This window comes from Nasonia vitripennis, assembly GCF_009193385.2.
Source record: "Nasonia vitripennis strain AsymCx chromosome 2 unlocalized genomic scaffold, Nvit_psr_1.1 chr2_random0002, whole genome shotgun sequence".
Lineage (NCBI taxonomy): Eukaryota > Metazoa > Arthropoda > Insecta > Hymenoptera > Pteromalidae > Nasonia > Nasonia vitripennis.
Genome location: NW_022279608.1, coordinates 3,286,207 through 3,416,415, shown reverse-complemented (window position 1 = coordinate 3,416,415; position 130,209 = coordinate 3,286,207). Strand labels below are relative to the sequence as shown.

At 38.5% G+C, this 130,209-nt stretch overlaps 2 protein-coding genes across 8 annotated transcripts; both read left to right on the top strand.

Moving 5' to 3' along the window:
• The first annotated feature begins 14,591 nt into the window (after positions 1–14,591).
• Positions 14,592–129,250, top strand: LOC100116736 (histone-lysine N-methyltransferase SUV39H2). Of its 7 annotated transcripts, none has more exons than XM_031923924.1 (5): positions 14,592–14,749; positions 14,849–14,956; positions 55,440–55,500; positions 76,115–76,222; positions 127,312–129,250. In XM_031923924.1, exons 3-5 carry the CDS (start codon positions 55,458–55,460, stop codon positions 129,000–129,002), a joined length of 1,842 nt encoding a protein of 613 aa, XP_031779784.1. In that variant the 5' UTR covers positions 14,592–14,749; positions 14,849–14,956; positions 55,440–55,457; the 3' UTR covers positions 129,003–129,250. The 7 variants fall into 7 exon arrangements, with proteins under 7 accessions (XP_031779784.1, XP_031779783.1, XP_031779782.1 ...); XM_031923923.1 differs by having other exon boundaries at positions 14,849–15,077; positions 127,315–129,250; XM_031923922.1 differs by having other exon boundaries at positions 14,849–15,077.
• On the top strand, positions 113,719–114,827 carry LOC116416240. Its single transcript, XM_031923929.2, has 4 exons — positions 113,719–114,197; positions 114,292–114,423; positions 114,494–114,657; positions 114,726–114,827. The coding sequence occupies exons 1-3, from the start codon at positions 113,954–113,956 to the stop codon at positions 114,622–114,624; spliced, it is 507 nt and encodes a 168-aa protein (XP_031779789.1). The 5' UTR covers positions 113,719–113,953; the 3' UTR covers positions 114,625–114,657; positions 114,726–114,827.
• Positions 129,251–130,209: the final 959 nt, after the last annotated feature.

The window sequence follows — 130,209 nt, the reverse complement described above, 5'->3', positions numbered from 1 at the left end:
AGCCTCGAAATTACAATGCTGCTATAAATTTAAAGATCATAAATTTTACAAGAGAAAAAATCTGCCATATCTTTATTTCTATGGATGGTGTACTGAGTGCGGTACTTGTGAAAAGAAACCTACAAAGCACGATTTATTGATAAAGTTTCATATCAAAACTTTTGAAACGTATCATATAAAACATAAAAATAAACGACATTTGGCGAGGGAATGTCGTGAAATTGCTAAACACTCTTTAAGGCACATGAAGCCTAAACGTTTTAAGGTAGAAGAAGCAAAAAATTGATGGGTAACTCAGATATAATTCCTTCTCTACTAAGTAATTCAGTTGTTTATAAAACAGCAAGACAAGAAATTCGAGATCAAGATTTAAAATTGGAAAATTATCCAGGAAATCCTATCGAGTCACTGCATGAGATGATGGATGATATTTCTGCTGTGAAAATGATTTCTACCTATCCACTCATTGTTATGTATTGGACAGAAGTACAAATAAAACTATGGAATGAAGCAAATGAATTAGATGAAGTGGACATTTCAATAGATGCTTCTGGGAGCTTCATAAAACGAGTCAAGATTGTACAACACTATTATTCTTCTGATCTCTTTTTATATGTTATTGTTGTTAGATTTGGCGGAAAAATATTTCCAGTTGCCCAGATGATATCTGAGTCCCATAATACCAATACTATTACGCTTTTTATGATGACAACAAAGGTGTATGGTGCGCCTAGCCCTAAACCCCGATAACATCGCGTGCCGGGCATTTTGGGGTCACGCATGCTGGCCGCTCGTGCCGTCATTGTGACGTCCCCAAGACATCTTTCGTTGGAATTTTCAACAATTTTTTTTTCCTGCCATTCGGGAAGTCATAATGTTGACATTTTGGCGGCACAGCGTGCCAGCACGCGTGCTCACATTGCGACGGCACGAAACTTTGTCAGAATGACAGCCATGAGTGCCCGGCTGTATGACACCGGCACGAACGAAGGCAAAATGTCGTCAGTTTGCGATCACGCCGTGTTGGCACTCATGGCAGCATTATGACGACATTTTGAGGAGCTACCTGACGGCATTGTGCCGTCGACCCGTGTTCAAAATTTATTAATATTTGGCGCTGTCAGAGTGCTAGCAGAATGCTTGCTGGGAGTGCTGCTCGCCATGACAGCATTCTGTCGGAACGAAATTCCCGCAGAATGCTGGCTTTGTTGGCTGCGAAACTTAGAAAATTTTCAGCCGCACAATTCACAAAATAAGGCTTTTCAATGTATTATATTTTAAGGCTGTTGATTTTGTTAATTTGGGCTATTATTTATCCACCGGACTTTGTTCGTTGTCAATTTTTACTAATCATATTATTATGACTACTCTTTTATAACTACCGAATTTATAGCAGCCTGCCGGTTTCACGCCTATACACGAAATAAGCGGCGAATATCGATGTTGTTATCGCGTTGATAATAATTCTGGTTATTGTTTATTACAATAACTTGCAACTTTATTAACATCAACAGCTGCTCGCAGTATATAAGGACACAATTAGCTATGACTTGTAACAAGTGTTCGTGGTCGAGTGGTAAAGTGCCAGCCTGCTAACTAAAAGGTTCAGGGTTCGATCCCCGTTAGGGTTTTAATTTTTTTGTTTTTTCGTTAATTTAAGTGCCGGCACGATGCTTGCACCGCGTGCCGTCATTGTGCTCAGCACAATGCCGTCATTTCCGTGTTCCGGAGCAGGGGTACCTGGACGTCACGCGTGGCCCATTCCGAGCAGTCTCGGTGCCGTCATTCCGCCGACATCATGTTATCGGGGAAAGTTATAATAGCTGATTGTTCTTTAGCACTATTAAATAAGATATGTTTAGCTTATAATTCTTGTTCTTACAATGAGTATCTTTCAAATTGTTTTAAAACTTTAAATGGAGAAGAATCTGTCCTACCGGCGTGTTTAGTCAAACGTGACCGAAATCATCTCATGACGAATGTCACTCATTGGAAATGTTTTAACGGAAAGGATTGGCGAGTAAAAGATTTTTATTCAAGATGCATCGCTTATGCTTTACAAGTAACGAATTTAGAATTACTAGAGTATGTTTTAAGTAGTATACTTATAGTTGCCCAGAGCGAGGCAATTGATGTAAGTAGCGAATGTTACAATAGATACCAGTGGTTAGTTCAGAAAATTGAAACTTTCAATTATGATATTCTGTATGAAGAAGAGACTTTCAGGGTTAATCAGTATCATAAAATTCAATTATTAGAGATTGAAGACTACAAGCAAGTGCCAGATAATATTTTAAAGTATATATATATCCGTGGTTACAAAAAAACTTTACATTATCAAACGAAAATTCTGGAAAACTTCGATTTCATGAATGTCTATGAATTCACTAACTTATTATTGTCTTTATTTTTACAAGAAAAATACAAATGCAGGAAATGTTTTAAGGCAGATGCTAGTCTAAACTACAAATTAGGCGCGTACATTGCTTTGGATGTTGAAAAAGTATTTGAAGATGCTTACGATAATAGAGATACTGTTTCAATAGATAATATTATCCAATCTTCCCGATATTTGCCAGCACAAGTAAACATTCAGGGCAAATCTTATGATTTAATAGGTCTTGTAGGTTTTACTCCTGTAATCCAAAAAACAGGCATCCACTCCCGGCTGAAAATAAGCATATGAGAGCTCATATGAGCCATCATATAAGCGATCATATGAGCCATCATATGAGCATTCATATGAGCGATCATATGAGATTTTTGACCGGATTCTCATATGAGCTCTCATATGAGCTCTCATATGATATATCGCGATTTTTCATAAACATAAATAACCACATTACTTACTTTATCGCGCATTCTGATTTTTATTAGATTCTTTTTTATTACCACAGCTTTGTAAGATACTTCTAGAATTTAATTTTAAATAAATATTATATTGAAAAAAACTTAGACTCCAGGAGAGTTGAACCCGGAACCTTAAGATTACGAAGCAAGCATCCTAACCGCTCAGCCATCATCATCTTTGATATCTTTAGATTCTAATCGTCATTATAATTTACATATCCTTGCGTGTTTTATTTATTATTACTCGAATAAAATTTTGTTTATTTCATTATAAAATAAACTAATTGTAATTATAATAGAGTATAATAATAAGAAAAACATACAAGGACGTCTAAATCATAATGATGATTAGAATCTAAAGATATCAAAGATGATGATGGCTGAGCGGTTATATATTATATATATTTATTTATATATTGTAAATGTTGTTAACATTGAATTTTACGTTAATAGAAACTTTAAAAGAAGTCTTACTATATCAGGCTGAAAAAAAACTATTGCTTCTTAATTATGCGCTTTGCATGCCAACATTAAGAAATAATTTACAACTTGATGGTATAAAAAGCCGCTTTCCAATCGGTTCATATAAAGATTTCTCCAAATTTAACGACCAATTCGTAACGCTGAAAACGCCAATAAGGTGGTAAGGAAACAAAAATTAAGTTGTTCATTCATTTTGCTACTTGCATTTTTAAAAATGTATTTTATGACATTGTACAGCGGACATTCCTAACATTGATCGGAGGTAGCACGGGACACCATAAAACAAGAAGCATCTTGGGCAACATTATGCGGCTAATAAACTATCTATAAAATATAATTTTTGCGGCACAAAAGGAAAACATGCTTTCAAAAATTTGCGCATTTGGGATATAATTTCAAGTATATAATAACTTTCATGGATACGTACAAAGCTTTATTTTGTAATTAAAGTGAAATTCATTTTTAGATGTAGTGGTTTCTGTCCACTACTCAATGGCGGATGCCGATGACACTTGCAAGGCTTGATTAAAGGAGTCAAAAAAAAAGACAACAACGAACTAAAGAGAAAACAACGACAACAAGATCATGCTACCGTTTAAAGAGTGGACGCTATTTCAGATTCGTTCTTTGATGTATTTGGCACTTTATGCTTAGCATAGTGCGCTTTCCGTAACCAAAGACAAAGCTCTGCTGCGCAGAGTATTGAATCACTATTAAAAATATATTATTAGATCATTAAAAAAATAAGACTGCTTACAGTTGTAAAAACAGTATAAAAATAATCAAAAGTATACATATATATATATATATATATATATATATACTTTTGATTATTTTTGAATATATATATATAGTACTGAAGATTGTAAAGTTAGTAAATCCTTCAATTACTAAAGAATAGCTCGTAAGTCTAAAAATTATTCTGTAACATTAAAAAATGTTGTTTTTTGTAATGTGCTTCCTATAAAAAATAAAGATCTAATTCAATAAATTATCACTTTTTTATCCCTTGGTTATAAACAGTATTATATCTCATTTTTTATTACGTCTTTTAAATCACGCTAAAAACGATTTAGAAACGTTTCAACAACGAACTAACATTTTTCAAGTATACGTTGCAGAAATGTTTCTTGCACGTCTTTAATTCGTAAACAAAACTTTTTTAGAAACGTTGTTGCAACGAAACGGCAACGATTCATTTCAACGCAAAAATAAAATTTTTATTTCTCATGTTCGTTGCAGAAACGTTTCCAACACGTCGTTCCGAAACGTTCTTTCGTTTCCAGAGCAACGTTCCTGAAATGTTCCTACAACGTTTTCTGCTATGTGGGACTGGACTACGGTCACTTCATATATTATCCTACGCAAAAAAAGTTGATAGAATGAATTGAGAAAATACAGTATTTAGCCATTAGAATTGAACTGGGGTATGGAAACAGAACACCAAAGAATATCCCGCTAGGGGAATCAAAACTGACATCAATCGAAGAATGATTAAAATAGTTAAGCTCATGCTACATAAATAAAATCATGTCTAACAATGAATTGCCTGTTCACAAAAATATAAACAAATATTTAAACAAAATCTCACGTAAAAATAAAAAGCCGAAAATAAAAAATAGACTCTTGGGTCAGTGCCTGGAATCTAGAGGTCATTCAAATCAAAATTTAGCAAAAAGTCACTATAACATGTACGTATATGAATATGATGTCCTTATGCATACAATTAATATAAACACAACATTCGGAACTTCATTACAAATCAACAATCTTCCAAACTCCGAAATGCAAAAATTGATTATTGAAGAACAACTCTTTCCAATCTATACAGATGGAAGCAAAACCGATGATGGGATTGATGTCGGTACTGCATGCGTTTACAATGACAATGAACTGATCATAACAGAAAGCCTAGATAGCAAAGCTTCTATATCTACTGCGGAACGCATAGCACTATTAGATGCTACTAAAATCGCGCTAAAAAATACACACAAAAACGTCGCTATTTTCACTGATTCGTTGAGAAACTCTAACTGTACAGTGAAAACCAATCCATACATATTTGATCTTAAAAGAAACGTTTATAAATTCTCGAATATCTTCAAATGTGACATAAAATTTTACTAGATACCAGCACATAAGGACATCATAGAAAATGATAAAGCGGATCATTACGCCAGGAAAGCTACCAATGAGACCCCATCAAATGACCTCCAAGTTCCATACGCTGACTTAAAAACAGTCTTCAAAACCAAAGCCTATAAAAACACCGAAGAAACCATCAAAGAAATAGGCAAAATAAAAGGCGTAAACTACTTTGATGTCTTCTACAAAACGGGCGCACAACCATGGTTCTATCTAAAACCTCTGCCAAGAGATACCATAACGATTATAAACCGTATTCGTTCAGGTCATTACAATCTTGGGAAATCTCTAGCGCAAATCAATGTAATCGACAATCCCAAATGTCAATGCAATGTCAGTGCAATGTAAATCTCGTGAGGTATTTTTTGCTAGATTAGATTCAAATTTTCTCCATTTGGTTTTTTTTTTAATATAAATCTATAATCTAGACTGAAATTAATGAGTGTTATAGTTAATAGATTTAACAAATTAAATTAGTATTCTTTTATTTTATACTCTATTTTAATGAATTGCTGTAAAGGGTTAGCATACCCTACGTTCGCTCTAATTGTTCTGATCTATCTATCTATCTCGTTGTCCGGCGTAGATGGTTGTCGGCTGATAAGCATTCCCTGTTTTCCCTCATGTTCGGATCTAAAAAAAGATCCCATGCTATAAGTTTCTGCCCATGATGCGGTACAGTCCTGGCAGAGGGCAACTTGAGAGAGAGAGAAAGAAATTAGCACTTCGACAGCCACCCCATCGTTTTATATAAAGAATTTTAGAGTCTTGTTAGTTTCATATAGTAGTGTATTCAAGGATAGAATTATTTTTCAAAGAGGGGGAGTAAGTTATATTGAATGGAATGGAACTTTTGATCAGAATAACGGAGCCACCTCCTTCTGAATTTGCTGATCTGTCAGTGCGTATGATATCATATTAGGAAAATTTAGTTTTATGTCTAATATCGAGCTTGGTTTCGTTTATTAGTACAATATCGAAATTAAGTTCGTTGAAGTTAAAGAAAACAAAACGCTTAATCAATGAGACCATTGAATTCACATTAATGGCACTAATTTTTAATGAGGAAATTGTTAATTTATCATTATCTTGGTTAATGGCAGTATTTTCAGTTGTATTAATCATAATTAAAATCAATCATATCGTTAAGCCCTACTGAAAAAAATTATATGACAATCAACTGATAATCAGCTGATAATCAGCTGATAATCATGCCAAAACGTCAGCTGATTAGCAGGTGATTTCAGCTCAGTGGTGTTATTATCCTTATGGTACTTCCATTTATGGCCACATCAAATACTTATATTTATATTAATATATTTTAAATAGTCATTCCCAAATCAGTACATATTTTTAATACGTATTACCAAGCAAATTACATGTTTTTAGTACGTACTAAAGATATACAAAAAATATGTATTTATTTTTAACAGGGATGTGACGCACTTCCGTACTGTTGTGACTCGAGGTAAGTGCGTCGTCTGCTACGTGCAAGTCATGCGATCTCCTTCGGGAAACCGTGCCTGTGCAGGCCCCGACGAACATACGCACTCAGTCGCAAATTGTCAACCCAAAAGCTCGTTGTGCTCCTCGAGACCCTCGGAGAATCTTTTAAATGTCAAAAATCACTCGGAACATCTTTCGATCGTCGAGAAATACTCGCGAGTATTTTTTGATCGTCGAAAAACCCTCCGAGAATCTTTCGATGGTCGAAAAACCCTTGGAGTGGAGAATCTTTCGATGGTCGAAAAGCACTCGGAGCATCTTTCGATCGTCGAGAAATACTCGCGAGTATTTTTTGATCGTCGAAAAACCCTCCGAGAATCTTTCGATGGTCGAAAAACCCTTGGAGTGGAGAATCTTTCGATGGTCGAAAAGCACTCGGAGCATCTTTCGATCGTCGAGAAATACTCGCGAGTATTTTTTGATCGTCGAAAAACCCTCCGAGAATCTTTCGATGGTCGAAAAACCCTTGGAGTGGAGAATCTTTCGATGGTCGAAAAGCACTCGGAGCATCTTTCGATCGTCGAGAAATACTCGCGAGTATTTTTTGATCGTCGAAAAACCCTCCGAGAATCTTTCGATGGTCGAAAAACCCTTGGAGTGGAGAATCTTTCGATGGTCGAAAAGCACTCGGTGCATCTTTCGATCGTCGAGAAATAATCGCGAGTACTTTTTGATTGTCGAAAATCACTCGGAGCAATTTTTAATGGTCGAGAAACACTCGTGAATACTTTTCCCCGGCTGAAAATAATCATATGAGAGCTCATATGAGCCATCATATAAGCGATTTTTCATAAACATAAATAACCACATTACTTAATTTACCGCGCATTCTGACTTTTATTAGATTCTTTTTTATTACCACAGCTTTGTAAGATACTTCTAGAATTTAATTTTAAATAAATATTATATTGAAAAAAACTTAGACTCGAGGAGAGTTGAACCCGGAACCTTAAGATTACGAAGCAAGCATCCTAACCGCTCAGCCATCATCATCTTTGATATCTTTAGATTCTAATCATCATTATGATTTACACGTCCTTGTATGTTTTTCTTATTATTATACTCTATTATAATTACAATTAGTTTATTTTATAATGAAATAAACAAAATTTTATTCGAGTAATAATAAATAATGAGAGCTCATATGAGAATCCGGTCGAAAATCTCATATGATCGCTCATATGATTGCTCATATGATGGCTCATATGATCGCTCATATGAGCTCTCATATGATTATTTTCAGCCGGGTCAATCGACAACGCGGTTTCCCGAAGGAGATCGAATAACTTGCACGTAGCAGACGATGCACTAACCTCGAGTCACAACAGTACGGAAGTGCGTCGCATGCCGCCATCTTCGGTTGTCCGGCGAACTATTCCCTCTTCAGAAATCAATTTTCAAAATTAATTTAAAATTGAATAAACACAAGGGTAATCGTATAATCGCGGTTTTAAGCATTATTTGCCACGTCCGATCGAATGAAAGGGCTTAGAGCACCTTACCTAACTTTTCTTTATGCATCATTTTATTAAACCTAGGTACGTAAAAAAACCTTACGACTCGGGGAAAAAAGGGTACGGTTACTTTGTAGAGCGTGATTTGACCTTTAATTACCCCTCCCAGTTTTATTTTTTCCAACGCCAGTTTTCGCAAAATCGCCAAAAAAGAAATGTGTCCGCTTTATCTGCGACATATACTGTATATCTATATATTTAAGGAACAGCGAGCTGTTCCTTGTATCTGTGAGAAACACTGCGTTGTTCTTTGTATATGTTTCTGTTCCTCGTATATATACTATATATATATATATATATATATATATATATATATATATATATATTATATATATATATATATATATATATATATATATATATATATATATATATATATATAATATATATATATATATATATTATATATATATATATATATATATATATATATATATATATATATAATATATATATATATATATATATATATATATATATATATATATATATATATATATATATATATATATATATATATATATATATATATTATATATATATATATATATATATATATATATATATATATATATATATATATATATATATATATAATATATATATATATATATATATATATATATATATATATATACTAACCAATGTTATTTTGTATTTGTATCTGTTCCTATTCTTTTTAGTGTGTGATAGACCTTAGACACATTTACGCATTCGCAAGTATGACGTTATATTGGGTTAGGGTAAAAGTAATTTTATTTTTTTTTTTTTCAAGTTACATTTTTTCATATAAATTTTGAACACTAATTAATGATATATGCACACTCTAAACCCAAAGTTGAAAATCTGAAAGTAGAAAGTTTAAAATCTACATTTTAAACTTTGCAAAAGAGTAAAGCAAGAGATTAATTTATAATGCATTTTAATCATTGTAAAAAGATTAAAATTAGGCAATTAAATCATACAAAGTTAAAAATCTATAAATTAATCTCTTAATAGTTAAAGTTTAAAATTTGGCTTTTAATTTTCTATAAAGTTTAAAATATAGGTTTCAAACTTTCTACTTCCAGATTTTCAACTTTGGGTTTAGAGTGTGTTCTGATCGATGACCTTTTGCCACTTTTTTGGCAAAACCATAATTCCGTCACTGTAGAACTTCTGAGGTTTCTGGGCGAAAAACTTAACCAATTGATTTTCACAAGCTTCTTTTGAGTCCAACTTTACACAATTAAGAGAGTTTTTTAGAGATCGGAACAAATGATAGTCCAACGGGGCAAGGTCCGGGCTATACGGTGGATGCATCAAAACTTCCCAGCCAAACTCTCTCAATTTTTGACGAGTCATTAAAGATATGTGCGGTCCAGCGTTGTTGTGATGGAAGACAACGCCTTTCCTATTGATTAATTATGGCGGTTTTTTTTTAATCGCTTGCTGCAATCGCATTAGTTGTTGGCAGTAGACATCAGTTCGATTAATAGTTTGTCCAGGTTTGTGCAGTTTATGATGAATAATACCCACCAAACACTCGGCAACACCTTCCTTCACAATAACACGGGCTCCGCAACTGTTTGTGAAGCTTCTCCGGGCTTCAACTACGATCTCTTTCACACATTATTGTCGTACGTAATCCATTTTTTGTAACACATGCACGATTTTCGCGTTTTTTGACCTGAAACTAGGGACTAAAGTAGTCGTTTTCCGACCGGCGGGTGAAAAAATGCAGTAGTGTGAAATAGTATATTACGTGCCTAGGGAGGAAAAAACTTGGACAGTCCATATTCCGTGTAAATTGTCACCAGAGCCGAAGGCGAGGGTGGCAAACACGAGATATGGGCTATTCAATTTTCCTTCTGTGGTGCGTATAATATTTTTCTTCACACCAGCACCGAAAATGCACATTCCTCTCCAGGCGCCTGGGGAGCGAATGTGGTACTTTCGGTGCAGGTGTGGAGAAAAGTACTTTTGTGCCCCCTACTCAATTCATTGGCAAATCTTCTAAAATCGCGAAAATCAGCACATGCGTTGTAACGGGGTGTGAATTCGATCAACAAATAATTCCTAGAACGACTGGATCGCGTTCCCTCGATGCGGCGGAGGATTCCTCTCAGCCCGCGAAACACCTCCGTTGCATGCAGCTGTTTCAGCTGCTTCTGTTTGCTGGGTCTACGCGCCGCCCGGCGCGTGCTCGGCTGCTCAACTGCGTTAAATAAGTGCTATTAAATAACGCCCGCGGAGGCGGCAGTATTCGCAGGAAGGAACAGGGATCGGAAATAAGCGAACGAGGTTTAGAAATGACGACAACTCACGTTAAATAAAAAGACTAAGGTTATATTTGTCAGTTGCGAAATAAACGTGAAGTTACAACAATAAATGATAATACGCGAGTTGCCAACAACTTTGCGACTCGCCGCGACGCCAGAATAATCACGCTCGCACGAGTGTATCGACGTAAAGGTCACGCGCGCCGGATCACCCTCGCATGGATGATATACACTAACACAGGCACTCTCTCGCATGCACTGCGCGCCACACAAACCTTCTCTCTGTCGTCGAAGACGCTCGTAGTCCTGGACAGGCCGCAAGACTTCGTAACCACCCTGGACTGCTATGCTAAGGCTGGGGTCACCTGGCTCCGCGTCACACTCACACACACAAAATGCGTCTTGAATCGCTGGACATAGCACAGCACAAACGATACCGCGAGACCTTTGAAATTCTAGCGAAGTCGCGTGTATACCTAGCGAAGGCCGAGAGCTATCTGAGCGCGCTCCTGAAGGATTAGTCCGCGCGCTCGCTCTTTCTATCTCTCTTGCGCCTATTGCCGAATTCGCACGTGTTTATTATCGCGCGCGCGACTCTACGCTGTTGCGGCGCGGCGCAGCGGTACTCATACCGACACGAGTTGGCTGTGGTGCTCAACTCGTTACAGCGTTACAAAAAATATGGTGTGCACCAAGGGCTAAGCGGGCTTTTTGGCTCGTGTGGTTTCAGTACTCGTCTGCGGCTCGTAAACGCGCCTTGACTCGTGCTGCAAACTTCACACTCAGCCTAGAAAAGCTCACTTTACGCCCTTGGTACACAATATACTATTTCATCTCTCGTAATTATTTGTTTTAAAAATGGCTCCATTTCATTTCGTTTCAGCAGGGTATCACAAATGGAAATTCGGTCTATTTAATTTTTTGACGTTAATTCGTGTGGAACCCAAAGATGGTTTAAAACTGTTTTATGATCGATGTTTAGTTCCATAGCGATGTCGCGAGATGTAATATGTTAGTCTATATCGATTTTTTCAAGAATTTCATCGACTTTTTTAACGGTTGGCCGACCAGGGCGAGGTTCATCTTTAAGATCGAAGTTTCCGTAACGAAATCAAGCAAACCAATCCTGACACTGGCGTTCACTTAAGCACTTATCACCATAAACACTGCACAATTTTCGATGAGCCTGCGCTGCAGTTTCCTTTTTTCGGAAGTAGAAAAGCAAAATGTGACGAAAGTGGCCTACTTCTGGAATCTCCATTGTCAAAGCGCAATCATTTTTAAATCAGTAAACGAATGACGCTACTTTGTAGTCTAGAATATTCTATAGATTTTAAACTTCTAAACATGCTATAGTCTGGCTTCATTGAATAATCATTACGAGTGATCGGTGTTTGGCCATCTTGGAATGAGAAAGCGGTTAAGCGAGCAAAAGAGAAAGTTGCCTCCTGCGCGCGGCAGTTGAACACGAGCATCCAAGCTGTACACCCTACTTAAAAAAATTGCGCGATTACGTGATTAAACCTATAGTGGCCACCCCGCTAACTAATTTTGCATTTTAAACAACTTTATTCTATTTGAAAATTTGTTTTAGACGAATCGCGCGGTTCGTCCTGCGGTTAATCGTGCGACTAATCGCGTCGTAAAAAGTTCGATAAATTAACGCGATTAATCGCGCGATTATTCCCGCGATTAATCACGCGAATAACCCTATCATAAATTTTACTCAAGGTCTTATATAAGAACTTACGTAAGATCTTATATCATTCTTATGTAAGTTCTTATATAAGACTTTATGTCACACTTATGGGGAGGTGGGAGCTATAGCTTCGCAAATCCGCCACGGAGTATTTAGTATTTCAAATGCAAAAAAAAAAACTAAAAGCCGTATTGACATTTTCTTTCGGTAGAATGATTCACTTATCTCAAACCTATGGCGCTCGAATGCTCATTATATTGATGAAATTTCAAATTAAAAGTTAATAAATAAAATTGGTGTTTGAGGTTGGCGCTGTAATCGCATAAACACGTGTAAACACCCACTCGTATTTCACAACTTATACAAAAACCAAAAGTCCAATTGGTATTTTTTATCGGTAGACTCCCTACTGAAAAAAATCAGATGACAATCAACTGATAATCAGCTGATTATCAGTTGAGTGTCATCTGATTTTTTTCAGTATCGATTTGATTATCAGTCGATTGTCATCTGATTTTTTTCAGTATCGATTTGATTATCAGTCGATTGTCATCTGATTTTTTTCAGTATGGATTGATTCACTAAACTCAACACTATAGCGCTCTGGTCTTGGTTTTTCATTGCAAGCTTCCCTGCTGGAAAAAGTGAATAGAAATCGATTAAAGTCGATTAGAATTCACCATTTAAGTCGATAAGATTTTAATTAACTTAAATAGTGAATCTTAATTTCACTGTTTGCATTAGAACTTGATAAAACGTGATAAAATACGATAAAAAACGATAGAAGTCGATAAAACTCAATACGAAAAATTACAATTGAAATCGTAGACCATGATCTTCTTGAAATTCTATTAAGTTTTATCGACTTATATCGATTTTTATCGTATTTTATCACGTTTTATCAAGTTCTAATGCAAAAAGTGGAATTAAGATTCACTATTTAAGTCGATAAGTGATCTAATCGACCTTTTCCGGCAGGGTTTATTCAAAAAGTTATATGAAACAGAAAAACAGTGTTTTCAGCTCCCACACCCCCTTAAAGAGATATCTTTTTATTCATCATTTACTCAAGATCGTATGCAAGATCTTGTATAAGATCCTATATATGTAGTAAAACAGTATCTCTTTAAGTGTTATATCAGATATTAGATAAGAACTTACATAAGATCTTGAATTAGGATTGTTAACATGGAAGCTTGGCCCAGAGGACGTTTTGGTTCCCAGCCCCAAACCCGTGGTAAATGTATATCTATATATATGCTCACGGACACGCTCTTGCATGTGTGAGTTAGGTCACGTGATACGCACACACAAGAGCGTGTCAGCCCGCGTGAAAATATTATATGAGATCTTATATGAGATCTCATGTATATCTCAGTACGAATTTCAGTCATATAAGATCTCATATATTTTTACGCGGGCGTGAGCATATATATAGATATACATTTAACACGGGTTTGGGGCTGGGTACCAAGACGCGCTCTGGGCTGAGCTTGCATGTTAACATTCCTAATTATCAATAAAAAGATTTCTTTTGATCATGGCGGTAAGATCTTATGCAAGAAATTTGGAAAAATATTACGTAATGTCTTATGCAAGATCTTGTATACTGTCTTGTGTAAAATCTTGAATGAATATTTGATGAAAATATTTTTTTGTCATGAACATAAAATCTTGTATAATATCTTACGGAGGATTTTATGTTAGTTCTTGGTTGAAAATCGCTGATAAGATCTTATGTACGATCTTACACAAGATCTTTGACAAGATCTGATATATAATTTTACGTAAGTTCTTACATACGATCTTGAGTAAAATTTTTAATAGGGAATCACGTGAGTAATCGCACGATTTTTTTCAGTAGGGCACGTCGCTCAATAAAGGCAAGTATCAATTCTACCGTGCGTTTTTCAGTCTTTTTTATGCATCCTCCTCGAGAGCTGTGGGACTCTCGTAGTCACCCTTGGACTACGCCATCCCCACAGATATACAACTTAAACGCCATCTATTAGGAAGAACTGAAATTATTTTTTCCCCAACCCAATAGAACTTACGGAACATAGCGCCGTCATGCGGCCAATAGCAATCCGTAAGTTTTCATGCTTTCATAACATAGCACTGAAACTCCTTAGTTACAGTCTTTCTGTTGAAATGCTTTGATTACGCGCGAAACAACAATAAGGATATCGCTTTCTTAATATATTCGTACATACGTTACATACAATTAAAAATCAAAATAATTAATTTAATAATTTGTAATAATAAAAATAATTAAACATCAGGAGAATTAGGTAGTAAATTTATATAATAAATTTTTAGAATATAATTGTATAGAAAATATAAATTTTGTACAATATAAATTAATTTTATTGATATTTTTTATTTTGCAGAATGATGAAAATAAAAGCACTTGTTTAACTCCAATTACTCATGTAGCTCCAATTATTTGATTTCAATATGGACAAATTACGACAGATTACTATTTTTAATCATCTGTTGTAAGTATAACAAGAGCCAAAATTTAAGTAGATAAATTTATTACACATAATGGGAGGTGAAGAAACTATTGATTTTACTGATAAGATGTCAAACTTGTTAAAACAGGATTTGTTGCAACTAGTAAGTAAATTTTTTTCATCATCTACTGATTCATAAGGATTATTTTTATAGATTCTAATTAGTAGTGGTGTAAATGATAAAAATTTCTAGTATTCTACATAGTTTTTTTTGCAAAAACTATTGAAAACATGTCCAATGGCTGTTTTACAGCAATTTAAACATGATTGTTTTTGTTTTAAAATGATTGTTTAAAATACACTATTTTTAGGTGGTAATTTAATAAGGTATTATTTACTTAAGGTTTGTTAAGTTTTATTTAAGGGGGGGGGTGTATCTAAATCACAGTATTTTGATTAGATATAGCTTTCTAAATAAACGATAAAAAATTAAAAGTTAAACGGTGTAGTTCTGAGTTTGATGAATTAGTCTATCAAAATTAGTGGTCCATTAAACTTTTAGCTTTCGTTTGGCATTGGAAATACACACAGGTATTTGACGACTACAGAAAACCTTACCTAACTTCAAAATATCTATTTTATCAAATAATATTTATTATAAATTTTAGTCAAGCAGCCAAACGGCACTGCCGAAACGTCTAAGTGGCTCTGCAGCCAGGTGGCAAAAACTCAATTTCAACAAATTGAACTGAGATTACTAAAGATTTACAAAATAATTCACATATGCACTTTGATTTGCACCTTCTATAATCTTATGATCTATGTATGCTTTACAGTATGTTTAGAACACGCAAATATCAAGCCAGAAAAAATATATTTTTTTTATATACTTATAATTAACACTTCTCTTGCGGCCTCATTAGTTCGACAGTTAATAAACATTTATGGATTTTAGGAGCTAACACTGGCTTGGTAAGCGGGTCAGCTACCATATCCTGAGTTGAAATATAGGTTATTTCGATCTGCCTGTTGTCGATACTATCCTTGATGAAATGGTGCTTTGCACGCACATGTTTTGTTGTTTGGGAGAACTTTGCATTTCGTCCTAAATCCACAGCTCTCTTATTGTTGTACATTAATACAATCGGGTCGGTGTTCTGTATTTTCAACTCCATTGCCAAGCCTCTAAGCCAGAATGCTTCCACAGCAGCAGAGGATAGGGCTTTTGATACTCTGCGACTGTGCTAGAGGTTGCATGGGTCATATATGCTTTGGCTCAGGCCCAGGGCCTTGAAAACTCCATCTAATTTTGTATTCCAGACTCTGCCACTTTGCTTGAATTCATAGATAGCCTTACGTAACTTGCAGACCTTGTTAGGATGGTAGGGGTCGACGTAACCTTCAGGCTGTTGTATATACACATCTTCTTCCAGGTCTCCTTGCAAGAAGGCGGTTTCGATGTCTAGGTGTCTTATCTCCAAGTTGTTTTTGGCTGCATGGGCAAATAATAGTCTGAGGGTTGTATACTTAATGATCGGTGAGTATGTCTCTTTGACATCTACTCCTTGATTCTGGCTATATCCTCTGGCCATGTATCTAGCTTTGCGTCAAATTTCTCTATCCTGCTCGATTTTGACTTTGTACACCCATCTGGTTGTGTTGGTACCTGGTGGGAGAGTGCATAATTCCCAAGTGCAGTTTTGGCCAATAGAGTCCATCTCGTTATCCATGGTTTGCTTCCACAAGTGTGAGTCTGGGCCATTTATGGCCTGGCTCGATGACTGGTTCTTGCGGTAGTTGGACTTTTTGCTTCTTATCAGGAATTTATCTGCCAGCATTGCCATGCGAGAAGTACGTTTTCTTGTTAAGTCATAATCTGAATATTTAATTGGTACCTTTTTGGCTCTGGTTGACCTTCGGATGTCTGGGTTGTGTTGTCCATTGCTCGGGTCTGTTTGAGGGGATGTCGACTCCGTTGCTTTTATATGGTCAGCTGTTGATGACGACGTTATGCCTCCTGCTCGATTTTCTGTTGGTTCGTGAGGGATAATGATTGTGTGATCAATATCCATATCCGAGTCAAAAGTGTTTGTGCTATTTCCGTCCTTGAGGCGAATTTCCACGCCCCCTTCTCCCTTCACGTGAACCTTGACTCTGTTCGCCACAGTGATGAAAGGCAATTTTGATTTGCGTATCGAGAGAAAAGCATTTCGGTAATTACACATATGGCGAGACGCTCCGGAGTCGATTATCCAATCGTCCAGACTCGCTCCGTTTCCAGAGTAGTGAGCCCGACAAAGGCAAAAGCCGCGATTTGGTCGCCTTCTTCGTGATTGCAATTATCATCATCATGGTTCACGTGATTTGCTTGGTGTCGGTGTTGGTGTGTATCCGGCACGGTATAATCCTTAGAAATATGCCCGCGTTTATTACACCGATAACAGCGTGTGTTGTTATTGTGCCTTAATATTTTGCGTTGTGATCCCGGACTCTGGCAAACTTTCGATCGTCATGCGCATAGGTTCGTACTCGGATGGAAGTCCACCGAGCATTATACATGCGGAGCGAAGTCGTCCCTTAGGTCCTTTTCGATATCCTTGAGCTTCTGATAAATGGTCGTTATTCGGTCGATATACTGATCCGTGGAACTGTAGTCTTCTAAACGGATTTTTGTGTACTCGATGATCAAGCTCGTTTTTTTGTACAAGCTTTTACTGGCGTAGGTCTTCTGGAGCGTTTCCCAAATCGCTTTCGGACAGTCCAGGTTCTCTATCTGACTGAGCACTACGCGGTCCACTGATAGGATAAGTTTAGTCTTGGCGAGACGCTTCTTCGAAGAATCGGAACTGAGCTGGCCCCCGGGGGAGCCACTATTGTATCGAAGAGATCTTCGTGCTCTAGGCAGGCCTACATCAACACTGCCCAGTCGTGATAGTTTTCGACTCCGGATAGCCGCTCAATAGTTTGGAGCATGGACAATTTTTTACCTCGATTTGTTGTCATCTTGCCGTCGCACCTGAGGCCCGCTTACTTGTCGTAGCGGTTCTACAACCAACGGTTTCACTCCCGATTTGTTCGTATATTGTTTATGAATTCGATGCGGTACACTTTTTTCTAAAACGTATGGGACCCTGGGCCCATAACCTGTAGATGGTTAGATGGCAGACTCAGAAAACATATAAGTGATATCAATTGAAAGAGACCTTGATATATTAATCATTAGCAAGAGTGAATTATTGAACATAATTATTGAAAAGTGGCAACCTATCTCTATATAACTATGTAAGCTATGGCTTACCTGTATCACGTCTCCGAGAGCCTTATCGTCATAAACGAGCAGACGGGCTGCCGAGTTCGGCGACGGACTCGGAGCAGCGTCTGCAGGCGCATTTGAATAAGGTGCGCACAGTCTTCTTCGTTCCCTTCAGGGAGAATATCTCACGCTTCAGTGCAACCGTCTACAAACTGTGTAAATGATATGTTCGATCCATTTAAACGAGGAATTAAATCAAGTGTTTCCTTCAAAGATATCCCTTTTATTTGTGGCGCCATTTTTTCCTTATTACTCTCGATTTCAATTTCACTATTTTTTTCTTTTATGATTTCGTCGAATTTTAGACGCGTCTTCGGTGCAATTATTTGTAAAGGGTTTATTATATTTCCAGTTGGCGTAGATAACTCTTCGTTATTCTCTGCGTGGTCGCGAGTGTCGTTAGGACTATTCTTAAATGCAGCGATTCCCCAAAAATTTGGGATCCGTCGGCGGACCTAGTCGTACATGTTAGAACGTTTTCTCCCTTTCTAAGTTTTTCGCTTAATTCGTCAACGTTCTCCGGACTTTGAAAATAGTCGTCTAAAACTTCCTTTTTCACGCTGGGACTCAATTGGATTTTCAAGTAATTCGCGAATTTTTTGTGTAATTCTCCTGCTTCTCGCGCGACTTCTTCTGCCGACTTTTCCAGGGACTGTTTCGATAGTAACTCTATTTGTTTATTTGCTTGTATTTCCTCAAATTTCGTTGAATTTTCGAGAATTACACAACTTTTTTTCTTTTCTTGCGATTGGGTATTAGCTTCTGTCGTATTGATAGCAGTCAAGTTTTCGATGGTTGAGTTTATCGAGGAACTGGATAAATTCTGCATATTTTCGTATATTTTCTAAATTAAGGGATTCAGATAAATTCGAGTTAGTCAACAAGTCGGTCGATAAACTTTTTTCTAATTTGGCTAATTCTAATTCATGAGCAGCATCGCTTGGCTTTGTAAGAGTAGGATCTCGCTGCCCGAGAGTGGTGTTTGAGAAAAGGGGCGTGGCTTCTAGAGATGCAATCTCTTGGGCCACTGCGGAAAATTTTCTTGATTTAAGCTACTCGGTTTTAATTGTGATTCTCTTAATCGGATCGGTTTTATAGATACTTGTTTAAGTGAAGCACTAGTGTTAACTTGTTTAATAACATCATCTTCTTCGTCGTCCGTAACTTTACTCTCTCTATAAGTGCCAAATAAGTTCTTGTCTAAACCCTGAACTCTATCATGAATTGATTATCTAGCTTTTGGTTTAGAAAAAGGGGCTCCTACTTGATACTTCGATAAACTCTTTTTTAATCTTTTATAACTTCGGCTTGCTTTTTTTTCTAACGTTGGATCTACGGGATCATTTCTCTTTTGCGAATCTGAATATTGATTTATTATTTGTAAATCAGGGTTTAAGGAACTTTCGTCTAAATCGAGTGTTCGGTTTCCATGAGTTTTCGTTATATTCGCTTCCCGATTTATTATGGTTCTTTCGGTCTCGTTACTACTAGACATAATTAGTTTTTTGTATAATTTTTATTTTTCAAATTTTATATTTTCAATTTGTTTAATTTCATTTCTTCTTCAGCGAATGCAAATAGTGTTATTCTTTTGTTTTACTTCCCCCGTCGTCGCAATGGCAGAAATGTCAACTTTTCACCTCTTCTGTTTTTTCGCGAGGCCTCAACTGATTTATTTGCAGTCTTCATTTAATTTAATTTTGCGTATAGTTAAAAAAAGGTGTTTTGTTGAGTAGTACGGATTGCACAATGAGTCGAGAGGAGGATTATTTATATAAAAAAAAAAAAACATCGCACAATGAGGCGATTCTCTGTTTTTGGAAAGGAATATTTGTAAAACAGGTCGCACAGTGAGGCGATTCTCTATTTTTTGGAAAGGAATATTTGTAAAAACAGGTCGCACAATGAGGCGATTCTCTGTTTTTCGAAAGGAATGGAAGAAGGATTACGCAAAATAAAATATCTTGTTAAACGATCACGTTTTTTAGTTTCTTAATTTCAAAAGGGGTTTCTTGTAGCTATTCCTGTTTCGACGCGATTTTAAGTTTCAATTTCACAAGTTTTTGCCAAATAATTATCCAAAAATGTCTGAATTTTTCGCGTTTCCAAATAATTCCCGGCTGCGATGCACCAAAAGAGTATAAGTAATTAACCTGCTATGTCCTAAACTTATAAAAGTGTCACAGGAGAGTAACTCTACGGGTTGATTTGCTTTATAAGCACAGATAACGACAAAGCTTTAGAACGCGAAGTCTTAGCGCCATCGATGTCTGACTACCTTTGCGATCTAAGAAAGAACAGCCTTCAGTAGCCGCCGGAAAGTCTTTTGAATCCGCCATTGATCTTTATGTATAATTAGTCTAAATCCAAAACTGAGATTTATAATGCAAATTAATCTTCCCTTAGTAGTCAGTTAAGTAGGACATCACTCCTATCGTTACGATTGTATCACGGACTAATATTATGTTAGGCTTTTGGAAGACGCGATCGACTTTTCGTGCAACGAATTGTGATAAAGAGAAAGAGTGAAAGAGAATATTTAGTGAAGCGCAGGGCCTATGTGTGTGTATTTCACTTATCTTGTGTTTTTTTTGCTTCTGACCTGCTCTGCTACCAGCACATCCTCTCAGTTGGGCGTCGGCTCAGCTTCCAAAGCGAATATATTTCAAGTAGGAATGGGCGCATCAGGAATTAGGAGTTTAAGGATTTAAATGTGCATTCGCGGTTTAATTCTCAATGAAGTTTATTCAAAGCAATAAGATTTTGTTTAACGCTCTCTCGTGACTAACGCATGTCTCATAAAACAATTATAACTTTCCTCAGGAACGACAAACGACAACGTCAGTATTCCAAGTCCGATAAGATCGAAAATATTCTAAATCTTTGCACAATCAAAAATATTCTAAGGTTTTGAACGACCGAAAATATTCTAAGTCCTTGAAGTTACACGTAAAAGTTAAAGTCCGACGCGACGTACCGGTCCGGATTTGGGCAGAGCTTCCGCGTTGCTCTAATTTTTAAGAAATACTGTTCTCTCGGGCCTAGTGCTCTGGGCCTTTTATACCCAAAATCCTCCTTGCCACCCCCTTTGCATTCCTGTGTCTAGTGTGTGTGAGAGAGGAGAGACGGCCAATCAGAAGCCTCGAAAGCTGCATATTTCCTTATATGGAGGTTGCTTATCTCTTTCTTCTTGTTCTTCTAGCCTCCTCGCGGTTCCACTTTGGCATAGAGGAGTAACTATGAAAGGACCATTCGACTAATGAGGGGGCTTGCACGTCGCATATCTCCTTATTTGGCGTGCTTCCCTATAATATGCAGAGCATCTTCTTTTTTCTATGCTGCCAATGTCTTTTAGATATCTCGTAGTCAAGTGCGGCACACCTTGACCTTCCTTTGTCTGCAGCTCTTTGTTGTGTGCGTGACGGAGGTCTGTATACAGTGGCTTACGCGTGCACTTTTCTACCTGCGCTCTCTTCTTCCGTTGATAGTCGCTTTCTTCTTCTTGTAGCGGCTCGATTTTCCATGCACGGGGCAAGTGCGAGTGCCTCCCCTCCTGTCTCTGCATGCACTCTCTTCTTCTGCTGATAGTCGCCTTCTCCTTCTCGTAGCGGCTCGATTTTTATACATGGCCCGAGTGCGAGTGCTCCCCTTCCTGTCTTTGCATGTACTCTCCTCCTTCGCTGACTGTCACCTTCCTTCGATTCTGTATGTGTGTGTGATAGCGTCCGGATTTGATTTTTCTCTGATTTAACTTAAGTTTCCCTTCATCGCGTTTTATAATCATTAATGATTTTATTTATTTCTATTCGGATTTTGTCACGTTTTTGTTTGTATTTTTGATAATGTTCTCGTTTCTCGTTTCTGTCTCATTCAATTAATTATTAAATATGCTCGGATATTCCTCGTATTTTTAACAATATCGTATTTTTAACTCTAGTTTCTTTATCAACTTTTTATTTGAAGTTTATTTATCTTATCTTTTGCTGCATTCCATTGGGAAGGGTGTTGGTTGACCAATTTTATTATGATTGATCTTCTTAATTTTTTTTATTGTAAAATATTAAAATGCAAAAGAAGTGAGCGTATACTTAGTTTTGTGGCGGTTGCTCCACCCGGACAGCTGGCGCCATCTCGCGTTCGTTGGAAGCAACACCTGCAGCCTCGAGCAATCTTCTAGAGGGCGCTGCCCTCCCCCCGAGCGCTTCTGCCAGATACGAGCACGCGGCTCGTCATCTAGCTGCCGACCACGGTTCAAGACGCAACTAGGCCAACTTGGCCAGCACGCGCTAGTCTACCCGCCACGCGATCTCTAACTACTTGTATTACTTGACTGAATAAATAAGTGAACTGGAAACGAATGGTGAGGAAGTGTCCTATTATTCTACACGCACACACCTACACCCACGTTCCTCGCCAAAGTTTATTTAAAACTTTACAATTTAATTCCATCCAATCATAGAATGTTATAAATTTGTATCTAATTGTTACATTCTTCTATTTTACAAAAAATCCTCAAAATGCTTCACTTCTCTAAGTGTAAAATTATATACTCCAAAGGGAAAAGTTGGGGGGAAGTGGAGGGGAAATCGAGGGAAGTGAAGGGAAGTGAAGGAAAGTGAAAGGAAGTGTAGGGGTTAGTGAAGGGGCGATACAGGGAGGTGAAGAGGTAGTAGAGGGAGGTGGAGGGGGAAAGTTTAATCAAAACAACATTATTTTCTAAACAATTTAACGTTATTAAGTGTAGGGGAAGTGGAGGAGTTGGTGGAGGGGTAAGTGGAGGGAAGTGTAGGGAGGGTGGAGGGAAGTAGAGAAGGGTGAAGGGGATTTTGAGTCTTAAAATAACGTAAATTTTTGAAACAATTTTACGTTGTTTAGTGGAGGGGGTGGATTATATATATATATATATATATATATATATATATATATATATATATATAGAATTTTTCATCTTCGATTTGACAGAGAACCCATATATATATATATATATATATATATATATATATATATATATATAATTTTTTTCTTCTTTAACCCATAGTAAATATGTTCCAGAAACAGTTTCCAATGCACCTGAATTTTTTCAGATTGTTAAATTACTTTTTACCAAAATGGTAGGGAGCCAAAGATTTTCGCAATTTTTAGAGTTTTCAGCACAAATTAATTAATTTATAGCTGCAGGGAAGCATTTTTCACTATAGACATGAATATACTTTTTTTTTGTAAAATTTTCTCACCTTTTTAATAAAAATACCCTTAAAGTCATATATTTATGTTATACCTATCTTATAAGCCATTTAACTAGCAAAAAACGCTCGCTTCGCTTGCGATTTACAAATTAATTGTGATGATATTTAAGGGGCTGTCGTCCCAAAAAATACTGTTTTTCTATTACATAAAACTTTTTGAATAAAGTTTGCTAATGAAAAACCGAGTCTGTAGAGCCGTAGCGTTAAGTTTAATGAATCGTTCTACCGAAAGAAAATTACGATCGGACTTTCTGTTCTTCTAAAAGTTTGAAAATACAAAATACTCCGTGGTGGATTTGCGAAGCTTCTGTGCCGACATCTACTTAATTATTTGACGTGTCATTATTAAATATACTGTTAAATATTAGATGCACACTCGATGGTAGTTAATTCTTGTGGAACGTTTTTGAAATGATCCGATATGATTGCCAGAACGATTCAAAAGAATTAATTACCGTCGCGTATAAATGAATATATTTAATACAGCTAACATTCTATAAAAGTAGTTATAGTTACTAGTACACAGGACCGGCTTAAAAATTATAAAATGAAATAGAAATACATTTTGAATATTAAAAAATGTTTTTAAACTCTTTGTAATTATTTTATGACAGTATTAATTATATTAACAAAATCTAACAAAAAAAAAAAAAAATAATAATATTAATGAAACATTTTTTTATTTACATTCATAAAATAATGTAAATTGTGAGATTTATAACGGTGTACTGGATGCATTTGCTCAGTTTCCAGCTCCGCTATAATCAAGGTCCGTAGACCTCGTTACTCTCGAGAAAGAGAGTCGTCGGGATAGCACCTAGTGCTGAATAGGTTCCGGCCAGGCCAGTTATGCTGCGATCTCGTACATATGCGAGACGCAAGCCCGCGGAGGCGGCTGGGTCGGTGATGGAGCGAGGTACAAGTATACGCGTAGGAACATGCAAAATAACGACTGTCGAGATTGTTGAGGAACTGTCACAGCGTTTATTGACAAACTATATACAGGGCTTACATGCGAGCAAGCGAGGTCGCAGGTACGAGGGAGGATTAGGAGAGCCCTGGCGAGTGTAGCGTGAGAGAGAGAGAGAGAGAGAGAGAGAGAGAGAGAGAGAGAGAGAGAGAGAGAGAGAGAGAGAGAGAGAGAGAGAGAGAGAGAGAGAGAGAGAGAGAGAGCTGGCACTTACAATTAGCCGGTATCGCCCTGATGGTCGCTGTCAGCAGTCGGAACCCCATCGGTGCAGTTCCGGATGCGGTAGCGAGACGCAATGTCGTATACACACGCACACTCACACACTTCAACTTTTACTCTCCTAACAGCTATCTCCCGAAAGTACTGAGCGTCTCGCGAGGAGTCAGTTCAAAGGTCGGATCGTATCTGGCGGCACGCGTCTCAGTCGCGTGTCGCCGAATTTTCTCTCTCTCTCCCTCTCTCTCCGCCTCTCTCGCGTCGTCCAGCGGCTCTCCCCGCCTTGCCAGCGCTGGTACCTGTAACAGTGTGAATTTAGTACAAGTCTTTCTTCTCGCGGCATGCTGAGCTTATGACGTGCTAATATCGCCCGTCATACACCCCCCCTCCAGACGCTGGGTAACCGCCAGGTGTACCAGCTCTCACTCTATAAAACTCGCCAGCATGCAATAAAAAGGTTAGTAAGGAAGGGTAAATAAATCAACATTGAGAGACGGAAAAAATTTTGAAGAGGCTTATTTATTGAAGGAAACTATTTAGAGAGAATGAGAAAAAAAAATAAATAAGGGAGTAGGAGAAAAAAATAGAAGAAAAGAGAGAAAAAAAATTTTGAAGAGCCTTAGGCCCTTATTCTATGGTGTTTCTTCCCGCCGCTTGACGAGCGAGGCGCAGCAAATTCCCATGGTTCCGGGCGTTCGGGCATTCTCTGCCCCTCTCCACACCTAGCATGCCGCAGATGTAGCACTGCGGTGCTTTCTCTCCCTTCAACAGCGCTAGGTTGAGCCTAGCGAGTCGCAGTTCTTGCAGGAGCTTGGGGGGAGGGTTACCGAGATGTCGCCGGTCCTCGTAGGCTTGGTTGAGCTCCTCAACCAAGCGGGTCCCCTCCTCGATGCGCTGCTGAAGCGCTTCCTTGGCCTCCTCGGCTGCGCGGCGCTTTTTCCTCCCCTCGACGTATTCTTGGCGGCGGCGTCTGACGTCGCGCTCGTCCGCCACTAGCTTCGGGTAGTTACCCGCGAGCGCACGGCCGTCCTCCCCGAACTTCTCCAGGAAGTCGTCGAGGGCCAAGAAGGCTTCCTCCTCGGCTTTGAGGGCTTCCCTCTTCAGCGCCCTGGCTTGCTCCAGCTGGTTCTTGGTGGCCTCCCAGGCCTCCTCGGGTGTTCTCGTTGGCGCTGGTGCGTTGGAGCCGTGGTCTGTCGAGGGGGTCTTTGCCGTAGTGGAGGGCGTAGCGCCCGCCGACGTGGTGCTGTCAGGAGTCGGTGGTAGAGGCAGATCCTCTATCTGAACCCAGCGGGTTCGGCCCCCCTCCACGACTCTGATCCAGCTGGGGTCTGACGCCATCATCTGCAAGGTCAATAAGAGGGAGTTCTAGAAAGTTTATGTGGGTCTTTTGGACCGAGTACGACGGGGGGACAGGACAGGAGGAGTCTCTCGCTTGTTCACGGAACCTTTTGGGCGACCTCGCTTTTTCAGGGGTACTACTAACGGGGTTACCTCCTCATTCTCGATACTAGGAGGTGGTTCGCTAGTTTTCTTTCCGCGCGTGACTAGTTATCGCACGGTTAACAACGATGCGCGTCTTCCGCGGTCTACCTCGCTTACGTGGCGCTTCCACGTTTACAGACGTATTAGTCGAAGCCGGGGCAGCATCTTGTGGATTCGCAGTCGTCGTTGCGGTGTCTGTTGGTTCTTCGTCGCTCGATGGGTCTTCGTCGTCCTCATATTTCTTCAAATCGACTACATGTATCTTTTCGAACTTGTCACCTTTGTCGTTCTCGAGGGTGTACACATCTTGTCCAATTTTGGCCGTAATTCTGAATGGGCCAGCAAACTTCGGCGCGAGCTTCGCATTTATGCCTAATAGAGCGGACGAAAGAATGCGATTACGCTTCCAGACTAGGTCACCGACCTGATACTCGGATTGTCTGCGTCTCGCGTTATAGTAAGTTGCTTGTTTTTCAGAAGTTCTCTGTGCGTGTCTCGCTGTACGGACTTGCAGATCCAACAAACGTTGCATTCTATCTTCCCAGTCCTTGATGGCTTGTTCTTCTGCCTCTTCTTTCTTGAGAATCTCTTCTGCTCGGCGGCTGTTGTGGGGTGGCTCTAAGTGCCGTCCAAAATTTAGAAATGCCGGACTAACACCTGTGGTCTCTTGGATAGCCGTGTTGTATGCAAACATTAGTTGGGGAATGTGTTTATCCCAGGACCTGTGTTCACCTTCGATAAACGTCGTAATCATTGTCTTGAAAGTGCGATCGACACGTTCTACCGGGTTGGCTTGAGCGTGATACGGTGGGATAGTTCGATGTTGTATCCTCAGTTCTTTAAGAAATTGGGCTAGCACCTTGTTTCAAAATTCCGTCCCGTTGTCAGATAAAAATGCCTCGGGCACTCCGAAACGTAGAATAACACGTTCATTTAGGTTTTTCCGGATCGTTTTTCCATCCGCCTTGCGAATTGGGATGACTTCGATCCACTTCGTGAAAACATCTAAGAAGATGAGGATGTATTGGTAACCTTGAGTCGACCGGGGGAACGGACCCATAATGTCAGCGGCGACAATTTCCCAGGGTCCAGGGACTCTTCTCTGACCCATTAACCCAGCGGGTAACGCTTGTTCTACCTTGCACTGCTGGCAGACCGTGCAAGTACGAACAAAGTTACTTACATCTCTATACATTCCCTTCCAGTAGAAGTATCGTGCGATTCGCTTGTAAGTCTTGCGGCGGCCCAAGTGACCAGCTGTGGGCTCGCAGTGCGATTTCCGCATCGCTTCTACGGTCTTCTCTGGTGGCAAAACCATTTTCCATTCGTCCTGTTCGTCTGGGATATCGTCTAAGAGAGGATCAGGACGTAGATGATGACAGTCTGCCCTCCGAAATCTTCCAGTTTGGATGATCGGTTGGGTTTTCCCTTACCTTGGCACACATGTCAGTATACCATGGGTCGTCTGTAAATTTTCCTCCTATACCGAGTGTGGCTAAGGGCGTATTCTCGTCTTCATCCTCGTACATTCGGGATAAGGCGTCTGGTACGCAATGTAATGAGCCCTTTCGATGGATAATCTCGAAATCATAGGCTTGCAATTCGAGAGCCCACCTAGCTAAGCGACCGTTGGGGTTACGCATATTACGCAGCCACTTCAGACTACTGTGGTCGGTAATAACTTGGAAGTGATAACCCTCAACATAGGCTCTAAATTTGCGTATCGCCCACAATACAGCCAAACATTCGCGTTCAGTGACAGAGTAATTTCTCTCGGCTTTTGACAGGATGCGGCTCGCAAAGCTTAACACGCGTTCTTCGCTATCGTGGACTTGAGTCAACACTGCACCCAGGCCGGTGTCACTAGCATCCGTCTGAATCGTGAAAGTTTCGTCGAATGTTGGACTATGTAGGATTGGAGCCGAAGCTATCAGCGTTTTAATTTGTAGGAACGCTTCTTGCTGCGATTCGCCCCAGTTATATCTCACGTCTTTCCTGGTTAACTGAGTGAGAGGATCGGCGAGTGTCGCAAAATTGTCCAGGAATTTCCTATACCAAGAGACCATCCCTAGGAACCTGCGGAGTTGTTTTAGATTCTTGGGGGCCGGGTAGTCTAAAATTGGAGCAACCTTATCCGGATCGGGACGGAAGCCATCTCGATTTACCATCACCCCAAGGTACTTAACCTCGCTGCAACAGAATTTGCTTTTCTCCCAATTAATCGTGAGTCCAGCATCGCTGATCCGCTTGAGTACGACTTCTAACCAATGTAAATGGTCTTCGAACGTGTCGGTAGTGATAATAATATCTTCCAGGTACGAAAAAGCATGAGCTTCCAACTCAGGCCCGATAATCTTATCGCTAAGCTGTTGGAACGTCGCAGGGCCACCAACCACGCCATAAGGAAGCCGGGTGAACTCAAAAAGTCCGAGTCCGGGCACCGTGAATGCCGTGAGGTGCATGTCTTCCTCCCTCATGGGGATCTGGTGGTAGGCACTACTCAAGTCGATCGTCGAGATGTAACGAGCATTCTGCAATTTGCTAAGGATGGAGTCCATGAATGGAAGCGGATACGCACTGGCCTTGGAAACGGCGTTGAGTTTACGGTAGTCTATGCAAAACCGGTAGGATCCATTGGCTTTTCGCACCATGACTACGGGGCTCGACCATTCACTGTTCGACCGTCGAATTATTCCTGCTTCTAGCATTTCCAACACTTGCTTATGCATCCCCTCCTCAATCTTCTTCGACACGGGGTAGTACCTCTGCTTGATAGGTCGAGCGGAACCCACATCAATGGCGTGCATGATCAATGAAGTGCAGCCAAGTGGTTGTTCGTTCTCTGGTAGCCACCTATCCAGCAGTTCGTTTAAATGGTTACGCTGCCGCGGCGTAACATCAACTAGGCCAATGGCCGCCAGGGCATTACTCTCGCCGTCAGTGAGACTAGATAGCTCCAGAGGGATAGTCTCCGACGTGCCCTCAATCTCTAGGACATTCTGACGAGGTCTAAGCGTGGCGCCAAATGCACGGATGAAATCCGTCCCTAAAATGCAGGAGGAATCAAGTTCGCTCATGATCATGACTTTCAGTACTTTTCGACGACCCTGTACGTCAAAGGGTAGGTCGACGTGACCATAAATCGGCACTAACTGGCCGTTAGCGAGCTTCGCTCCTGGTCCTTTATAGGGCGTAATAGTTTGTCCACAGGCCGAGGCAATCTGAATGCCGACCGGGCCAATGGCGGTGCGTGCAGCTCCAGAGTCGAACAAAGAGCGGACTCTGAACCCTGCAATTCCAACCTGCACCCACCAGCGACGGTGATCCTCCGGACTTGGATCTTCGGCCTTCAACGGCATGAGTGCGTCCTCGCTCTTTAAATCGAGCGATTCGCTAGAGGCCGTTGCTGCCTCGGGAGAAGTGCTGGCCTGACTCACTTCTTCCCTTGGTCTTTTCCCGACTTCTGGGAGCATTCTGGGCACGAACTTTTTACGTGTTGTGGCCAACTGCAACCATAGCATTTAACGTGGGGCTTATATGGCCCACGAGCCTTCTGGTCTTTATTGTGGTCACTATCCGGTTTGCGTACCGTTCGTTTCGTTTTCTCCTCTACTACCTCTTCAATTGTCACGGTAGAGACACTTTTCGGCTTCGACTTCTTGCCGTTCTTCGGGTTATTTCCACCCGCTGTGATGGCTTTCGGCTGTAGTTGCGATGGTTGCTGCTGAAAGGCAGCAATGCCCGCAAGGTCTAATTGGGCTAGGGCCTCCTTTACTGCCGTCGCGACTAGCGTGCTCTGGAGCGGGCTCGCTGGTTCGACGGGTTCTGTTACAGCGTTCACGCTAGGAGTTTTCGCAGTGGTGGCTGTTGGTGTAGCCGGCTTTTCCTTATAGGCGACATGCGGTAGCAGGCTACGTTCCGGTGGAGGTGGCGGCTTGTAGTTGTCTCGATCGTGAACCAACTTCTCGGCGTCCCTCGCTAACGTAACTAGGGCGTCTAAGTCTGTGACGTCTTTACGTGGTACAATCATCTTGATTTCTGGCAACATATTGTCATAAATCATCTTCAATTGTACGTCTACCGGTGGAGGTTCATCTAACCTGCTGAGGATCGTCAGTACTGCGAAGATGTGTTCCCTCACTGACACCTTTTTCCCTTGGGTACGCGCTCGGGCTTCGGCTAACAGCTGCATTTGGATGTCCTGATCGACTCCGTAACTTCGCCTTGCAGCTTTGCAGAAATCTGTCCATGTACACCAAGTGTGTCGCAGTTGTCTACACCAGATTAGTGCTGGCCCCGTTAATACGTGCAACATAGGATTCAGCGAATCGGTGTCGTCTAGATGAGATGACATTATGCATTCGTTGACTCTCTGTAGGAACTCTTCGATGCAAGTGTCTTGGCTGCCATCAAACTTTATTTTCCATTCTCGGGCGATTTTTCCGATGTCTTTACGTGATTGTGATGTCCACGTAGGAGTGGGTGTGCAGTTGAACGGATTCGTTTGCGTGGCGTCAAATGGCCAAAAAGGATTCGTGCTATTAGCGTATGGTGTTTCCCCAGGCTTGAGGAATGAATTGTTATTACCAATCGGTGATCCGCCCCTCCCCTTAGACTCTTGATAGTCTGGAGTGTTACTCTGCCTTCTGAATGGATTTTGCCTAGTCTGATAGTTCTGTGTACCGTCTAAATTAATTATCCACGGGTTTTCGCTTGCGTATCGCGTACTATGCGCGTCAGGTTCAGGGTGTCGAATATCCAGCGTCTCTTGAAATCGAACTTTCCTACTATCAGCTGACGTCGTCGGGGTGTACGAATTACTGGATTCAGCCATGTCTAAAATAACTTGTTCCAACTGTTCTAGTTGTTGTCGTAAAGCTTCCTTCTCTTTGACGTCTGCGATGCGCATTCTAATCAGTTGTTCGTTTTGTTGCCTGAGGTACTCTTCGTTTCTCTGAGCATTGTTTGAGTACGTTACTTGTGTATTCGCTTGCCTTGTTCCTTGTGCTTGCGTTGTTATTGTGCTGGTACTTGTCGTTGCCGCTGTGCTGTTGCTAGTCGGCAACACACTTGTACCCGTTCGCGTTATGCTTGACAGTTGTGGATTATTAATCAGAGGTTCGAACTCATCTATGAATGTCGAATTTGTGTCGAACACGTTTACTCTGCTTCCTCTGCGCCGTGCTATTATGCTATTCTTCAGCGACGTAGGTAACGTTTTATCTGTCTGTATTAATCTGTGGAGATCTGTGTCTCTTCTTGAACTAACTATAAATATTGGATCACTTGATTCTTGAAAATCTTCTGCAGTGTAGTCTCCGCGAAGTCGTCTAGCTAACCTACTTACATTTTCTAGCCTTGAATTACTCCGAATAAGATCTAATTCGATTAGTCTATTTTGTAATTCCAATGGCGGCAGGGAAAGCGCCCAATTTTCTATTTGTAAATCTAGTTCTTCTTGAAAAAGCGCCATCCTCTGAAAAATTCTTTTTGGTTTGCTATAACGAAAGGGTAAAGAGAGAAGAAAAAAAAAAAATCAAGTCGAATTTATTTCCGCGTGTCGTTCTTAAACAATACCTCTGCCTCCAATATTTAATTAGTATTGTGAGGGTCCGATTAATAAAGAAAAGTTTGATTTCACCAGGAGGTAACAAATTGACAATAAGGGGAAAAGTAATTCAAACAGATGTAATCACTGAGTAAATAAATAAAATAATGTTTGAATTACTCGCGTTAGCTACGAGCAGCTGTATTTTTAAGAGTGTACTTTAAGCTTCGGAGACTATTGACAGTCTTACTCACTGTGCGTTATATAACGGTGCGCTAGAATTTAAATTCTGCAAGCAGGTAATATGTTTATATCTAGGGCCGTATACGTGTGGGACACTTAGGAATACTCAGTGAGTATGTACCTCTATAGCGTGAGCGCGTGCCGTATAAAACCACCTATGTTACTGTAAGCGTTGTACTGTACGTCTGTATGCCTATATGTATCGTACGCAGCTATCCTATAGATCAGACTGTATGTACGCAACTATATACCTATGTGCATGTACAGTGCGCTGCTATACTATACTGACTACACTGCGCGCGGTAAATATTCGCTTCTACTTATGTGTCGTACTTATAGTAGTAACTGTATGGGACAAAAAAAAAATAGAAGGAGAAGAACAAAAATAATTGTTTGTGAATTCGTATTTTCGGTTACTAACTACGACTAAACAAATTTTCTACGATACATTTGAAGTCGTATCAAAAAAAAATTTAGATAACACGAAAGGGGGAAAAAAAAATTTTGAGGGTGACAAAAAAAACTCAATACGAATTCACGTACACAGAGATACGAACCGCCCACAACAACTGTTAAAGCGAATCGCAAAAACTCTTTCCGAAACTTATACGCTAAATGTAATAAGTCGTAATATAATATTTCGGCCGCGTCGACTTCATCGAACGTCTACAACGCCGGAGACCGGTGTTGTTTATCTCGTGCGGCGAGCTCGCTCGACCGCGATGTCAACAAAGTCGCGCGTCGCTATGCTTAGCGTGTAACTTGCGTTCTCGCTCTAATATAAGCTTTTGTTCGCTGTATAGATTTTATTTCGGTGCGACTATTATTTTTCTTGCGATGCCGAAATTTGAAATCTTCTAAACAAATATTGTTTAATCCCAGACGTTGGGCGCCAATATAACGGTGTACTGGATGCAGTTGCTCAGTTTCCAGCTCCGCTATAATCAAGGTCCGTAGACCTCGTTACTCTCGAGAAAGAGAGTCGTCGGGATAGCACCTAGTGCTGAATAGGTTCCGGCCAGGCCAGTTATGCTGCGATCTCGTACATATGCGAGACGCAAGCCCGCGGAGTCGGCTGGGTCGGTGATGGAGCGAGGTACAAGTATACGCGTAGGAACATGCAAAATAACGACTGTCGAGATTGTTGAGGAACTGTCACAGCGTTTATTGACAAACTATATACAGGGCTTGCATGCGAGCAAGCGAGGTCGCAGGTACGAGGGAGGATTAGGAGAGCCCTGGCGAGTGTAGCGTGAGAGAGAGAGAGAGAGAGAGAGAGAGAGAGCTGGCACTTACAATTAGCCGGTATCGCCCTGATGTTCGCTGTCAGCAGTCGGAACCCCATCGGTGCAGTTCCGGATGCGGTAGCGAGACGCAATGTCGTATACGCACGCACACTCACACACTTCAACTTTTACTCTCCTAACAGCTATCTCCCGAAAGTACTGAGCGTCTCGCGAGGAGTCAGTTCAAAGGTCGGATCGTATCTGGCGGCACGCGTCTCAGTCGCGTGTCGCCGAATTTTCTCTCTCTCTCCCTCTCTCTCCGCCTCTCTCGCGTCGTCCAGCGGCTCTCCCCGCCTTGCCAGCGCTGGTACCTGTAACAGTGTGAATTTAATACAAGTCTTTCTTCTCGCGGCATGCTGAGCTTATGACGCGCTAATATCGCCCGTCATAGATTATAAAAATCATAACTTTTATATTCTGTACTAAAATGTATTACATAATACGATATTTACTTTTATATTAAATGATAACGATATCTTCCATCCCTAACGAAAAAGAAAAATGAAAACAATTGAAAAAAACGGTATAAACTGCAGATGATAGCAGAAAAATGTCGGAATTGAGACAGATAACAGCAATCTTTTGTTGTCTTTAGTTTTATTTAGTTTGCTAGATACTTCAGTTGGATTTATTGTTTTTAGGTGTAAAATTTTACAATTTACAAAATAAATAAAAAAATGAATACAACAGACAATAAGTATTAATAAGTGAAGACAACAGTTTTTTTTATAGTTCAAAGCAGTTTTCTTCGTTTTATAATTGCTGTCTTCTACGTTCACTAGTTTGTTCCCAAACAAAACAGCTATCTTCAGATTTCTACACATTTTTCTTAACTTTTTTAAAAACACGCCTTTAATAACATAACAAAGAAAATTAACTTTAAAAAAAGTAAAAGGTTAGGCGAGTTTAATATAATCCGCAACGAAATAACAGATAAAAAAGCGCCAAGATGTCGAAGAGAGGACGTGGTGGATCGGCGGGAGCCAAGTTCCGCATATCGCTGTGTTCGCCGGTTGGAGCCGTCATCAACTGTGCCGATAACACCAGTGCTAAGAACCTGAATCATCGCCGTACAGGGAATCATAATAAGGCCGGACCTATGTACAGGTAACGTAGATTACCTCTTTAGGATGTAGGTTTTATCGATTATATATTATGTATAATTTTATGTAAACATACATGTCGTATACTCCGGTAAATCAATAAATAAAAAGAACTGAGATCAATCAACCAAAGTCAAGTTTATTATATTTAATCATAATGAAGCAACAACATTTTTTTTGGTCAATAAAGGGCTTACTTGACTTAAAGTTAATTTATATACTGATCAATTAGGAAGAACTCTCAAGATACTTACTACGTAACTTGTTATGACCGTTTCATTGTAATTATGGTGTTTTTATGACGTTATAATACGTAAAGAGAAAATTTTAGTTGTTCACCTGAAAATGAAACGGTCATGGCAAGTTACGTAGTAAGTATCTTGAGAGTTTTGAAGTGAAAACTTCTATAGGCTTGCCGGGTACACATTTTACTGAGGAGTGAATCGGCGAGCGGCGACCGTCACGGCGGCGCGTCAGACCGTTCGACACGAAAGCAGCGGCAGCTCTTTCCCCCCACCACGCAGTCTCTGCCGCACATGTTAGCATGCTCGCATAGCTCAGCTCATCCCTTACATATCAGCCGCACTTATTTACACACGCTGCAAGCGGCTATCGAATTTTCTCGGATTTTGGACGCGCTAATATAGCGGTACCTTTTCATGGTACTTCAATTTTTAAGAATAACATAAAAATGAACGATTTTTACGATATTTTGTGGAAGGGCCAAGTGGGGGGTGTGAGAGAGCCAAAATAACTATACAATATAGGAAGATATATGGGTTGTTCTCTGTGAAATCGAAGATGAAAATTTTAATTTTTGCCCAAACTGTATATGTGTGTACTATATGATGTACCAGACTTCCAAAAAAAATTTCAGTGCAATTCCTTCACTTGGCTTTAATTTCTAGCTGGTCAAAGTTAAGGTTTCAAGCAATTTTTGCTTTTTTTGCCTATTTTCAATGATTTGTAGCTCATAGGGGATGCATTTTTAACTTAATCTACCAAGATATTTTCTTTTGTAAAATTTTCTGAATTTTTTAGCAACAATACTTTTAAATCCCTATATATATATATATATATATGTGTGTGTGTGTGTATGTTAAGGCTACCTTATTTGAATTTTAAACCTTTTTTTTGTTTTTTAAGTGGCATATGGAACTCGAAAGTTCATCGCCTCATCTACGCAAGCCTTCCACGCTGCCCTGTCTAGTACCAAGATGCACCTCCGATCGACACCCACCCGTCCTATTTCTACTAAATCCGCTTTTACGTTGTCCTCCCATCAGCGTCTAGGTCTACCTAGAGGTCGCGTTACCATCGGCCTGCCCTTCATGACACGCGCTGCCATACGATCGTCTCCCATTCTCGCTACGTGTCCTGCCCATCCCAATCTGCGTGATTTTATTATTCTGTTAATATTTGGTGACGAGTACAGATTGTGTAACTCATCATTGTGTAGTCTCCTCCATTCCCCAGTTTCTTCATCTTCTTCGGCCCGTATACTTTTCGCAAGACTTTATTTTCAAATACCCTAAAACGGTTGTCCGCCTGCTTAGTGAGAGCCCACGTTGCGCATCCGTACATAACCACCGGCAGTATTATTGTCCTGCATATTCTTATTTTAACATTTTTAGACAACAACCTCGACTTAAGTAAATTACTCATGGCGTAGAAGCAAGCATTACCCGAATGGAGTCTCTTGTTTATGTCGACATTAATCTCGTTTCTATCATTTATGGTTGTACCCAGATACCTGAATTTGCTAACCTTTTCAAAAGTAAAATTCCTAACTCTGAGATCTCCCTCCCCTCTGCAGATGCCTAGTTTATCCACAATCATGTACTTTGTTTTAGATTCACTTACTTCTAACCCTGTATACTCTACCGCTTTTATGAGGATTTCCGCGTTTCTTGCTACCGTTTTCCTACAATCCCCCAGTATATCCAAATCATCTGCGTAGCCTAGTATCTGCGTTGTTCCATTAAGCGTTGCGCCCAGCTGGCTAACCTGCTTTTTTCTAACGACATTTGGGAATTGAGGTTATTCTTCTTTGTAATTTCGCGCTACCGCTGATGGACGGGACACAGGACAAGGCGACGCGAATGAATTACTCTGTTTATTGCAACTAACACTCTGAAGACTTTATTCTTAATGCTACTATCACAGAAATGAGAGCGTGTGCTCTACTCAGCGGCCGAACCCAGAATGGCGACCGGTGGCGCCACAGCGTGGCGTCGGCCGGATGGCGTTATGGCGTCGACTTCGGCAGTAACCTCGCTAGTCGAAGTCGGGTCTTGGCCGCAGCGTCTGCTTACGCTGGCGGCGCTGCTGCCCAGCGCGTGTAGCCATAGCTACTCCCCCGCCAGTGCCGGACGTATCCTGCGTCCGGAACAATACCGTCTTCCTGGGCCTGTTGAGGGGTGAACTGGCGGGGAAGGGCGGCGGCGGTGATGTTGGAGGCGTCGGGGCAGGTAGCGACGCAGCTGGTTGCGGCTGGGCGGATGGCGTAGGCGCTGGGTGCGCCTGCGTGGATGGCCCTGCTTCGGAAGCTGCTGGAAAACCCTGTGTGGGTAGCCCTGCCTCGGGCGTGGCTGTTGGGCGAGCCTGCGCCGATGGCGCGGCTGATGGGGTAGCCTGCGCCTATGGCGCGGCTGGTGGAGTTGCCTGCGCCGATGGCGCGGCAGGTGGAGGAGCCGATGATGGTGGAGCCCGCGCAGGGAGCGGGGCGTTGCTGGGCTGCTACCTCTAGGTATGCCGGCTTGAGGGAGCTGGTCGACAGGGTTTTGGCCTCGTCATTGACCTCGACCACGTACCGCCGATCGTCGATGCGTCGGAGCACCCTGTGCGGCCCCGTATAGGGCGGCTGCAGCGTTGAGCGGACTGTGTCGACCCTCCTGAAGACGTGCGTGCAGGTACGCAAGTTGCCGTGGAAGAAGGGCGTGCGAGGCGGCAGGTGTCAGGACCCTGGGGCTGCCCGCAGCCTGCTGAATACGGTGCGCAACTCGGCGGCGAAGGCCGGTGCGTTGACGTCTGGGTGGCTAGCTGAAACAAACATATCTCCTGGAACTCGAAGTTTGGTGCCGAAGAGCATGTCGGCCGGAGATGCCTGCAGGTCTTCCTTGTAGGTTGTTCTGAAGCCCAGCAGGACGGCTGGGAGGGCCTGCAGCCAAGGTGTTGGTGCGCAGCAGATGAAGGCGGCCTTGAGAGTGCGATGCATCCTTTCCACCAGCCCATTGGCCTGCGGGTGGTAGGGTGTTGTGTGCACCCGGTCGGCGCCGATGATCTTGACAAGGGTAACGAAAAGGCGCGCCTCGAACTGCGGGCCCTGGTCCGTTGTGATGGTGCGGCGTCCCGAACGAGCTTATCCAGTGCTCGAAGAAGGCTCGCGCGACCATGTCTGCCTGTTGGTCTGGAAGAGGGACGACGTGCGGCCACCTGGAGAACCTGTCGACAATGGTGAGTCAGTACTGTAGACCCGAGCATGATGGTAGCTTGATAAAGTCCAGGTGCAGGTGGTCGAAACGCTCATCCGGGGCCGTGAAGTCTCCGAGAGCTGCTCGGTTGTGCCGGTGGACCTTGGCGTGCAGGCATGGCTCGCAAGCGCGCGCCCAGCGCGCGATCTCCTTCCGCATGCATGGCCAGAAGTATTTCTGGGTAATTGTTCTGTAATAATAAGTTGTGTGTAATAATAAAAATGCATTTTAAAATAATTGGGAATTTTTGAGACAATCGTATACTTTTTTTTAAATTAATGAATGACTTTTTTTACCTACATAACCTAAAAATTCACCTATTTCGACCTATTGTACTAAGAAACGTGAATCCGGGACTTAAAATTATCATAAATCACGGACCTCTAATTTGAATAGCTTCGAATATTATATTCTAATAATACGGCACTATATAAACAAGAAAATATGTTATTTTAAAGTATTCTAACCTACAGGAATTTTAAATCTGAAAAGTTTCATTCTGTAGCATGTAAGATTTCAAAGTTAACACACATAAAATTGTTGATAAAATAAAATATTATTATTCTCACCACATATAACGTACATAAATTGTTATACATACATATATATACATATATATATATATATATATATATATATATATATATATATATATATATAACAATTTATGTACTATAAATACTATAGCGTTCACATGTAATGTAATAGTCTAGGTTACATAATTATATATATATATATATATATATATATATATGTGTGTGTGTGTGTATATATACATATATATTATTTATTTATTATTTATTATTACCAGAAGAAATTTACAAGGTATGTATTTCATACCTGGAAACCTGCAGAGGTAAATAAAATTACCTATTCGCAGTCTGGTTACAAAGGAAAAAGAAAAATATAAACAAAACTTAAAATTAAAACTTAAAACTAAGATATATACATTTGGCATTAGCTTCTAATAACAAATTTGTGTATTGCATACAGAAACAATTTTTTTCTTTTATTATTTTTCTAACAGTTGTTCGTATCCAGTCTTTTATGATTTTCTTTTGAGGGTATTTATTTATATTTAATACTTTTAGTCGATTAGGAAGCTCATTATATATATTAATTGCTTTCATATAGCTGTTCTTATTGCTGATTCTCTTATTTGTTTTTGGTATAATAATACTTCTATTCCTAGTAACACTATCTGATGCTAAGAATTTTTCTTTGAGATCATAGTAGTGTAGTTTAAGAGCTTCGAAAGCAAACAGTTGTCCTATATTTAATGGATTGTCTTGTGACAAAAAGTTATTTTTATTGATGATTTTTAAAATTTTGTTTTGTAATTTTTGAACTTGGTCTCGGCTATACCTATATGCACCGCCCCAAGCAATGATGCCATAAGTTATAATACTATGAAAAAAGCGTAGTAAATCATTCTGAGAGTCTATGGGCATTGATTTAGAGATTTTATAAAAAATATAGACTAGGTATTTAGTTTTTCCAACTATATATTGCATGTGGTTGTCCCACTTTAGATTACTATCAAAGACAACTCCTAAATATTTAAACTTCTCCACCTTAGTTATACTTTTATCAAGAATTTTAACATTTATCTGAGCTGGTACGCTTCCAATATTACTTCCAAAAGTCATGCACACTGTTTTTCCTACATTTAAGGACAACTTGTTTACTGCCAGCCACTCGGCAATTACACTTAAGAAATTGTTCATGTTTACTTGAGCTTCTATCCAGTCTTTACCTGTAGCTATAATAGCAGTATCATCTGCATAAGAAATTATGGACTCGGGGGGAATCTCCTTTAATATACAGGATAAATAGTAGCGGTCCTAATATCGTTCCTTGCGGGACTCCTGTGTTAACTAAAGTTCTATCACTTTCATTACCGTCTATTTTGACTACTTGATATCTGTCATTTAGATAGCTGGAAAGGAGATCCAACGCTTGACCCCTGATTCCAATACGATATAATTTGGCCAGTAGTATACTGTGGTCAACAGTATCAAAAGCCTTCGCCAGTTCAAGAAAGGTTATTATTGTAGGCTTACTCTTATCGATATTATTATATAATACATTGGTTAGGTAGTTCAGAGCATCCTTCGTACCAATTCCTCTCATAAAACAAAATTGTTGCTTAGAAATTATATTACTCTTTTCTACAAAATCATTTATTCTATTATACATAATTCGCTCAAGAATTTTTGCAACATTAGATATAAGAGAGATAGGTCGATAATTCGTGATCTTATGTTTTTCGCCTGATTTATAAATCGGCACTACTTCAGCACTCTTTAGAGCATCAGGCCATACTGCTTTTTCAATACACTTATTGAAAATATGGGTCAGAGGACCTGCTATATAATTACATAGCAATTTTAAAGTCTTGGCATTTATCTTATCAAATCCCCCATTTTTCAGTTTTAGCGTATTGATTATACTTATTATTTCAGCCATACTGGTTGGCTTTAAGAAAATCGACATAGGATTCATGTCAGGTAGCCTAAGTTCTGCGTTGACAGGTTTCACGATATTTGCACTTAATTTTCTCCCAATTTCGCAGAAGAAAGTATTCATGTTTTGAGCTATTTCGACTTTGTCTGTAATTTTCCTATCATTAACCTTTATATAATTTATGGCATCATTAGATTTTTTAACTTTACCGATTTTTGTATTTATTATTTCCCATAGTTTTTTTCGGTTATTGTAATTATTCTGCACTAGATTCAATTCATATTTCATTTTGGCATCGGTAATTATTCAAGATTTTAGAATAGGTTTTATACTGTATTTTAAGCTGTTTATTCTGCACATCTAGTTGCCACAAATTATACAAAAATTCTTTGGTTTCACATGATCTTATTATTGCGTCGGTAATCCAGTTTTTTCTACCATTTTGTCTATTAGCCTTTTTTGTTGTTTTTGACAATTCTACGCATTGCTTGATTTCATTTAACAATTTTTCTACAGCCAAGTTTGGATCAGGTATCGAACTAATTTCATCCCAGTTTCTTGAATTAGCGTTATTTATTATTTTTTTGTAGTTTAAGAAAACATACGGTTCTTTAGTTACTGTCTTTAGCTTATTTACAGCTATGATAATCGGGTAATGATCCGTTAGATCATGCTTAAGCTTGTATGTGGCTGTGTTAATGTTGTGAGATTTAATGAAAATGTTGTCGATACATGATCCTTTAGCTCTACCGATAGCTGGCTTTGTAATACCAACAAAACAGTCTAGCAGGCCAATATTAAAATCACCTATGACTAAGTGATTCTTTACATTTTTTTTATAAATTAAGTATTTATTAAGATCTAGTATAAATTCTGTTTTTGATATCCCATGTGACCTATACATGGCTGATATTTCAAGACCGCTTTTATCATTTAAGGTTATTCTAGTATTTATTATTTTAATTCTCCCTGCTTCAATGACTTTGGTATTTTGGACTAGATTGCTATTGACAAAAACAAAGACTCCATCATTCCTGTTTATCCTACTTTCGTTATAATAAGTTTTATATTCATAATCTGAACCATTCAGTTGATAGAAATTATAAATAACTTGCTCAAAAGCTTCTGAACATATCACAATCGCTGGTTTGATAGCTAAACTTTCTATTAAAATTTTCAGCTTATCAAAATTTGCATTCATACTACAAATGTTTACATGCATGATAAATTCCTTCTTATTGTTTATAGCTTTGTTAAAATTTTCAATATTACCGCATGTCCGTTCTTTTTGCATCGATTCATTTTGAAACCTATCCAAATAATCATAAATATCCATTTTTACCTATTTCTTGATTTTGTTTTTATCACTCTTGTTGGCTGGTGACAATGCAGAGGATTGCGGTTTTAGATGGTTCAGTGGAATTTGTGGATCACGTCTTGTGATTGGTCTTCTGTTGTGTTTAGTTTCTGGCTTTGTTTTGTTGCGTGGAGTGTCATTTTCCTGTTGTTCACTATCTACGACATTATTAGCCTCTGTGGATACTTTACGCCTGTTTGCCAATTCTATGCTGTGATAGATCGATTCAGTTTCAGGTAGAGTAGGTTTTATCGGGTAATCAATAGAGTCAATATATCTGTCAATTTTCTTTTTCAAGATGCTGCACAAGTTAGAGTCATAAGTATGATGTTTCGTGTCTTACCATAATCTTTATCACAATTACACGTATTATGCTTCCCGGAACATTTCAAACACAGAAACTCATTTTGGCATTTCCTGGCACTGTGTCCAAATCTACCGCACTTGAAACATGGGCAAACGTTAACCAAATCATAGGCTTTGCATTGCTGATATCCAATAAAAACTTTGTTATTATTTTCTCTTATATGCTTGTAGATGTCAGCTGGGACTTCCATTATGACCGTACTCAAGCTATTATAATTATTCTTATACATGTGTAGGACTTGTCCTCCCTTTTCAAAATAACTGAAGTTCCTTTCGTTTATGTCCTTTTCAATATCCTTGATGTCCATATTTGCGTGATTATCTATACCTACTATCTTAATTTTCGGGTTGTTGAGTTCATTTTTCATGACATCACATTGGTTCTCTAGTTTTTCCTTTAGTACTGTCTCTGTCAATACCGCACTATTCTCATTAAGACAGCTTATAATGACTTCTTCATTTTTATTTACGTAGATGTTCTTTGTTTGGATGTTTTTTTCAGCTGTTAGACATTCAATAACTGACTTCATAACATCTATATTACTGTTGTTGTTTTTTCTTACGGATATTTTAGGAATTTTTTTATGGATTGGTCTAGAGTACTTCATGGTATCTGAATATGTAAGGACATTGTTGTCAGTTTTACTTCTGGTGTTTTGTAATTTTTCTTTTAGGAGGTCATTTTTCTCAGTTAATTCACTAACTAATCTCCTTAATGTTTTCCGTTTTCAGCAGTTCAAGATCACTTTCATCTATGGAATCAGTTTCTTGCAAGTCTTGAGTCTTGTTACTAGTTTCTGCCAGAAGGTCATTCCTCACATCTTCTGATTTTTTTAGTTTAATCTGTGCAATTAAAAGTGATGCTGACTCACTCAGGACATCCTCATCAATTTTTGAGGTTATGTTCCGATCACTGTGTTCAGAGCATACTATAAGGTTATTACCAATGAATTTAAAGTTTTCATTCTTGTTCTTAAGGCAGCTAAGGTGATATGCCTCATCACAGATCACGCACACTGCTGTTGTTGCAGGTTTTTGCTTGCAACATGCAAAATCACTGCGACACTTGTCAGGAGGCTTGTTTCGGCCCGGCGCCGTTTTGGCATGTGAGGACGTATGTGTTTTTTCAGCTTGTAATGCTTATCAAAATTTTCGAGAGAAAAGAAAGAAACCTTCCTTCCTTTTTCAATTTTCAAAACTCCCGCTCTAGCAGATTCTTGAGACACGCGCCAAAATTACCATGGCCGATCAGTCATAGGTGCCAACGTTTTTCCAGAGTCGATGGTGTCGCACTCTGGTGGCGAAAATTGGTACTAGACGCGCAGCGACGGTGACAACTGATCTCGCGCTCTTTAGAGAGAGATAGAGCTATATGTTTCTAACCTCAAAACATTTCTGAAGAAGACCTCGGTTCGGTGGAATTTGGAGCTGATGATCACAGAAACGTGATTTTCCTTTTTTTCCTTTTTAGCGATGTTGAACACTGATGTTATGTCCTCCTGATGGAACAGCCATGAGTATCTTCGCCGTCAGCAGTCGTTCAGTGGTTGAGATGAGGTTATGTTATCACCAGCTTGCGAAAAAAAATCCTCCAGGCTCGTAAAACACACGAATAGCCGTGGGTTTTTTTAGCGCTAGCGTGCGAGCCGGTTAGAGGATCCTTCTCGCTGCGAAAAATCACTCAATCGAGTGAGAAAACACATTAAAAAGATGTTAAACAGGCAGAGCGACTTGTTGATAATGTTTGACTTACCATAGACTACCTAATATATATATATATATATATATATATATATATATATATATATATATATATATATATATATATATATATATATATATATATATATATATATATATATATAATTATGTAACCTAGACTATTATATTACATGTTAACGCTATAGTATTTACACGTTATATAGTAACAATTAGCAACGAAATAATAACTCTGTAATATAAGTATTCCATTTTCAATTAATATGATAACCTTCTATTATTTCATAATAATTACATTATAGATTCTTCATCAGAATTATCATAAGTCATATTACTTTCATCATCACTTGTGTTCTGGTTTTCTTCTTCCCACTCTTCTTCGTTCATAATATGCCTATAAAATAGATTGAGGATGAAATCATAATTCTGAGCTCATGACAAAATTAAATTCGTAAATAAACTTACGTTTCATTTATATAGTTCAATGCCTGTGCATTTTGAAAGAATATGTGCTTCTTAGCTAATTTTATTCGATTGCCTATGAACATCAAAGATAGTTTTGGGTCACTCATATGCACTGCTCTGTTAAATACATCCTTAATTCGTGTTAATCTACTTGTCTTTCTGGAGTGTTCTGTTATATTTCTGCGATAAAACTTACGCCAAGACTCATTAGCATCTTCGGCATAGTATGCTAAAGGCATAGGAAATTGCCTGGCAATTTGACACCCATGCATTAAAGTTTTATGAAACGTTGGATTCATTCGACACCATGGATACGTATTGTAGTACAGTTGATATGTATTTATACAAAACCTTTCTAACTCGTCTAATTTAAGCTCCTTTTTGCATTTAAATAAAGTTAATATAGTTACAATATTTTGAACCAAATCTTCATTAATTTCTAATGACCTTGCAAATTTTTTCGGATCTTCAAAACATCTACGAGCTATATTTCCAGTATTTGTTGTTCCATGGCCTTGTAATACTTGGTCCACTCTAACTCCGAAATCAATGAAAACTTTTTTCTGCACATCTCTTTTTCGAATTTAATGTCGCTCTGAAAATCGTAGAATGTATAAATTAATAAAAAACATTAATAGCATTTATTGATTAATGTGGTAGTTGCTTAAGGCTCTAAATAAAATACCATGCAAATAATTATAATAGACGCACCTTTTAGCGGTTCTCGAATATCCCACGTTTTGAATGGCATTCTATAAGAAATGTTTAAGAGATGCTCAAATGTATTAATTTCCGCGTGCAATAATCCCAAACCATACTTCATTGATTCAGCAACAGGAGTGAAATTATTGCCAAATTCTCCAAACTGATGAGACGTTATCTTACAAATTGGACATCTACTGGTTGCTCTATTTCTCTCTATTACATTTAAACATTTGCCATCAAAAAGAATTTGTGTAACTTCATAAGAAACGCAAATGTTTTTTTCCATTGGACAGACTAAATTTATAAGAACTGAGATTCTTTATTTCATTTTCTAATCGATTGTATTCACGTATGGTCGAATCATCTGTTTCTTTATCGAATGCAATCCTTAATGGTCGACAAAGCGTAACACTTTGAGGAATTGGATTGATCCATGATTTTCCATCAGACTTATTAGAGCTTATTTTAATGATAATGAAGCTTGTAACGAAGAGGGACTGCTCGTAAGGATGCTGTAAATGGAAGCTTCGTTTTCATTTACAGCATCCTTACATTTTTGATGTATATTTTTATGGCCTGAAGAACTATCGAACCCTACAGTTACAGAAAGCGTTAATTCAATCAAGTCGTTGACACTCCAATCCAAAGCAACTGTATTGCAAAGTCGCTCACTAGTTTTATTTAACATCTACTGCATGGATACCACAATCTGTACCTCGGAAATATCGTAACCATTTGCTAGACATTCGGGCAAAGCTTTGGAAATTCCTGAACAGCAGGGATAAATGGGAGCATTTCTCATTTTACAATCTTTAGATAAACTTATGTAAGAATTTTTATTCAAGTTTTGCTCTAAATAAAATGCTGCAGCTGAATATGCTGTATGTTTCAATATATATGACTCACACTGTTGATTATTCTCATTTTGCGTTCCATTGGATAAATGTATCATCTGCGGTGAATTTCTTTGCAAGACTTAACGCTATTTCTAAAATTTCAACATCATTTTGGGCGAAGCCACATACCTATCTTGCTCGTCTATATTTAGTAGATATAGAGTAATCTGATATTATGGTATATCTTCCACCATTGGAACCTCTTCTGACTTTTCTTGGTCGTCCTCTATTATGCTTATTTTTTCTTTTTCGTCCGCCCATCTTATGAATTATAATGATATATGATTTTGTGAATAGCGTGTATGATCTTCAATAAATTTAACATATACAGGGGGTATGCCGAAAAAATTGATTCTAGCCTTCTGCAAGGAAAAATTTTTAAGATGAATTTTTAAATTTGTGTATCTTTTTTAAAATAGAAATTTCGGCATTTCTTTGTTTTTGTCTTTTTTTTGTGTAAAAGTACTTATATGATATCACTCACGATTTATTCTCATAATTTTTGCACCTAATTTTAATGATAAAAAAAAAACAACATAATATATTTTTGGAAAGATGTGCATTAATTTGTCGGAATTTATGCTGTAATGAAACTGTGATCTTATTTTATTTAATTATTTTAAGTAAGTATTTATCGTATGCCACAGAAATTTATCGAAAAAATGCCACAATAATGAGTTTTATCAAAAACTTAGCCTAATTCTGTGGATTTACGGCAAAACGACTAATCAATTTTTTGTAGTTTTTAGATATTAGCAAATTTAATTTTTTTTTTTTGTAATATGTACTCAAGTCATTTTGGTTTTGAGCCACAGAATCATTTTCTTTTATTATCTTTGGCGACAGATTCTAATTTTTCAATATTTAAAAACTTACCGTTTGAACAATTTCGTAACTGAAATAACACTTGCTTTTTAAAAATAACACTTTATAAATTACACTTTGTAAACAATAATACTTTGTAAAAAACAACACCTTGTGAAAATTAACATTTGCTTGCTTTTCAAAACTAGGATTTGCATAAATATATATTCTTTAATTAGTTATGGGAAACAACGTCTTCTGTTAAAGTAGTGCATAGAGTATATAGATTTTATGCGCAATTTTTTAAAATGATTTTTCTTTTTGTAATATTTAAATAATGTCAATTTTTGATAAATATGAAATTATTATGAATGCATATAAAAATAATATAAATATTATATAATATATTTTTATGTACATTCATAATATTGAAATGATCAAAACATGACAATATTAAATATTACAAAGAGAAAAATCATTTTAGAAAATTTAGCATGAACTCCATATACTCTGTACACTACGATAACATTTGAAAAAATAATGACAAATAATTAAAAATAATAACAAATAAGATCACTTATCACTATATCCATTTCCAAATAAAAATTAAATATAAATTAATAATAATCAATAATAATTAAGAAATGAAACAAAAACAAAATTCTTTTAGAAAATATAAAAAAAAAACATATAACCGCAAATAATGACAAAAAAATTTATATAATATAATTTTGACTATTAGTATTTTTGTTATATCCTAATATTTCCTATTATCTGATATTATCTATATAAAGTAATGGTAAGTACTTATATCACATAGTTATTATTTGGTTGCTAATTGTTACTATATAACGTGTAAATACTACTATATAGCGTTAACATGTAATGTCATAGCCTAGGTTACATAATTATATATTGTGACGGCCGAGTGCACGTCAAATGTCTAACGGCTAATCATGTACTAATTGTAATAAGATTATTGTTTCAGCAAGCTGCCAACGAGCGCCGAAACGAGCAAGAACGAGAGACGAGGCAAGATAGAGACAGAGAGAGTGAGAGCATAGGTAGCGCGGTTGCCGCCTTGCCGCACAGCGTTGGCGAGATATGACAACGATGTGCCGACGGCCGGGAGAGCCGCGACTAGAGTTAGTCTCGCTGCGCTATCCACACGAGTAGCTCGCGCTACTATTATACGCGGGTTTGTTGTGAGTCCTGCGAGTATCCCGAGAGCGAACGATATTCGTCCGTGCGTTACCGACGAGTCGCTGCGACGCCCGTCCGAACTGTTGCATCTCCACGTCCGAGACTGGACTGCGTCCGTTGCGTCAAGTACTACTGCCACTACTGAGTTGTAAGTACCAGCACTCTCACTCTCTCACGTCGACGGGGTAATATCTCTCGTCTCTCTTTATCGTTCGTCGAAGTGTGCGGCGTTTGCACCTCCGTGTATAGTTACAATTGAATATACATCACCTTATCTAAACTTCTCGTGTGTTATTTCCTACGATCCGATCTACGCCGCCTCCGCGGGCTCGTGTAAAAACACGTGCATGATCTGAGTCGGCCGAGCCGTGCCTACTGCACGCCCGACGTTAATTTACAATAAACAGGGCTCTTCTGGCCCTGGTTATAACACGGCAGAAAAGTATTAACTGAGTGTTATAATATATATATATATATATATATATATATATACAGGTTGTCCCATTTTAATTTACCACCACCTAAAACAGGTTAATAATTTGCTCTGAGAAAAAAATGTTTCAAATAAAATTTGTTGGGTTCGAAGGGGGGCATCTTTTGGCTATTTTAGCTGCGACCTTGAACATGACCTTCAAGGTCATTTGAAAGTCAAGACCAAATTTTCATATGAAATGTGCATATTTTTATGGCGGATTCGGATTCTACTAAAAAAGAGAAACACTTTTTGTCTGAATCATTTTTTTAAAAATCCCCAAATTTTTGTTGTAAATGGCTTTAAAAAAGTTGAAAAAATCACTAATATCTCTTATTGCCCACCCTTTAAAAGAAGTTAAAAATTTGCTCTGAGAAAAAAATGTTTCAAATAAAATTTGTTGGGTTAGAAGGGGGGCATCTTTTGGCTATTCCAGCTGTGACCTTGAACATGACCTTCAAGGTCATTTGAATAAGATTTATCACAGATTCGGGTTCTACCAAAAAAGTAACACTTTTTGTCTTAACCATTTTTTGATCATCAATAGGTAGCTCTCCCTTTAACTGAAAAGAGAATTTGTCCTAGAAATAAGCTGTTTTAGATGAATGTTATTAGCTTCAAACAAAGACAGAGGTATCCTTTTGATCACTTAAGGCAAGACCTTCACGTCCAGCCACTTAAGGCAAGACCCCGTCCAACCACTTAAGGCAAGACCCTATCCAGCCACTTAAGGCAAGACCTTCACGTCCAACCACTTAAGGCAAGACCTTCACGTCCAGCCACTTGAGGCAAGACCCCTTCGTTCAGCTAGTCACGGAAATTTCAACGCCTCAAGTGCTCTATCAATTGCCCATTTTGTTGAATGCACATTTGTATTCTCTGCCGAAAACTTCTTTGGACATCTATTAATGTTTGTGGGGTGAACGCCTGGAATGCTGCAACAATTCTCTCCATCATATTTTGTGCCGTCGTCGGGGCTTCCGCGTAAACTCTCTGCTTCACGGCCCCCCACAGAAAGAAGTCCAATGGGGTCAAATCTGGCGATCGCGCAGGGAATTCACAGATTGGACTACCAATTCCAATCCAACTATTTGGGTATGTCGCGTTCAGAAATCTCCTGACAAGTAGTCTACGATGAGCGGGAGCACCATCTTGCTGGAACCACATGTCTCGCCTTATTTCTAGCGGAATGTTTTCTAGAAGAGGTGGAATTTGGTTCTCGAGAATATCTAAATAAAGCTCGCCGTTTAAATTACGGTCATAAAAAATTGGACCCACAACGTATTCCCCAAATATGCCCGCCCAAACATTAATTGACCACCGTCTTTGTGTACGGTGATCTCGCTGCCAATGTTGATTTTCTTCTGCATAATAATGCGCGTTATGAAGATTAACTCCTCCCATATTGTCGAACTTTGCCTCGTCTGTAAAGAGAGTCCGATCAAAGAAAAATGGATCTATGCGCATTCGTGTTTCCGCCCATTGACAGAATCTAAGTCGCCTGGCAGGATCACCAGGCTCAATGGCATGTGTAAGGTGCAAGTGATATGGATGAAATCTAAAATGACGCAATAAACGGGAAACTGTTGATCTGGGTACTCCATGCATTCGCTGAATTTGTCGCGTCGAAATATGAGGATCCTCGGCAATTACAGCACGAACCCCAAGTGCAATATGCTCTCTTGGGCCCGTCCGTCGCCTCTTCCTTCTTAAGTTACCTCCTTGAGCTCTTATCGTTAGAAGTTTAATATTCCTCCTAGTAGGATGACGAGCGTCCGGATACCTTTCAGCGTACAGCCTCGCTGCAGCCTTGTAATTGTCGTGACATTCTCCCAGAATCTTGATCATGTTGACTATCTCTACTGGCGTGTAGTCAGCCATTATCTGTTGTAGGTAGATTTTTTAGGGAATATTTAATCTTACTAGAAATAATTTATTATAAGTATTTTTCTGCTCTGAAATTCAGAAAGTCAATGAAAACCTAATGATGAGAAGCTTTGAGGAGCTGTAAGAATTTACAAGCTTTACCAATAGAACGATAACGAAGCAAAAAAATGTCTTTTAGCGAGAAATAAAGCATTTACGAGAAAAATATTTCTTAAAAAGATGCGTACTTTATCAGAGAATCTGAATATGATTTAAAATATGTACAATTTTCATTAAAAAAACTAAGCTTGATTTTGATTCTCAGTTGAAAACATGCCCCTTACTGCTCAAACTTGCCCCAGATGATGTCAAACTTGTCCCAGTTGTGACCGTAAACTTGCCCCAGATGATGTCAAATTTTCCGCAGATGACGTAAAACTTGCCCCAGAGAATGTCAAACATACCCCGAAGATTGCAAACTTGCCCCAGAGAATGTCAAACACACCCCGAAGATTGCAAACTTCCCCCATGTGATAAAAAATGAATCAGATTAGCGTTCTAATGAACTTTGGTTCTGTTAATAAATTTTTTGGTAATTTCATTTCTTTGAAAAAGAGAGTATTTTCCATTAAAGTGATGGTTCTTTCTTAAAATGAATTTAAGGTTCGAGGTCAAGGTCATAGCCAAGCTTCAATTGCCGGAATAAAAATCGAGGATTACCGTTAAATAAATTGACTGACCTTCGAATGACCTTGTTGGTTAAGGACAAGTTCATGGCTAAGGTCATACTTGGACTTAAATTTGTAAAATTGTGTACGTTTCTAATTCCTCGGATAAAATGTAAAATTTTTAACTTCTTTTAAAGGGTGGGGCAATAAGAGATATCTAGTGATTTTTTCAACTTTTTTAAAGCCGTTTACAACAAAAATTTGGGATTTTTTCAAAAAATGATTCGGACAAAAAGTGTTTCTCTTTTTTAGTAGAATCCGAATCCGCAATAAAAATATCCACATTTCATATGAAAATTTGGTCTTGACTTTCAAATGACCTTGAAGGTCATGTTCAAGGTCACAGCTAAAATAGCCAAAAGATGTCCCCCTTCGAACCCAACAAATTTTATTTGAAACATTTTTTTCTCAGAGCAAATTATTAACCAGTTCTAGGGGGTGGTAAATTAAAATGGGACACCCTGTATAACAATTTATGTACGTTATATGTGGTGAGAATAATAATATTTTATTTTATCAACAATTTTATGTGTGTTAACTTTGAAATCTTACATGCTACAGAATGAAACTTTTCAGATTTAAAATTCCTGTAGGTTAGAATACTTTAAAATAACATATTTTCTTGTTTATATAGTGCCGTATTATTAGAATATAATATTCGAAGCTACTAATTAGAGGTCCGTGATTTATGATAATTTTAAGTGCCGGATTCACGTTTCTTAGTACAATACAACATTTCTGTCGCTGTGGAAAAACTATTTCGATAAATTATTAAACGTGCACGAAAATAGCAAAGAATTAGGGGACGAAATTTACACTGCTGAACTCCACGTGGAGGAACCGAGCTACCAAGAAGTAGAGGCCACGATTAAAAAACTAAAAAACAACAAAGCAGCAGGAAATGACTCTATACCAGCTGAGTTACTCACTATAGAGGTATTTCACTTATAGCAACGTGCTACAAAGTTCTGTCAAACGTAATACAAGCTAGACTCACTCCATTCGCGAAAGATATAGTAGAAGATTATCAGTGCGGATTTCGGCGCAACAGATCGACGAGCGATCAAATGTTTACCATAAGACAGATTCTATTAAGCGAAGCATAATGTATCAAATTCTAGTACTTCTCGGTGTACCAAAAAAACTCGCGAGATTGATTCAAATATGTCTGAACGGAAGCACGGGAAAGGTCCGAGTAGGCGGTAATGTATCAGAATCCTTCACTATACGCGATGGCTTAAAACAAAGGGATGGGCTCTCTACAGTGCTGTTCAACTTAACGTTAGAGTATGTCTGTGGCTACACGCGCTAGGCAGCAGCGCCGCAAGCGTAAGCAGACGCTGCGGCCAAGACCCGACTTCGACTAGCGAGGTTACTGCCGAAGTCGACGCCATAACGCCATCCGGCCGACGCCACGCTGTGGCGCCACCGGTCGCCATTCTGGGTTCGGCCGCCGAGTAGAGCACACGCTCTCATTTCTGTGATAGTAGCATTAAGAATAAAGTCTTCAGAGTGTTAGTTGCAATAAACAGAGTAATTCATTCGCGTCGCCTTGTCCTGTGTCCCATCCATCAGCGGTAACGCGAAATTACAAAGAAGAATAACCTCAATTCCCAAAGTGGTGACCCCGTACAGAAAACGCCTCGGAGTCGGGTACAGTGCCATCAACTGACGCTACTCTCGTAACGCTCTACCTCTCTCACTCTCGGCGGCCCTCCCTCCTTTCTCTCGGCGTACCGCGCGGAGCCGGGAAAGAAAGTTTTTACCGTATCAACTCACGGCCCGTCGCAGCCCATCTACAGCGATAATCCCTCTGTACATTTCGCGGGGGTTATTTTCCTTACTGTTTGTTTCTATTTTCCTAATAAGATTCTTTTGATACTCCCGCTTCTTATTTCTGTAGATCGCGCTCGTCTGTTTCCTTACGTTAGAATGCTCTTCTACGGTCCTATCGCTTCTATTTTGTAAGCTATCTAATTTAGCATTTTTGCGCCTTTCAAACCAGAGTTCGCACTCTTCGTCAAACCATGGTTTGCTCTTTGGCTTTTTCTTTTTACCTAGTACTTTGTTCGCGGCCTCTTTTACCGTTTTTTTGATGTCCCCCCATAAGCTATTCGGTTCGTCATTCCCCTCCGGCGATGTGTTTGCTTCTTCAAGTGCCTCAGACCTGTTATTAATTTCTATCTGGTACCTAATTCGCTCTGTTCTATCTCGTAGCTTCTCAATATCGAAGCTTTCTACCTTGTTTGCTCGCGTACTATTTTGATTCACTACTAGTCTAGCTCTTAATTTGGCTACTACTAGAAAGTGGTCCGAGTCGCTATCTACCCCTCTGTAAGCCCTTACGTCGAGAACGTTAGTTTGACGTCTTTTTTCAATGAGAAAATGATCAATTTGGTTCTGTGTGGCCCCGTCCGGCGATGTCCACGTTGCCTTGTGTATGTCCTTGTGCTTAAAACACGTAGTTTTGATTATAAGATCTTTTGCCGCCGCGAAATTTATGACCCTAATACCGTTATCATTGCTGGCTTCATGCAGGCTTTCCTTCCCTATAGTAGGCCTAAACATTTCCTCCCTACCTATTTTAGCATTGAAATCGCTTAATACTATTCTTGTGTCGTAAGACGCGAACTGGTCGATTACCTGTTTTAAGGTTTCGTAATAGAGATCCTTAGCTTCTTCTTCTTTGTCCTCCGTAGGACAGTGTACATTAATAAATACATATCTATACCATTCACCTTCGATGATGATGTACGAGAGCCTATCATTGACGGATTTGAAACTTTTAACCGAATATATGATGCTTTTGCTTACGAGAAATCCGGTGCCTAGGGATACCCCGCTCCCGGCCCCATACAGGTACGTGAAGTTACCCGATGCCAGTACTCCGCCGTCTAGCCACCGCGATTCCTGTATTGCTACCAAATCTAGATTATACCTATCAGCTTCCTTTATGAGTTCTTTAAACGCGCCTGCTCTGTATAGACTGCGAACATTCCAGGTTCCGACCTTTAAGTCCCTTTTGGTTTGGTTTTGATTGTTTTGAGCCATTATAGTATGTTAATCCCGCGCGCTTTGGATCCTGTTCCCATCGCAGGTGAGTCCACCGTTCTAGAGGTGATAACAGTGTCAACTCGTCGTCAGACACACTACGGTTTTATTCTCGCATCCGAACGCCCCCTGCAAGGCAGCGTGCCTTCGAAGGCATCGTTACCTCGTAAGACCAGGTGACGAATCATTCTACACATGCCCTTTCGGGGCAGTTGTCATCGCTCCCGCATCCTTCTCGGCAGCAGGATTTTTGTCCATTTTTGTAAGGTGTGATGAAAGAGATAGATTAAGAGATTAAAGATCATTCGAAGTGTTTTTTGTTGTGGTGCTTGCGTAGTGTTTCTAGATGAATGCGTTCGATAGTGTGGGTTCATCACACCCACGCCTGTTCCTATCGGTTTCAATAGGCTTTCAATTTATTTGCAGCTAACCTCCTTTTCAGGGGCTGTGATAGGCACCCACCCGTCCGATCTGGACGACAACGCCCAAGACCCGGTTAGGGTAGCGGCATTGTAACAGGCATTTCAAACCTTAAAATATGAAAATCTGAATGTTCGATCCGGACTCCGACAACCTCAATACAGTAAAAAGATACCTTTTTATAGTAAAAAAGTAGCTGTAAATTTTCAAAATGGGCCTTATCTTCTACTAGAAGTTATGTAGAAAACAAACATGATATAATGGCTAATAAGTGGTTTTACATGCGAATTTGACACTTATAACCTAGTACATTTCATGTGTACTAATACGTATCGTGTATATTATTCAGAGCGACTTATAGCGGATCGGCGCTGTAGCTGCGCTCGGGAGATAGTGTATTCCGTCGCGTCTACCAAGGCTCTAGCAACATTGGATTCTCGGTAGACTGTCTTTTTTGCCCTTTTATAAACCTAACTATTTGAGAAAAAAATTTCAGCCTTTTAGAAATAAGTCCAAAAAGTTAATTTTGGAGGCGGTAGACTATCATTATCCTGTATATTTAGGTATTCTTGATCACTGTAAGAAGTTACAGTCTTGTAGGTATAATACATTTACGTATTATTTATTTACAGGTTTCAAAAATTGTTATTAATGTTTGTAACACTCAAAACTTAATAGACTTTCACTTTCATTATTTAGATGGTATAAACATTGCTTGACTGAAAAATTAGCTTTGTAGGAATGGGTGCAAAATTTCGGTCGCTGCCTCCCGGACTACACGGTGAGTCTACATCATTGAAAATAACAGTAAACGTTTTCGCGAGTGTGTTAAAAGACAGTGCAATCGCCGTTTTTTCCATTGCACGCGAGATGGCGCGCGTCAATACTTGTTATTTCAGTGCGCGATCACTGAAAATTTGGGTGATCGCTCCGTCTTTTTTCGTGCGCGCACACTGTTTTACGGTGACTGTTCATTAAAATAAACACTGCGCAGGTTCCATCGTGTTTTTCAACGAACAGGTTTCTCAGTGTATTAGACTTTTTTGTAGTAAAAAATGACTAAATAAATTTATGGTTTGGATGAACAGTATTAGACATATCATAAAAAAACGTTTACTTTTTTGCAGGATTCCGACAGCAGAAATATGCCATCCGAGAAAGTTTCTACACATCGAAGTAGCATTGAAGGTATGTTTTATTTCTTTTATAATTCTTATAGTTGAATTGTAAAATATCTTATCTTGCATTATATTAAAGTGAAACAAATTTTCGCCGGTTCTTCGGTTCTCCAGGCCACCAGTCCTACGTCACACTTTTTTAAATATTACTTTTTCTTTTTACAAAAAAAGGGATGGAGCATAAAAAGTTTGGGCCTTAAATATTATAGGCATTCAAAATTTTGGGTTTAAAAAATTTTTAGTCTTACAAATTTTTGGTCTTACAAATTTTTGATCTTGCAAATTTTGGGTCTTAAAATTTGGGTCTTAAAATTTGGGCCTTAAAATTTGTATTTTCACAAATTTTTAACCTTCAAACACTTGGGCCTTAAAAATGTTGAACCATCAGAAAATATCTAGGCAGGGGCGTGCTGGTAAATTTAGGTTGATTCTAACAAACTAATTTCAGGCATTACAAAATGTGGTCCTTACAAACTAATTTTAAAATCTAATGAACAAACGTTTACTTGATTGTTGTCCAGCTTAATATATCGTACATTGTGTCGCTGTAGTGTATCACTTAAAAGTAAGTAAGGTAAACATGTAAGGATCCTTCCAGCGTTATCGCGCATTATGTGCTGCCCGACTGTCACGACGGGGACGTGATAGTAAGGCTAATTTTAGGAGAGTCATAATCTGTTGCTGCATTAGTTTAATGCTAAAGTCGATTTTCATATTTCCAGCGCTGTATTTGAAAATGCTATAGATGATTTTCACATTTACAGCGCTGAATTTAATAAATGCTGTAGCTGATTTTTTTTATAGCGCAGAATTTAAAAAATGATGCAGCTAATTTTTTTTTTATAGCGCAGAATTTACAAAATGCTGCAGCCGATTTTCATATTTCCACCGGTGCATTTAGAAAATAGTGCAGCTGTTATAATATTGTACTGTTTATAATATTTCCTTGTATGCAATATTCTTAGTGCAAATTTTGGTATTTTTAATATTCGATTGTTTTACTTTGGCATTATTCATTAATAGCAACTTTAAATGTGATCTATCTTCAACTCTAGATAGAACTACATATAAGTTACCATGACTAAAAACTGGCGATGGCAGATAGACGCTCAGTTTAGCATATGACAGACTTTGTGATTTATTTATTGTCAATGCAAAACCTAATATAATAGGAAATTGTTTTTGACACATATTAAATGGTAGTTCTTCTCTAGATTGAGACGGCAGGCCTTACCTGGGAGATAAAAGAGCAGCAATAGATAACTTGCCGGCGAAGGTAAGTTACCGACTGAGTGGCGCCAGTAGCCATAATGTAAATAGACTACCTAAGCTTTGATAGATAACGTGCGTGCATATTGCATAGGAGAGAGGAAACGACACGGGTATATAAAGAGCCCCGGAGCAGCAGCAAGCATTAATGATCTGGCTCTCAAACTGAGTAAGTGGCGAAGGGTAGCTCTCGCTTCTTGCTCTGGTCTTTTCCGTACCCTGTAGTTTATGAGTCCCAGGCTGTCAAAAAGTATGCGTACAGTCCATTCCTCCTTCTATAGCTTCAGAAATACAGCATCGTATGTTAATTAAATTGAAAGAATAAATGATTATAATTCATGGATATAATAATGACTATAGCTCAACCCATTTATTGAATATTATCATCCACTCCTTTCCCCCCATCAAGTGTTGCATGGGATCAGGAAGGTAGTTCCCTGCTCCCTGTAGCTATCTGATTCCAGGCTCATAGTGAGATAGTACTAACTCACATATCAGTCTGAAGCTGCGTGGTTTGCCTGAGTGTGTGAAAGAACATACGAGCAGCTCTCCTCTAGTGGCTCTTCCACTTTAGAGGATACGGAAGGCTTATGCTCACTAAACTGACAGATGCTAAGTGGATCAAAGTCAATCATCATTCTTCGAGTGTGTTTATCTTCTCATTAGTAACCTCAGGTCACGAATCTTAGGCGGTCGCGTACTAACCCTTCGCGGACCGTTAAAAGGTGGTGATATAGTACCTACTGAAAAAAATCGCGCGATTATTTGCGTAATTAATTAAACAATCGCGCGATGAATCGCGTTGATATATCGAACTGTTTTCGACGCGATTAGTCACACGTTTAATTGCATGACTGATCTCGTGATTAAGGGGACACAACACCTTTAAACTTCGAAAAAAAAATTGATTTTTTTATTGCTTATTTTGACAGGAAATGTTCGGTAGAACACGTTCCTGAAACCCGTTTATCAAAAAAAAAATTTCCCGCAAAGTTACAAGCAAAATACTAAAACAAAATTTTGATCGGTTTTTCGTAAAATTGCGTATTTTTCATTTTTTGTCTCATACGACTAATAATTTTAATTTTAAGTTTTATCAATCTGAATAAAATTTGTATTGTAAATGTTGAGAATACTATTTTTTTACCATGGTATATACGTATATTATGCTCCGCATACATATTTTAGTAAATAAATTAGTGCGTATTGATAAGATTTTTTTGCGTTATTTTCGAGATAAATTTCTAGTTTCGCTTCTTATATAAGGCTCCGATGGATACGTAGGGACATTTATTTGAATTCAAATATCGCGCGCCTGTGCGCCACCTGTGGGCAGCTTAGAATAAATGTGTCTGAGAAGGGCAGAGCGACCGTTCTGGTGTTCTGCTAGCAGACAGCAAATATTTCAAAACACAGCTGATATAGTCCTGGGATGTGTTTTACACTGAGTAAACACAGCTGATATTTCTTAAAAGTGTTTTTAAATTAATCTAACAATAAGTAGTGTTCTTGGGGTTATAGCTTAAAGCTTATCACCCTAAAAAGAATAAAAGTGAAGTGTTAGTGTAAAAGCAGAGCAGTGAAGTTATTTAAAAAATGTGAAGTGTAGTGATTTTAAAAATATGTGTGATAATCGAGATACCAAGGGAAGGTTTGCGAGTACCCATCCTGACAAGAAGTACTCTCGAGGAAGAGGCAAGAAGAGGCCAAGAAGATTCCTAGGAGCAACATGCGAGGATGAACCTGCTAACAGGACAAGACCTTCAAGTTCAGCAAGAAAGATACAAACTCCAGCAGCTGTAGGAACCTCTGTGGTCAGGAATAGATTGATTGATATCAACATTCTATTTCCTGCTTTCGAGGAACTTTTGATTTGGAAACAATGACATGGTCAAGTTAAACTTGGCGAATTTGAAGCTCAAGGATTAGGATTCAAGATTGAAGTAGTGTGCATTGAGTGTGATCAGCTGGCAGCTATCAAGTCATGCAGAAAAGTTGGCGTCTAGAGCCATGCTTGGGAGAACAACAGAAGAGCAGTGGTTACTTTTCGTGCTCTTGGACTTGGATACGCTGGTCTATCAACATTTTGTGGGTTGATGGACTGCTTGAAACCCATGGCTCAGTCTGCATATGATATAATCAACGAATAATTTAGTAAAGTACGAGAGAAAGTTGCCAAGGACTCTATGAAGACTGCAGTGATAGAAGAAAAAGCCGCTACTGAGACTGGAGCACCCGGATCAAACATTTGGAGGTTAGACTGGTAATTTTCTGCAGTTTTAACTTGAAGATTCTACACAATGACTAAAAGAAAAGATAAGTATAAAGTGTTATTATTATCAAGGATAAAATAACCTTTTTATCGCATTTTTATAAAAATTCATAAAATGCTTTTTTTGGGTTGCTGGTAAGAAAAGCCGTACAGAACCTAGAGGTATAAGTGAATATACCTCATAATTGCTGAGTCCAGGTCTATGTCAAGGATTTGGTAATAATTAATTCAAGTTACACTTTCAATAATTTTCATAAACTTTAAAGTAGATTTTCTCTAAATGTTGTTTTTACTGATTTCAGCTCACTGTCCGTAGGATTCCAAGTGAACGCATGGTTCTTTTGGGCTCAAACTCAAGGAGCATACTTTGTGCACCTGTAGTTCTGGTATGAATGCAGGGATTTTGATTTAAATGTTTTCTCTCTTATGTGCTGCGCCTTTAGTAGCTGTAACAAAGAAAGTATTATACAGCATGTTGATTCTGTCCCAGAGAGACGTCGTAACGTGCTTAACATGCATTAATTGCACTGGCAACCGTTACAATTTTTCCTCGAAGAATGTTATAACATAAAATTTACAATATTTTAAAAATGTCAACCTTTATATAATTGAAAATTCAAATCATAAAAAATTTATTTCAAAGTACTTATTTACAATGTACATGTTGAACTGAGTCTTCATCGAAATGCAACCGAACTAGCGAAGTGACAATTGCTAGTTAATCAATCACAAATCAACATTAAATTTTATTTTCAAAAGTTTGTCAAAAATGTACAACTAAACAAAAAATATGTAAAAATCTTTTTTTAACGAAATAAATAGATAATAATAAAAACGTGTGGAATGAATTACGAAGTCTTGGCTTCGTTTGAAAGGCTAAAGAAGATTTATATAGTTTTATTACGTGTGACGCGAATATCGCGCCACATAATCTGGTATACCACAAGGTCCCGGCGCGACTCGCTGACACCGAGGTTGGGACCACGATATAATTTTCGTTGGATTAACGAGGGACTTATCTTTTTGATATGGATTTCAATTAATTATTTAATTCAAATATTTGCGCTATTATGTTACATCAACTAGAGTGGTTGTTCTAGTCATACTAGACTGTAGGTTATAAATTGCTGGAGAGAGTATTGCGCGATTCATAACGTTCTCCGCCTTGCTCCGAAACAGTTTTCTACGTTAAACTACTCGCCCTCTTGGGCTAAATGTAAAGGGAATAATAAAAGAAAAGTTTGTATAAACTCTTGATCTAGTTTATTGTGACTTCGCCTTCATCTAATCCATCAGGTTATGGGCCCAGATATCCATTACAACGGACAACTGAAAAGTTATCGTTGCCGAAACATGAGCGGGCTAAAGACGCCGTGACAAGCAGTTTTGGAGCACTGACATCTTGAGTGAGAGCAGTACAAAGTTATGGCGAGTCGAATGAGCGGTAGAATATTTCTGGCTATTGACAAATTAAGCGGTCGACAGATTTACAGAACCTGGGCAGTAGCCATGCAAGCTTACTTGGAAGTCGAAGAACTCTGGGATACGATCAAAGTCCCAGCCTGATGCCAGTTATCTACGGACGTCAAGAAAATTCAGAAAGCGCGTGACAGAATCATCCTGGCTGTCGAACCCGACCTTTACGTCCACTTAGAAGACGCAGTATTGGCGAAGGATGCCTGGGAAGCACTCGCCAAAACCTTTGACGATCATGGCGCTAGTCATAAGGTTAATTTGCTGATAGAGATTTCTACAACCAGGTATGATAATTGTAAGTCCATGAAGGACTATGTAGCGCAAACTATTGGAGCATCGCAAAAGCTCAATGCAATCAGCACGCAAATTCCGACCGATTTTATCGGTGCATTGATGCTAGCAGGCTTGCCGCCGTCATTCAAGTCTATGGTTATAGCTTTTACCAATTCCGGTCAGAGTGTGACCGCCGATTTTGTTAAAAGTAAGCTTTTTGAAGAAGCTAGAAATTTTAGTAACGGTCAGTCGTTTGAAAATCAAGATCCCGGATTCCACGCGCAAGCGCAATACCAGTCTCACGAAAACAATAACAGAGAGCGACACGCTACGTACAAACGCAATAGATCGCGTGCGGATTCCAACATACGCTGCTACAACTGTAATCGATTTGGCCATATATCGAAGAAATATCCGAAACGCAACAACCCAAGTTCATGCACAGCCGTAGCTGACGACGAGAGCTCAGATGAAGACGTCGTTTATGCGCTCTTAGCCTCTTCAAACGATACTCACTCGGTGACCGTTGACGTAGTTCTCATTGATTCAGTGAGTGAACCATTGGCGTGCAACGTGCTCCTTATCGTGAATAATTAGAGTCACTTGGCACTCAAGGGCGAATGGATCCTGGATTCCAGAGCTTCACAACACATGTGCTCTAGCCGTCAACATATGACCAGTTTTAGAGAAACTCCTGGAAAGACTATTACTACTTAGTGAAAGTACCAGTTCAAGGTGAAGGAACAATTAAGCTACAGTATTCTGGACCTAACGTAAACCGTTTAGTATTATTGCAGAAAGTGCTTCATGTGCCAAATTTTACTTGTAACCTGTTGTCTGTCCGTGCCGTCACCAGAAATGGTGGACGTGTAAAGTTCCTGGGAATGAGATGCTAGATATTCGACAAAAATAACCTCTTAGTTTTTGAAGTCCATCTGTCATCAAATAATATTTACAAAGTTAAGTTAGTCCACATTTAAATGCAAATTATTTAAATCAGTTAAGAAAGGTAGCTACAGGTATTGATTTCAACCGAGAACAGCTGTTTAAATATGAGACGTGCGTGGCTGGAAAACTGGCGCAACAATATTTTAAATTAAATAACAAGCGTGCTACTGTTTTGCTTGAGCTTGTACATAGTGATGTGTGCCAGGTGGAGGAGTTATCCATTGGTAAATCCAAGTACTTATAACCTTTCTAGATGATTATAGCAGAAAAATATTTGTATACTTTTTTCAGGCGAAAGGACGAAGTTCCAAGTATTGTAGAGAAATTTATCAAGCTAGCTGAAGAGCAGTGTGGCAAAATATCAAGAGTCTCAGGACTGACAATAGGCATGAATACGTAAACGACAAATTGATATTTATATTGGCTGACCTTGAAGTCAAACACGAGACATCAATTGCCTACTAGCCCCAGCAGAACGGCAGAGCAGAAAGAGTGAATCGTGTCTTGCTTGAAAAAGGTAGATGCATACTCCAGGATATAGGATTACCCTACAAATTCTGGGGTGAAGCTGTAGCCACTGCATGCTATCTAACTGCAGTCCCAAAAGATGCCTTGGAAAAGACACACCTGTGGAACTCTGGACTGAAGCTAAGTCAAACCTGTCGCATCTGAGAGTCTTTGGAAGTCAAGCAAGAACCTACGTCCCTGGTCACCTGCTAAGGAAGTTCGAACCCATGTCCAGACCAGCTCTATTTGAAATCTTACTTTCAAACCCAAATGCCGGATGTCAATCTCAAGGATAATTCAAGAACGAAAAGAGTTAATGAAAACTCATGTAGTGGAAAGTTTTGTATAGTATTCCATGACATCCGTGCAAAATTTCAGTGCCCTTGCTCAACAAATTTGCAAATGACAATAACTTGTTTATAAATCAGATGTGAAAACCGTGAGACTTTCTTTTTCTTTCAATTCCATAGTTTTTGAGCAAGAGTTCTGAAATTTTGCATGAGTGCTTTAGAATGCCTTTTTTTTCTCATCAGTTTTTGTTAACTCTTCTTCATTTACATTATCCCTTAAGATATGCATCCGGCATTTGGGTTCACGGGTGAGATTTCTTTAGTTGTTATTTAGGGGAGTCTATTAGTCACAGTTACTTGAGCAACTGCATTCTAATACTTTATTAAGAGTACAAATGCTTATTTAGTATTTCATTATAAAAACGCGCATGCTGTACAAAAATCTCGGGTCCCTAGATTTCTCCCGCGCATCATGTAAAGCACGTGTGGTCGCTACAGTCCGAGCATTCCCCCTGCTAACCAGTGATGAACACGTACGGTCCGCTGTTGCCCTAGCGTTCCCCTCGGATACTCGAGCGACACGAGGGCCCTCGGTCTAGTGCTCGGTCTAGTCCTCGGGCTAAAGGCCCATCCGCCAGAGTTGCGTTAGCCCCTGCGGCCGCCATGACACACGAGATATCGCTCGATCTGTCTATGCCGCAGATGCGTGCGATTTACTGGCCCCTCTACCTATTAAGTACGCGTGTGAAAGTAAAATACTCACATCCATGAATTTCCGTCCACGGGTATTCAGTTCAGATTGCAGTCATCTGAATTCCGTGAATCGGTCTGCGCTACGGGAGTACGTGCAGTCCAGAAGTTTTGTTCATTCATTAGTACTAGTGTCGATGAGTCTGTATACGCACTAGTGCGCACACCGATGGTCCCTGAACACGCGATAAAGTTTTTCCAAATATACATCTGTAACAGCGTGGGGTTGATCTCCACATTACATCGCGATATTCGAGGACCCAGGGTGCATGCGAGCATTACTCTCGGAGTCCCGTTACTGTGAATACACCCTTTGTTGTTTATAGTGAAGACCAGTGCGGATACAGACTGTAGAGTACAGAAGACAAGAAAGTGTTTGTGGCTATTAATGTACTATTTTTTGAAACTGATCAAAAGGTAAAGCCCACTCCAGTCTATTTTTCTTCTGAACATTTGGAACTGATGGGCACCCTATTAATAGATTATTAAATGAAGTACCTTAAAAAGAGAATATTGATGAGAACTTACCAGAACGACTCACTGCTCCTGTAAATTTAGAAGATAGAGTGACTGCCAGGCTTGTAAATTTAGATGAACCAATTAATACTGTAAATAAAGAGAAAAATTTTACTAATGTATCTAAAGAGAAAATTAAGACTAGTAATGTAACTGAAAAATTAGATGTGGAATCAGCTGTAATCCCTAGTGGCCAATCCAAAGTTTGAAAAAGGAAGGCTCAGTCGACTGGAAACGAAGTCAAGATGAAATCAGCTAGGCTGGATGACATAACTCTTGATCCACAGCTGACATAAAGTCATTCACCAAAATCAGCATCCAGACGTGCTCAGTCAGATTATCAGATGGATTTAGAGGAGGAGTTATCAGATGTTGTTCCCAGAAGGTCTCAACGGAGAAGACTGAAGTCCAAAAATCTTAATCAAGACCCACTAGATAATCACAATAAAAACAATGATCAGAATAATAACCATCATAACAATAATAGCACAGATACCATACACATTAGCGATAAATGGCTCATCAATTTAACAGACAGTAATATTCCACAATATGTTAAAGACACACAATGTTTAGGAGAAAAATTCAACTTTTCAATACAATTAAAACATAAGCACGCTTTCGAGTTCTTCAATCATTTAGAAACTTACTTATATTCTACAAAAAACACTAATAAGCATGTCAGTTATATAGACAAGAAGATAAACTATAATATCGAGCCTAAAAAATAGAATCGAACTCAAAAACAATCTTAATAATACTGTGATTACTTTGGAATACGCATTGGCCTCATTTGATGTTGTATCCCTATTTAGTAACATTCCTAATGGAAAACTGAATTCTTGCAGGGAATTGATGTTCTGTTAGATTCTACCTACTTACAATTTAACGGTCAATTTTCTAAACAAATCCTAGGTGCTCCAATGGGGTTCTGTACTAGCCGTTGGTTTGCTGACTTGGTTTTGGAGAAATTGAAGAGCAGCGATTCCTAATCCTACTTTTGTAAAAGACTGCACTACGATCTCATTGATCACAAAAGAAGTTGTTCTTATTAGGATCTGTACGTGAGTTTGAAAATATATCCACACATACTTTACCACAAACTTTGCAAATAAACAATAAATTCACAGCAAAACCATTTCGTTGTCCTAATTCAAAATTCACTGAATTTGTTTTACAAAATTCACATGTCATCTTGTCAGCTATAACTTTAAAAACATTTATGACAATAAAAATGTTTTCTTCCTCATCAACAACATCACTTGAACTTTTTAACATATCAGTAAATGCCAATTTTCTTGTTGTTGCTGACTCTTGCAGTTTAGCTTGCATAGCATTTACTGTATTGTTAGAAACACTTCTAATACAAGGTTTTTCACTGAGAGAATTACGATTTGGAACACTAGTTTTTGTTGCATTTTTATTTTGATCAGTCTTGTTTACATTTGCTCGAGCTTTTATTAGGTTAGCTGCACTCGTAGCACTTTTACGATTTTTTTTTTGCTTCGGTTTACGCCACTTTGAATGTATAGCATCCATTGTTGTAATTTATAAATTAATAAATTATAAATTATGCAACTACAACTTTAGCATATACATATATTTTGTTACATGTATGGTATATAAGTATGTAACAAACATAGACTCGCACAGCAGAAAAATTTGTACCGTATAAACGTTTGTGCCGCCATCTATCGCAGGGTTCACAGACTGGGCCGATTGGATAAAATGATACTTACGTTTTCGTTTTGCATTCAAACTACTTATTCATACCTATTCACCCATAAAAGAAACTTGATACTAGATTCTACGCATTCTTTAGAACACTTTAAAGAAATAAATTTTTTTTCGATTTTGTGGTCGAAAAACACCAGAATTCCACCTTAAATGTAAAAGTTAGAAAAATTTTTAAAATACATCTTCTTACCGTGCCAAACATTTTTTTTTTAAGTTCAAGATCTCCGGCTCAGCTGTCCATTAATGCCAGAAAAAATAATTTTTGCTTAATCAGGTAATAAATTACTCGGGGTGCAATAAAGGCTATTTTTTGGTAATTAGTAATTGGCCCGAAAATTTTTGTTGGCATAATTTGGAGGTGATACCCATGTTTAAACATATTGTATGTCCATACGCACGTACAAATCTTAGTCAGCTAAAGTCAGGGACTTCAACTAATTTAATCTTCTCTATATTGAGTCTTAATGTCACTTAGAATACGTGTTAACAACAGCCTCGAATTACCAAATCGCATCTCCTACGCTTACACAACTTACTGAGAATTATAACTTAGCGTAAACAATGTTAAACTACTTAAAAAGCAACACCTGCTTTGGACAATGTAGGCACGATCTCCAGCCTGAAGGGTTACTTACGCCTAGCTCCTGGTGTGCACCTTGCATTCTCCTGATCTCGTCTTCTTCTGCTGCAACTCACTGGCCTAGCCTCTGTTCTTCTCCTCGCGTTCTTGCTATCTGACTCAATGCACCTGCGATTTCTTCCTTGGGATCTAGTGCTCGACAGTCACTCTCACCGCACAAGCTCCGCATACACACACTCTCTTCTTCGAATCTACTGTGCTAGGAATGCGCGCGCAATCCTCTCGATTCATGTGATCGTTGCACTTAAGCACAATGTTCAATTATTGTTTAATTTCTTCATTCAGAACTTTAAAGATACACACCAGAAGGTTCTACTTTACTTCGCACAAATTATCCTTAATGACCATTCATCCTAAGCGGAAATTCCAATGTTAATTTTGCTGCTGACTGAGCACAAAATTTAGTATCATTTCTCGAGTTTAAATTACAATTTAAGATAAATAATAATTCAGACATCGCTACTACGAGTAATGGTACTATTCTTGATGCAGTATTAGCAATATATTGCGATAATATTGAGTGTGTCAAATTGTTCTTCTTAATTAAGCAAGCTTTGTAATAGTAATTTTTGAAAAGAAGTGTGATTTGATGCACTTTTAGTCAAAAAATAGTGTTTTTGGAAAATGTCCGTACAGATGTATGTGTGTGTGTGTTCGTTCATATACATCTGTATGTTCGTTCTACTTAGTAGATTTTAACCTACCAAGTTTGGTTTTCTTTGTTTTTACTAGTACATAGTGGAAAAATAGTCCGTTTTTACATTTTGTGGACGCGTTTTTTTTTATATTGATTTTTAAGTTTTGAGATTTCAGTTTCTTGTACTGTATAATTGAAACTGTATAACTGTATAATTGAAAACTGCATCGCTTGGATCTCAATTTAACGATTATATTTATGCGAGAAAAAGAGAGAGGTAGAGAATTATAATTGATTATGTATATGTAATTTATTAGAAATAATTTCATCTATCAAACAAAAAAGAACAAAAACATCATAAATTTATGTATAAAGAAGAATAATTTTAATATTAAGTCAATACATGATGTTAAAGGAAGCTACGTGTCAAAGAATTGGCAGCCGTTATTTTTGTAGGCTTAGATAATGAGAATGTAAGTATAGCCGACTCAACTTTATCTAGTTAGAAATGTTAATTGTTATACATAACATATATTTTATATTTTATTTATAAATAAGCTATTAACTTTCTTCAAAAATTTTGAATTAGTTACTATTTTAACAACAATTTTATATTCAATTATTATCTTAAAACAAATTATTACTTAATACTGATAATAATAAATTAACTTATTACGTAAAACATTTTAATATACATTCAGTAATTATGAATAAATATATACATTTATTTATAATTACTGCTAATAACTCATATCGATTTTATAAATTAATTAAATTCAATACAGCTCTACTCTAATACTACCCTACTCTATATAATTTCTAAAATAATTATATGGATACGTGTACACTATGCTTTATTTCACCTAAATAAATTGTTATCAAATTTCATTTTGTTAAGACATGCTATCTGATTAGACAAAGTAATAGATATTGTTTATTTTAGCATGACAATAAAGCTTAATCTTATAAAACTGACCTCAAAATATACTTATTGGGACGTTCATTGTAGATTACCGGGTACAGTCCTCTCTTAAAAAAGAGATAAATGACGCAAAAATTAAAAATGTTTTATTATTTAAATTTAATATATTGATTTGAATGTATTATTCAGTTGATTAATTGTATGACTATAATTAATAATATGATTGTTTAGTTCATATAAATTATTCTAGCTTATTTTGTACTAAATTAATAATGTCTAACCTACAGTAGAATGTTTCGTAATCTGCTTTGTTTTAAAATATACTGCTTATTTTTTTTGAGAAAGCACATGAATCAAATATATATGTATACTTTATTATGAAGTTTTTGTATGAGTTTTGAATACTTTTTAAATATTATTATAACGAGACTGCGTGCAGTAAAAATAAGCGCGCGATTTTGCTAGTGAAGGAAAATTTTTACATTTTCTTGACATCGGTGTTAAGGGCCATAAAAAAGTTATGCTTAGTGCATAAGTTTTTACTAACATGGCATCTGATTACACTGGCTAAGAGTAACCTTCGTTTCTGCATTGGCCCTCCTATATTTAAAATAATCCTTGATAGAGCAGCACTAATTCTTCCTGCCTTATCTCCCACTATAGCAAGATCCTCTTTGGATGTCAATTTTGCACCTATAGTAATGCCCAGGTATTTAATAGTTGGCCGAGAAACAATCTCAAGTCCATTTACCATCAACGAACTTCTCCGTTTTAAGCTAGCTTCCGCTAAATTGGGGATGGTGTGACTTCATTATTTAATTTTTTAAAAACGTGTTCGACGAGTGCTGCGGCGAGAGCAGTCGAGCGCATGCGCGCGCCGCGTAGGGCCTTTCCTGTTTTGCGTGGGCTCTAGCGCGCAAGCACGTGCTGTTCAGTTTTGACAGTTCTTATGAAGGAACCGGCCATTTCAGCTTATCAGCGTCCATTTTGCGATTTCTTGATTTTGTACATTGAGCGTATCAGGTCTTCTCGAACGTTCTTTTCAGGACAGTTGACCTCTTTTTTGTAGCGTGCGTCGCGTTGTGTGTGATAATCGTGCGAGCGGCGCGCAGAGTGTGTGGTTCTTCGTGTGTTGGGACGTCGGCCACGTGCAAGCTTTCTTGACGTGCTGACCTCCACCGTCCTGACGTCACCGTACGCGGCAGGGCTGAAAAGGTCTGCCCGTGGTCCAGGATAGGCTTTCTCGAGACGTCGAGGTGTCCTGCGACCAAGGAAAGTGCATTCCATCCACGTGCGGCCGAGGCTTCTCGTCGTGCCGTCCACGTTTGTTGCGGTCAAGCTAGGAGAACTCTCTAGCGTGCGCAGGTACCTCGCGGCGATAGCGTTAATTTAAGTGCGTTTTTCTCTCTGTCTATCTTCCCTGGTAGAAAGTGAACGAGTCAAAACCGCTAAGATCTTAAGACTTAGTTAACTCATTTAGCTAAAATTTAACTAAAAATTAAAATAAAACTTTGCTATGAAATCGCTTCCCCGATAACATCGCGTGCCGGGCATTTTGGGGTCACGCGTGCTGTCCGCTCGTGCCGTCATTGTGACGTCCCCAAGACATCTTTCGTTGGAATTTTCAAAATTTTTTTTTCTCGCCATTCGGGAAGTCATAATGTTGACATTTTGGCGGCACAGCGTGCCAGCACGCGTGCTGACATTGCGACGGCACGAAACTTTGTCAGAATGACAGCCATGTGTGCTGGCTGTATGGCACTGGCAGGAACGAAGGCAGAATGTCGGTATTTTGCGGTCACGCCGTGTTGGCACTCATGTCAGCATTATGAAGACATTTTGAGGAGCTACCTGACGGCATTGTGCCGTCGACCCGTGTTCAAAATTTATTAACATTTGGCGCTCTCAGAGTGCTAGCAGAATGCCTGCTGGGAGTGCTTCTTGCCATGACAGCATTCTGTCGGAACGAAATTCCCGCAGAATGCTGCCTTTGTTGGCTGCGAAACTTAGAAATTTTTCAGCCGCACAATTCACGAAATAAGGCTTTTCAATGTATGATATTTTAAGGCTGTTGATTTTTTTAATTTGGGCTATTATTTATCCACCGGACTTTGTTCCTTGCCAATTTTTATTAATTATATTATTATGACTACTCTTTCATGACTACCGAATTTATAGCAGCCTGCCAGTTTCGCGACTTACACGAAATAAGCGGCGAATATCAATGTTGTTAAACGCGTTAATAATAATTTTGGTGATTGTTTATTACAATAACTTGCAACTTTATTATCAACAGCTGCTCGCAATACATAAGGACACAATTAGCTATGACTTGTAACAAGTGTTCGTGGTCGAGTGGTAAAGTGCCTGCCTGCTAACTGAAAGGTTCAGGGTTCGATCCTCGTTAGGGTTTTAATTTTTTTGTTTTTTTCGCTTAATTTAAGTGCCGGCACGATGCTTGCACCGCGTGCCGTCATTGTGCTCAGCACAATGCCGTCATTTCCGTGTCCCGGAGCAGGGGTACCTGGACGTCACGCGTGGCCCATTCCGTGCCGTCTCAGTGCCGTCATTCGGCCGACATCATGTTATCGGGGTTAGTAGTCAAAATGTTGTAATCAGAAATATTACAAAAAATATAGGGCTCAAATTAATAAATGGGTTACGGGTATAACTACGCATAATTTTATTAAGTTATATTGCAATTTTTTCCCTTTAAATAAAATTGTAACAAATATAATAAAGCCACAATTCCAAAGAGTTATCAGAAAATAGCCTTAATTGCGCCCCGGGTAATTTTTTACCTGGCCGAGTGAACATCATGTTTCCGGCATTACTGAACAGCTTAGCCCGAGATTTTAAATTAAAAAAAAAATTGTCAAAAATGACCGTCCCTATAAAAAATGCGAGCTATTTGAAATAGGGTGAAATTGTTCAAAAATGCGTTCAAAACGAGACTTAAATTACCCGTAGTCGTCGTACCCTATTTTGAATCATCTAAATTGAGAAAATCCGACGAAAAATCGGAAAGTTTCGTTTCGAACGCATTTTTGAACAATTTCACCCTATTTCAAATAGCTCGCATTTTTGATAGGGACAGTCATTTTTAACAATTTTTTTTTAATTTGAAGATCTCGGGCTAAGCTGCCCGGTAATGCCGGAAAAAATAATGTTTGCTTGGCCAGGTAATAAATTACCCGGGGCGCAATAAAGGCTATTTCTGGAATTATGGCTTATTGTATTTGTTATAATTTTATTGAAAACATTATTTAAATATTTAAAATTTAAGATTCATAGTTTAATTCTGCACTATTGACCAGTGATTATATACAATTAATTATTTTTAAAGTTGTGAAAAATATTCAACTATTTTTAACTGAAAATTAACTAATTTTAACTAAGCTGACATCTGCAATAGCATGACACGTAAACGATTTTTATCGTAAGCGATAATTTAGGTTATTGGCTTAACGGGGCACACCACCTTTGAAATTAAAATCAAAATTTTTCATTAAAAATGTATAAATATTTATATAAATAAACCAAATTTTTATTACTATTCTTAAATTACCTTTATTTTGATGGGTTTAGACCTTCTATATACCTCTATAATACCTACATATAGTAGGGAGTCTATAATTCACTTACCGTAAGATTCCAAAGGAACGAATGGCCCAAATGAGCTCAAACTCTAGGATATTGTTTAAAAGTACATTAGTTATGGTATGAATGAGGGGATTTGGTTTAAATTTCATAGAAAAAAAGTTACATGATAGTTATGTTAAAATTAATCAAAAATTGATAAAAAAAATCAGTAATATGCTTATAAACCTTTTTCTATGAAATTTAAACCAAATCCCCTCATTCATACCATAACTAATGTACTTTTAAACAATATCCTAGAGTTTGAGCTCATTTGGGCCATTCGTTCCTTTGGAATCTCGATTAAATAGCAATTACAGTATTTCTTAACATTTTACCTTGAACTGACCTTGTGAAGGTCATGAAAAAAATTTTGAAATACCGTTTCGGACGTAAAATTTCCTGTTATTTCTGAATCTGCTATCAAAAATTGGGGTTCCTATTTAAAAAAAAATTTGACCTTCAAATGAACTTGAAATTTGGGTTCAAGGTAAAAACTAATTGCACAAAAAGATGTCCCCCTTGATCCTGGACAACTTTCATCTGAACAATTGTTCTGTTCATGGCTTAATTTAGGAGTTATTAGACTGGTTTGATTAAAATGGCCCACCCTGTATAGAAGGTCTAAAACCATGAAAATAAAGGTAATTATGTCTAAGAATAGTAATAAAAATTTGGTTCATTTATATAAGTATTTATAAATTTTTTATGAAAAATTTTGATTTTAATTTCAAAGGTGGTGTGCCCCCTTAAATAAGCGAAATTTTAGCTAAATAACCGTTTACATTTCTACTGTAGGTTAAAATCAAGCAAAGTCCAATCAACCCTCCAGAGAACTGCATAAGTTCCCTGAAAATATCTGTAAAATAAGCGGCAGTGTTTAAACCCTACTCAATATTACCAACCCTTATTATTTTATAGAGTGTATATGGAAGAAATACTTCAACTTCAAAACTTCTTCTGGTAAAAAATCTTTCATTTTCCAGCAAACTTAGAAACTTTTAAAACTGCCACAATCATTTAGGTTTGGTCTACAAAACAAAACTTAAAATTTACTAGGGAGCAATCACCTTGGTTGATCTTCTTGATCAGACTGCTTTTTATTCGGACGCTTTTTTAGCGCTTCGCCCCCGTGTCGTATCTTTTCCTATAGACCTATAGCCTCGCTCTATATCGCTTTTACTTCCGTCTCTTCCAGCTTTCGCTATCACCCCTCTACGTTTACTCTTCCACCTACTTTTTCGCTCGCACTACGTCCTTAGCCTTACCGATATTCAAGAGATGGCTCTCCCTGTATGATTTTCAAGATCTAAAACTTTCTAGTTTAATATTTTTTATTAAACGAACTAATTATTTATAAATCTTAATTGACATTCTTCCATAATAATTTCATTATAATTACTTTGCCTTTTTTGGTATAATTGTATTTATAATTTTTAAACTTTTTTTTCAACTATTAATTTTTAACCATTTTTGCGTATAATTCTAACATAATCTTAATTTAAAGTTATTATTCTACTTAACTACTATTTATATTTAACTATTTTAAGCGTTAAACCTGTGCGAGCACATATAAATTTCTATGCGTCACAACTACGATTCTTTCATCATTAGTTTATAAAATGTGCACAGTATTATAATGCCTATTAACGGGCCATATTTCATTTGAATCTAAATTGTTGTTCACTGATACAAATATTTCTCTGCTTAAAATTTCATTTTTCCTAGCATTCGTTTAGCTTTGTATTTGCGACGCAGTTTTCGAATATTCGAGACGCCAGATTATCGTTCAGCTGTTAAGTTTTCTGACAAAAATCATAATAAACGCTTCGATTCCCCGGGAAATTTGTTTCGGTTTTTCCCCGGCTGCGCATAAATTTTACAATAGGCCTGCTGTCCGCCATATAATGATCCTGATCGCTATACCTGCGCACGCTCTTAATTGCTATTTGTTCAGAATGTCTAATTTCACAGTTCAGACGTTCGTTTCTCTCAATATTTTAAATGTTACGGATTATTAATTTTTGTTTCGCATCTGCATTTTCATATTTTTCTAGCTACGACGTAATACCAGTCCCGTATGTTGCGGATCGTTATTTCACTTGCAAAGGTTACATCCGGTATAGATTTTCCGTAGCCTGGTCTGCGGTAGGTAGTGGTATTACCATTATTTGCCACCACCAAATGCAGCCTATCTTGCTGCAGCTTCTATCTTGAAAATGACCCTGCCTCGTGGGTTCATCGTAGTCATGCCCCATTCCGTGGCCTTTGCGTGAAAGTCGCCCTCTATCACGCTTTTTTTAGGAGTCTCTCTAACAGCGTCCTCCAAGACCTTTAGTTTCCTTTTGAATTTGGTTGCAATTAGGTTCGGTGAATGATATACGCTTAAGTATATTATACAACCCATCCTTCTCCGCGCATAATCTTTTCCTGTACCCGTATTTGTCATACTCCGCCCAGGCACCTAAATAGCGGCAGTTATTTCTTTGACACCCGACTGGGTGGGTCTAGGTTCTTGTATTGTTCGCTGATCAATAAGATATCCACTTTCTGCTCCGTTGCATATTGGATCAGCAGATCATGTACAAGCCTACTTCTGTGCAGGTTCCTTTGCAATATCCTCGCCATTATCTTAAGATCTTACTTTAAAGCCGTTCGAAAGACTATGCATGCTCCGGTACCTAGAGAGTGCATTGTCCTGTTCTCAGGCGTCTTTGCATAGATAAAATCTTCTCTGTTGGTCCAGCACATTTCAAGCCGCCGCTCGGTGTCCATTTGTGCCACACTTTCAGCAGCTTTTGCTTCCTTTGCATTTCGCTATCACGCGTTCGTATCCAAGGCAGCGGTAGCATCGCGGATACTTGTTTGTATCCGCACTTGGCAGTTTATCCACCTGATACAATTTTTTTCTTTTTTGAGCAGAGCGGCTGCCTTTGTCTGATCCATTTCGACCACAGCCACCCTCTACTCTCTCTTGATTGGCTCAAACAGATGTACTTTTGCCGCAACTTGTCTCGGTTCCGATGCCGTTTGTAACTTTTTCCTTTGTCGTGATACTGTCGATATCTCTTATCTCTAATATTGTCTTCAAAATTTTACTCTTGACTGTGCCTGTTTGTCCGATGGCGTCTTGGATAGCTTTCTGGAGTGACTCCATTTTGTCGTCACGCTTTCCCACACCCACCAAAACGTCATTGTCTCTTGTTTTGCAGAGAAACAACCACATTTAGTTCTTCTGGCTTACCTCAATTCAGCTACCCACCCCAAATTGATCTCCGACGATACTATTGTTCAGGCTGGTGTTCTGCCCAACATCCAAGCTGTTTTTCTTCCCAAGAATGCATCCATCCTCTGACGCGGAGCTTTATCTTCTTTTATTTTTGGTTGAGTCTTTTTAGCCTTTCTAATAGCAGTTACTTCTCATTGTGGCTGTTCATGAACAGACTGTGCATCCCGCTCGCTGTTCCTACTTGTCGATGAAGCGCCTTTTGAATCTGTTTTTCCTTTTTTTTTGGCAGGAGTGCTATCTTCTCCGTCAGATGATGTTCGTTTCCTCTTATTTTACTTTGATTTCTTGTCATTCTTTGAATAGTCCTTTCTGAGTTATTGGTGGGACAGATTTTTTACACGATTTATTCGTTTTTGTGATGTCGGTTTATTCAATAACGTGAACATTTTCTTGGTCGTAATAGTGCTCTATAAAGCCCGAAATCAGGCCCTACGGTTCCCACGGGAGGCCTTGCTAAAGCTACCCTGACTGGTGAGAGATATCTCACGACGGGCGGCGAGGCATGGGACAATATGGGTGACCAAGGAGCGGTGTAAGTACTAAGACGTCGTACATGTGTAGAAAAGTCGAAAAATAGAAACAAAAATGGAAGGAAAGTAAAGGAAGATTTTTTTACAAAAGTGATTACCAAATGTTTTAGTTGAAGAATTAAGCAGGCGTTGAATTTAGCTAGTGCATTAAAAGCGCCAAAACTGTTGACATAGGGAATCCAAACCCCAAACCCAATTGAGCTAGGTGATAAATTCAACGTTTTGAAGGGTATAGTCACCGAGGAAATTAAGTAAGCTGAGGGCAGAACCAACGTGCACCGTCTGATAAAGAGAGAAAAAAAACATATGTAGGAAAAAAAAAAGAAAAAAATCATATCTAGGAGGAGAATTTCCGGGATGAAGAATAATTAGTATGAATAATTTAGCAAGTGTTATCGAGACCAAGATCGGGGACAGTCGCCTTATCCAACCAAAAAATCGCAGAATATAGATGTCATATGAAAAAGCCGTAAAAGCCTGCAAGAAACAAAATAAACGCATAATAAAGGTAGGGAAGAAAGTAATTGAGCTTATCGCGGACTGCCTAACTGCACTAAGAGGCGTAGGATGTACTTGTAGAAACAAATCCGTCTGCCAAGAAAGAAAAGAATGGATGAATATTATAGTACGCAGGCTGGTTGCGGTGTAGATTCTTACGTGTCAGTTTAGAGTGAATCCCACAGCAATTTTAATCTGAGTACTAGGCCCGTATGTCCTCGAGGATAAAATTATAGATTAGTATACTTATAAAAAGTAATCTTTTTCCTCACTCTACAGAAGTTAGAATATTGTACCCAAAAATTTTTAATTGTTGTTTTGTAATAAGTATCTTAAAGTTATTAAAAGACTAGATTTTATTAAAGTAACATGTGATTAATAATATTTATAAATAATAAAATTTATGCATAATAATATTTATATATTTTTAGGAAAAGTTGGAGCTGATTCATACACTATAGAAACATTCAAAAATCTATCAGAAGTACGAACAGTAAGATTAAAAAACGAGAGTCAAAGAGATATTACAGTAAAATTAGGTAAATTAATTGCATTTAAAATATTTATATAAAGTATTTAAAATATAGCTTTTTTAAGTAGACCTTAATAGTTGCGTTTTATTTTTACTAAGACTAAAATCTTTTTACTTTAGAAATCAAAATACTAATATAAAGTTTAAAAAACACATTATAAAAAAATTATAAATCAAAATACAGAAAATATAACATTATTTTTCAAAATATGTAGAGCTGCTAATTTAGTGTTAGTTTATTAAAAAGCGATTGTTCGTAATATACTAGATAAATTCATCGCGCGCTTCGCTTTCTCGGTCCTGAGTGTATCTACATCTTCTACATAATATTAAAAGTCTTTATTTTAGAAAACGATGCCTTCTGTGAATATTCCTATATTTTGTAAAAATTAATTTTTGCTTCCTCTTAGAGGAAGCTTTGTAATAGTAAAAATTTGAGTTTCGTCAAAACTTTTAGAAAATACTTTTTGGTGTGTTAGGAGTTCAAATCAATTGTTTTTAAAAAATATCCGTATGGATGTGTGTGTGTGCCGTAATATTTCTGAAACGACTCCGTCAATATCAATACAATTTGACACGCATATCTATTTTTGGATTCCAAATTCGAAAAAACAATTATTTTTCATTTTCTCGACTATTTTTCTTTTTATGGCCATTTTTTGATTTTTGAAAAACACTATTTTGCGTTTTTTTTTTCAATAATCCCATTGTTACAAACAATTCAACTATAGTGCATTTGAATGAGAATAAAATTACTTACTTTTCCTCGTTTGGTCCTCGCGATCGACCGCTCTGTTGGGCAGATAAAATGAAAAAAGTGATTTTTTTAAAAATGAATATCTTTGTAACTAAACATCATAACCTCACGAAAAAAATCATATTAATGGATCTTGTGTCAAACTATATCCCATTAACATTTCAAGTGATTTGACCACTTATTTTTTCAGATATAAATCAAAAACAGAAAAAAATGAGTTTTTTTGTGCCTTGATTACAGGCGTAAAGAGGCCTTATTGCACTTGAGATTTCGGGATAAGGTAGATATTTTATGTGTTTTAGCTAAGTTTTAGCTAAGCGCAGCTTTCAAACCCCTATGTTTTTTAAGATATCAAAGCCCTCGTAGAAAATACGCCATAAGATATGGCCGGTGAATAACTACTGGCCATATTTTTCTTAGCATAATATGTCAACATGAGATGTCCACATTATGTTGAGTACTTGACTCAAGCAATGGCTTTATAACCTAAAATCCATAAACTTAATAATCAAATTTCTTTTAACGCAGTAAATTCTAAAATCATTTACGTTTCAAAAAAGGATTTTACAATAAATTTTGAAAATACAAGGCAAAGTGTTAAAAGCAGTAACCTAACCTTGAATATTCATACATACAAATTTACATATAATCACACTCAAAACTCACTAACATATATGTATACTATTCTGGCAAACATGTTTTTATGTAAGTGTGAATATTAGAAACAACATCATGTGAAATTTGTGTGTTCAAGATTATCAACAATGAAGTGTAAAAGTGATGATCTTGACAGATATGTGGGGGTCCCCTCTGAGCACCACCAAGGGACCGACGCGCCACCTGGCGCACCACCACGCCGTGGCGAGCGTGAGGCGAGCTTAGGCGCTTGGGGGAGTCTCGGCCTGGCCGCCGATCAGGACAGACCTGTCGATCTTACACCTTATTGTTTTCTACAGTCGTTAATAATATAAGTTGTTTGTTATTATACGCCAAGTCATCATTTATTAACCTGGTCTGTCCTATTCCTGCCTTATCTCCAATCGGAGCGCAGAAGGGACTCTTTCATCTCCAAAGTGGTGACCCCGTCTTAGAACTCGCAATCCGCGAGTCATCGCGCGGCGCCGTTTTCGACGCCGCGCCATTTCGCGAAGTCTCGATCGCGAGCTCGCTCTCTTCAGAGCTCGCCTCGGCTTTTCTGATTGGCGGCCTTTTGGTCTTTCGCTCATTTCGAGCTTTTAGCTCTTTCGTCAGCCTTTACACTGACTATAATTCTCTTGTCTCGCGTCGGCCCCTTTACAGCCACGCGACGACAATTTTATCTTTCTGTCGACTTTTACATCGACTCACGTCCTGCGACGGACATTTACAACCGCGCAGAGACGCTTTTATCTTTCTCGTCGAGTCAACTCCGAAAAATCGAAGTCTCGCGCCGGCCATTTGTAGCCGCATGCTGACGCTTTTACCTCGCTGCAGTTCGAGACCTGCAGTTTTGACGCAACCACGAGATCAGCAAACGACGGCCCACGGCAGCGGACACCAGCAGCGCGGCACCAACGAGCATCAGCAGCGCAGCACCCGCTGCAACTTCACCGGCGGCTTCTCTCCACCAGCACTCATCAGCGCACCGCGCCACCGACGCCACGACCAACATCATCGCCCCGGCGCCTCGAGGGCGGTATAATCATCGCCAGGACAGGCGGATCCTTTTACGAGGTCGAGTCGCTTTTCCCATCGCGCCTCGCGAAACCTGCCACTCGGCGCCGGGAACGCTGTCGCGTCGCGCAAAGCCGCCATTTCGCGCTACATGCCGCGCTCCGCGCCAGCACGTCACGCTGTCTCTCTCATTCTCGCGCGCAGTCGGCCATTTTAAGCCGCGCGTCGCGTCTCTCGCACCGCTCGCTCTGCTACCGCGCAGCGAGTAGTGGCTCAGCGCGCCGACGTCTCGCCATCATCGCCGAGCTGTCCAGGAGGCCCCGCTTCGGCCTCAAAAAAAATCGCCGCGGAGAGGCTCCTCGAGGCCTAACACCGTCATCGCAGCAACAGCAGCAGCCTCGGAGCCAGTGACACCAGCACCAATGGCAAAATCATCGGCAGCCCCACACCACCGAGCATCGCCAGCGCACCGAGCCCCCGAGCACGCGCATCATCTCCGGCGCCTTGCAGCCCTCATCACCGGCTTCAAGACAGGCAGGTCTCTTTGCGAGGATCGAGTCGCTCTTCTCGTCGCGCCCTCGCGAAGCTTGTCGCTCGGCGCCGGGAACGCCGTCGCGTCGCTCATGGTCGCCATTTCGCGCCACACGCCGCGACTCTCGTACCGCGCTCGCTCGTCGCGCTACCTCTCTGGCGTACAGTCGGCCATTTTAAGCCGCGCATCGAGCCTCTCGCGCGCCATTCCGCGCGCGCCACATCATAAGTGCTACATCGCATCGGGCTCTGCACAGCGAACAACCGCACGCCGGGGCTCTTTAATCATCGCTCGCAGCGACCGTGTAGCGGAAAATCACAGTGCTCAAGGCCATCGCACCACCGCTCTCCTGGGGCCACCAGCAACTACCAGGCCGTGCGCTCGACTATGCGCAGGGGCCAGCTCCGTCGAGGACGCTCGACGACGCTCGCTCCGGCCTTCTTTCCATCGCAGTCTGCGCTGGTACCCACGGACAGCCACAGCGAGGTCTCTTTCAGCGCATCGTCCAGCTTCGACCGCATCCTCGTTACCGATGTCCTGGTGCATTCCGGCAACCGAGGATGTTCATCAGCCAAGGACGCTCTTCAACGCCGTTGACCCTAGGCTTCAGGTCGCCGGCCACTGCAGCGACAATCTGCAGCACTGACACGCCTGGATGCTGTCCAGGCAGACATCGTTTTTTTTAACAGACGGCCATAGGTCTTATTCCGACGCTTTCCTGGGTCTTCATCAAACCAGCCTATGAAGGACCTGGTAGCTTTCGACCCAGCGTCAGCCCGTCTCCGCTCTGCAGCCCTCAACTTCTTCGGCACGGGCGCCGCGTCCAGCAGCCGCAGCCTCCCTTACTCAGGCAGGACTTCACTCTCATCAGGAATTCTTCTCATCGTTCCTCGGGCATTCCGCCCTCATCACTGGTGGGGCAGTAGCTGTGGGGGTTCCCTCTGAGCACCACCAAGGGATCGACGCGCCACCTGGCGCACCACCACGCCGTGGCGTGCGTGAGGCGAGCTTAGGCGCTTGGGGGAGTCTCGGCCTGGCCGCCGATCTGGACAGACCTTTCGGTCTTACACCTTATTGTTTTCTACAGTCGTTAATAATATAAGTTGTTTGTCATTATACGCCAAGTCATCATTTATTAACCTGGTCTGTCCTATTCCTGCCTTATCTCCAATCGGAGCGCAGAAGGGACTCTTTCATCTCCAAAGATATACTCCCAACTCAGTGTTCAAGTCAGTCGCAGGCAGTATCTATCATTATATAGCCTTATAAGCAGTGTATTCATGCAAGATGTTTAATTCGTGATGTAGATGCTTATTTTATTTTGTTGAAACAGGTTAGCGTAACAATTTTTGCTTGTCTGTCTTCGCTAGCTGATCCACACCGAAGCCCATGGCTCCGGGGTCAAAATTTACACATGGGTGTTTACATGAGAATTTAAACTATAACACTTGAGATAAAGACAAGTAGATATATTGTTTTAATAGATTGAAACAAATCACCATGCAAAATTTCAGCCCTCCAAGTATGATAGATTTTAATTGAAAGCAAAATCAAATTCTCAATGATTGTACGAGTACTTTTTTCAATTTTTCTTTTTGCTCTCACAATTTTATAAGCATACAAATGATTCGAATTTATTTTATGTTTTGCTATCTGTACGTGTTAGTTGCGTTATCAGGTATAACACGTGAAATTTATAAGTATTTTGGAAATATGAAAATTGTATAGGTTTGAGAAATATTCGAAAATATTCTAAGTCTTTTACCTGCTCAAGGCGTAAGTTGCTCAAGAGCAGGGACTGGGCGCTTTAGTTGCGCTGGCGCTTAAGTTGCGCTTCACCTGATAAACTCGGATAGCTCATACGGGTCCTTGTATAGGCCACGGAGAGAGCGGGTATCGCGCCGTCGAAAAAACTCTACATACAACAATCATACACACAAACATATTCTAATGCGTGCGCTGCGCTGCTGCGCTTGCCGCTCGCTATATACAGATATATACAGTGTGTTGCACACTCTCCCCGCTTTCTCGATGCTGCCTCTCGCTGGTTCATGGCGCTGCTGGTGTTATGCTGCTGTGAGCTCAGCTGACCCGAAGCATTTAAATGAAGAGTGGGAGAGAGCGAGATACTCGCATGAAATCTAAAATTTTGTTCCACGAAAATTAGTTTTAAATATAATTTATAATTTTATGCGGAGCTTATACGGGGTGTTACAAGTTGTAGATATTTTCAAAACACAACTTATTACCAAGGCAAATATATATTTTGTAAATGCTTCGATGCAAAACAAAGCCTAAAAAATGATTTTTGATACTAATAGTTTAATAACGATCTAGATGCGACGCACCTACAGGCCCCAAGTTTTGTAGGGATATCTCCTTATCATTATAAGCTTATAGTTACATTCTGAACATTATCCCGTACATGTATATAAATAAGATAACATAAACGTATTTGTAGAAACTCGTAATAAGCGCATGAAATTTGACAACAGGTAATTGATATTTTTTAAATTGAATCAGCACAATTTACTTTCAAAATTTGAGTATATTGTACTGAACTAGAAAACCTAAACTTAATAATAAGGAAAATTATGCCCTACTACTAAATCAAATCTTGGCTGGACTAATTAATAAAAATCTTCTATTTTGTTCCAATGGAATCCTCTTGAAAATATTATCCCTTGCTGCAACTGCTTGCCATTATGTTCAATTTTTTCACCTAAAAAAAAGGATAAAATTAAAATCAAAAAATAACCTCTGCAATGTAAATAATATTCTCAGTCAAACCATTTATGCACTAAATGCATGGTTGTACATACGTATAACTTGCATCTTAGAAACACTGCATCTGCAAAAATAATAATTACATCAATGGCATGAAATGTATTTAAATTATATAGAACAGAGAGAGAGAGAGAGCTAACAGGAACATCTTCTTATCATAATCCTTCGTTTTTCAACTAATTCTATTTGTCGTTGTACTCGCGCTGGGTCTCCTTTCTGGTTTTTCTACCTTTATTATTATAGCCTGATGATCACTATGTGTGTAGTGTCTTACTGTCCATGAATCAACTGAGCCAATAAGGCTGCTACTAACAAACCTAAGGTCAACAATAGATCCTGCGTCTCCTCTTTTTAATGTGTGGGTACATCCTTGGTTAACTACGATCAAATCCAGGAGAGCAAATGCTTCCAGAAGTACTCGTCCTCTGTGGTTAGTCTTTATGCTGCCCCATTGGTTAAATTTTCCATGCTCGATAATAGTCTTCATTCCAGTATGTGCCCGACCACCGTCGATCCCCCCGTCTATGGAGGCAGCTGACATGACCCCAACACATGACTGTAAGCGGTGCCAGACTGGGAACATCATACCAGAGTATAGCACGCGATACTGCCCTAGCCCACTCTCTCGAACCTCCTACCACGAACAAAGTGCTTGGCTCACTGGAGAGTTTTTGGCAGACATCAAGCAATATCACGCACACGCCTTAGCCGATTGACTGGTACTGGCTATCTGACCGGCCTCCCGTCTTGCCGTCAGCGGGAGCCATAGGTGTTTCAGGTCACTTTGGCTTGCAACCTCAGACTGCCTCCCCACCCAGGATCTTCTTTTGGCAGCCTACGGTGTGTGTGTATGTGTGTGTGAGTGTGTGTGTGTGTATGTATATCCTAAAATTTCTGGAACTACTCTGTCAATATCAATAAAATTTGACATGCATATCTATTTATAGATTCTGAATTCGGAAAAAACAGTTATTCTTTATTTTCTCAATTATTTTTTTATGGTTATTTTTTGATTTTTGAAAAACACTATTTTGCGTTTTTTTCAATCATCCCATTGTTACAAACAATTCAGCTATAATGCATTTGAAAGAGAATAAAATTACCCACTTTTTCTCGTTTGGTGCTCGGGATCGACTGCTTCGTTTGGCAGATAAAATGAAACAGGTGATTTTTTTTAAATTCATATCTCTGAAACTAAACATCCTAACCTCACGAAAAAAATCATGTCGGTGGGTCATGTGTCAAACTATGTCTCATTAGAATTTTAATTGATTTGACCACTTATTTTTTCAATAATAGATTGAAAACTAAAAAAATGAGTTTCATTCGTGCCTTGATTGCGGACGTAAAAAGGCTTTATTGCCCTTGAGATTTTGGGAAGAAGTAGGTATTTTATGTGTTTTGGCTGAGTTCATTGCGCAGCTTTCAAACCCCTATGGTTCTTAAAATATCAAGGTTTCAATTTTTTTTGAAAATTTTTTGATTCCTTATATCTCTAAAACAATGTAGTCAAACGTTTCAAAATTTTATTTGGTGATTCACCATCATGCTGCTAAAATTTTAAACGATTTCGTGGAGCGGTTCTCAAGTAAAGAGGTAAAATGTAAAAACCGATTTTTCTCAAAACTTTTGCATCCTCCTATAGGGGTGTCGTTGCACGTCGTTTAAGTCCCTCCCTATGAATTCATGTAATCCATCAACAACTTATATAATTAATTATGTGTCAAAAACCGCCTCATACATTAGCAGGCAGATTATACTGTATATTAAAACAATATTTTATTTATTAGACTTATAAATTTAGTTGGAGGAAGTCACGTGCCAATGTATTGGCAGCGGTTTTTTAAATGTTTATGATATTTTGCTTAAAAAATTGCTCTTTTAGTATAATACTTAAGATCGAAAATAAATTTGCAGAAATCTTTTTAATTTTCGCCTCTCCGATTCTGTTTTTGATGAAAAACATCTTATAGCGCAGTACGGGTGTAAAAAAAATCTTGGGTGAGGCAACGCATTACGCTCCCCTCCCTACTACCCATGCTAAATATAGATCTCCGCGTGTGTGTGTACATTATTTCTATTTTCTCTCTCTTATTCTTCTGTTTATTCCTCCTCTTCCTCTTTTGACTTTCCCGACCTTTACATCCTATACCTATCTTCTTGCACCTGATTATTCCCTTTTCCTTTTTTGAATATTCTTCCTTTTTTCTCATTCCACTTGTAAAACTCTCCTTCAGTCTCTGCAATCCACTCTTTTCTGTGAGAGTCTCTCCCTTCTTATTCTCCTCTTCCTCCCTTCTTCTCTTCTCTCTCATTATTAGAGCTTTGGCCCTTCTTTCTTCAAATGAAAGCCATTGTTCTAGTCTGATCTTCCCTCCTTTTTCTAATTTCGGCCCTTTTCTCCCAGATTATTTTCATGTCCTCCCTTCTTTTGAAAATCACTTCTTGGTGTCATCTGTTCTGGTGTCCTCTAGCTTCCATTCCGCTCCTTCTTCCTTTCCCCGTTCAAAATGTTTTTCTAGTTATTCATTAGGTGCAAGGAAACAGGCAATAGAGAGAATATGTACTCGAACGTCTCTTTTTCTTCTTTGCATAGCCTACATATTCTCTCTTCCTCCTCCATCCAATATCTGTATCCTCTTGCATCGTCGCCTTATCTAAATCTTGCTGTCGTAGCCAGCCCCATTCCCCTATGTTCTCTTTTCTTCTCAGATATTCCGGAATCTTACCCTGCGGTTCTATTAATTCTTTTACATCTTTAGTCTGCCTTGATTCACTCATTTCGCTTTTCTATTTCTGCCACTGTATGTCCTTCATTACTCTCTTTAACTCAACCCACATCTATTCTCCTTTTTTCAACCTTTTTTGATATTCTAATAGTGCCCAGCCTCTCTTGTTCAGTCCCTCTTCTCTTGTTTAGTTCCTCCTTCCTCTTATCCTTTCTTCTTCATCTTTTTTTTTCTAGAGTTTTCCAGCATTTCCTCCACAAGGTGCCTTCCTTTGCCTTGCTCAGTTTTGCCTCGTATTTTATGGCTCTTCTCCTTGTACTTGTTTCAAGTTTGCACCTCTTTGTTACCAAATGTAGTACGTGCTCCGGAGTGGTTCTGTCTAGTTTCATTACCCATTCCATATACCTTCTCTGTAACTTCTCAAGTTCTTTCTCACCTCTCCATCCTCACACCTCTGCACCATATTCCATTACGCTTTTCATAATCGTATTAAATAGCCTTATCCTTAGTTCCTAGTCATCTCTGAAGAGTTCTTTTCCTAGCCCCCACATTGAGCTCATTGCTGTGCTTGCTTTTTCCTTTACCTTTTTAATTTGTGCCTCTTGTTTTCCGTTTTCTTTTAGCATATAAGCTAGGTATTCGAAATTTTTTACTACCTCTATCTTCTTGTCTCCCCAGAAGAACCTATCCTCCTTTTTTCTCTTTCTCCCGTTTTTAAATAACATTATCTTCGATTTTTCCGTATTCAACTTTAAACCCTTCCCGTCTATTAATTTCTTAAATTTCCTTAGCATCTGCATTAATCCAGTCGCGTTATTCGCTAGCATCACTACGTCGTCCGCGTATGAGACTGACCAGAATTTGTTTCTTCCTAGAACTATCCTTTCTTTCTGTACCTTGCTTAATTCCTTTTCTGTATCTGCCATCGCTACATTAAAAAGTGTCGGGCTTAGCAGACACCCTTGCTTGACCCCTTCGTGTAGCTCAAACCCACCCAACCTATCCTCCCCTATCTGGATTTCACTCCTAGTCCCTCTATACAGCTCTTTGACCCTATTCCTTATTGTGACTCCTAATCCTAGCTTCTCCATCATCTCCCGCATCTCTCTTCTATTCACCTTATCAAAAGCCGCTCTCATATCCACAAAAAACGCGTAGACTTGACTTCCCTTCTTGTAAATCGCGTCCGCCATTCCTCTCCCGTTTCTGTAGCCCATTTGGGTATCGTCTATAATCTGTTTGCTTTCTAGCTCTCCTTCCATCTTTTCCCTTATTATTGCCGCGTATAGTTTGTAACCTGTGTCCATTAGAGTTCCATCCATCCCTCTGTAATTCTTTGCGTCCTTCCTCTTTCCCTTATTGAATAGCGGGGTTATTAGTCCCGTTTTCCATTCCTTTGGTACGTTTCCCCCTTTTCAAATATTATCCATGATGTTAGTTATTTCTCCTATTACCTGTTTCTCTCCGTGTATCCATACCTCGTTTTGAAGCCCGTCTGTCCCTGGTGCTTTTCCCTTCTTCATTTTTCTAATTGCTTTCTTTCTTTTTCTGTATCCTCTCCTGCATCCTTTTTCTCCACAGTTTCTGCACTCCGCTCCTTTCCTGCAAATTCTTCATTCTATATCCACGTCCTTCTTAGGGTTATCTCTATCTCTAACTTTTTTTTTATCCAGTTTTCCACTGTCTTCTTATCTCACTGCTCTTCTTTCCAAGCCGATATCATGATGTTATTCTTTTTACTATTTCTTTCTCCCTTATCAATTCTTCATTTCATTTCTTCCATCTGTTTTCTACCCTTTCCCGTTTCGGCCCCTGTTTCGTTTTCCTTGGTCTCCCCTACTCGTGTTTCACTACTCTTACATTTCTCTTCCTCTTTTGTTTCCTCCTAGAGAAAGCTTTGTAATAGTAAAATTTTCAGTTTCGCTAAAACTCCGTATAAACGCATTCGGAGGTGTTTGGAGTTCAAATCATGCGTTTTTAGAAAATATCCGTGCGGATCGGTGTGTGTGTGTGTGTGTTTGTGTGTATGTACGTTGTAACGTAGAGATTTGATACGGGAACTCTCTTACTAGAACAACGTTACAAGGTCCCCATATTGTCGATTCCTACTAATATGCCCGGGTGCCAGGCGCTCGCCGATCGAGCGCCAGAGTCTCGCGACTCTTGCTTCAACGAATTCGACGAAACAGGAGTTTGCTCGGCTGACTCACTCCCCACCTCCTGGAAAACATCAGGTGAGCGTTCGCGCCGTGCCAGTGCTTCGAGCTAAGTCGGCGACACTTCGCGTCTTCCCCCACCAGCAGACGCAGCGCGCGGCGTCGACGCCGTGTACAAAAACACGGTCAGACGATCGCGGCAACAGTACCGCGGCGATCGTCTCCCCTCTCCGCTTCAACACGAAGCAGCAACAGCGCGAGAGCAGCCTGCCGAGCTGCAATACCTCTGCCGGGCGGGTCACTGACTCCCAGGCGCCTGCCTCACCGGAACAGCAGAAGGATAGTTAGCAGAGCCCGAATGCATCTGAACGAACACTTGGCGGGAGTATCAGTGTCACCCCTCGAAAATATAGACAATGCAACGGACACTATTTTACTTGCAAGCGAGGGGGGCTTTGCTTTTAGCCCTGTTTGTATGAGCGACGTCGTCCTTGCTATATCACATTTTTCCTTGCAAGCGAGGGGTGTCGATGGTATTCCATGCGGGGTGGTCGACAAGACCCTCCCAATTATTGGCGAATTTATTTGTAATCTATTTAACTGCTCCTTCGCTCATGGGATCTTTCCGAGTATCTGGAAGCAGGCACAGTTAATCGCGCTAAGAAAGACCAGCGCTCCTTCCAATGTTAAGGACTTTCGTCCAATTGCATTGTTCTGCTTCCTCTCAAACGTACTCGAGAAAAGATCGCGCACACCCAGATCACGGAGTATCTCAATAAAAATCATATAATCGATCCCTTCCAGACCGTTGTTTCCGAAAACACCACAGTGTACAAACAGCGTTATTCAAATTGACCGACGACGTACGCATGGCAATTGACAAAAAGAAGGTGACGATTATGCTGCTGTTTGACTTCAGCAAGGCCTTTGACACCATCTCACCTTCCAAATTACTATCTAAGCTGAGATAGCTGGGTTTTTCTAGGGCGGCTCTCCTGTGGATTAAATCATATTTACTGGGGCGATTTCAGATAGTAATTTCGAATGAAAACGGAACTTCAGAGTGGCTTGAAACCAATCTGGGAGTTCCACAGGGTTCTGTCCTGGGACCCTTGCTGTTTAGCCTCTATGTCAACGACCTGCAAAATATACTCGACGGCAACACAATTAAACATCTTTTTTACGCGGATGACCTCCAGATCTATCTACATACCAACAAAGATAATTTCCTGGACGGCGTGGCTCGACTGGCAGAAGCGGCACGGCTGGTTTATGGCTAGGCAGAGAGCTCCGGTCTGCGACTTAACTCCGGCAAAACCAAGTCTATATTTTTCGGGTCCATGAAGAACGATATTAAATCATGTAACTTGCCTGGGGTTCCGTTGCCGGACGGAGTGATCGTCCCATTCTGTGAGACGGTCGTGAGTCTCGGTGTTCTATTGGATAGCAAACTTACTTTGAAACCGCAGGTGGATGCTATCACGAAAAAAGTAAACAAAGCCCTGTATAGCCTGCGGTTTATCAGGGGCTGCACCACTGAGACTCCGCAGAAGGCTAGTTGAGACACTTATACAACCGCACATCGACTATTGTGCTGTGACTATCCTGGACGCGTCTAACAAACAACGAATATGGATACAGAGACTGAGCAATTCGTGTGTGAGATTCATTTTCGGGGTTAGGAGGGATGAACACATCAGTTCTTACCGTAGGCGTCTTGAATTGCTTCGCACCGATTCCAGAAGGCTCTACTTTGAGGCCATTCTACTCTACAAACTAATTCGGATTGGTGAACCCTCGTATCTGGCCTCATTGTTCAATAAACACAAGCAAATACCCTCCAGTAGGGGAGTTCCCCCGAACTGAGCATCCCTACCGTGAGTACTGAAACCGGGGCTAGGGCGTTCCAGGTCCAGGGTGCTCGGTTCTGGAACTCTTTCCCTTCTACTCTGCGAAACCTGCCATCTCTCACCTCCTTCAAGGGGGCACTACGGCAGCACCTGCTGGACACTGAATCGTGATGACTCTGAGCCCTCTGGCGCTGCATTCTTAATCTTAATCTAGTTTTAATCTAGCCAGACTCGGCCCTTAGGCCGTAAAAATTCTTTCAGTATTGCGTATTTTAGATTTCAAACGTGCAATACAGATAGGTTTATGACCAAACCTTAAATGTACAGCGTAATATTAGAAAAGTTTAATGTGATAATTAATATGACGAAATATGACGAAATGTGATTTTATGTGACGGTATTTTTATATGTTTTATTTTCTCTTTTTGGTAGACTGTATGCGACACAGTCTTTGTGACCTAAATTGCATTATTTTTTGCTTTTAGCAAATAAAGACCTATCTATCTATCTATCTCTCGCGTTTTTTACACTGTATCATGGGACCCGATATAACAAGATGCCACTGACATCAGGGCCCTTGACTCAGGTAAGCATTTACAAATCTCGAGTGCAATACGCGGTAGTTTATGTCCCTAACACTCTGCGGATGAACAGCAATGCCGATCTAGCTGCTTCGGACGCTAGCGCCATCTGACTCCGCCATCGGCGTACGATGCCTTACGATGCGCGGGCTGTTACTCGAGTGCTCTGTCAAGTTGTTAAATCTCCGTGACCGCGCCAACCTTGTCCGTCTTCCTCTCTCGTTCCCGTTGCCCTCTGCGACAGCTGACGACGGCTGTTGTTCTATTTGATCGTCATGAGTGATTCCTTCGGCGCCGTTTAGTCAAAACAAGCAGACGCGATTATTATTACACATTCAAAATCATTCGCATAACCTTGGGAAGCTCTGCCCTGACCTCCCCAGACCGGCTTATCACGTGGTGAAATTTAACCACGTTACAACTCTCCCCTTCCTGAGAAAAGTATTGAGCGGATCGCTCCGACCCCCTCCGGCAATTTTCGCGGGCGACAGCTACCTCCCAAGGCACCACATGCACGACCATCCGCGACCGTCTTCCGAACACACGCAATTTTCTTTTATAATAAGAAAACAAAATAACAAACTGCGGGACATATTGGTAAAAATCTTAAGTATCTGTACGCAAAATTTTAAATTGTGTTACCGAATTTGTATTTGAGAAATTAAGAGTAACATAAACATAACGTCAAGCTTATAGGCTGCACTAGGAGGTGCGCGGAAAGAGGGGGGCCAGTGCGCGGTGCCGGAGGACGCTCTTCCCAATCTTCGGCTGCTGAAAGGACCGAACTACCTTAAATACTGTTGCAAAAATCAAGCCTTCACGTATGTTAGTTTTTAAATATGAGTAAAAACTTTACAACTAAACTTTACATAATTATAAATTACTAGCTCAAAACGCTCGCTCGTTATATTTAAATGTTGATTTAAAATTGAAATATATATAATTTACAAATTTATAATAATAGAAATATGAAACAAAAACGATAATAAAATTATATACCATTATTGAAATATATCTGGGAAGGCACTTGAAATCCGAAGCCAAGCGACGCTTTCCCGCTGCAAGCAGAGCAGCCGTAGACAATTCCAAGGAAAGCCGTCGAGCTGGTCGGCCAAGCAACCGCAGACGAGCGGCAAGTCGACAGCCAGAGACAAATGCTATAACTGCGGCCAGACGGGTCACAGGAGCCAAGACTGTCCAACGAAGAGCGAAGGGACGAAGTGCTACAAGTGCCAGCAGACCGGTCACATAGCCAGAAATTGTCCGACCGTGCCAGTCAACCTCGTGCAGACGCTTCCGGATGAGACAACAGCCCGCAGCATCAAGAGCCACGAAAGGATGCACAAGGACGTCGTCATCGGCGGCATCGCGGCCACAGCATTGCTGGATACCGGAGCGACGAAGTGTGTCGTACAAGCATACGTGTGGCGAAAAATCCAGCAGCAGGCCAATCACGACTACGAGGTGAGGTCTGATAAAGGGATTCAGCGGGGCGCTCACGCACGCAGAGGGCTTGGTGAAAATCCCTACCGTCGTCGACGGAGCCACCTACGAGCTCGAATACCTAATCACGCCCGAAGACGCTGCGACCAAAGAAATATTCATAGGTGACCCGAAAAGAGATTTTGCAATGCTCATCATGGACGAGGAAAGAGCCATCGTCGAGTCGCGCTTTCCTAGCGAAGAGCACAGTCAGGCGATCGTCGAAGAGTTGAGCGAGATGACGCGAGCTCTCGAAGAGGTCCCTAGTGAGTGCCTGGACGAGGTGCGAGACCTCATTACCAACTACAAGCCAGAGCTTAAGGAGAAGGCGCCAATCTGCATGAAAGTGATTCTCAAGGACGAGACGCCGTTCCACAGCTTGCCCCGACGACTGTCGCCATCGGAGAAGAAAGTCACGGATGCGCAGATCAAGAAGTGGCTCGACAAGGGAGTCATTGTGCCAGGCTACGGCGATTACTCAAGCGCTTTGGTAGTCGCGACGAAGAAGGCAAGCAAGATGCGCCTGTGCGTGAACTACCTCAAGCTGAACCAGAGAATAGGCCTCCCGATGCTTATCGTCGAAGACGTCCTAGACAGTCTCGCTCAGGCAAAGGTCTTTTCAACGATCGATTTGAAGAATGGATTCTTTCACGAGAAGATCGACGAAGATAGCCGTAAGTATTTGGCGTTTGTAACTCAAGACAGACATAAGCACGGCGCGGGCGGTATTCATGAGTTTTATCCGCTACGTATTTGCCGAGCCCATCAAAGAGAAGAAGGTTGTGATTTTCATAGACGACGGGATCGTCAAGGGGAAAGACCATCGCGAGGCGCTCGACAACCTGCGCGCAGTCTTAGGGCGCGCCGAGTGGTTGGGAGTCCGGATCAACTGGAAGAAGTGCCAACTACTTCGGACCAAGGTGGAGTTTCTAAGCCACCTGATAGAGGACGGCAAGATATCCCCCACGCCAGATAAGGCCGCGGATATGATTAATTACAGGGAGCCAAGCACGATGAAGCAGCTGGTGCGATTCTTAGGGCTGGCAAGATGCTTTCGCAAATTCGCAAGGCCGCTAAGTGACTTGTTGAGAAAAGACGCAGAATTCATGTTCGGCGAGGAGCAGATCTTGAGCCAGCACCGAGAGACAGAACTCCATACCGACGCATCGAAGGACGGCTACGGCGCCATCCTGCTGCAGAGGAATTCCAAAGATCAAAAGCTGCTCCTCGTGTACTACTTAAGCAGAAAGAAGCGGCTTTTATTTTTTCAGCAGAGAAAAAATACAGCAGCTACGAGCTGGAGTTCCTAGCAGTAATCCGAGCGTTAGAGAAGTTCAAATACTACGTGCTGGGACTACACATCAAAATCGTCACGGACTTCGTGTCATTCCAGATGACAATGAGTAAAGAGGAATTGTCACCCCGAGTCGGTAGATGGGTAATGTTTATTCGACTGTTTGATTATGAGATCGAGCATCGCGCGGGCACGCATATGCGCCACGTAGACGCCCTCAGCCGCGTTGATTCGGTAAACGCCATCAAGACGAGATGGTAGCCAGACTAGCAAGAGCCCAAGGCCGCAACGACCGACTGGTCGCTGTCAAGCTGTGCCTACAAAACGGATAATTCCAAGACTACACCTTGCGCAACGGACTAGTCTACAAAGGCCAGCCAGGTCTCGAGAAGCTGGCCGTGCCGGACGGCATGTGTGACAAAATTATCAAGAGAGCACACGTCGGACACTTTTAGTCCAAGTGCCGGCCATCTAAATTCGGTCGTGATAAGGTTTAAGCCTGTTCTCTTTTGATACTGATTCGATAAGTGTCGAAGAGTCGATAGCCTGCTCGGCAAAAGTCCTAGTGGGGTATACATGCGTGGGCGTGCAATCAAACAGGTAAATTATGCGAACCACGGTCGTCATCTAGTACAAGCTTAAAAATTTACACAAGCATTCCTTGAAACAAGAGAAACTCGGAAAAAAATTAGCAGAAGTGTAGGTGGGGAACAAAATGGCGGCAGAGGTGCCGATAGTTGCAAAATATTTATGTAAAGTGACGTCATAAGGTTAAATTCAGCCATTTTGGCTAGGGATTCTTTACATCATTATTAAGCAGTAAAAAAATGGCAGAAGTCTAGGTGTGGGACAAGTATCGAAAAAATTAATCTAAAGTTGCTGAATATCGTGAATAAGCCGACTGGTATCGTTTGCATTTCTTCTTATTTTTTTATCGATTTCTAATCCACCTCAATTCAATGCACTATGCAATTTTATAAAAACATAGTTGGTAGTTATATGACATTGAAAAAATTATCGCAAAACCGTAGGTGAAAAACAAAATGGCGGCGGACGCACTGAATAATTTTTCTCCACACCTGCACCAAAAGTACCACATTCCCTCCGAGTTGCCTGGAGAGGAATGTGCATTTTCGGTGCTGGTGTGAAGAAATATAGTATACGCACTACGGGAGGAAACTTGAACATCCCATATCTCGTGTAAATTGTCACCCGAGCCAAAGGCGAGGGTGGCAATTTACACGAGATATGGACTGTCCAAGCTTTTTCCTCCCTAGGAACCTAATATACTATTGCAAAAGTGCGCATACGACGTCCTGGTGTAATATAAAGATCTGGCGCTATTGTATTCATTATTTGTATTGATAATAGTATAACCACACTAATAATAATGATTGTTATTATTATTATTATTAATCAATTTTTTGTTATTATTTTGTTATCATTATTAACCAAAATCCCCAATTATATCAATGGTTTTATTAGTGGCAAACTCTTTAATAGGTGCAAACGCTTACACCCTCTTATTGCTGTAGGTTTACAAGTACTAAATTTTAGAAAATTTTTTAAGATATATGATCTATATATTGAAGACATTAGTAGAGATGATTAAAAATTGTCAAACCCAAAAAATTACAGGTAACTTCTTTGATGATGCAGAATTGATACAAATAACTTTAATAGTATATTGTGCACCAAGGGCGTAAAGTAAACTTTTTTAGGCCGAGTGTGGAGTTTGCAGTACGAGTCAAGGCGAGTTCAATCAAATCAGTCAAATCAGTTACGTGAAGCATTTATTAAAGAATGTTCCATTTCTAATGAGAGATTCGAAGAACCTATAAAGAAATAAAATATTAAATTTGACTTCCTGCAATATAGTAAAGAAACTAAAAATTAATAATAAAAGTGTAAGAAGTAAGGTTGCAAAGAGATTTATTTGGACTTATGCTTGGTATTTCATTAAATGAAAATACTAATGTAGAAAAAGTCTTAATTTTTCCATTAATTCCATTGCCAATGTCATTGTGTCATTTGGACGGCACTATATGTAAAACAGAAAAATCAGCATTGAATGAGTGTTTTAAAGCCGAAAATACTCCACCACCTTATGTCGGTATTCGAATAATAGATGTTTTTTTTTCAATGGCACGCCGTGGCGTAAACCTCGATTTGTGCCACGCTCGTGCAAACATGCACTTGCTAAATCACGATTTACGCACGTTGTGTCATAAAATATTGTACGATACTAGGGGTGTAAAAGGACTTTACCCTCGTGGGGACGTTATCGCCCGAGCGACGCTTGTAGGATAACGTCCCAACTAGAGGTGTGCGAGTCAAAAGTCGAATTTTACATTTGGTTACGACATTATGGTGCAAATAATTCAATCAAAGATGAAGTTTATCATGCTGGATAGATCAATCAAGTGGCACAGGATCGCCACGAAGGCGAGTTTAAGAAGCGGACGAAGCTTTGAGGCTCACAACACTATTTACTTTTTTATTGGTTTCAAATTTTAAATATAAAGAAAAAGTCACGTATTACTATTATACCTACGTTTTTATAGTCTCTTCTCAAATTGTCTGTTATCTCTTTAAAGGGTCCAGCCTGGGTTAAATCCTACAAAAAAAAAAAAAAAAAAATATTCGTCCAAAAATTTTTGGTCTTTTTACGTAAATTAAAAAACAAAAAATATCTACTGTAAATATTTACACTATACACTACTTCTACTGAGAAATATTAAATAATGAAAAATATTTCTAAAAAATGTTAATTAAATTTATTAGCTACGCATACAACGTATGGATAATAATATTGAATGAAATTTTTTAGAAATGTCTTTCATTAGGTCTGACGGGGCATGTTTAAGGTACATTTTAAGCCCAGGTAGAGTAAAAAATACGGTCCGGATCTTTCACAAAGCCGTGGCGAGTGACTAAAAACACTTATTTATATAGTAAAATGTCATGAATTTTGGTCAGTGATTTTGTATGGTATATATATGATATTTCTCAGTAGAAATAGTGTATATTGTAAATATTTTCAGAAGATATTTTTTGTTTTTTAATTTACGTAAAAAGAAAATATTTTTTTGGACGAATATTTTGTTGTTTCATTGCAGGATTTAACCCGGGCTGGACCCCTTAACATACATATCATATTCAGGTGATTAATACTTTAAGTGTGTGTGTGTGTTTGTGTGTATATCCCTATATTATATAGTTGTAAGTGTGATATGTTTTGAAAAAACCCCTCCACTTTCTCCACTCCCCTCCATCCCCTCTACATCCTCTCCACATTCCCTCCACCCCTCCCCTCCCCTTCCCCTGCCCATCCATATGCCCCTCCACATGTCTTTCTACATACTCTTCCACATGCCCCTCCGTATGCCTTTTTACATACCCTTCCACATGCCCTACCACAAATTTATGAAATCATATGTATAAATAGAATTGCATCAGAGTATTAAATAGAATAAAGTCTAAGGCCATGATTAAAGTTACAGGTTCGTTCTCCCGATGGTATAACAACAAGAGTTTCATTAAATGTATGATTGGTTTATTGGAAATGGGTGAATACTAAATGAACAAATCAACAATTATATCAAACAAAATAACTCTCTGATTTATTGAACTAGCATAAGAAAGAATTCACGTCTGATGAATACGAATACTCTAGCGAGACGCTCATGCGAGACTGAAACACTCGACAAAGGGTCTACAGGCCTTCGACGCATATGCGTAGTGTTGTTCTGTTCTCTTCTCTAGTTTTCTAGACTTAGATTTCATACTACAGTTCTGGACCTGTACATAAGCAAGTCGAGTCATTGTTGTATAGTGCGTAATATCGTAAAACTATATTCTCAGTTATATTATAAATTCATAGCAATATTTCAACACGCCTTCTCAAAAATATAATTGACTTATTATAAAATAATCTGATAATATACAGCTATATTAAATAATTTCTATGACAACTAAATTAGACGGTCACCTTCCTTATTACTTCTGGGAGTAAATACATACGATCCAACATTTGTTGCGCGGATTAATACATTCATCATTTATAACATTGATACTTATATATAATTATTTTCTACTTCCCGCATGAAGTACCCTAGTAGAAAAACGCCTATTTACGATGGTGAAAATGTTAAGAACTAGCAACTTAAAGTAGAAAAACTATGTTACGAAAAAACCAGTTTAGATTGCTAAAAAATACTAAAGTCTTAAAGATTTTTGTTAGGAAAAGAAGAACGCCTTTTTAACCTATGAAAAATAGCCAGTACCTAACAATTTTAAATTGAAAAAAAAATCCAAGCATAAGCTCATGAGAAATACTTGAAAACTACATATTTTATAGACTATAACGGTGTACTGGATGCAGTTGCTCAGTTTCCAGCTCCGCTATAATCAAGGTCCGTAGACCTCGTTACTCTCGAGAAAGAGAGTCGTCGGGATAGCACCTAGTGCTGAATAGGTTCCGGCCAGGCCAGTTATGCTGCGATCTCGTACATATGCGAGACGCAAGCCCGCGGAGGCGGCTGGGTCGGTGATGGAGCGAGGTACAAGTATACGCGTAGGAACATGCAAAATAACGACTGTCGAGATTGTTGAGGAACTGTCACAGCGCTTATTGACAAACTATATACAGGGCTTGTATGCGAGCAAGCGAGGTCGCAGGTACGAGGGAGGATAAGGAGAGCCCTGGCGAGTGTAGCGTGAGAGAGAGAGAGAGAGAGAGAGAGAGAGAGAGAGAGAGAGAGAGAGAGAGAGAGAGAGAGAGAGAGAGAGAGAGCTGGCACTTACAATTAGCCGGTATCGCCCTGATGTTCGCTGTCAGCAGTCGGAACCCCATCGGTGCAGTTCCGGATGCGGTAGCGAGACGCAATGTCGTATACGCACGCACACTCACACACTTCAACTTTTACTCTCCTAACAGCTATCTCCCGAAAGTACTGAGCGTCTCGCGAGGAGTCAGTTCAAAGGTCGGATCGTATCTCGCGGCACGCGTCTCACAAGGAAAGGTATCCAACCCGAACTCACCGATTTTGATGATTTTCATATATGTTGTAGAACATAAAAAAATAAGAGACACGTATTTTTTTTTATCGGCTAATTTTCACTTTTAAGGGGTAAAAACCTCACCTAAAGTTAACCCCCAAAAAGCGTTTTTTTTAAATATCTCGGCTTAAAATTAATATTTTTCAATGAAACAAATTGGAGGTTATTTCTTACAAAAAGAGTAAGTATTTCATGGTGATTTGAAGAGTAAGGGTAGCATCCCCTATTTTTTAGGGGTTGAAAACATATATTTTTTGGCATAATTTTATAATAAAAATGTTTAAACCGACTAAAAAAAATTGGAAAAAATGTTTAAACATCCTTAATAACAAAATTTAGTTGACGTCTTTCGGTGTTTTCATAAATATTATCCCTAAGGGGGTAAACCACCCCTAACACAAAATAACTGTAAATATGTAATTCAATACATAATATTTCGTAGAAAGTTTGTATATAGAGGTTTTCGAGGTCGCTGATTACAAATCTGTATCAGATTTTGAAAATTCAAAATGGCGGATCCAATATGGCGGACGGAAATATCGAAAAAAAATTTTATATAATAAAAAAGTTTTAAACGACTAAAAAATTTGGAAAAAATTTGTAAACATCTATAATAAACAAATTAAGTTTTTCGGTTTTTTCATAGATACTTCCCCTTAGGGGGGTAAACCACCCCTAACACAAAATAACTATAAGTATACTTCAATCCATAATATTTTGTAGAAGGTTTGTATATAGGGGTTTTCGAGATCGCTCTTTACAAATCTGATATCAGATTTTAAAAATACAAAATGGCGAAACCAATGTGGTGGACGAAAATGTCGAAAAAAAATTTTAACTTTCAAAAAAACTTGTTTACAAATGTGTGATCTTTGTAGCCTGTACATGTGAACTAAAGAGCCTTAAACCCTAAACCCCTAAAGAACAAATAGGCTAAATGGTTGTGCTTTTTAACCAAACGACTCCAAACCCCTAACCTCCAGACAAGCCGAAGGCCTATGCTTTACCGTAGACACGAGTATAGACATATTACCGATATTTTAATCTATCATTTTGTATGTAACAAATAACGTCTCGTTTTATGTTTCAATCAAAGATTATTTATTTTTCTGCTTTTATAAATTAGCATAATTTCAAAAGTAATTTCATAAATTATAAAGTATTTCATAAATTGCATAATTATATAATTTTATAAATTCAAAAAGTCCACACTTTTTTGCAAATGAAAAAACATAGATTAATAAAATTAGTTTATCAAACTCTTTTGCGTTTTGTAATAAAATTTAATGTTGTCAAACTTGGGAGTTTTTCATTGTTACAATTATTTCGTAAGCCGAAAGTTTTTTAGATGAATTCTCGAAGTAATGATTATTGTATCTATAGTAAAATATTTACAGTCTGGAATTCCATAATAATACTATTTGCTACGATTTAATGAATTTATCAAAAAATCTAAATTTAATAATAAATATTATTCTAATTATTATTATTATTTTTCATTATCATTGCTATTATCAGTATTACTGTTATTATTGCTATTGCAATTATGCTTATTCTTCTTCTTCTTCTTATTATTATTATATTACTATGATAATTTTTGTTATTGGTAAAAATACATAAAAGAATATTAATACTCTCTCTCTTTCGCTAGGGGAAGCTTGTCCGGTGAGCAAAAAAAGAGCCGATCGAGGGAAACGAAAATACATAAAAGAATATTAATACTCGAACTTCATTTGCAATTAAAGAACACGTTGTTATTGAAAGGGAATTTTATATGCATTCATTAGTTTAATGAATGTTATCGTACATTCAATGATAATTCCACAGATAAATGTCTTTCACTCATAAAAGTTGTTGACAATATGTGCGAATCAGTATGTTCTTTTTTTAGATTGTTTTCATCGAGTTTACCTCAGCTGCCTGTGTTATTTTTTAGGCAGTGAGTGAGTTTTGTGGATATTCTAGTTCGATGCCGGAAAGTATGAATAGTACGTCTTTTTGTTTGTCAGTGGTATCATACAGTTGTAGAAAATTTTCTTTAGTGATTTTATATAGATTTACATTGTTCAATTTCAAAGTGAATAAAAGTTGAATAAAACCAAAAATAGAGTTTTCCGAACATCACAAAGTGGAACGAGAATTCTTCTCCAATGCATAAATTAATGATTTGATTCAATTTACATTCACTCGTTTTATTCTGGTAGAAATGTAGCAGTCGTGCCTTACATGCAAAAACACAGCTTGTATAAATTTTACCGCTTGTTTTCATTTTAGATTGAAAAATGAAAATTAATCCGTTAAACGTTCTAAACTTATTATTAGCATACTTTCAAGCGTTAAACATACCAGATAGTGTCACGAATTATCACGAAACAGAGTTGGCCGAAAAAATAAAAGAAATTTTAATAGATGCAACACATGATTTCAACGATGTAGAAATGATTACTGATGACTCTTTGGATTTTCAAGAAGAGTACAAAGACCATAATGCGAAAATAATTGAAGATGAAGTGCAACATCATTTTCCTGATCCGGATATAGCACCAACAAATCAATGTACAGCAGATAATGAAGAACTAGATTTTGAATACAAAAAGAGCTGTAGAATTTTGGAGAAGTAGCAAAACGAAGCAAAATTTAAGTCTCAAAACAGTGCAAAACAGATTCAAAAAAGTATCATCTATTAGTCAGCTACGTCGTTGGGCTCATTCAATTAATAAAGATGGCACGTATAGAGAAAAAGTAGCACAAATTTGTCAGTATACCCTGGATAATTTTCAAGCAGCTCTCGACAGTGGTTCAATTATCCATGATGAAGATATAATTCGATGGGCCTTACAAGCTAAAAAAGAAATTGGTTTTGATGATATTAGATTCAAAGCTTCTAAACATTGGTTACTCAAATTTAAGCAAGCACACCGAATAGTTTCTAGGAAAATAAATAAGTTCATAACAAGAAAAACACTAGAAAGTAGTGCAGAACTTACGGCTAAAGCTGAAGCATTTATCGATGACGTTAAATCGTGTATACCAAGGATTGGACTCGAAAATTTGTATAATACAGATCAGAGCGGATTTCAGCTAGAAATGCATTCTGGAAGAACATTAGCAGTAGAAGGAGAAAAGCAAGTGCAATGTCTGGTACAGTCAATTTCAGCAACAACGCATAGTTATACTATACAGCCACTAATATCAGCTACTGGACAACTGTTGTCACCGCTATTTCTTGTTTTAAAGGAACCAAGTGGCAAGTTTGGCCCTATTGTAGAACAAAACATATTTAGACCAGAAAACGTGTACGTGGAAGCATCCAAATCTGGAAAATTAACAACAAGTAAGGGAACTAATAACAATTTTTACATTGTAATATCGTTGATCAGTTAATTAGTAAGTCGTTTAATTGCAGATCACTTCAAAATCTGGTTGGAAAAAATATTTTATCCCTATGTAGGCCATCACTCAATACTATTACTTGATTCTTGGAGTGGTCATTGTGACAAAGTTATAGAAGAAACAATGCCACAAAATAAAATTATTAACATAAAAAAAATTCCAACTGGAACCACAGGAAAAATACAACCACTTGATGTCTATGGATTCCGTATTTGGAAAAACTTTGTCCGAACATTTTCTGATAATGTAATGTTAATGGATCATGATATGAATTTACATGTGAGAAATAATATAATTAAACTTCAATCATTGGTTCACAACCAACTGTCTTCACCGAGATATATAGATTTGTTTAAATATTCCTGGTATAAAAGCGGTTACGTCAATGAAAAACCAGATAAATTTGATAATCCTATAGATTTCAGTTTTGGAAAGTCTTGTGCAACACATTGTGAAATAGAAGGGTGCACAAACATTGCAATTGTACGATGTGGTTGGTGCAAAAAAGCATTGTGCTTTAAACACTTTTATGAGGAGTACCATTATTGTAAAAACATCGTAAAATAATATATTTTATGCTCAATACAAAAAATGCACTATGGCAAAAGATAAAAGATTGTAGATTATTATTATACTCTAATATTATAAACAAAAATACATTATAAGTTGAATTTACAATAAAGGAATTTCAATAACATTCTGATAACAATTTCTACGGAAATTATAAAACTGCTTCACACACAGAATTTTCTTGTTTACAAATTTAGGAATTTGAGGTGGTTTGGTTAAAAAGCACAACTATTTAGCCTATTTGTTCTTTAGGGGTTTAGGGTTTAAGGCTCTTTAGTTCACATGTACAGGCTACAAAGATCACACATTTATAACAAGTTTTTATGAAAGTTAAAATTTTTTTTCGACATTTTCGTCCACCACATTGGTTCCGCCATTTTGAATTTTCAAAATCTGATATCAGATTTGCAAAGAGCGATCTCGAAAACCCCTATATACAAACCTTCTACAAAATATTATGGATTGAAGTATACTTATAGTTATTTTGTGTTAGGGGTGGTTTACCCCCCTAAGGGGAAGTATCTATGAAAAAACCGAAAAACTTAATTTGTTTATTATAGATGTTTACAAATTTTTTTCCAAATTTTTTAGTCGTTTAAAACTTTTTTATTATATAAAATTTTTTTTCGATATTTCCGTCCGCCATATTGGATCCGCCATTTTGAATTTTCAAAATCTGATACAGATTTGTAATCAGCGACCTCGAAAACCTCTATATACAAACTTTCTACGAAATATTATGTATTGAATTACATATTTACAGTTATTTTGTGTTAGGGGTGGTTTACCCCCTTAGGGATAATATTTATGAAAACACCGAAAGACGTCAACTAAATTTTGTTATTAAGGATGTTTAAACATTTTTTCCAATTTTTTTTAGTCGTTTTAAACATTTTTATTATAAAATTATGCCAAAAAATATATGTTTTCAACCCCTAAAAAATAGGGGATGCTACCCTTACTCTTCAAATCACCATGAAATACTTGCTCTTTTTGTAAGAAATAACCTCCAATTTGTTTCATTGAAAAATATTAATTTTAAGCCGAGATATTTAAAAAAAACGCTTTTTGGGGGTTAACTTTAGGTGAGGTTTTTACCCCTTAAAAGTGAAAATTAGCCGATAAAAAAAAATACGTGTCTCTTATTTTTTTATGTTCTACAACATATATGAAAATCATCCAAATCGGTGAGTTCGGGTTGGGTACCTTTCCTTGTCAGTCGCGTGTCGCCGAATTTTCTCTCTCTCTCTCCCCCTCTCTCCGCCTCTCTCGCGTCGTCCACCGGCTCTCCCCGCCTTGCCAGCGCTGGTACCTGTAACAGTGTGAATTTAGTACAAGTCTTTCTTCTCGCGGCATGCTGAGCTTATGACGTGCTAATATCGCCCGTCATACACCCCCCCTCCAGACGCTGGGTAACCGCCAGGTGTACCAGCTCTCACTCTATAAAACTCGCCAGCATGCAATAAAAAGGTTAGTAAGGAAGGGTAAATAAATCAACATTGAGAGACGGAAAAATTTTTGAAGAGGCTTATTTATTGAAGGAAACTGTATTTAGAGAGAATGAGAAAAAAAAAATAAATAAGGGAGTAGGAGAAAAAAATAGAAGAAAAGAGAGAAAAAAAAATTTTGAAGAGCCTTAGGCCCTTATTCTAGGGTGTTTCTTCCCGCCGCTTGACGAGCGAGGCGCAGCAAATTCCCGTGGTTCCGGGCGTTCGGGCATTCTCTGCCCCTCTCCACATCTAGCATGCCGCAGATGTAGCACTGCGGTGCTTTCTCTCCCTTCAACAGCGCTAGGTTGAGCCTAGCGAGTCGCAGTTCTTCCAGGAGCTTGGGGGGAGGGTGACCGAGATGTCGCCGGTCCTCGTAGGCTTGGTTGAGCTCCTCAACCAAGCGGGTCCCCTTCTCGATGCGCTGTTGAAGCGCTTCCTTGGCCTCCTCGGCTGCGCGGCGCTTTTTCCTCCCCTCGACGTATTCTTGGCGGCGGCGTCTGACGTCGCGCTCGTCCGCCACTAGCTTCGGGTAGTTACCCGCGAGCGCACGGCCGTCCTCCCCGAACTTCTCCAGGAAGTCGTCGAGGGCCAAGAAGGCTTCCTCCTCGGCTTTGAGGGCTTCCCTCTTCAGCGCCCTGGCTTGCTCCAGCTGGTTCTTGGTGGCCTCCCAGGCCTCCTCGGGTGTTCTCGTGGGCGCTGGTGCGTTGGAGCCGTGGTCTGTCGAGGGGGTCTTTGCCGTAGTGGAGGGCGTAGCGCCCGCCGACGTGGTGCTGTCAGGAGTCGGTGGTAGAGGCAGATCCTCTATCTGAACCCAGCGGGTTCGGCCCCCCTCCACGACTCTGATCCAGCTGGGGTCTGACGCCATCATCTGCAAGGTCAATAAGAGGGAGTTCTAGGAAGTTTATGAGGGTCTTTTGGACCGAGTACGACGAGGGGACAGGACAGGAGGAGTCTCTCGCTTGTTCACGGAACCTTTTGGGCGACCTCGCTTTTTCAGGGGTACTACTAACGGCGTTACCTCCTCATTCTCGATACTAGGAGGTGGTTCGCTAGTTTTCTTTCCGCGCGTGACTCTAGTTATCGCACGGTTAACAACGATGCGCGTCTTCCGCGGTCTACCTCGCTTACGTGGCGCTTCCACGTTTACAGACGTATTAGTCGAAGCCGGGGCAGCATCTTGTGGATTCGGAGTCGTCGTTGCGGTGTCTGTTGGTTCTTCGTCGCTCGATGGGTCTTCGTCGTCCTCATATTTCTTCAAATCGACTACATGTATCTTTTCGAACTTGTCACCTTTGTCGTTCTCGAGGGTGTACACATCTTGTCCAATTTTGGCCGTAATTCTGAATGGGCCAGCAAACTTCGGCGCGAGCTTCGCATTTATGCCTAGTAGAGCGGACGAAAGAATGCGATTACGCTTCCAGACTAGGTCACCGACCTGATACTCAGATTGTCTGCGTCTCGCGTTATAGTAAGTTGCTTGTTTTTCAGAAGCTCTCTGTGCGTGTCTCGCTGTACGGACTTGCAGATTCAACAAACGTTGCATTCTATCTTCCCAGTCCTTGATGGCTTGTTCTTCTGCCTCTTCTTTCTTGAGAATCTTTTCTGCTCGGCGGCTGTTGTGGGGTGGCTCTAAGTGCCGTCCAAAATTTAGAAAGGCCGGACTAACACCTGTGGTCTCTTGGATAGCCGTGTTGTATGCAAACATTAGTTGGGGAATGTGTTTATCCCAGGACCTGTGTTCACCTTCGATAAACGTCGTAATCATTGTCTTGAAAGTGCGATTGAAACGTTCTACCGGGTTGGCTTAGCGTGATACGGTGGGATCGTTCGATGTTGTATCCTCAGTTCTTTAAGAAATTGGGCTAGCACCTTGTTTCGAAATTCCGTCCCGTTGTCAGATAAAAATGCCTCGGGCACTCCGAAACGTAGAATAACACGTTCATTTAGGTTTTTCCGGATCGTTTTTCCATCCGCCTTGCGAATTGGGATGACTTCGATCCACTTCGTGAAAACATCTAAGAAGATGAGGATGTATTGGTAACCTTGAGTCGACCGGGGGAACGGACCCATAATGTCAGCGGCGACAATTTCCCAGGGTCCAGGGACTCTTCTCTGACCCATTAACCCAGCGGGTAACGCTTGTTCTACCTTGCACTGCTGGCAGACCGTGCAAGTACGAACAAAGTTACTTACATCTCTATACATTCCCTTCCAGTAGAAGTATCGTGCGATTCGCTCGTAAGTCTTGCGGCGGCCCAAGTGACCAGCTGTGGGCTCGCAGTGCGATTCCCGCATCGCTTCTACGGTCTTCTCTGGTGGCAAAACCATTTTCCATTCGTCCTGTTCGTCTGGGATATCGTCTAAGAGAGGATCAGGACGTAGATGATACAGTCTGCCCTCCGAAATCTTCCAGTTTGGATGATCGGTTGGGTTTTCCCTTACCTTGGCACACATGACAGTATACCATGGGTCGTCTGTAAATTTTCCTCCTATACCGAGTGTGGCTAAGGGCGTATTCTCGTCTTCATCCTCGTACATTCGGGATAAGGCATCTGGTACGCAATGTAATGAGCCCTTTCGATGGATAATCTCGAAATCATAGGCTTGCAATTCGAGAGCCCACCTAGCTAAGCGACCGTTGGGGTTACGCATATTACGCAGCCACTTCAGACTACTGTGGTCGGTAATAACTTGGAAGTGATAACCCTCAACATAGGCTCTAAATTTGCGTATCGCCCACAATACAGCCAAACATTCGCGTTCAGTGACAGAGTAATTTCTCTCGGCTTTTGACAGGGTGCGGCTCGCAAAGCTTAACACGCGTTCTTCGCTATCGTGGACTTGAGTCAACACTGCACCCAGGCCGGTGTCACTAGCATCCGTCTGAATCGTGAAAGTTTCGTCGAATGATGGACTATGTAGGATTGGAGCCGAAGCTATCAGCGTTTTAATTTGTAGAAACGCTTCTTGCTGCGATTCGCCCCAGTTATATCTCACGTCTTTCCTGGTTAACTGAGTGAGAGGATCGGCGAGTGTCGCAAAATTGTCCAGGAATTTCCTATACCAAGACACCATCCCTAGGAACCTGCGGAGTTGTTTTAGATTCTTGGGGGCCGGGTAGTCTAAAATTGGAGCAACCTTATCCGGATCGGGACGGAAGCCATCTCGATTTACCATCACCCCAAGGTACTTAACCTCGCTGCAACAGAATTTGCTTTTCTCCCAATTAATCGTGAGTCCAGCATCGCTAATCCGCTTGAGTACGACTTCTAACCAATGTAAATGGTCTTCGGACGTGTCGGTAGTGATAATAATATCATCCAGGTACGAAAAAGCATGAGGTTCCAACTCAGGCCCGATAATCTTATCGCTAAGCTGTTTGAACGTCGCAGGGCCACCAACCACGCCATAAGGAAGCCGGGTGAACTCAAAAAGTCCGAGTCCGGGCACCGTAAATGCCGTGAGGTGCATGTCTTCCTCCTTCATGGGGATCTGGTGGTAGGCACTACTCAAGTCGATCGTCGAGATGTAACGAGCATTCTGCAATTTGCTAAGGATGGAGTCCATGAATGGAAGCGGATACACACTGGCCTTGGAAACGGCGTTGAGTTTACGGTAGTCTATGCAAAACCGGTAGGATCCATTGGCTTTTCGCACCATGACTACGGGGGTCGACCATTCACTGTTCGACCGTCGAATTATTCCTGCTTCTAGCATTTCCAACACTTGCTTATGCATCTCCTCCTCAATCTTCTTCGACACGGGGTAGTACCTCTGCTTGATCGGTCGAGCGGAACCCACATCAATGGCGTGCATGATCAATGAAGTGCAGCCAAGTGGTTGTTCGTTCTCTGGTAGCCACCTATCCAGCAGTTCGTTTAAATGGTTACGCTGCCGCGGCGTAACATCAACTAGGTCAATGGCCGCCAGGGCATTACTCTCGCCGTCAGTGAGACTAGATAACTCCAGAGGGATAGTCTCCGACGTGCCCTCAATCTCTAGGACATTCTGACGAGGTCTAAGCGTGGCGCCAAATGCACGGATGAAATCCGTCCCTAAAATGCAGGAGGAATCAAGTTCGCTCATGATCATGACTTTCAGTACTTTTCGACGACCCTGTACGTCAAAGGGTAGGTCGACGTGACCATAAATCGGCACTAACTGGCCGTTAGCGAGCTTCGCTCCTGGTCCTTTATGGGGCGTAATAGTTTGTCCACAGGCCGAGGCAATCTGAATGCCGACCGGGCCAATGGCGGTGCGTGCAGCTCCAGAGTCGAACAAAGAGCGGACTCTGAACCCTGCAATTCCAACCTGCACCCACCAGCGACGGTGATCCTCCGGACTTGGATCTTCGGCCTTCAACGGCATGAGTGCGTCCTCGCTCTTTAAATCGAGCGATTCGCTAGAGGCCGTTGCTGCCTCGGGAGAAGTGTTGGCCTGACTCACTTCTTCCCTTGGTCTTTTCCCGACTTCTGGGAGCATTCTGGGCACGAACTTTTTACGTGTTGTGGCCAACTGCAACCATAGCATTTAACGTGGGGCTTATATGGCCCACGAGCCTTCTGGTCTTTATTGTGGTCACTATCCGGTTTGCGTACCGTTCGTTTCGTTTTCTCCTCTACTACCTCTTCAATTGTCACGGTAGAGACACTTTTTGGCTTCGACTTCTTGCCGTTCTTCGGGTTATTTCCACCCGCTGTGATGGCTTTCGGCTGTAGTTGCGATGTTTGCTGCTGAAAGGCAGCAATGCCCGCAAGGCCTAATTGGGCTAGGGCCTCCTTTACTGCCGTCGCGACTAGCGTGCTCTGGAGCGGGCTCGCTGGTTCGACGGGTTCTGTCACAGCGTTCACGCTAGAAGTTTTCGCAGTGGTGGCTGTTGGTGTAGCCGGCTTTTCCTTATAGGCGACATGCGGTAGCAGGCTACGTTCCGGTGGAGGTGGCGGCTTGTAGTTGTCTCGATCGTGAACCAACTTCTCGGCGTCCCTCGCTAACGTAACTAGGGCGTCTAAGTCTGTGACGTCTTTACGTGGTACAATCATCTTGATTTCTGGCAACATATTGTCATAAATCATCTTCAATTGTACGTCTACCGGTGGAGGTTCATCTAACCTGCTGAGGATCGTCAGAACTGCGAAGATGTGTTCCCTCACTGACTCCTTTTTCCCTTGGGTACGCGCTCGGGCTTCGGTTAACAGCTGCATTTGGATGTCCTGATCGACTCCGTAACTTCGCCTTGCAGCTTTGCAGAAATCTGTCCATGTACACCAAGTGTGTCGCAGTTGTCTACACCAGATTAGTGCTGGCCCCGTTAATACGTGCAACATAGGATTCAGCGAATCGGTGTCGTCTAGATTAGATGACATTATGCATTCGTTGACTCTCTGTAGGAACTCTTCGATGCAAGTGTCTTGGCTGCCATCAAACTTTATTTTCCATTCTCGGGCGATTTTTCCGATGTCTTTACGTGATTGTGATGTCCACGTAGGAGTGGGTGTGCAGTTGAACGGATTCGTTTGCGTGGCGTCAAATGGCCAAAAAGGATTCGTGCTATTAGCGTATGGTGTTTCCCCAGGCTTGAGGAATGAATTGTTATTACCAATCGGTGATCCGCCCCTCCCCTTAGACTCTTGATAGTCTGGAGTGTTACTCTGCCTTCTGAATGGATTTTGCCTAGTCCGATTGTTCTGTGTACCGTCTAAATTAATTATCCACGGGTTTTCGCTTGCGTATCGCGTACTATGCGCGTCAGGTTCAGGGTGTCGAATATCCAGCGTCTCTTGAAATCGAACTTTCCTACTATCAGCTGGCGTCGTCGGGGTGTACGAATTACTGGATTCAGCCATGTCTAAAATAACTTGTTCCAACTGTTCTAGTTGTTGTCGTAAAGCTTCCTTCTCTTTGACGTCTGCGATGCGCATTCTAATCAGTTGTTCGTTTTGTTGCCTGAGGTACTCTTCGTTTCTCTGAGCATTGTTTGAGTACGTTACTTGCGTATTCGCTTGCCTTGTTCCTTGTGCTTGCGTTGTTATTGTGCTGGTACTTGTCGTTGCCGCTGTGCTGTTGCTAGTCGGCAACACACTTGTACCCGTTCGCGTTATGCTTGATAGTTGTGGATTATTAATCAGAGGTTCGAACTCATCTATGAATGTCGAATTTGTGTCGAACACGTTTACTCTGCTTCCTCTGCGCCGTGCTATTATGCTATTCTTCAGCGACGTAGGTAACGTTTTATCTGTCTGTATTAATCTGTGGAGATCTGTGTCTCTTCTTGAACTAACTATAAATATTGGATCACTTGATTCTTGAAAATCTTCTGCAGTGTAGTCTCCGCGAAGTCGTCTAGCTAACCTACTTACATTTTCTAGCCTTGAATTACTCCGAATAAGATCTAGTTCGATTAATCTATTTTGTAATTCCAATGGCGACAGGGAAAGCGCCCAATTTTCTATTTGTAAATCTAGTTCTCCTTGAAAAAGCGCCATCCTCTGAAAAATTCCTTTTGGTTTGCTATAACGAAAGCGTAAAGAGAGAAGAAAAAAAAAAAAATCAAGTCGAATTTATTTCCGCGTGTCGCTCTTAAACAATACCTCTGCCTCCAATATTTAATTAGTATTGTGAGGGTCCGATTAATAATTGTTAACAAATTGACAATAAGGGGAAAAGTAATTCAAACAGATGTAATCACTGAGTAAATAAATAAAATAATGTTTGAATTACTCGCGTTAGCTACGAGCAGCTGTATTTTTAAGAGTGTACTTTAAGCTTCGGAGACTATTGACAGTCTTACTCACTGTGCGTTATATAACGGTGCGCTAGAATTTAAATTCTGCAAGCAGGTAATATGTTTATATCTAGGGCCGTATACGTGTGGGACACTTAGGAATACTCAGTGAGTATGTACCTCTATAGCGTGAGCGCGTGCCGTATAAAACCACCTATGTTACTGTAAGCGTTGTACTGTACGTCTGTATGCCTATATGTATCGTACGCAGCTATCCTATAGATCAGACTGTATGTACGCAACTATATACCTATGTGCATGTACAGTGCGCTGCTATACTATACTGACTACACTGCGCGCGGTAAATATTCGCTTCGACTTATGTGTCGTACTTATAGTAGTAACTGTATGGGACAAAAGAAATAGAAGGAGAAGAACAAAAATAATTGTTTGTGAATTCGTATTTTCGGTTACTAACTACGACTAAACAAATTTTCTACGATACATTTGAAGTCGTATCAAAAAAAAATTTAGATAACACGAAAAGGAAAAAAAAATTTTGAGGGTGACAAAAAAAAACTCAATACGAATTCACGTACACAGAGATACGAACCGCCCACAACAACTGTTAAAGCGAATCACAAAAACTCTTTCCGAAACTTGTACGCTAAATGCAATGAGTCGTAATATAATATTTCGGCCGCGTCGACTTCGTCGAACGTCTACAACGCCGGAGACCGGTGTTGTTTATCTCGTGCGGCGAGCTCGCTCGACCGCGATGTCAACAAAGTCGCGCGTCGCTATGCTTAGCGTGTAACTTGCGTTCTCGCTCTAATATAAGCTTTTGTTCGCTGTATAGATTTTATTTCGGTGCGACTATTATTTTTCTTGCGATGCCGAAATTTGAAATCTTCTAAACAAATATTGTTTAATCCCAGACGTTGGGCGCCAATATAACGGTGTACTGGATGCAGTTGCTCAGTTTCCAGCTCCGCTATAATCAAGGTCCGTAGACCTCGTTACTCTCGAGAAAGAGAGTCGTCGGGATAGCACCTAGTGCTGAATAGGTTCCGGCCAGGCCAGTTATGCTGCGATCTCGTACATATGCGAGACGCAAGCCCGCGGAGGCGGCTGGGTCGGTGATGGAGCGAGGTACAAGTATACGCGGAGGAACATGCAAAATAACGACTGTCGAGATTGTTGAGGAACTGTCACAGCGTTTATTGACAAACTATATACAGGGCTTGCATGCGAGCAAGCGAGGTCGCAGGTACGAGGGAGGATAAGGAGAGCTCTGGCGAGTGTAGCGTGAGAGAGAGAGAGAGAGAGAGAGAGAGAGAGAGAGAGCTGGCACTTACAATTAGCCGGTATCGCCCTGATGTTCGCTGTCAGCAGTCGGAACCCCATCGGTGCAGTTCCGGATGCGGTAGCGAGACGCAATGTCGTATACGCACGCACACTCACACACTTCAACTTTTACTCTCCTAACAGCTATCTCCCGAAAGTACTGAGCGTCTAGCGAGGAGTCAGTTCAAAGGTCGGATCGTATCTCGCGGCACGCGTCTCAGTCGCGTGTCGCCGAATTTTCTCTCTCTCTCCCCCTCTCTCCGCCTCTCTCGCGTCGTCCAGCGGCTCTCCCCGCCTTGCCAGCGCTGGTACCTGTAACAGTGTGAATTTAGTACAAGTCTTTCTTCTCGCGGCATGCTGAGCTTATGACGTGCTAATATCGCCCGTCATAAGACATTACTTATAGACAACGCATTGACGTTAATAATTAAATTAGTTATATCAGTTTCATTTCATAAATACGTTTAACGCTCCGCATACTAAAAATGTTTACTTATCCAATTTTCAAAGGCACAAGTCAACTGTGTACTATCCATTTCGAAAACATTGAATAATAGGTATAGTATACGATGATGAGTTGCGCCTTTTGAATAGAGTACATAACCCTACAACGACTCCGAAACGCGTTTTGCTCCGAAATGAGCACGTGCTTAAATATTGCTTATTATTGTCTTAGTGTGTCTGTTAATAATGTTTAAAACATGAGTAGTGCTAAACGTTTTCGTGTGTACCTTTGGAGAAAGGAATCTCAAGAAAAAATCGATGAAATCTTCTACATGTAATAATAAATTTAATAGTGATAGTGATATGGATAGTGGAGATGAATTTTAAAGTGGAGCTGAAAACAAACTTGAAAGTGAAGTAGAAAATATGGCATCAGATGAAGATGAGAGTGTATGTTAGAGCACGCTTGATCTTGATTGCGAAGAACCTGTAGAATATTCAGATCTGGATTCCAATGATGACAATAGTTTAACATCCGATGATGATAGCGATGAACAATCATCTTCTGTGAACGATGAGCCATAAGTAAACCAATTAAGGACTTGGGCTGTCGAGTCTGGAATACCTAAGATACATCTGGATTCTTTGCTAAGCATCTTAAAAAAAATGACTATTGCCAAACATACCAGCCTGCTCTAAAACTTTTTTATTTACCATAAGTGCTGAATATCAGGTCAGGACAATGTTAGACTCAACTAGATCATTAGGAGAGTTATGTTACTTGGGAATCGCAAAAGGATTACGAGCTTGTGTTAATCCTGAACTACATCCAGACAAGATTCTGAAGCTCGATTTCAATATCGATGGTGTTAAAATAAAAAAATCAAGTTCTAAAACAATGTGGCCGATCCTTTGCAGAATTCTTTATAAGCGATTGCCAATAACATACAAACCATTTTCAGTGTCAATTTTTTATGGAAAAGGAAAGTATGCTGATGGCCAGAAATTTTTTGAAGATTTTGTGTAAGAATTAAACAATCTTTGAGAAAGTGGAATTCGTATTAGATCTGTAGATTTTATAGTTGACATCAGATCTTTCGTTTGTGACACACCCGCAAGAGCTCAAGTGAAACAGATTAAAGGATACATGAGTTTCAACGGGTGTAAAAGATGCGACACGACTGCGTATAGAGTAGATCACACTACAGTGTATAAAGATTTTGGTCGACCAAGAAGTGATGAAGACTTTCGAGCTTTTATTGATGTAGAACATCACACTAATGCATCACCACTGCTGGCTGTTACGCCTAATATAAACTTGGTTAGTCAGTTTGTGCTTGACTCCATGCATCTTCTATACTTAAGTATAATGTTAAGATTGATTGAAAATTGGATAGCTGGTGAGAAAGATGTTAAAATAAGTGCACAGCAAAAAACTAAATTAGACAGACGGATAGTAATGTTGAAGAAAGATATACCCAAGGAATTTAACAGGAAAATACGACCAACAAGTGATTATGCTAATTACAAAGCAGCTGAACATAGATTTCTCTTATGTACTGTGGTCCGATAGTTTTGAAAAAGATTTTAAAACAAGACTTATGTGAACATTTTTTATTATTTCATGTGGCGTGTAGATTATTGTCAAGTAAAGAAGCGACTCAATACACTACTATATCAAGAGACTATCTGAAGAGATTTGTGGAAAAATCAAGTTCTCTTTATAGTGATAAGTTTGTGACTTTAAATGTACACAACTTGTATGATTTAGCAGACGACGTTCAAAACTTAGTGCAACCTCAATGATATTTCTGCTTCCCCATTTGAAAGTGAATTAGGGAAAATTAAAAAGGTTTTGTTGTCACCTCACAGAACCATATCACAGTACTGTAGAGGAGTACATGAAGAGAGAAAGATTTCAAATCAAGTAACAGAAGTTCAAAATGTAACTATTTAAAAAAATAATAATAAAAAAGACACAGTGCAGCAAGTGTTGTACAAGCAGGAGTATTTTTGTTTGAAACACCCGGATAACTCTACACTACTGCATAATGGAAGTATAATCAAAATAACTAACATCATGGAAATCAATCAGAAGATTTGTTTAGAAGTAGTAAAATATAAAGTTATAAAATCTATTCACCTAAGTCCATGTGACTCGTCGCTTCTAGAAATATATAAGATTAGTAATGATGAAATAAGTTTAAATTCAAGAATTGTTTTTATTGATGAGATCCGCAACAAAATAGTTAAGTTATCTATGAACTTTTTGCCAGAAGACGAATGCCGAAGTTATGCTATACCACTAAATAACTGTTCACTGAATAACTGTTTTTCCTTACTTCTGGGTCAACATCATATTTTGCAGGTAATCACTAATATTTTTATTTATAAATTTACCAAAATAAATAATAACCAGACAGGTCTTAGTATTTTTTCATGAATCTAAAGGTTATGTTTTCAAATTTTGTATACCTCTTGATGTGTCAGAAAAGTTGTCTGCTTAAAAGGTTAGGTGTGAAAAAAATGGCGGGTTTGCAGGAAATTCGTTTGAAACTGAGTAGGTACTAGGTTAAAACTGAGTTAAAACTAACATTTTATGCTTTTCAGATAGGAGAGTTTTTATATCATGTCATTGTTAGTGTGATTCTATTACAAGAAAGGTGATTAGTGAAATTTTGCAATTTAATAAGCTATACGTCTGTTTTTATAAATTAAAGTATACAAATTTTGAAACAAAATTACAAAATTAATTTAGTTTACTTTGTGTTTTAAAATCATTTGCATATCTGAATAGCTAATTTTGAGGTTAATATTGGATGTACTTTCTCTATAAGAATCCTTGTTTTTTGTTTGTTGAATTTTAAGAAAAATAAGTTTCTATTTCAGAAATGGACACTCCATCGGTAGAAGAAGTATATCCGTATCATATTGTTGAGTTTATAACAGCTGGAAAGAAACCAAAAGAAAACAGATGTCGCTACAAAGTGGCTAATCAACAAAAAAAGAAACTGTCTACAAGGTATCCGTCTCCTCTTTACAATGAAAACACATGCACTCAACTGAAGCTGGCTCTTAAAAATCTCTTTGACGCTCCAAGTACAATGTACACTGACAAGCCAAGAGGAAAAGCAGGTATTTATCTAAAAATATAGTAATCTATTAAATCTATTTAATGTCTAATATTTTGAATATCTGAAGGTAATAAGTAACTTTTAAATTGTTTCAGCGACTCTTGAAGAAGATTTTATGAAGAATGACCTTGTAACACACCAGAAAACCGCTTTGACTGCAGCTTCAGATGCGAGCGAAACTACTTCAAGCTGCAGCTGCATCTTACCATCATTATCAAAACTGAGAAGTAAGTTTCAAGTATACGGTAATTGTTTTTTAGATTGCATTTATAATTAAACTACTGATATCTGTTATAGAAGTTGGAGCAGCATCGCATAAAGTAAAATATAAGACACCTGAGATAGCCAGTTCATCAACAAGCACGTCTACAAAAAAATTATTAACCGGTCCCTCCCAGGAGAATGAACCACTGAAAAATGTAACGTGAATAAAATCAGAACAATGTTTTAAACCATGATGGGTTAGTTTTTCTTACTATTTCTTATCACCTGTAAAAATAAAAATATATTCCTATAATTTTTGTTGCAGGGCCTCTACAAACTACCAATGAGCGCATTCATCATCTGGATGAGAAAATGACAACAATGAAGAATGATATTAGAGCAACACTAGATATCAAAAAAAAGAAACAAAAGTAGTATGGAATTCGTTTCTACAGTTTAACAGCTGAATGAAAAATTCAACTACGATATACCCTTCAAAACTATAGAAGAGTTCAAGACTTTCAATAATCAGTTATTAGAGAATCTGTGGTAATACTGATTGTTTTTATTCAACTTTTGGATATTCTTAGTTTAACAAATCTCTTTTTCAGATGAACGTTCTACAGTCTGGATTGGATCCACAAATATCTAAATCAATGGTTATTGATTTTTTATGCGTGCATAAAAAGCCCCCATCTACCAGTGATCAAAACAACTCAACAAAATCAAATACTGAGAACCATCTGGAACTCGCCCAACATCCAGACAGTATTGTGCAAGTTGTTGCTGTTGAACCTTCTCAAGTTCAGGAAGATACAGATCCGTTGTTGGAGGATAATGCACTATATCTTCCATTAAATTTGGATAGTGACGCAGAGGCAGATGTTATGATTGCTCAGATGAAAGAACATGTCAATGGAGAATTTGATGAGGACTACCTATCTTTATTAGGTGATTTTTAAAAATAAAAAAGTAACAGTGCTAAAAATGTTTATAGTTACATAAATTTAAAATATTCAGTCTCTATGAAAGTTATTCTTGATCAATATTTATGATTCATGTTTTAGAAATGTAAAGTAAATAAAAATTAAAAAATATTCGTCCACGAGTTTATTTACTTATTGTTACTATTATTTCAAATAATTTTATTCATTTAAACAAATTGTCTCTTTTCATAACCTAACCTATATGAACATACATTAATCATTGCAGAATCCTAGCAATTTTCTGTCGAGTTTTACTTGGCTATGTGAACTAAGTTTTCTTATCTGCCCAATTATCTTAGGCTGTTCCTGCTATGTAAATAGGTAAGGTTTATGAGTCCAAGAACTTGCTTAGAACTAGGTTAAAAAGCGTTACATCTTGTAACAAAAACTAGCAAAGAAAGTTGCCAAGTTCTTGAATTGGAACCCTCAGAACTTCCCAATAACTAGGATACAGTTTCTACCAGGGTAGTTACAAATTATTATTTGTACTTTTATGCATTAAACAAGCAATTATTACTATACTATATTTGATTATTGTAAACGTACCTGTTTTCAACCGTTTTCCATTATCCTTTTAAATCTGTATTCATACTTCTTATTTCTAAAAGATTATTATTCTCAATTTAGTTCATACAAATCATGCAACATTAGCATATCATTTACTTTATGTCGTACATTTTCATAATGTACTTCATTGTTTGACATTTTTCATATTTGTAATTTTACTTTTGTAAATTTAACTAGCATGAATCGTTGTCTTTCATATCAAATGTAAATACTTTTACAACGACAATATCTTTTCTAATCTATTCATTTAAACGAAAATAGGAATACTATATCAAATTATCAATTTTATCTACTACTGAATTTTTATATGCTCTCTTTCAAATTTCATCGGACTGTTTATAGTTTACAATGCTCAACAATTTTCAATACTTCTTTAATTTTATAACAACTTTAATCAAATTCATGCTTATTAATTTTCATATTGATAACATTTAATTTTATTCGTATATTTTTATTAAATGTTAAGTATATTAGAGTAACAATTGAACTAACTTTATTATTTCAATAATTTTTTTTAAAAGACATTAAATAAACTCTGAGACTTGCAAAATTTTTTAATCTATATATTAATACATACTAGCTGAAAATTCACTCGCTGACGCTTGCTCATTATAATTAAACATTGATTCAAGTTTTAAATATATATTTATAATAATAGAAATATGAAACAAAAACAATAATAAAATAATACACTAATACAATAATTTTATTGTATTAATACTAATACAATAATTTTATTTTACAATTAGAAGTAATTACATCATAACATTAAAAAATAATACTCCTCCTTTAAATTTAAATTAAATTCGAAAAATCTCTAAAAAAAATTAGCTCTTAAAAAAGTAAAAGGTAATAAACGTAACTTTGTTTGATTGATCTCAGTTTTTTTCTATCTGTAATTTTGTTGCGGAATATATCAAACTCGCCTAACCTTTTACTTTTTTAAGAGATAATTTTTTTAGAGATTTCAATCCTTTTTTTACAATTGTTTAGAGTATTTCATATTCAAAGTCGTAAAAATAAAACATAAGCATCTTTAGCACCATTCGACCACAGCTTTTTTGTAACATTTTTATTACTAAGATGAAATCACTGATTGTTCTAATATACATCACCCTCGAATTATTTCTACACCTAGCCACCAAAAACCACGGTGCGAACTACCCAGACCTCGTCATCAACCACCCTGTACACCTAAACGCCGCCCTTAAATGATTTTTACACCTAGACATCAAAAACCACGGAGCGCGCCACCTAGATCTTGTCATCGGCTACCCTGACAAGCTAGTTACTGTTACAGCTCCGGAACGCAGAGTATGCACTGGCAACCTCTTAATTCAAAATATCGTAATATATTATTATATTTTCTTGAGAAAGCAATTCCCATCTGTATATTGCTTTGCGGCCAACTTCACGGTCCTAACTCTTATTGCGGCTAACAACGGTCCTTTCACATTTCGGGCTAAAGAAGAGAAACGTAATTTTAGCATTTGTGGATTATACACATATATTATAAAAATAAGCAGCCTTTTTACTAATATTTTTGTTGGAAATCATAGTTTAGCTCAGAAAACATACTAATAAGCCAAAGAATCTTACGAACAGTAACAATAAGCATTTTTTTCTGTATCATGAAAAATCCGCTCTATCATGAAAAACACCAACATATAAGTAAATAGTGTCATGGGTGCCGCGGCTTCGTCTGCTTCTCAAACTCACCTACGTGGCGCTACCGCGCCACTTGATGTATTGTTATTAGATAGTATTATGTAGTTATTGAAAAAATATATTTATTTTGATGCGATGTGATGTATTAAACATAATACTGAAAAGATTAGATTTTATTAACGACCGACAAAACATCAGAGAAAAAGGACTAAATTTAACGACAAGGCACAACTACATCACTAGAGACGATAAATGGGTAATTGAGAAATTTTCGTCATGGTGACGGTCATAGTTTTATAGATGTTCTTTGCATCGAGATCTGACAATGAGACGAATTAACTTAAAAATGCGTGATATAATATAGATGTTGATGTCATGTTAATTGAACTGCTTCGATTGGTTAGAGTCATACAACAGATATATGACATTGTGATTGTTTTAACTCGGTTTTCTAATATACTAGGAATGAAGGCGCGCTTCGCGCGCTCCTTATTCTATCTATGTCTAATAACCCTGGTAGAAAAAACAACATAAGTTTTGGGTACACTAATTTCTGCTAATATTTTTACCATATTACCTACCATATGTTACCATATTCTGTAATACTTTTAATATAAATATATTAACAACGCCCAAAGTCGTTGTCGTTAAGGTCTGAGAAGTGAATTTGAAGAAAAGTTCAGTAGAAGAGTCAGTGAGTATAAGCCTATTATTACAACCCTATTCATTTGCATTGTAAAAAAGCTAGGCAATTGAAATTTTACACAGATACTTGATATGCTACCTATAAAAACATGTAATCCAGATGATTTTAATTTAACTGTTTTCATTCATATTTTCACATTGAGGCACATGTGAATTTTCAATTTGGCGGGTCACATTTTGCTTATAGGCAATTACGCAGTAAATACTATCTCTAGCACATTGTATTTTTGGTTTTCAGTGTATTTTTACATGAAGAAAGTGATAAATATTTTGCCTTTCTTGTCAAGACATTAATAAGAATTTTAACTCTTAACAGTCGTGAGAGATTTTGAGATCGATGCCTATTTCTCTATTTTTGCATTTGCTCTCATTCGAAAACTAACGGGTCTAGAGAGCACATATTTTACATATAGATTTATTTTGTGTCAATGAAACAATATACAAAGTTCAATTAACCTTAACTGAAATACTTTTTATTTCGATTCCGACACTGATGTGAATAACTTATACGACTAAATAATTATCATGGGTGTTGAAGTCGAAATCAAAAGTATTTCAGTTAAGGTCAATTCAACTTTAAATATTTTCACAACCAAAACAGAAATATATATGCAAAAAATGAGCTCTCTAGAAATTAGTTTTTAAATGAGAGCAAATGCAATGCAATGGAAAAATCTCAAAATCTCTCACAACTATTAAAAGTAAATATTCTCATTAATGCCTTAACAAAAAAGCCAAAATATTTATCATTTTCTCCAGGTAAAAATACACTGGAAACCGGAAATACAATGTGCTAGAGATAGTAGTTACTGCGTGACTGTCTATAAGCAAAATGTGAGCCGCTAAATTAAAAAATTCACATTGCCGTTGGTGTGAAAATATGAATGAAAACAGTTCAATTATCTAGATTACATATTTTAAAATTTAAAGGGCATTGTAGTGATAAACTCAAATTCACTGACTCGGATACTGAACTTTTCTTTAAATTCACTTCTTAAACCTCACCGTGGGCGACTTTGGGCACGGAGACACAATATATCTTTATACTTTTTATTCTTTTAATTGCACTTCTCACTTATATTAAAAAAAAAAAACTAAATAACATACACACACACACACACACACACACACACATTACCTACTTCAAATAGGGTTAGGGTGACACTTTTCAATGCACATGTTTCAATACTACACTTTTGGTAATGATTAATTTATCAAGATTTCTTGTTGGTAATATTGCATATATTTTTTTCTGAATCCGCTATTCAGATTTCATACTATTTAACCTCATTTCATTTTATTTTAAACACCTGAAAATTTTCTACCAGGGTTATGACTGTTATGAGGGTTATGAATTTAAAGCGTGCGGGTTCTCATCTGTTACCTAGGCAACCGACCATAGCAACCAATCAGAATCACGTATTAAAGGCTTCACAACCAAGTCCATCATTTTTTTAAGAGAGGACTTAACACGGGATCTGTTGCCATATTATAGCACGTTTATTAAAGTAACTATGCCAGTTCTGTCTATTTATTAGTTAATATAAATTTAATTGTAAACTAATATAAAAAACTAATATTAAAAAGAAGTTAATAACATTGAAGTCTTTAATTTATGTTGAATATAATGAAAAGATATATATTTGTTTTAATACCATTTATTGTTTTTTATTATTAAATATATTTTGTCTCAATAAAAATGGTATATTTTATTGCTAAGACGAAAATTACTGGTAAAATTTTTACTTGTCCAGTTTTTTAGGTTGTTAAATTATAACCAATTATCTTCGTGTATTTTACACAATGAAAACTGGGTAAATTGGCCCGTAATTTAAGTTAAACATTTTTTACTGATTCATAACCATTCGACACTTATTATTATATCGAATAACGAAACAGGGTCTATGATACGATGCACTATAAGTATACAATAAATGTACCAAAACAAATTTTAACTACAGCAGACAATGTCACGAGTATATAATCTGCGTTAGAATTCCAGAAAGACCAAAATTATAAGTCCAGAAAAATTCCCTGAAAAAATCCAGAAAGTGCAAAATTTCATCTTTACCTATAAATATTGCTAAATCACATCTTGAATGGCGAAAAATAGTCTACCATACAATGCTCTAAGGCTACAACTAATGTGCTAAAAAAGAATTTTCACTCCCATTAGGCAATGTCCAGGTATCAAACTCTTCTCCCGTATGGCGGGACATGGTCTAAACACACCGCAATAAATATACAACAAATGTACCAAAAAAAAATTTTACTTCCAGTAGACAATGTCCAGATATCAAAATCACCTCCCTAATGGCGAGACATGGCCTATGATACGACGCACTAAGTATACAACAAATATACCAAAAAAAGTTTTTACATCCTGTAGACGATATCCACGTGCCAAAATCACCTCCCGGATGACGATACATGGTCTATGGATACAACGCACTAAGTATACAACAAATGTAACAAAGAAAAATTTTACTTCTTGTAGATGATGTCCAAGTGTCAGGATAATCCTGAGGTTAACCCATTACAGTTATGGTAAATGATATATGGTTCTACCTTCTAATTACACCAACTTTAACCACCAAGAAACCTCGTTTAGAATCAGACGTATATTATTAGCGTTAAAATTCCAGGAAGACCAAATTTTCAAGAAGTCTAGAAAAATTCCCTGAAAAATCCGGAAAGTGCTATATTTCATCTTTACATTAAAATATTGCAATATCGGTGTACTAAAGAAAAAAAATAAAACGGTAGGAATATTCTTAGATGTTAGGACTTATGTGACAGTTAACAAAATTTCAATTAGAATTGGAGGAATTTGAATAAATTGAACTTAAATGACATTTTGGATAGAAATTTAAGCAAATTAATATTATGTATATATATGTATGTAGAATATAGATGTAGAAGTTCATTGTTTCAACAAACCTTTTTTAGCAATTACTTTCAAATATTTGTTTACATTTCTTTTATATTTTAACTTTTTCAAATATTTCCAAAAATTACTTTTTGTGCATTTGCTTTAAATAATCATATTATTTCATCCATAGTATTTTGACCAAGATATTAACAACATATTCAATGTTATAATTATATAAGTTGAATCTCATAATTGTTTATTTGCAATATTACATACAAATAATCATACTTCTAGTTTCAATATTTTTATACTAAACCTTTAATGATTTAGAAACACAAATATAACAACTTTTATAATAGTCATATTACTCATAACTGTATCACATAAACATACAGTATTATAATAAATTCTTTCCCAATAACCCTCGGTTTCATGCAACGACCGGGATAGAAACCGTATAAATTAGACAACCAGGCAACCTTAAAACCGCAATCACTAAACTATGCGACTCTTACACGTCCCGAGGCTTGAAACGCTTTTTCATGTGATTTTCAATTCACTTTCGCATTATCACTGTTATAATCACTCATGATATTCTCATAATCTTCTTATTTAAATGCAGTCTGTATTTTAATGCATTTCGCAAATGGAGATATAGTAATCGAACGATTAAGCACATTTTTATATAGTGAAATTATGTAACTATTAACCACGTTATCTGGGCCCATAACCCATTGGAAATGGGTGAATATTAAATGAACAAATCAGCAGTTTATATCAAACAAAATAACTCATTTATTGAACTGGTATAAGAAAGAATTCCCGACTGCTCTAGCGAGACTCTCGTGCGAGACTAAAACACTCGTCAAAGGTCTACAGGCCTTCGACGCGTATGCGTACTTTTTCTCTCTTTCTAGACTCAGATTTCATACTACAGTTCTGGACCTATACATAAGCAAGTCGAGTCATTTTTGTATAGTGCGTAATCTCGTGAAACTAAATTCTCAGTTGCGTTATATAAACAGGTTTAAAGTTCAAAATTTAGGATGACAGTCTTCCACACCACCTAAGAGGTACGGTTTAAAGCACATTATATTAGAATCATAGTACAATGTACTTCAGGCGCGTTGATTTCTTTTATTGTTTTTTTTTTGTATCACAATCACCAATAATTTCATATGATTTTATGAGATGATCAATTTATATAAAATTATGGTTATTGACAAAAATGAATGTTGTTCTAAAGTTTATGCATTCATAAACAAAATTATTATTACTGATCCATTTTTATAACTTAAAATTTGTATGCAATAATCTAACAAAAAACGTGGAATTATTGCCTAGACCCATATAACACGGGAGTCTGTTAAAAGGTGGGTACGCCGAGAGATCGTAAGATGCTCTCTTTGTCAGCCGATCTTGAACAATAAGGCGGGCCAACGGGAGTAAGTTCTACGTTAATATTTGGTTACCCTGAAAAGGACAGATTGTTATCGTGGTAGTTAGAAGGCGGGAAAGACAAGCGCTGCTTGCCGAGCCGTGGCTATAGGAAGCCTACGTTAGATGTGGGGGGGGGGGGGGTGACAGAACTGTATGTGGAAGATGAAGAAAAGCCGAGAATGTGGAGCGACGATGACCTTGCGCTCTAGTCCGCAGACACGACCGAAACGGGATCTAGTATATCTTCCAGGACAAAGTCAACCGGTAGATAATTCGGTGGACTTCGGTCATTTGGCCGCTTGAGCGTCAAGGCACCGAGGAGTGGACTTGGTCCGGGAAGCAAGCTTCGACCGTTCGTCTAAGAAGGAAGGGAAACCTCGACGCAGTGCGAGTAGTGTCGGAGCATCTGAGGGCGGAGGGCTCTACCGGTCGACCGTCTTGCTCGACTGCGCGGGACGAACTGGTGAGAAGGAGTCGGAGCCGTACCTATAGTCTGAGAGGTAGGGAGGTCTGCTCGCAAGGGACTGTGGGAGAAAGGGAATCGGGTGTGGAAGCAACTGTGCAGTCGTTGAGAGAGGGGGGGGGGCATCAAGTCTTAGATACCAATTCCCCTCCCCTAAGACTTCACTTCGAAACAGCCTCCGTCCTACAGAAACACTTTTACTTAAAAAAAGTTTTTAGGTGTTACAATCAATGTACTACTATCTATTTACATACATATATTTACATGTTTATGGCTTCAAAAACCTGTTCAAAAATATGATTTTTGATATATAAATTGAAACTTATTTCATGTGAAAGTGTACAAATAAACATTAAATATTTACAAGTTAACTAAGTATTATTACATCATATCCTATAATGTAATAATACTTAATAATACATATTTACTTGTATTAGCTAATGATTATGTGTGTCCGTTTTGCGTTTGTTTCTGCTTTTATATTAAAAAAAATAATTCAAAAATAAAAAATGTTTAGTGATCAAAATTTTGATAAATTATTTTCAAATAACATTTGAAGTGATCTAAGAGGTCTTAAAAAATATTAATCCATAAAGAAACAATTTATAGTGATTTCAAATAAAAATAATCCCGTGTGAAAATTGAAATACTAAATAGAGATGTCGTTGAGATCTTTATGAGATATGAAATCCATATGAGATCTCATATATTTACAATTCGTAATGAGATTTTATATGAAATCTCTTCATATTATTACGCGGGATTATTTTTATTTAACATTCTGTACCACATAATCACTGATGTTGACCTAGGTACTTTTCAACTGAAATAAACAATTTTATAAACGGAGTTAAATAATCGATAACTTTACAAAAAATTTGTCTTGTTTCTTGTATCTGAAAAAATTCTTCAAAATGTGTCCAAATTATAAAAAAAAATTTACAAAATTAATTATTTTTTGTAGTTATTAATATGATGTATAATATTGTTTATATTTAAATTTTATATATATATATATATATAAATATATATATATATATATATATATATATATATATTTATCTTTCCATTACCGGCGCAGCCTTTCGACCCTAGCTGCCGGGGGTCTTTCACCGCCACTGTGTGGAAGTAGTGCCCAATCCTATCTCTTCGTCACTATCTCCCATACCTATATTTTTCCACCCTGAGAGATTTCTCCGGTGAGGACCATATTTTCAGACACACACCATGCTGGTTAAGCTCTCCCCCGAAAGGGCATCAGGTCCGTCTTTCAGTGTAGCTTTCCCCGGAGAAGGTCCCGTATTAGACCAGCTCCACACTGGTAAGGCCGACGTTCCCTGCTTAGTGCATCGGGCTACCTTAATTTCTGCCTTACCTTCGGTCCCTACCACTGTTTCGCATTCGCCCAGGCTTACGCCTGTGAGACATGGAAAACCCGGAATCACACTAAAGAAGAATTCCGGAGAAAAAACCTGCCTCGAAACAGCCGGAGTCTTCGGTACTTTTGCCGTTAAAAGTAACTCAGACAAAAATCTGAGTGACCTCACCGGGTATCGAACCCACGACCCCTTGAGCGAACGTGTTTCGGACGGCTAAGGCGTGCGCCTTAACCAACTGAGCCACGGACGCTCTTATTTAAATTATATGAAACATATACATTATGATCATTATCATTAAGTTTACTTGGTAATAAATTGTTCTTTTTACGAAATTTTAGAATCTTTTGAATACTTAAATTAATGTAAGTTCGGATTTTATCTTAATTGAAAAATGTTAAAGCTACATTTATTTCATTGTCAAATGTTTCATAAAATTCTATTTCAGAATTCAATTCTTTCAATTTATTGTCTTCGTGAACTCTTACTAAATTATTCAAGTAAAGTTTATAATTCACTTGATCAATTAAATGTTTATCTATTTAATTATTTAATTGTATTAAATGATTTCTGTGTCGAACATTTTATACATAAACTAATCAATTTTGAACTGGATCCCATTCCATTGTTACTAACTTGCTAAAAAATGTAAAAATAAAAAATAAATATAATATAATAATAACAGACCCTAATGCTCGTTGTTTTTTTAAAACTGTGGGAATAGAGTAATCTCTACGAGCAATTCCTTTTTAAAGTTTCTTTAATTTCGCCGACGTTTTGAAAGATTTAATCTTTCACCTTCAAGGCATCTAAAAATTTATAGAAATGACCCAGAAATCATTTAATACAATTAAATAATTAAATGGATCAACATTTAATTGATCAAGTGAATTATAAACTTTACTTGAATAATTTAGTAAGAGTTCACGAAGACAATAAATTGAAAGAATTGAATTCTGAAATAGAATTTTATGAAACAGTTGACAATGAAATAAATGTAGCTTTAACATTTTTCAATTAAGATAAAATCCGAACTTACATTAATAAAAGTACCGAAGACTCCGGCTGTTTCGAGGCAGGTTTTTTCCCCGGAATTCTTCTTTAGTGTGATTCCGGGTTTTCCCTGTCTCACAGGCGTAAGCCTGGGCGAATGCGAAACAGTGGTAGGGACTGTTTTAAAACATGGCAGTTTCAAAAAATAAATATTTTAATTAGAAAAAAGTCTTTTTCTTTGAAACCAAATTAGTAGAATATATTAGTCTTAGAAAAACGGTGGTCAATTGTGGCTTCCGTATTTTAATGTATCTACAAAAAAATGTGATAATTTGCAATGAATTTGTATAATAATAATTTGTATAATAATATTTATATATTTAAATTGGATCTTTGAACATCTCACTCCATACAATATATTTTTAAGAAATCTTCTAAATCATTTTGAATAAATATTTTATTACGATTTTTGCATCTAGATGAAGCTACATACAATTGACCATAAGAAAATAATGGCCGTCTTAAAAAAATTCCTAAAAAATCAAAACTTTTCCTAGTGATTTATTTATTGTTAATTTGAAAGCTAATATGAATGGAAATAGTTCTCTATAACGAGTAAATGAAAATGAAGAATTCTCTCCAGTATCTAAAGTGATTCTGGAATTTCCTACATTCTCTTTTGTTATTATGTTTGCTTTAATATTTTATTGATATAATTTAAGAATTTACAAACGAGTGCCATTGCGTAGACCATCTATAAAACTTAAATTTCGAAACAACTGTTCCATTTATTTTCAAGTATAATTTGTGAGGTGGAAGACCTTCTCTAATTTTGTTTAACATTTCAATCGGATAATTCAAATAAATATTTTTGTCGGTTTGATCTACATTCTTACGTGTTGCGTAATTTATGCTGTAATATGTATTTGAAACGCTATATAACAATTTTAACACTTTATCATTAATGATTTTAATATCGTCATTGTAAGGAGCTAAAATAATAGAATTTTAGCTTCTTATAATTAGTGAGAATTCTCTACGATTAGAACAAATTTTTTTTTTATTTTAAATCCTTGAAAAGAGGCCATGATTTTTGGAATATTCAATCATTTTCTCAACAATAGAACTACTATAACCATGTTTCATTACTGGAAGAATTTGTCTAAAATCACCTCCCAATACCATTAATTTTTCTCCAAAAGGTATGTTATTACCACATACATCTTGTAAGGTTCGATCTATTATTTCTAAAGCTTTTTTAGAAATCATAGATGCTTTATCCCAAATAATTAAATTAATCAGCCTTAATTTTTTTTATCTGATTTTTATTATGAAAAAGCAGCATCTACATTATCCAAAGCCAAAGGTAATCTAAAAGTTCTGTGACTTGTCATTCCTTTGAGTAATAGTATAGAAGCGATATTAGTCCAAGCCATTGATAAGAGTTGTTTTAAATTTCGTTTAGTTTTAATTAAAACTTGTTAGTAAAAATAAATTATTTGATAAGTTAACGTATTGTGAAAATTCTGTTTGTATTAGAGCCACTCATACTCTCCACTTTTATTATAATATTTATTAATTTAATTATTTATTTACTTCAAATATGTTTATAGAGTATTATTATATTACTCAAAACCCCGTAGAAATAAATAAGGTTGCCTATTCACACCTAGACTTACAACAAAATAAACAAATATAAATATTAAAAAAATTATATACTAAAACTGACAATTACAAACGTGTTTTATTATGTACTATTATTAAAAATATATATATCCAATCGGTTCAATGTTTTGTTGACAAGCAATAGGTTTTTAATAGTCGTATCGTTTTTCTTACAGAAGAATGTGCAGCAGAATGTAGTCGTGGAGAAGAAGCAGACCTACCTGGAAATCCAACGATATTATCTTTTATTTCTGATAAACGACCCATCTCTCCTGGGAGCTGTCATCCTTCAGCTAAGCAACCAAAAATTGAGGAAGTAGAACATCTAGTAAGCACGAAAAACATTCATGCTAATATGATTTTATCAGATGATTTATTTGATGACGATAACATAAAGGATTCAAAAAGGTCAGCTAATACTTTAGCAGAAAATGATATTTTTTTATCACATACAATTTTCAAAAGACCTCAAAAAGAAAATACCTATGCGAACAGTATAAATATATTTAAAAAAGTAGAATTAAAAGAGTTACGTGTGCAACTTGAAGATATTAGACATGCAAAAATTATGACAAAATCTGATGGACATCCTAATTTATATGAAGTTGAAGAAATTGTCGGGAAGAAAATAGAGAATTATATCATTTATTATTTAATTAAATGGAAAAATTGGAGTGCAGACTATAATACTTGGGAACCCGTTAAAAATTTAACAAATTGTGCAGAATTATTAAAGGAATTTGAAGATGGAAGATTAAAATTATTAGAACGATTTCAAAAATATTCAAACTTTTATCCTGATACAAGTGTTATAGAACGACATATGTTAGATTTATTCCGTCAAGGTAAAAAAATCGATTCATCCTTGATAAATACAGATCATTTGTATGAAAAAATCAAAATGTTTTTCAGTATTAATAACAAAAAAACTAAAACCTTAGCAGAGAATATAAAAGAAAATATTTTACATATGTTAGTATACAATTCGAGAACCGAACAGTTAGCTTCATTAAAAGATTGGGAAAACGAAATGAATAGCATAACAAAAGGTAACCCATCAATCAAAGTTGAAAATTTGGTAGATCTAGAACGAGCGCCACAAGAATTTCTTTATATTGATGATTATTTACCTGGTTCTGGTGTCATTATACCTGAAGAACCTCCGATTGGTTGCGAATGTTCTATATGTGATTCAAAAACTAAATGTTGTTATGCTATGTGTGATGGAAGTTTGCCATATACATCTGCTCGTAGAATTCGCGTTCCTCCTGGTACTCCAATATATGAATGTAATAAGCGCTGTATTTGTCCAGATAACTGCCAAAATCGTGTTGTTCAGCGTGGCTCACAAATGAAACTTTGTGTATTTAGGACTTCAAATGGTCGGGGTTGGGGAGTAAAAACTTTACGTGTAATCAAAAAAGGAACATTTGTTATTCAATATGTCGGGGAAGTTATCACAAATGAAGAAGCAGAAAAGCGTGGTAAGGAATATGATGCCGCAGGAAGAACCTATCTTTTTGATCTTGATTATAATGAAACAGAAGGACAATGTCCATATACTGTAGACGCAGCTATTTACGGGAATATATCTCATTTTATTAACCATTCATGCGATCCAAATTTAGCTGTTTATGCTGTTTGGATTGATTGTCTCGATCCAAATTTACCTAAACTTGCTCTTTTTGCAACAAAAGATATAAAGCAAAATGAAGAAATAACATTTGACTATATGCGCCAAACAGTTAAAGATGATTTATTACGACAAAGACTTGAATTGCCAGAAGAAATGTGCAACAATAAATCTTTGGAACATCGAACTCGATGTAAATGTGGAGCTAGTATTTGTCGACAATATCTTTTTTAATGTAAAATAAATTATAGGCTAAGAAAATTTTTATGTGTATTATTATTGACATTAATTCATTATGTGCATAAAAAAGAAATTTAATCGTTTAATGCTAAGTAAAATCATTTGTAAAGTTTTAGCTTTAAATCATATAAACATTATAGTATTTATTAAAAAAATTAGATCTAGATTTGTTATTGACTAAATAGAATCGTAGTTTCTTGTTGACGTGCATTGTGAAATAAATTGTTATTAATTTCATATAATTCTGGTGTTACATACATTTTTACCGCCTTAGGGTTAGCTCCCTAATTTAAGGATCACTTTAATACTCTAGAAAGGTACTATAACATAATTTGTGTAACAAAGAAATCAAACAGACTAACTAAAACGTATGTCATTTGCTCGACTGCACAAGGCAAAGTGAAGCACCGCCACGGGGCGGCGAATTTAAGATCATCGAGTCTTGCAGCTCTGCGCTGAGTCTGCCATCTGAAGCAAGCTAATATCTGCTCGTTTATACTCGACAGAAAAATCGTAAACATACAATATCAAGTAATACATTATCAAATACTATTGCTTTTAAGGGGTCCACCCTGGGTTGAATTCTATAAAAAAAATTCGTTGGACAAAAATTTATTTTAATGTAATTTAAAAAGATTTTTCTTACTAACATATATAATGTAACAAGGTGCGATATCGGGATCTGTTTGTAAATGAGAAATGACGACTGCTCCATGTATTGACGCATATCACAAGACGTGATCTGCAGATTTGGTCCAGCTGAAAGGGATGCTACAAATAATTAACTGTGCAGATATGATCAGGGTTTATAAAAGATATCTGTCTATAAATCAGAAATTAAGACTGCTCTATGTATCTACGCATATTATAAGACGTTATCTGCAGAATTGGTCTCGTTAAAAGAAATAATGCAAATAGTTATTCGCGCAGACGTGATCTGGTTTTTCGACGATATCTGTTTCTGAATGAGAAATGACGACTGCTCCGTGTATTTACGCATATCAGAAGACGTGATCTGCAGATTTGGTCCAGTTTCAAGGGATGCTACGAATAATCATCTGTGCGAAAATTATTTAGTTTTTTAAAGATATCTGTTTGTGAATGAGAAATTACGACAGCTCTATGTATTTACGCATATTACAAGACGTAATCTGCAGATTTGGTCTGGACAAAAAGGATGCTACACATAATCATCTGTGCA

Coding starts and splice junctions, on each gene's coding strand:
- LOC100116736 (XM_031923922.1), top strand. CDS start 15,006: ATGGGAGGTGAAGAAACTATTGATTTTACTGATAAGATGTCAAACTTG. Junction 55,501..76,114: donor ACATCGAAGTAGCATTGAAG/GTATGTTTTATT, acceptor ATATATTTTTAG/GAAAAGTTGGAGCTGATTCA. Junction 76,223..127,311: donor AGATATTACAGTAAAATTAG/GTAAATTAATTG, acceptor TTTTTCTTACAG/AAGAATGTGCAGCAGAATGT.
- LOC116416240 (XM_031923929.2), top strand. CDS start 113,954: ATGGACACTCCATCGGTAGAAGAAGTATATCCGTATCATATTGTTGAG. Junction 114,198..114,291: donor CAAGCCAAGAGGAAAAGCAG/GTATTTATCTAA, acceptor AAATTGTTTCAG/CGACTCTTGAAGAAGATTTT. Junction 114,424..114,493: donor ATCATTATCAAAACTGAGAA/GTAAGTTTCAAG, acceptor TATCTGTTATAG/AAGTTGGAGCAGCATCGCAT.